Source organism: Euprymna scolopes, chromosome 28 (assembly GCF_053919585.1).
Source record: "Euprymna scolopes isolate OS-2025 chromosome 28, ASM5391958v1, whole genome shotgun sequence".
Lineage (NCBI taxonomy): Eukaryota > Metazoa > Mollusca > Cephalopoda > Sepiida > Sepiolidae > Euprymna > Euprymna scolopes.
The window spans coordinates 11,864,530-11,984,176 of record NC_136509.1 but is presented as its reverse complement, the minus strand read 5'-3'; the positions used below and the strand labels follow the sequence as shown (position 1 = coordinate 11,984,176).

The 119,647-nt window shown below is 33.5% G+C and overlaps 2 protein-coding genes across 2 annotated transcripts; one reads left to right on the top strand and one right to left on the bottom strand.

The window, feature by feature from the left end:
* Window positions 1-13,036: 13,036 nt before the first annotated feature.
* Window positions 13,037-33,830, bottom strand: LOC145249458 (large ribosomal subunit protein bL12-like). The gene is made up of 5 exons (XM_080111024.1): window positions 33,654-33,830; window positions 28,810-29,026; window positions 23,367-23,429; window positions 16,774-16,914; window positions 13,037-13,334 (listed from the first exon to the last, which is right to left on the bottom strand). The coding sequence occupies exons 1-5, from the start codon at window positions 33,710-33,712 to the stop codon at window positions 13,218-13,220; spliced, it is 597 nt and encodes a 198-aa protein (XP_079967150.1). The 5' UTR covers window positions 33,713-33,830; the 3' UTR covers window positions 13,037-13,217.
* Window positions 33,831-38,366: 4,536 nt separating this feature from the next.
* LOC145249457 (centrosomal protein of 120 kDa-like) lies at window positions 38,367-114,738 on the top strand. The gene is made up of 22 exons (XM_080111023.1): window positions 38,367-38,539; window positions 41,225-41,493; window positions 47,690-47,813; window positions 53,217-53,356; window positions 53,453-53,650; window positions 60,340-60,459; window positions 63,347-63,430; window positions 71,064-71,229; window positions 75,618-75,704; window positions 75,880-76,030; window positions 80,783-80,932; window positions 83,093-83,210; window positions 85,802-85,869; window positions 91,334-91,436; window positions 93,306-93,449; window positions 99,799-99,888; window positions 103,304-103,396; window positions 104,442-104,554; window positions 108,296-108,344; window positions 110,042-110,164; window positions 113,179-113,423; window positions 114,061-114,738. Exons 1-22 carry the CDS (start codon window positions 38,491-38,493, stop codon window positions 114,311-114,313), a joined length of 2,937 nt encoding a protein of 978 aa, XP_079967149.1. The 5' UTR covers window positions 38,367-38,490; the 3' UTR covers window positions 114,314-114,738.
* Window positions 114,739-119,647: the final 4,909 nt, after the last annotated feature.

Genomic DNA, 119,647 nt, shown 5'->3' with positions numbered 1-119,647 from the left:
GAGATAGGGAAAGAAATGTACACACACTTTTATGATAAATAAAGGGAATAGCTTCAGGTATGAGAATGTGTTTAGAGTGATAAAAAGAACTTTACTAATGTAACTTTGTTAGAAGAGATAGGTAATAGTCTTAGGTATAAGAATGTTTTTTGAGCGATAAAATGAACCCCATTTAAGTAAGTTTGTTAGAATCTGGCAGAGAATATTTGGATTATTTGAATTACAGTAGGACCCCAGGATACATTGGCGCTAGGATTCGTTTTTTTTTTTTTAGGTTACAATGTGGAATACGATGCTTTTCCGTCCCCTGGTTACAGTATGTACCCCGCCTTACGGTGTCATTTATAATGTTATTTGATTATATGCATGTGTATTATATACTCTACTGTATTTTATTGCTAATTTTTAATGCTGTATTCTGGAGTTCTACTGTATTTGAACTATTTGGAGTATTTGTATTATTTCATCTATTTGTATTATTTGGATTACTGTTCTCATCTTGAATGTTGTTCGCACAACGTTTCAGCTAATGTAACCTCAGGTCTTGTTCAGGTTCATCTTGTCAAACTCTAGAATCATTTCTATTTATGTCGACACCATTTGTTTATTTCATAGGCGCAAAACTTTGTTGCACTTGTGCGAGTGATATTATAGCAGTGACGAATTACTCGTCTTGTCTGGACTCTTTATCAAACTGGCGTTATTACCCTTTAAAATTAAATTACATTTTCAATGAAAAAAAACTTTAAAGTATTTTTAACTCATTTAAATTTATTTATTTGATTCGTCTTACAAACTGAATCATCTTTCTTTCATATAATTTCTGCTCACGTGACACACAAGACCAACCAACAAGTGAAAAATCGTCCCAACACTGAACTTTTTATTTTGCTTATTTTTCTAAGTGGTTGTATATAACATTTAATATGTTTCAGTTTGGCCGGCTTTGTTATTCTCGTAGGAGATGTCCCTGCAACCTCTATCTCACAGAAGAGATGTTGCGAGTTTGTCTCTGCTTTATCGTTATTTTCATGGCAAACTTCAATCTATGGTCCCCCCCTCGCCAAACTTTCACAAGAAACACTCGACTAGCTGAAAACACTATCAATAATTCTCCCCACTCTTTATCTGTGCCTAAACCTAAATATAGATTCCATGATCAAAGCTTCTTTCTTAGAACTGCACGCCTGTGGAATTGTCATCCGTTTTCCTGCTTTCCAGCTGTCTATAATATGGTTGTATTCAAGTCCAACGTGAACAAGTTTCTGATGAGCTGTTCCACTTAAGTTAATAAATTTACCGAACTTCCATTACTATCGATTACTATATTGTCCTTTTGACTACTGTACACTCTTTAACCCTTATCCTTGAGTAGCCTATCGGCCTTGATAAGTGGTGACGCCTATGTAAAAAAAAACAAAAAAACACTCGTCTAGCTGAAAACACTATCAATAATTCCCCCCCCACTCTTTATCTGTGCCTAAGCCTAAATGTAGATTCCATGAACAAAGTTTCTTTCTTAGAATTGCACGCCTGTGGAATTGTCTTCCGTTTCCCTGCTTTCCAGCTGACTACAATATGGTTGTCTTGAAGCCCAACGTAAACAAGTTCTTGATGAGCCATTCCACTTAAGTTAACAAATTTACCGAATTTCCATTACTATCGATTACTATATTGTCCAATTGACTACTGCACACTCTTAACCCTTATCCTCGAGTGGTCTCTGGGCCTTGATAAGTGGTTATGCCTATGTAAAAAAAAAAAATCAATTGATAATTGTCATTCCCTTTAAAACTTTGACCTCTCCCGTTTTTATAAACAAAGCTGAAAACTCGACTGACAATACTGGAAATATTCTTGTGTGTGCATGTAATCAGAAAGACACATGAATACATTTTGATCATTTAATGTTGCGTGCCTCCTTGTGTAGGATAGTGTGTCAATTAGGTCGTTAGCTTGAGCGTCATTTTAATAATGTCAAGTGGACGAAATTGTCCTAATTGAGTATGCTGCAGGTTTATGTTTGTGGGCTCTTCTACAGATCATTGGCACGACTAAAAATCACATGAAACAATATATAGCAGGACACTCTGACATAAGAATACTTCACCCCACAAGTAAACCCTGATCAAATATTCCCAAATAACTTCATGGCTACACACTAGCGCATAAGGAGGAACGGTGCATCTTCTAGTACTGTTACTTTAAGTGGCAGCACATAACTGGATACTTTTTTTTTTTTTTTACATAGGTATAACCACTTATCAAGGCCAAGAGACCACTCGAGGATAAGGGTTAAGAGTGTACAGTAGTCAATTGGACAATCTAGTAATCATTAGTAATGGAAATTTGGTAAATTTGTTAACTGGCGAAAGGACTGACCCATCAAATTATCACCCCATTAGCCTCCTCCCACTTTTTGCCAAAATATTTGAAACCTTAATTAACCATGCTCTAGTCCATCACCTTACAGATGCTAAACTTCTGACTGACAAACAATATGGATTTAGACAAGCCCGTTCCACAGCAGACATCCTAACTGTAATCTCTGAACGTATATACCATTCACTGGACAAAGCGGGGGAGGGCAGAGCGGTAGCTCTAGATATATCTAAGGCTTTTGACAGGGTATGGCATGAGGGTCTCCTCAGGAAAATTTGATCATACGGTATCACTGGTAGAATACTTAACATAATTAAATCCTTCTTAGATAAGAGAAAAATCCAGGTTGTCCTCAACGGTCGTACATCTAAACAATATGACATAAATGTGGGGGTGCCCCAGGGTTCTATCCTTGGACCTCTATTGTTCCTGATATTCATAAATGACCTCCCTGACAAAATTGCCTCTGAGATGGGTATATATGCTGATGACACTACACTCTATGGCAGGCACGACAGGAAGACGAATGAACACATTTCTAAAGAAATGGCAGAAACACTAGAGGAAGATCTCCAATCTGTGGTGGAATGGAGACAAAAGTGGTTGGTTGCGTTCAATGCTGGCAAGACTAAACTAGTTTCATTCAATAATTACAAGAAACCCTCTCTACCACCTATAGCAATGGCCAACGACTCTTTATCTGAGAGTACATCTTTCAAACTCCTTGGCCTAACGTTCACAGGAAACATGAGTTGGAACAATTATATTGAAAACATTGCCAGGGCCACTGCGAAGAAGGTAGGCTCTCTCTACCGTGCTAGAAAACTACTGACACCCGAAAGTATCCTGTACCTCTATAAGGCCACCATTCGCCCATGTATGGAGTATTGCTGTCACATTTGGGCTGGTGCATCTGCTACTAGTCTCTCGTTCCTTGACAAGGTTCAAAAGAGAGTCGCAAACCTGATAGGCCCTGAACTGGCATCTAAGCTTCAGCCTCTGTCCCATCGACAAAATGTTGCATCCCTCTGCCTTTTCTACAAGTATTTTAGTGGTGAATGCTCTGACGAACTGCAATCACTTGTGCCCCCACGACGTGAGCACCCTCGACAAACCCGACAGGCAGCTAAATCCCACCCCCACACTGTAGAGATCCCTAGATGTAAAAGAGCTTTTTACTCCAATAGTTTCTTCCCCAGAACCGCTAGACTCTGGCATTCCATTCCAGGTCCCTGCTTCCCCAACAGTACTGACATGCAGAAGTTCAAGTGTTCAAGTGTAACGTGAACCGACATCTTGCTGCCCAAATCCCTACATAGTACCCCAGTAGTTGTTGCCCCTGATAGTAGCCCCCTACACCAAAGTGGCAATTTGCCTTGTTTGTGGTGAAAATGTAATAAAAAAAAAAACTTAAGTGGAATGGCTCATCAAGAACTTGTTTACATTGGACTTGAAGATAACCATATTGTAGTCAGCTGGAAAGCAGGAAAACGAAAGACAATTCCACAGGCGTGCAGTTCTAACAAAGAAGCTTTGTTCATGGAATCTAGGTTTAGGTTTAGGCACAGATAAAAAGTGAGGGGAAAGTTTGGTGACTAGATTAGATTAATTCTTGTTTTGGAATCCAGCAATTAATAGCATAAAGGACCACAATAAAGACAAATTATAGAATAATTCAGCGGACAATTGGAGAGATTCTGCACTGCTGTTTGAAGGGTGGAGGAGAATCTTGCTTGAACACTTGTATATTTATATATCTCATATGGAACTCAAGTGTTCCTATTTACAATGCCTCCCCATGGGACAGAGTTAGATATCAGGGTCGTTTTATAATGTATTGAAAGGAACAAAAATTTAAAATTGTCTCAGTTGCGAAGGATTTCTCCTCCACTGACAGAGAATAAGAAATTGGAGCGCAGCATCTGAAGAACAGATACTACAGTTTGATCTTGGCCTGAAAGCCAAGAACGTCCTCTTTTTTAAAAATTTTTTTGTTTACTTGCCTCCCCAACTGACTGATAGCTGTTTTGAATGAACCTTTTATCTCACAAATTGGAAACCGATAAAAAAAATGCATTTTTGCTGGTAACATATTTTTTCTTATGATCCAAACAAATTTTTGGTATTTCTTCATTTTAGAATTATTTTAAGTATTTAAAGTATTTGAAGTATTTAAAGTATTTGAAGTATTCAAAGTATTTAAAGTATTTAAAGTGGTAAAGTGCAATGAATTGCTCTTTCTGTGTACTACTGGTGGATTAACGAACTCGAAACTATGGAAAATCTGAAACACTGGAATATTGGAAAAGAATGAGTTGCATCAGAATTCAAATCAAATTTAACGAATTTAGAAATCTACTTGCAGCTCAGTACTCCTTGAACACTTTTAAGGCCAGGAAACCTGAACGAGAAAATTGCAATGGAGATATGGAAGCAGTTGCTAGCAGGAAGGATCTTATCAGACGTTCTGACTGTGTCTGCACAATTAATGAAATCGTGAAGACCAACTTCTCTCAAATTATGGTCTTTTAGTGTGTTTCCAGCAAGGGCTGTTTTTACATCTTCAAAAAGTGACTTGGAAACTCAACTCAGCTTGGTACATATTGAGCTGCTGTCCATGATTGTTGAGCGATTATGTTGAACAAAGATGGCAGTTGTAAATCAATGTAGTCGTGATCTTGAGTGTTGAGTAATTCCTTAGAATAAAGATGACGGCATCAGATCGATGAAGATTCAATGCAGTCATGATCAGCAATCATTCAAGATGGAGGTTGACAGCGAACAGACTTTAATCCAAAATTCAATATTTTTATAATGTGGTTGGAGGCTTCTCATTGGTTGATTGTCCTAACCATAGTTATAGATAAGATCGTCCATAGCATTGGGGTCATACCCCCATTATTCAAAAGCATTTTAACCCCCTCTTCCCCTGGATGGACAGGGTGGCTTCAGGATTCATCTCCCTTTCACACCTCCAGGCAAATCCAGAAATGACTGTTTTAAAACATATACAGATTCACTTGAACCCCAAACTATCTTAATTGCAACCTCATGGATTATAGTAGATGAGGCACAACTGAGAATCACACCAACTGTACCATTTGCAACTCTAGGGACAAGGAGATTGTCAGGATCAAATTGGTGTTCAGGTGTCATTTAAAGGATACTGTGAAGGCTGTGTGGAGGCTTTTCAAATAAGCTGAATTGTACTTCAAATATATCAATTATTGCCCAAGGCATGTTCTTTGGATTCTCTGTTGGAGATTGTATGACTTTGTGTAGTTTTCGAATCCTTAGATATCTCAGAAATTTTACCTGCCACAATTCGAATTTAGATTCCGATCCGTCAAAGAAAAGATGGTGGCTGGGCGCATAACCTGTTATGTTTGGAGGCATTGTGTTGAACAAAGATGGCGGCGTAGTTCAGATCAGTAACCAAGATGGCGACCAAGAATCAAATGCGGTCCGTGGCGTAGTTAACCTCTTAAGTTCTGAGATATTGTGTTGAACAAAGATGGCGGTGTAGTTCAGATCAGTAACCAAGATGGTGGTGTAGTTCAGATCAGTAACCAAGATGGCGGCCAAGAATTAAATGCGGTCCGTGACGTAGTAAACGGCGAACTGATTGAATCCAAAATTCGACAATTTTTATAATAATTTTGGGGCGTTTTCATTGGTTATTTAGCACAGCCGTTGGTTATAAAAATGATTGGCGAATCCATTCGTCTCATACTCCCATTAGCAGTCAAAAACATTTTACACAAAATATGTCAAATTCATCCCAAACATCCCATGCACACACACACATATATATATATATAGTCATCCACATACAGTATTGGTTCGTTGTATCACAACTCATCAGTGTGGCTAGACTAGCACTTTTCCCCAGCCAGGGATTGAACCTACAATTGTCGCATTGATAGTCAGCAGGCCAATCGGGTCGGTGCTCGCAAATGACCTCTTCAAATGTGCATTAAATTAACATTTGACCACCACTTTTACAGTGCTCAAACTGTTTATTTACAAACAAACAAACAAACAGTGTTCTTCGCTTTATAGCCAATTAAGTAGCGGGCAAGATACATTTTACAACAGTGCTCTACCCAAAGAGGAGGGGGGGACTTAGTAGAAAAATGAAAAATCGACCTACCCTAATCATTTTTCTTAAAATATTATAATAAAGTATTTTGAGTATCAATCCCCGCCCTATTTTCAGTATCTGCTTTAGCAAATTACTTTTTAACGTTATGAATTTAACAATATTTTAAAATTAAAATTGCAAATTGTTTTTTTAACTGTTATAATTGAAAATATAACAAACAAATAAGGAAAAACGAAACACTATTTTAATAGAGCTTAATATTTTAGGGATGATTATTTGGGTGCTTTTAAGGCACTCCCTAATAAAATAATTTAACACCATTTTCCGAACAAACAACAAACCACTTCTTAAACTTAACAAGGAAAAGGTTTATTTAGAAAGGCATTAAACTCGAAGGAGGAAAAGAAGGAAGGAAGGTTCGGGACTTCACTGCTTACTAGGTAGTTACAGCCGGTGGCTGTCATCTGATACCTAGTAGGAGCAGAGAAGCGAAAGGTCTAGTCCCTTCGAAAGCTGGTAGAGTAAGAGCGAGTTTTTTCTTCTCAGGACCGGAAGCTGTCAGGTCCTTGGGGGTTAAAAATATTCATGCGCTACTCCTCTGATTGGCCAGTGTATGGCCACATCACTCAATCAGGGAGGAATATGGGCAAGAAGAAAGAGGTCTATTTGCGTCTGCTACAATATATAGAGTCAAATTGCTTCATATAAGAGCCCTTAGACCAAAAATGCTGGTATCAATTTCTGATTCAAAACTTTGGCTGTAATATAATGATGCCTTGCTTCAAAATCGTATTTTTTTTTTAAAAAAGGAATCATCCACTTATCAAGGCCTGGAGGCCACTCGAGGATAAGGGTTAATAAGCACACAGTGATCAATGGGACAATGTCGTAATAATTGTTAGTAGTGGAGATTTTGTAAATTGGATTACTTAGGGGGAACGGCTCATCAAGAAGTTTGTGAAGCTTCTGTTGTTAACTGACCGTTTCACACCCTGGAATGTGAGCATAAATCTGGCAAGTCATGCTTGGTTCCATTTCTCAATGATTCTTGAAGTTCAGATTCAGAAAAATCTTCTGTCATTGGTGGTTCAAAAATGCCACATAATGTAAAATCTATTGTGTCAACTGTGTGGAATTAAAATTGATAGGTTGTATTCTTTTTAACCTTTTTTCCTGGTTGACTCCTGAATGAATATAAAAAATTAATTGAATTATTAAAAAATTCCAATCTGTACTGCTATAACAAATATAATGAAATTAGATAAAATTATTTAAAAACGATTCTATGAATTGAAATAAATAATTGATTCAGTGATATATGAATAAATATTTACTTAACTAATGGCTAAAATTCTTTTTAAAACTTTTTCTCTTCAACTTTCTTAGATTTGACCATCTATATATATAAAAGCGAAAATGTGTGTATGTATGTTCGCTTTTTGTGTATGTCCAAGAAAGGCTTTTTTCAGAGAAGCGCTCGGTCGGCTCACAACTTATTAAAATTTTTTATATCACATATAAATCATAATATCTCTGAGTTAACAACGGATCTCGCCTGTCTATTTAATTTGCTCGACTTTGGGAAGATAAATATTCAACAGTTTTCGCTTGCCGCATGTGATTAGGCTTTTTCCTATAATAAAAGCGACACTAATTCTGTCGGTATTTTTCCGGTCGCCATCACCAGAGATGTCCGAAAGCTTTGATCAATGTAGAAATATTTTCCTTATATCAGACAATTTGAGCTGCCCCCCCCTCAACATCTTGGGAAAATAAAAATAAAAACCCCACGGTCAAAGTTGACCTCATTAAGACATTAAACGTGCACCTGCAAATTCTAAGTAATTAAATTCAAACGTGTTTCCGTTAGTATGTTGCGGTGACCCGATGGTTAATGTTGCATGTTTTTTTTTCACACTTTAATTTCCAACTTTGTCTCAAGAGTTCGGGTTTGATCCTTATACTCACCTACCAAAACTATTTTTATTTTACCCCCCCCCTCCCCCGAGTTTTTATTTACCTCCAAACACCCGGGCAACGCCGGGTACCCTCCACTAATTTATATATATAAAAGCGAAAATGTGTGTACGTATGTATGTATGTTTGTATGTACGTATGTGTGTTTGTATGTCTCACAAAAACTTTCGACATGGGTCACAGATTTTCGCCAGATAGGTATCATTTTAAAGTTCCAACCTTCGCCCGACAAATATAAAAAAATTGGCTAAAAACATTAATTTCTTCACCCTAAAATCATCAGTTTTGTACAGGGAGGGGTGCTGAAAAAATCGTTCCTTCATTTTCTCTGCTCCTGCTACTACAACAATGATGTTATGTTTGACCTAGAAAACGTTGACGTTAGTTTAAAAGCACCGCAAGTGTTTTTAAAGGTTTAATTTTATCCGTTCTCAGTTGTATGTCTCTTTAGTGTAGGAGTAACGTGTCAGGCATTTTTTTTACACCGTAGCCTCCATGTTTCGGGTTCGAGCCTGTCTTTCTACCTAAATATTTTTTCCTTTTTTACAGATTTTTTTCCTTTTTTACGTTTGTTCGCTGTTTTGCTTTGTATTAGTTTTTCCAATTTTTCTTAACATCGTATTTTTTTTATAATATTAAAACAGGGTCACCCTCTCCTACATACACACATCCAAACACCCGGGCAACGCCAGGTACCCCCACTAGTCTATAATATAAGTCTCACCTGTCTATTTAAATGTATGTATGTATGTTTGTATGTCTCACAAAAACTTTTGACAGAGGCGATGCATTTTCACGAGATCAGTATCGTTTTGAAGCTCGACCCCTAGGACGACAAATATCGAAAAATTGCAGCATGGCTACCTGCCTACTAAAACTTTTTTTTTTTTTTTACTGAACACACACCTCCAAACACCCGGGCACCCAGGCTAGTCTATAATATAAATCTCACCTGCCTGTTTAAATGTATGCATGATTGTATGTCTGCCTAAAACTTTCGACAGAAGCGACGGATTCTCATAAGATTGGTATCATTTTGAAGCTCGACTCTTCGGATAACATATTGAAAAATTGGCTAAGAACATTAATTCCTTCATCTTAAACTGGGCACTTTTATACAAGGAGGAGTCGCTTTTTTTGACGATATTTTCGAAAGTCATCCCATCTTTTCAATTGACTAACCTTAATTTAAACCTCCACCACTTCCGGTTTGGCAATGGGTGCACCGGCAAAGACGTCACATTTTTTTCACATTCTTTTCCTCCTTTGTGGTATGGGTTCAAACTTTCCTGCCTACTAACACATTTTTTTTTTGTGCTCAAGACATACCTCCAAATACCCGGCCAACCAAATTAGTGGAATATAGAAGATTTTTGGTAGGAAACAAAATGTATTACCTTGTATATGTCTTGATGTGATGTTGGATTTTGAGGCTGCCACTTAATCCTCCGGATCATATTAAAAATGTGCTCATTGTAAAATTTATTATTTCTTTTTAATTAAAATCAACAAGTGGCATACACATTTACAATAAAATTGTCTTTTGTTGTGAGCCTTTGCGGGTATGCACCATGAGTCCATAAACACATGGGCCTGATGGCCAAAGTTAACTATCATGCTGGATTAAAATGAACAAATTTCTAGAAGGCATATCTAGAGTCAGCCTTAGCTTTAGAAATACCTAGTTTGTATTTATACAGGAGTCTTTGATCACAACTGATATGTATTTCACCAATTTTCAAAATTGACTCTAAAGGACTGCTAATAATTGAAATGATATTTGGGGTTAACCATGCCAATCATTTGAGCATAATTTCCTCAGAGATGAGGGGGAACTCTTTTGCGCAACCATCCATGTTTTTAAAAAAGGGTTTTGAAAGGTAGTTCATTATGGTGCAAAGAGCAACCAATTGTGAGAAGAATTTTTTTAAAATATTTTTTTCTAAAATTGCAACCATTTAACCTTCACAACCTGTGTTGGCATCAGTATTATCAAAAAGGATAGTCTTAGCAGTGTTCTCACAATTGAATTTATACAAAACATCCACCACCTAGTCTGCATGAACAGCACCTGTTGCACCACTATTAAGAAGAACTCTGTCTCAGAACATTACTTTGATAGGGTGTTTCTTTTGTAAAAGTTAAATGGTTTCTGGTCCCTTTCATTTCTTCTTTTTTCATAGTTTTCTATCCATTGTCCTCCACAAATTCCTTATAAAGCCATGTGTCCTTATCCATTCTCTCATCAACTCGAATATATATAAGATTTTCAACAATTTCATCATGTTTTTGTTGGCCAGTTGTTCTCACTATAGTTTTTGCCCTGTCGACTTTACATTTATCAATAATAATATCGCTCGTATAAGAAGTCCAATAGCCTTCAAACCCAAGAACAAGACATCTTATTTAATGGTGATGGTTGATCTGAAAATTTAATTACATTTCTACTGCTAGTTGAAATTGCAGATTTTCCAGCCATTTTTAATAAAATATCTGAAAAAATTTATCAGAAATTAAATTACAAATATTTTTGGTACTTATGCACTTAGGTTACAATATTTTTTAAATAGTATTTTCAAATTAAATTCAAGATTTAAAACATATTTTTTTATTAGATTGTTAGGTAAAAGTACAGAATAGTTACAAAGCACATTCCCCTTCCTATGTCAAGAATGGGTTTCATTATTTCAGCACGGTAAAATAAGTGCGTACCATATTTAAAAAAAAAAAAAAATCTTCGACACATTTGATAAAATTTTAAATAAAAGTAATGTGTACTTTAATTCTGAGGTTAGTCCGTAAACTGGTTTCTTAATGAATAAACACTGTTATATAGAATGTTGCCATAGATCATTTATTATAAAAATATAAAGAAATCAGAATAATTATTTAAGTTGTATTTTGAATAGTTAAGTCTTCTTTAAGAATTTAAGATATATTCGTGATAATTAAAAACATAGAATGAACACGATCGTTTACAAAGAGATTAGCTCGTAAATAGTTTTTTTTTTTTAATGAATAAAGCGTAACTTTGAAATATAACCAATTAAAATAATTATTTTAGTTGATTTTTTTTTAAAAGATAAGTGTCTGCTAATGTAAAAACTCAACAGATAGTCGTTATAATTAAAAAGTAAACAATAAACACAGAATGGAAACGCTTTGTTAAAGGGAAAGTTTTCAACTGGTGAATACTATAAAAATATCCAATAAATAAATTGACGCATGTAAATAGTTATTTGTATACGAAATTAAATATTATAGTGATTTTAATCCATTTTAATTAGTATATTTTTATTCAATTTCTAACAAAAAAATAATAAACTTAAAAATATTTATTATTAAGTCTGTTATATTATTTTTTGTTAACAAATAATAAACTTAAAAATATTTATTAAGTGTGTTATTTTATTTTTTGTTAAAACCTGGTTTTTATTTAAGTGACATGTAATACTGTGATAAAAATCTTGCTTTATTTCCAATTTATTTCGACTTTTAAGTTGGATTGCTCAAATAAATACAATATTTTAAAGGAAAATATTTCTCGCGGTAACTGTTGATATTATTTTATATCTTTCTTTAGTTGCGATTATTTAGTTTCAAAAATATAAAATTATTTTTACATAATCACTTGAATTAAAGTTAAACATACAAAGGCCAAGTATCATGGTTTAATTGTGCTCTAAAAAGAAACATACAGTTCGAACATGCCCCTGCCTCATAAAAGAATCTACAGTTGATCTTATACGCCAGACCTTTTTGCTTGTGCGGTGATAAAACTTCTCAAATTCACTTGTGATGTTAGGTTGTATAAAAGTGTTAACTTTGGTTCAAATCGTACTTCTTTCATTGGATTTTTTCGATTATTGATACCTATGGGCATTTCGATACAAAACCTACATAAGAACACACTCAGACACATCAAGTACCGTCATGTGAAAATTTTTTAAAAAAATCAACCTAACAGTTTCTGAGTCCGTAGGGAGTGAACTCACACACAAACGCAAAGTTCCTTTTATATAATAGTATATATATAATAAAAATTGGATCTAAGGGATAAATAAAGACCTTTCCAAAGATATGTTACTTTGAAAGCTTTTTTTTCTTTTGTCCTTCAGTCCTTACAATTCATGACAATGTTTCTGACAAAAGGGGAAGAATTGCTGTTTTCTACCCATATAAAACTTATCATTGGCTACTTTTTGACTTTGGAGTGATTTTTTTTTTCCCTTGCATCAAGTAGCTTCATGCTTTGTCTGGAGTGATTTACATAAAAAAATTTCTTAAAGCTGTTTAACATATGTCAGCAGGTAAAACTAACATTAAAAAAAATAAAAATAAAATAATCAAAAATATGATCTTCATTAAATAAAAACAATTATACACGATAACTTGGTTTTCTAAAATTTTTAAATTTTACCTTACGAAATAATGTTTTCAAAAAATGTGACTAACGTCCTCAAAATATGATGATGATGATTAATAGAGGATTTGGCTTTTTTTTTCTAGAAAAATATAAAAAAAATGTCTACATCATTTCATCAGAAAAAGAATTAAAAACAAAACAAAAAATAAGAGAAGAATTCAACCTTTTTTTATGACAGCATAATAATTGCATCCAATCATTCTTTTCAATATGTACATTCCAATGACAAGATGGCTGCCATGGTGGATGTCTCTCTTTGACGAGGAGACGCACAACAGACAAACACAATTCTAACTATTACTACAAGTCACCTAAGTGGCCATCTTATTATTCAATTACTACTTCTGCTCCAACAGCTTCTAAGGCAGCTTTCAGGGTTTCAGCCTCTTCTTTTGAGATATCATCTTTGACAGGCTGAGGTGCCGACTCGACAAATTTCTTTGACTGCAAATAGAAAGTCAAGAAATCAAATCATTTATTTCTCCCAGAGGCAGAGTCAAAACTAATTCATTGTTTTAAAACTTGGAATTAATGAAAATTGGCCGACAGAAAAAAAAAAAAAAAAAAAAAAAAAGAAATGATACAAGTTCAGAGTTTAACGTAAAAAAAAAAAAAAACAAGCCGAGTATGCGAGATACCCTTCCACAAGTGAAAAATTTACCATGACTAATGCTTGTGCAAAATTGTAAGAAAGGTGTGGTTAGTGAGAAAAGTGTGAACGGATGAATGATTTGGGGGTAATTTTACCCCTAGAGGGGCAACCAGAGTTAATCTGGAAAATCTGTTATGGCAAAAATTTACTTTCATCATGACTAATGTTTATGCAAAATCTTTAAAAAATCCAAGGCGTGGTTATTGAGAAAAGTGCAAACAAACAGATGAACAGGAGGTCCAATCCCTCCTTTGTCGGGAACCAAAAAATGATGTACACACTCATTATGGAATAAAAATGTCATATTCCCAAAATAATGTAAACTGATAAAGAAGTCCTTTTATTTATTAAACTAGCGGGGTACCCGGCGTTGCCCGAGTGTTTGTTTCCGGGATGGGGGGGGGGGGGGAGTTTTAAAAAATGTTATGGTAGGTAAGTAGGAAGGATCAAACCCGGAAAATAAAGTGTGAAAAAAAAACAAAAAAAAAAAACATCTGCAACGTTAACAGTTCGGCCACCAAGAAAAGTCCATTCCAGTTGTTTAGGAAAATAAAAAAAAAAAAAAAAAAAAAAAACGACTACGGTAGGTCGGCGCGAACGTGAAAATATAATGTGAATTGTCCAGCACGCTAACCACTACGCTACAGAGCATTGCAGCTTAGTTTAGTGATTTTAAATAACTTCACATGAAAGAACTACGAAGCCAAACCGGTGTTCTCTTCTCAACTGTTCCTTGTGAACGATCCCCAAACGGTGTTAAGTGGTGGCAGGAGGAGGAGGAACTTATTAGAGAGAAAATATTTTACCACTTCCATTGATCTTAACCGATTTTGGCCGTGACTTCTCAGCAGAAAAAGTATAGAAATCCAAGATTATCGAGGAATTTGAGAAATAATAAGCCTATAACACACCTCAGATATTGTTCTGCCGTTTGTGCATATTATATTTGCATGAAATATCTTGATTTTTAATCCTATTAAGGTCAAAATCAGACGGGGAAAAATGAGTTCATTTTATTTATATAGAGATATGGCGGATTAAGGCAATATTCTCATTTCCTCTTGAAATTTGATTTTCTTAGTGTAAAAAAAAACTACTTTATCAATTGACACAATTTTAGGAATATGACATTTTTATTCCTTAATGATTCCATACATCATAAAGATTTTTATTTTTGTTTTTGAAATTAGGTTGAACTCTGGTTTGGTTTGGTTGTTTTGTTTTATGGCATATTAACCCTTTTTGGGTTATTTAATGCCGAATCCAGTTATTTTGGAAAGAGTTTCCATGCTTTAAGTTCTTTATATCTTCAAAGATTTATTTGAAAATGTTTGGTTTGGTTGTTTTACGGCAGGCCAACCCTTTTCAGGTTATTTAATGCCGAATCCAGTAATTTTGGAAATAGTATTCATGTTGCATCCAGTTATTTTGTAGACAGTTTTTATTCTTCAAACTTTTTGTATCTTCAATCGCTAGTTTGTAGTGTTTGGTTTGGTTGTTTTATAGTGGATTTTATCGTTTTTGTTCCCTGCCTTGCAGAACATGAATGAGTTTTGCAATGGGAGAGGGAAAAGGGTTACAGTATTAATGTTTGATACATTTTAAGTTAGGAAACCAGTCAGGAAGTGTGGGAAAGGGGGATAGAAAGAGAAAGGGGAAATGCGAAGACGGAAAAGGGGGGAAAAGGTGGGTTGCTTTTGTTTTTGGTTTTGCAGAACATAATTAAGTTTTGTAGAAAAACAAAAAACATCAATGTTAGGTGCATTTCGTCCCAGGAAGCCAATATCTTCAGACAGCCTGATCATGTAGCACCAGGTGAACTCTGGATATGCACCAAAAAATGATACACAATGAAAAATACCACAAAATGTGTCTGTGTTTCTCACATTAACATAACGCTACTAATTATACACTGAATCAGTATTTTTTTATTAATAAAAAATCAGCAATTTATAAAGGTGGCAGTCATGGAAGAATGCGAGAACAAATTTGTTTAAGCCTTAAAAGTAATTTTATTTTGTTTTCATTAAATATTATTAATTTATATTATTGTTCATAAATATTAATAAATAAGTAATAATTTTGAATTAAAATTTGAGTTTTGTTTTTAGATAAACACGACATCAAGCCAAATTTAGTTGCCATTTTGTTTTGTTTCGGATTCTTAACATAACGTAGACACTTTCAAACATACTTTTCTTAATTTTAGATGCAAAATACTAACTGGATTTTTAATGTAAATGATTCCTCATAGACCAAAAAGAACATAAAATTACTTCTAATGCCTAAACAGTTTTTTTTTTCATGTTCTTCAATAGCCACGATCTTTATAAATTGCCAAAGAATCAGATAATCAGCCTGAGGTTTCAATAAACAAAATCATGAAAAAAAAGATTGACACTATACAAATATAAGAGTCGCAAGGCTCAGAAGAAAGATTTGAATGCCATGATCAACAGAGACTTCTTTGATAGGAAACATGGAGGACCTGATCAACATACTGCGAATATTGATCTTTTGTATTTCTAAAGATGTTATCGTTGTAAAAAATGACCCTATCAAGGCCAGGGATCACACCACATGCTACTTTGATAGGCAACATGGAGGACCTGGTCAACATCTTGCAAATGTTGATCCGTCATATTTCAGGTAACAAAAATACAACAGATCAAATAAAAGCAAATAAATCTGATGAGTACAAACCAAAGATCACGCAGAGAAAGAAATGAACCATAAAAAGGTAAAAAGACTATTTATGTGATGTTATTACAAAAATAATTTTCGCACAAAAAAGGCCCGTTGACATATATAGAATATAATCCCAAAGTTATGCCATCAATCTTTCAAACAGTTATGCAAAATTATTATTAGTAGACAGACCATTTTAAAATTTCGAAACTTGTAATCAAGCTTTCAAGACTCTAAAGCTCTGCTCATTTTATTTTTTTTTACTTTTAGCGCTGCTCATTTTATTTCAGAAAATCAACAGATTATCTAATTGAAATGACATATTACTAAAATTATCAAAAACTCAAAGGATAGATTTAAACTTCTATTAATGACGTTGTATGCCAAAATTAAAACCCTTCATATTCTCTGCAGCTCAACCGAGAACAGAATCAATCTTTGGAGCCGTTACAAATATGCAGACAGACCCAAGAAATTTCCATGAGTCTCGCTAGTTTCATTTAAATATAAACAATAAATAATTGGGAAGAAAAAAAAAATTACCTGAACCAAATTAAAACCTGAAATTTGATTTTTGATTTCTTTGATTAATGCCACTTTTTTGGCTGTGTCGAATTTCACAAGTTTTACAGTGAATAACGTTTGTTCTTGTACGGGTGCAGCTGCAACTTCAGCTGGTTCCTCCTAGATAAAAAAAAAAAATGTGAAAGAACATTAGGAAAACATTTAAAACTAAAAAAAAATAAAATAAAAATAAAACAATGGAGATAGGAGTGATACTTATGGATTGTGAGTTGAGTCTTCAGGAGATATTATGACCAACATGATGAGTAAATGGGATTTATGGTCAGGAGTGGGAGGGGGGAATGGTAAGAGGTTGTTACAAACCTATATATTCATGTTCTACTATTTTTTATTTTTTTTATTACATTTTCACCCCAAACAAGGCACATTGCCACTGTAGTGTAGAGGGCTACTATCAGGGGCAGCAACTACTGGGGCACTATGTTGGGATTTGGGCAGCAAGATGTCTGTTCACGTTACACTTGAACTTCTGCATGTCAGTACAGTTGGGGAAACAGAGACCTAGAACGAAATTCCAGAGTCTAGCGGTTCTGTGGAAGAAACTACTGGAGTAGAAAGATCTTCTACATCTAGGGATCTCTACTGTGTGGGGGTGGGATTTAGTTGCCTGTCAGGTTTGTCGAGGGTGTCTACGTCGTGGGGACACAAGTGTCTGCAGTTCGTCAGAGCATTCACCATTAAAATACTTGTAGAACAGGCAGAGGGATTCAACGTTTCGTCGATGGGACAGAGGCTGAAGCTTAGATGCCAGTTCAGGGCCTATCAGATTGGTGACTCTTTTGAACCTTGTCTAGGAGCGAGAGACTAGCAACAGATGCACCAGCCCAAATGTGACAGCAATACTCCATACATGGGTGAATGGTGGCCTTATAGAGGTACAGGATACTTTCGGGTGTCAGTAGTTTTCTAGCACGGTAGAGAGAGCCTACCTTCTTCGCAGCGGCCCTGGCAATGTTTTCAATATAATTGTTCCAACTCATGTTTCCTGTGAATGTTAGGCCAAGCAGTTTGAAAGATATACTCTCAGACAGGGAGTCACTGGCCATTGCTATTGGTGGCAGAGAAGGTTTCTTGTAATTATTGAAGGAAACCAGTTTAGTCTTGGCAGCATTGAATGTGACCATCCATTTTTGTCCCCATTCCAGTACAGATTGGAGGTCATCCTCTAGTGTTATTATCTTGTTGGTGTTTTTTGATGTGGAGAGAAAACCATGGGATCTTTACTCCAGCAAAGAAATTTCTTACTTCTCATTACTGTTGTTACTGCACACTAATGCTTGCAGAGAAATCAAGAAATATTAGAATGGTTGAATCAACATAGATGGATTAAAGAGAGATGACTTATTTAATTGCAAATTACAGATAATCATAATTAATTTCAAAGGTTGTCACAACCAAGAGTGGTAGTGGAGATAAACCCACCCTCCCTAAAAAATGCCGTCATGGTGTGCGTCTCAAATAACCTCTGAAAACCCAGTCCAGCTCCTGGCCTTCTTGTGTGTCTTAGCTACTAAGCTCGATGAAAACTGTTTCTACTAACTGAGAGAAAAAGCAAAGCAGTCCACTGGCACCTTAAAACCAGTCACTTCGTGCAGGTGAGGCTCGTTAATTTTGGATGGTAGCTCACCTAGGAGAAAGTAACTCCGATTCAAAACCTTCATTACCTTGTGGGATTACCCCATCAGGGGAAAGCCTAAGGGAGTGAACCCCGATAGAATAACTAGGGATGGAGTCCCTAAGGCGGCCTAATTCTATATTGTCATCACCAGTAACTTCTGCAGTGCAGTTAGAGGCAAGCTGTATCGACTTGTGTCTTTCTCTTGGATCCTCTAGCTTTGCGGAGAGGGGGGGGGGTGCTACTCTACGGGCAACAATTATCCTCCTATATCACCCTGCCCAGGCTATGTAGCTCTCTACTTCAGTAGAGCTACACCATCATCTCTCGAGACAGATGGTTGCCGCTGCACCGCACTCTGTTGAGCGGGTTGTTTAAAAAACATTTTTTTTGTGACCCTGATTCTGTTATATATTAGTACTCCTGGGCATTGTCAAGTCACTTAAGCAATGATTATTATTATTATTATTATATAGAAATGTAGATGTTATGAAATAGGAAACGTTCAGAGAAATCATTTTCATAACAAAAAAGAATGTTGTAAAATAAAACAATTAGTTTGAGTTGTAATGGAATTTGGTATCATGGAAGGCCAGTTTGGTATGTAGATGGATAAATAAAACTTGATTTAGAATAACAATAAATTGACCTCTGATGTCAGAGATAGTTGAACAAACAAAGGGATAGTTTTTATATATCCATGTTGGTGGAAGATGTCCTTTTCTCTTCCCTGCAACCTCTATCTCACAGAAGAGATGTTGCAAGTTTGTCTCTGCTTTATCATTATTTTCATGGAAAGTGTTCGACTGAGCTTCAATCTATGGTCTCCCCTTGCCAAACTTTCACAAGAAACACTCGTCTAGCTGAAAACACTATCAATAATTCCCCCCACTCTTTATCTGTGCCTAAACCTAAACATAGATTCCATGATCAAAGTTTCTCTCTTGGAACTGCACGCCTGTGGAATTGTCTTCCATTTTCCTGCTTTCCAGCTGTCTATAATATGGTTGTCTTCAAGTCCAACGTGAACAAGTTTCTGATGAGCCGTTCCACTTAAGTTAACAAATTTACCGAACTTCCATTACTAACGATTACTATATTGTCCTTTTGACTACTGTACACTCTTTAACACTTATCCTTGAGTGGCCTATCGGCCTTGATAAGTGGTGACGCCTATGTAAAAAGAAAAAAAAAAAAAAAAAAAAAAAATTACAAATCGAGGAAACAATCAGAGAGAGGTTGAGTTTACTAGCAGACAAGAGAGACAGCCGCTGAGGTCCACGGGAATACTGGCGGTGGACAATATAGCAAGATGTAGACATCAAGGAAATGTGAAACTCCAAGGTGAGGAACATTCAAGAAATAAATGCTATGTAAAATATCTAGCGTTTGGTGTTCTTCAGAGGGAGCCAGTGAAACAAGGTACATGTCCCCAGAAAAAAAGTTAACCATCCCAGTAAAGAAGTGTCCACATATTGACTGTTATTTATTTATTTATTTTTTACATAAGTATCACCACTTATCAAGGCCCAGGGGCCACTCAAGGATAAGGGTTAAAGAGTGTACAGTAGTCAATTGGACAATATAGTAATTGTCAATAATGGAAATTCAGTAAATTTGTTAAGGGAAACGGCTTATCAAGAGCTTGTTTACATTGGACTTGAAGACAACCATATGCAACATCATACATATACAAAAAACACGTTTATATAAACAGTTACATATAGAGATTGTTATATACACACAGCTATCTAACAATTGTTGCCTGTCCACTTTTGGGCATCACCCTTCAAACTAATTTATTTTGACAAAACTAATTTCATTGTGCTATGCATGTTGTGTAGTGGGTACAGGACATTATCTGTGACGTGTATCTTTTATACAAGTGTGTGCGTAATATGTATATATGTATACGTGATAGATATGTGGGTGCGTGTATCTTTGTCTGCATCTATGTATATAATCGTGATATGTGTATGTCTATATATGGCCGTGTTCATCTTATTGTCTAAGTTAGTATGTGTGTGTATGTCTGTATAACCAATCGTTGACATACATTTTTTTCTGCCTCTTGGCTTCGTCGCTCATAGCTGCAAAGGGAACCACATGTACAAAGTAACAAGTTGGAGGCTTCTTTTAATTAATGCTTAGTTTTATTCTTTCTGAGTCTTGGCGGTTCCCATTCTTTCTTATTGGCTATTCTTAACTCTTTTGCGTTTCTTTCTCCGATGCATCTTTGCGCCAATCTCGATGCGTCTGCTCCATCTAAAATCGGAAACCAGACTGCCTTGCATGCGAGAGAAAAGATATCGTCCTCTCTTTCTTTCATGCTCTTTCTCTCTCTTTTTCTTCCTTTCCATGTTCTCTCTCATATATACCTGATCGACCTATTGCAGGTGCTATCGTCGACCCCAGCTACTGAGTTTGACATACGTCAGTAACTTAACCCTTGAACTCTTTTTGCACTAACCAACCTTCACAGCAAACCCGGGATAGATTACATAACATGCATATTATGATTATTTATGCACAGAATACAAATATACATTAGTTACGTGAATTTGTATGAAGTTTTTTTTGTATTAACTCATCTGATTTGGTTGTTAATATCCTTGAGCTTTTTTATGTTGATAATATAGCCAAGGCATCTGAAATGGTCAACCTCTTCAAGGACTTCCCCGTTGAGCAAAATTGGTTGTTTTTCATTTGGGAGGAAATCGCCAATCAGAAGTTTCATCTTTTGAGCATTGATGTTCATGCCAATCTTAGAGGCATAAAACTGCATCTCGTCAATCGCAGATTGGATGTCAGCAAAACTTTTAACCAGGATGGCAGCATCATCATCTTAATCAAGGTCTGACAGTTTGAAATCACAACCTACAGAAACTTGGCCAATATAGATAAACAGAGTTGGTGATAATTTTTTTATCATTTTGTTCTAACTAGGAATGGGGTATCCTACTGGTTGCCGGATATTCTAACAAAGACATCTTTTTAAGAATTGTGAGAATTATCCATAAATATATATAATCTTTAGAAAGCCTGATCTGGTAATACTAGATTTTATTTTTTTTGTTTATAGAAATTCAGTTATTAGTGATTATGGTGAATTCCTGTAGATTTTATAGAGTATTTATAGCAATTAAAAGAAGAATTTTTATATATATATATATATATATATATATATATATATATATATATATATATATTTACTTTTTATATTTCTATCTAAAAATTTACTTATCAAATTCCAGTATTATCCATATACAAATTAAACCAAAGTCAATATTGACCCAGTTAATTAAGCTCAATGATTATCAGCATTAATTATCGAGCCCGTATATTATTATTTCGCATTAACCAAGACAACCATATATCACAACATGTTTTATTATACGATATATCTCTTTGGTGTTACAAGCTTCAACTGTATTTTGTGTCTGAAGATTAGCCATTTTGGAATATATATTTTAACGTGATACAGTTGAAGCTTGTCCGAATGGTTATGAAACAATTGTAACACCAAAGAGATATATCGTATAATAAAACACATGTTGTGATATATGGTTGTCTTGGTTATTTTGGAATTATAATATATATATATATATATATATATATACAGGGTAGCTCACTTAAAAGTAGCCCGATCTTTCTCTAACCAATTTTTTTCAGATTAGGCGGCTCATTTAAAAGTAGACCAATCTCTCTAATCTTTCTCTTAACGACCAACTGACACCACAAGACAAAATGTAATTCTTTTTCCAACAAGATGGCACTACATGCCACACATCTCACAGAGCACTGACACGAGTTCATGACATGTTTACAGAAGAGAGAAAAATAAGCAAAGTGTTATGGCCACCACGTTCCCCGGACTTGTCATTATGTGATTTTTAGTCTTTGGCAGACTTTAAAACAAAAAGTTTATGCAAATAATCCTCACAATCTAGACCAACTAAAGGAGAACATTACCAACGCTATGAGGAGAATCACCAGAGAAGATGTACAGACAGTATCTGCAAACGTTGTTAAACGTGCCCAGAAATACATAGATGTCAACGGGGAGCACTTCCAGCATCTTTTATAACACAACAGGTAATTTAAACAATCAAAGAATGTTTCTCCTCTCTACTACATTTTCTGGGATACTGTTAAGTGGGCCACCCTGTATATACATACACACAGCAAAATCTGAAGCCAGAGCTGTACAAAGATCGCTGCTGGTCACAAGTTATTTCTTTACTCCTGCTCTTGCAAGTCTCACCCCAGGCTCATCACAAATGAAGGTCAAGGTGGTTGCTTAACTGAACGAACCAGACAATGGTCTTCACTATTGGTCGTCAGATTTGTGGCTGCCCCCTCACCCAACTGCAACTTCTGAGGTTTGATTGGGGGGGGGGGGGACAAGATCAACAAGCACAACCATAACATGGTTAACACTCTGAAGGCTACCATCGTGGAGGCATTTGCCACTATAGACAAGGGCAAATATGTGGTTCTTTTGTTTTACAGTAGATCAATCCTTTCCGGGTTAATTTAAGTTGAATCCAGTTATTTTGGAAAAACAAATTTACGCTTCAAGTTGATTATGTTTGTTTTGAATTATTTATTTATGATGTTTGGTTTGGTTGTTTTGTTTTACACCATATCAATCCTTCTCTGATTATTCAATGCTGAATCTAGTCTTTATGCTTCAAATTTTTTATATCTTCCAATATTTATTCATGGGGTTCTATTTCATCGTTTTGTATAGGAAAATTGTTACTTATGTTTTTGCCTTTGCAGAACATGATTGAGTTTTGTAAAGGAAAGAAACAAAACAATAGGCCAGGAAGTCAGTATCTTCAGATATCCGGATCTGATAGCACCAGAAGACAAGGACAAAGAAAAATGTTTAAAAACATAACAAAACAATAATAAAAAAACAAAACAATACCTCTTTTACTGAAGCAACAGGGCCCATCGCCATCATTGGGGTTTCTTGAATGTTCAAGGTTGTCTAAAAAGGCAGAAAAAATATATAAAAAAAACATTAAAGTCAAACTCTTATCTTTTAATCCAATTTTCTAGACAAAGCAATCACATTGTTAAATATTGAACATGAAGATCAACTCTTGAGGGGAGGTAAGTAAATATATTACATATATATCATATAAATAAGAAAATCAACTTGTGTGCATTTTAGTTTAGTTTGTGAAAACAAATATTTACTTTGATTGATTGATTTTAATCACATCTTATACAAAGTGATAAGTATTTATGATTATGTACAACACACCCACATATAAACCCATATGTACACAGGCATCAAAAAGAAAGTCAGCACTTGTAATTTTTTCAAAAACTGCAAATTTAAGCTAAATTTAATGTAACTGTTTAAACTATACCTCATTTGATTGGCCTTTTATTCTTCTATAATTTTACCTGTTCATATTTGACTTTTAATTGAAATATTCCTGTGTCCACATCAATTAAAAAAAATAACTTCAAATTGAGGAAGTAAAAAAAAGTCCGCACAATGGAAAATTGTTATTTAAATGTAACTTTAGGACATTAATGCAACACAAATACAACGAACACAATGCACTAGTTAATATTTAGTAGCATAGCCCTTCGGCAATTTGACAGTCTGCAATCTTTTGGAAATTCCTTGAATTAGACTGTATCAATACTCCGGGAAAAGGGCATCCCACTTTTCTTTAATTTTTATCCAAAGTTCTTCCAAATCTGAAATTTTATCTTTGTGTAGCTGTTGCTTGATGTAATGCCATACATTTTCGATAGGTCTGGAAATTGTGCAGGCCAATCCAAACATGGAATATAATGCTCTTCCAGGAACCTCTTGACATTGCCAGCTGTGTGAATGGGAGCATTATCCTGTATGAAGATGGGATTATCATCCAAATTCCGACCAAAGTAGGGTAGAAAATGCTCAGTCAACATATTAATGTATTTGGTCGAATTAATTCGACCTTGCAAGCGAACTATAAGCCCTGGACCGTTAGTACTAATAATGCCCCACACCAAAACTGAACCCCCATCACCTTGCAGCATTGAAACTGAGCACCTAGGATTAAATTCTTTGTCTTTCCTCCAAGAATGTACTGCCTACCATCACTGCCTAGCCTATTGAACTTGCTTTCGTTGCTAAAAAGCACTTTTGACCAATATGAAGAGTCATGATTTTCATTGCATCTGACGAAGTCCAGACGGCACTTTCTGTTCTTTATAGAAATCATTGGCTTGCGTCTTGCAACACATCCTCGCAAAATAAATTTCATTTAATCTGTTCTTGACAGTAGAAAGAGAGCACTTTTTAAGATTACACTGTTGTTGGATTTGGGGAGCCATTTCAAATCTGTTTCTTAGGCTGCGGATCTTGATAGAATTGTCTTCCCTGTTAGAAGTAACTCTAGTACGACCAGATTTAGGAGCATCATGAACACTGCCGGTGCTTTGGTGCTTTTTCAGTCTTTCATATTGTTTTCTCATCACATTTCAATCTGCGGCCGATTTCTCGATTGGATAAACCAGAAAGGTGGAGATTAATGAGCTCCTGATGATCACTAAGAGAAAGTCGTGGCATATGGGCTAAATGTTACGTTGTATAACTTGGAACAGCAACGATTACGATTAGAGATACTTTGTTGACTGTTGGTGGATATTTTAAACTGATTTAGGGCGATAATTTAAACTGGTTTTCAGTGAATTTGTTGCTGCGGACTTTCTTTTTGCCTCCTCAATTTGAAGTTATTTTTTTAAATTGATGTGAACACTAGAATATTTCAATTAAAAGTCAAATATTAATAGGTAAAATCATAGAGGAATAAAAGGCAAATCAAATGAGGTATAGGTTGTTTAAACAGTTACATTAAATTTAGCTTAAATTTGCAGTTTTTGAAAAAACTATAAGTGCAGACTTTTTTTTGCCAGCACTGTATACACAGATACACTTACACATATATACCCATATATATACATATTATCATACACACTCACATATACACCCATATATATATATATATATATATATATATATATATATATATATATATGCAGACAAACCTACATGTATACCAAGATAATTCTTTTCTGCCTTTGTTTATTTTGAAGTGTGTAAAAATTTGTAGCAGATGCCATTTTTTTTTTTCAGGTATTCAAAAATTTGGTTTGGGTTGATCAGATTTAATATTTCATTTGAGTTTTTATAATATTTTTGATGGGCTGGTTTCAGGTCTGAACAATTTATTAGAAAGTTGTTCACACCTGAAACATGGTATATTCAAAATGAGGCTGCCTTCTTCTCAAGATGGTAGGAATGTATGTCCTATTTTGATAATACTACTTTTTTTTGTTGTTGATTTTTTAATCATTTTTCTGCCGTTTTATTTTTGGCATGTTTTTATAGTTTATTTTGGGAAAATTGTTCCAATAATTTTGCAATTTATTTTGGGTATAGATCAAGTAAGTAAATCACAGCAGAGGTCAATTTCAACCGGGGTCAAACAAGCTACACTGTGGGAACATATTTATCTAGTGCATATTACATCACGTGGCTCTGAGAGAGTGATAACAACAAACGCAGCCCCAGGAAGCATGTGAATGTGTAAATGAAGTAGACTGTCGTAATTAAACAATGATTAGCGATTTCCCTGTCTGTGTGTCATCCCCCCCTGTCTCCGACAAACTGGTCAGTGATTTGGAATGAAGATTAAGTCGAATAAATGTACACTGTCTTCCAGCAGTTTTGTCTCGAGTCTTTTTGAAATTATAAATAAAAAGCTTTCATCACAGAACGGATCATGCAGAAGCGATGAAAAGAAGCAAAATTAGCATCAAAATTTTTTATTTTTATATTTTCCTTGACCTTGACCTTTTATATTTTTCTTGACCTTGAGGTCACAAAATTAAATCAGTTTTAAGTTAAATCATCACTGAATATTTTGACTAAGTTTGATAATGATTGATCAACCAACGTGGTTGCTGGACTGTATACAAACAAACCGTGACCAAGTTGCCTGAACCGTAACGACCTTGGCAGATTTGGTTGGTTGTTTTTATTTTATAGCATATCAACCATTTAACGCCGAATTCAGTAATTTTGAAATTTATGCTTCAAATTCTTCACATCTTCAAATATTTATTCATGGTGTTTGGTTTGATTGTTTTATAAAAGAAAATTGTTTTTGTTTTAGAATTTGCAGAACATGCTTGAGTTTTGCAAAGGGAAAGGGAAAAGGAAAAATAATAAGATCAATGTTTGGTGCATTCGAAGTCAGAAAGCCAGTATTTTCAGACAGCCTAATTTGGTAGCACCAGATGTCCTAACAAGTATTATCACTTTGGGGCAAAGTAAGCCTGGGAGGAATGGTAGCTAAGGGGTAACTCCACATTTTTCACAGCCCCCTCACGGGCCTCACCACTGAATATCTTTTAAGGTCATACCCAGATTAAATAAATGAAAATGTGGATCATATATTAGCAGACATTTTGATTACTGGTTAGTTTTATTTATTAAATATCAGTTTCCACAACAAAAAACTTTTTCATTTATTTGGTAAAAATTGCGGAGAATGCTCTGTTTTATGGTTGTTTTAAAAATGGAACGGAAATTTAAATTTCTTTACGTTTTAATCTTTTTTTTTTTAATTGCGCCCCACTCCCAAATAAATGAAAGTAATCAGAAGAATCATACTTTTTATTTATAAAAAAAACCAGATTTTTTTATATAAAAATAAAATTTTATTAACAAAAACGAAATGATTTAATTTTCAATGAAAAAAGTCAATTTGGTAAGATTTTTGGTATTTTTTTACTAAGTCCAACTCACTGTTCACATTGGAAATGTCGACTTTTATAGGTTACTTTTCGGGTATGTTTACAACAAATAAACACCCCAGCCTCCCCATGTTAAGAACGGCTTTTGGAATAGACACACTCAACCTTGTCAGCATACCTGAAAGCCTATAAAAGTTGACATGTGAATGTGAACAATGAGTTGAATGTAATGTAAAAATGTACCAAATTTAAAATGGAACGGAATTTAAATTTCCATTCCATTTTTAAAACAATGGTACGTAAAACAGAGCGTTCTCCCCAAGTTTTACCATTTATTTTTGCAACACATTTTCTTATCCTCAGGCATGAGTAACAATGTTTTTCCTACTTCAAAAATAGTTAACTTAATTTCCTTGAAAAATCTCTAAAAATCAAACGTTTATCAATAAGTCTCCAGTTGTACTTCTTAGTTCCGCCATGAAGTGGCTAGAACTACAGAATGCCATGTTTAAGACAGAATGCATTATTAATGATTGTCGTAAAGGCTGAAATTAATGTTTGTGTGGTTGGCATGTATTGAATAGAAGGAGCTTGGTTACATCTTTGAAAGCATTACTCCATAAGGCTGATTTTAACATTTTAGAAAACCAAATAATGTTATATAATTGTTAGGTTCTTGTCCAGGATTCGACCTAATTAAAAAAAAAAAAAATACAGAAAAATATTTATGATGCATTTATCTACCATGGGACAAAAACATCTTATTCCAAAAACAGTTTTATTTTTAACTAATAAAATCAAATTTTATGAGTAAGTAGAAAGGGACCATCTTGCATCACCAAAAAATAAACAAGAGCGGTTAACTCCACAATAATTAAAACTTGCAAGATCAGCCTTGTAATGCTAACGATTTCACATTAATTGCTTAAAAATGATTTTCTTTATGCAAAAAAAAATATTTGTTCAATTTTCATGATTTTTAGAATATGACATTTTCGTTCTGTGATAGGTGTGCACACCTAAAATTTTTCTGTAGCTTTTTTTTATTATTATATTTAGGTTGAACTGTGTACTTACACCATTTTTTATTTAACGAATAAAATTATTACTTCATTTTCTGCAACTTTTTTCTTTACTTATATATTAGCAGGCTGCCCGACGTTGCTGGGTCGTAAAATACACTTAAATATGATATTTTAATTTATGCAGATTTTGTATTTATTATTATAGACCTAATAGTCTATCGATTATTATATTGTACCTAATATATAGTAGTGATTTCAAAAATTAAAAAAAAAAAAAAATAACTTGAATACCATCAGCTAGAATCAAAACCAAAACATTTAAAGTTATTTTTTACCATCTGAGTTATGTCCATATGAATATCAAAACTTAAAAAATTAACATAGTTAAATGTATAAATGTATTATTGCGCATACGAGGAAAATTTAGTCGACTTACGTCTGCCAAATCCCAATTCTTTCAATTTTGATCCCTTAAGCATGCAAGATCCAGAGAGTTTCATTAGTATATAGATGGATAGACAAGGTTTAAAATTAGATTATCTTTAAAAATAACGATGAACAGAAATGAATGCAAACCTTTAATAATTGATTAAGATCAGAAACTTCGAGAAGAGTCAAAGTGCTGATTTCATCAACCAACTTCTGGATCTTTGGAGCGTAAACCTTGGTTGTGCCTTGGATATGAGGTGCGGGCAATGCTGCTTCGGAGCAGGAAACCAATGATGTGGAAAATGAGGCGGATTCATGATTCTGCTTCCTGTTGGTCAAAAGTCTGCTTGCAGAAAGGCAACTCCTGTCGAAAATGGAAAACAAGTGAGTAAGGGACTATGTATTTACGCAATTCCTATTTCAATCATTTCAAATTTTTTATACAAATGGTAAATTCAAATTCAGCGTCTGCAATCGCTGGTATGTATTTTTTAATTTTTTTACACTTAAAAAAGATGTGGCAAAAATATTCCATGCGTTAGTGAATTGTGGCTTTGTAAAGATATAGGATACTCCCTAGTGTAAGTAATTTCCTATCATGGTAGAGGGAACCCAGTTCCTTTGCAACAGCCTTGGCATTGTCCTCATAGTACCTTGTTTGGAGTAAAAAAGAGTAAATATAGAAACTGTTTAAACGCTGTCTTTTTTACAAATGGTAAATTCAAAATGGTGTCTAGAATCATTTCCATATTAATAATTTCCTGACTAATATCCATTAGAAATAGTAAAACCGTACACATAAATACTGAATGCGAATTGCGAACAGTTATATATTTTTTTAGAATTCAACCTAATTAACAAAACAAAAATAGAGAAAAATTTTTGATTTATGTACTCATCATAGAACAAAAATATCATATTCTAAAAATCATGTAGATTGATCAAGTATTTTCTTTTTTTTACATTTTTTTAGTTATGTTATTAATAAACTAGTTGGACCTGTGGAAATTTCACAGATGACTCTTTCGTATGTGATATATTGATGTTGGCATTCTGTGGATGTTCAGCATAAATGGAGATGCCCTGATATTATTGTAGCTCTTGTGTTAAAACTGCAAAAGTATTTATCTAAGCTAGCAGGGACGCCCGGCGTAGCTTGATTGTAAAATATGCTTAAATATATTTTAATTCTTGCAGATTTCGTATATATTATTATAGAGTCAATTTTCTATCAATTCTTATATATTATATAAAGTTGAGATTTCAAAAATAAAATAACACATCCATATGACTTGGGTGCATCAGCTTGAATTAAAACTGAAACCAAAACTTAGGAAGAAAAAAAAATATATACAGTAGAACCCTGCGATATAGTGGCCCTAGGATACAGTTTTTGTCAGGTTACGATATAGAATATGATGTTTTTCCGTATTCCAGTATTTGCCCCGCCTTACGATGTTATTTATAATCTTATTTGATTATGTACACCTAAGGAAACTGAAATTTGGGGAATATTTATTAATTGATGTCTAATATGTATTGTTAAAAGTTCACAAAAATCTAAATTGTCACAAAGGGCTTCCACCTCCATCTTTGCATGAAACTAAAACTAAATATAGCCTACATTTGAATCCTGTTCTAAAATTCATAACAATCGGTTAATTAGTTTGGGAGTAAATTCTATAGTGCTAGTGCATTGTATGAATCGGATTTCCCATAAATGTCTGCTCAGGCTTGACCGGTACCTGACGTTGCTGCTGGAATAAAACATTAAAAATGCTCAGAAATCTGTTCAAATTATTGCTTTTTTTTTTTAATGGTATTTTCAAGTTAAATTTAATTTTTATGATATTTTTCTTTATTTTTAATGGTATTTTCAAGTTAAATTTAATTTTTATGATATTTTTCTTTTTTTTAATGGTATTTTCAAGTTAAATTTAATTTTTATGATATTTTTCTTTATTAAATTATTAGTTGAAAGTACAGAATAGTTACAAAACACTCACTTCTCACCATTTTAAGAATAGCTTTCTAAATAATAACATTATTTCAGCATGGTAACATAGATGCACAAGTACTTGCCATTGTTGGTCCCGCCATACCAAACATATGCAAGAATGCAACAGTAATAAGTATGTATGTGATAAAATTTCATTTAAGAAATTAGGTGTTTGAGTACTCATGCAGAGAGTGATCTGTGCTGAAATAATGTTATTATTTCAAAAGCCATTCTTCACATGTGGAGGGGAGGGTGTTTTGTACCTATTCTGTACTTTAACCTTACAATTGAATAAAAAACATATCATAAAACTTTAATTAAACTTGGAAATACGATTTAAAAAATAGCGCAGATCACTCTCTGCATTAGCATTGGTGTTTGGAACATTGCTGACATAACTTTAGAATTATATTCTATATGTGCTTTCCGAATTATGTCTGGAAACGCTTGGTTTCCAAGTTATAAAAATACATAGTGTGGGGAAAATAGGAATGGCCTACCTATCAAATACCCTCGTGTCTGTCTTTCCTGCTAGTTGGGGTGGAAAGAGATCCAAGATGCCATCCGTGAGATTTTAGTACAAACGGTATCGGACGATCTCGCAAAATCGCACTGCACACATGCAAATGAGGTGTGTTAGGTTCCATAAAGCAGGTCGTAGGGAGGAGTTGGGGGAATTTTGTTTGGTGCATTGGTTTGCGGCAGACATTTTGAAATGTTGGCACGTTGATGCGTGCGGAAGAGAGAGAGAGAAACATATCACTTGGGATATGTTCCTTACAACACATACAAATCAACATTCTTTGTTGTAAACATCTAACACGTAGAATGTGTGTGAAATTACACGACTTGAATCATGACACTTTATTGGTTGATTGATTTAACATAATTGTTTTTAATTACAGCCTTTCTCATTGGTTGATTTGAATTTTAACCCACAAGCGCGGGCATGTTTTAACTGAAAACTTTAGTCCGAGAAAGGATTTAAAGCAGGATGGACTCATATTAATTTTCTTATTAATTTAAGGGCCGTTTGGCACCCAATATTGTCTTGGTACCTTTGAGACAATTTAACTTACTAAGGTGTTCTTTTCTAGACGTAATATCGTCTTTCTAATCAGCAAAGAATGATTTTGAGTTTTACTACTTTGTTGGAATTATCCGCTTTTTTGAATTCGAACATTGTTTAAATGAACCACAAGCCGAAAACTAACGGCAATCTTCACAGAAGATTTTTCCCTACCACTTCATCACAAAGTCTTAACTACCAGGCTCAGCAGAAGCAGCAAAATTACGCAACATAATTTAGCAATGGAGAAGATGAAATGACCTGTTATTAATCACCAAGTAAGTGCGCTTTTCGATGTCGTGTTTAATTTTCTGCCATGCCAGTGTTCTAAGCTATGTGAGAATAAATTTCTCACAGTGATAACGCATTATTTTTTACATATAGGATAGATAAATACTACACCAGTGACAAAGTAACAGATAAAATAAGTTTTGACCTGGTATTGCCAAAAAACAACAACAACAAAAAAAAAAAACACATATAAATCATATAGCTCAGAAGTGTCATGATCAGTCGTGGCTTGGGTGATACCCAACCTCGGAAGGGGGGGGGGTCAGTCAGCATCCTGCGAATGCTGGCTCTTCTTGTTTAAATAGAATCTAGCGAACTAAATGGAGGTAAATATTTTAATATAATTTTAAATTGTCCGAGGAAAATTCGTATGCCATGTGAGAAGGCAGTTTGCTATGCGAAGGCACATTTAACAGCCGTCGTTTATGCTACCGCGCGTAGTGTAAACGGAAGCTGTAAAATGGCGGAAAATAGTCCCTGGATTCAGGGGTTAATACCATGCAAACGGTAAATTTGCGACGGGTTTGATTATCAGATTAGTTGTCACCGACCTCGATTACCCCTAAAAACAAACAAATTAGAGTGGTCGGTGTTCTGTTGTAGCGTAGTAGTACTAGCACTATATTTACCAAAATAACTCATCTTGCCTTTGATAACATTTATTTGTGGGTTTATTTTACTATACATATAGATTCGGAAAAGTGTCAAAAAAAAAAAAAAAAAAAAAAAACATATCACAAATAAATGTTATAAAAGGCAAGATAAGTTTTTAATTTTCTAATACATCGGTAAGCACTGTTTTTCGAGCTGAATAAACATGTTACATTAAATAAAAACACTAAAAAATTATCCAGTTAGGTACAAAAGTAACTTCCCTTGCCTTAGATAACATTTGTTATATATTTGTTTTTTGACAACTTTTTCGAATCTATGTGTATAGTAAAAACAAATCCTTATTTTTTATTTTTATCATTTTTTTTTTCTGTTAACTATTCTGCACAATCGTCTATTTGTCTTACTTCCGCTAAGTTTCCAAGGAGGGTGTAATCAGTTCAAATAATAATAGAACGTGGTGGGGAGTTGGGAGAGATGTTATTCTACAAATTTATTTTGCATAGGATACAGATTCCCGAGCTGGACATAAATATTACTAAAATCGAAGGTTACATCGACCGAAACGTTGAGAATATAGCACATCATGTACATGTGCAGTTTATGAACCGTACTGAAATAACACTTAGGAAGCCATTCTTAACATGAGGAGAGAGGCTTTATTTACTATCCTGTACTTTCACCTAACAATTTAACGAAGAAAATATACCGTGAAAATTGAATTAACTTGAAAATCCAATTTAAAATATAGCACCGTTCGTAAACTGCACAAGTACACAAGATAATAACAGTAGTCCGAATAGTTCGTTCATTCGTACGATTAAATAATAACAATAAAAAGATTTAAAAACAGAAATACAAACTAAACTTAAATATATTTTTCAAAGGGTCAAATGAGGGATTTTGCCCTAACTCATAAAAATGGTGCTTTCAAAAATCGTCCGCTAAGTTTCGAACGAGCACAGTTTAAAATAAATACGTTTAGTTTTTTTTTCTTCTTACAATATTTTTTTAATTTACCTCCTCTTGCAATGAGTTGATTGTCGTGCAAGCGACGACATTAATTGCGAACAGAACATATTTCAAACAAAATATCCACCGTGTAAAAAGAGAAAGAAAAAGTTTTTCCTAAATAACACATGTGTTGGACAAGGTCGCCGAGACAATAGGCCCGCACAAAACGGAAGTTTTAAGTGTGGAGGAGAAAAAAAAAAAAAGTAAAGTCGACTAAAAATTAATTTATCAAAAAAATATTATCATTTAAGATATTAAAATTGTATAAATACAGTTTTATTTTTTAACTAATTATTTTTTTATTTTTACTCAGTACTTACAAAAAAATCTTTTTAACGTCTTACTCTTAATTTTGCAAATGTAAAAAAAAAATCCTTTGTTTACCGACTAAAATCAACCATATAAAAAAAATTGTCGATTGTACAGTAGAATTAATGAAAAAAAAAGTATTGAAAACACACACACACACACACACGCACACACACACACACACACAATAAATAACTGTCCCAAATTTTACTTTTCTACTTACCTGCATAACTTTCAAGTATTTACTAAGTCTCTATGCATTTGTTATCGTCACTTTTACTTAGCCAAGCACGTTTGGTTTCCAACATGGCCGCCAATTTGGTGGGGCATGATTATGAATTTCAGACTTATAAAAAATAAATAATTTAAAACAATTCAGCCTCAATTTCCAACCTCTGAGGACATGCCAAGAGTTACCTCCAACATGACACGTTAGAAGGAAAAACATTGTCTGCATTTCCTGAAGAAAAATATTTTATTATTCGGAAATTTGAGAGAGAAAAAAAAATCATTTTATTTTAATAAATACAAATGTAAGTAAGTAACGAAAATGGTTGCGCAAAAGAAAATAAAAATCTTTTTTTTTTTTCATAACAACAATGAAAGGGTTTGTTCAATTTACTTCCACTGTTTGTTGAAGGTGGAAGAAAAGTGGACAGTGTCCGAGTGATGAAAGGAAAAGTAGAAAGTTCTTTAGACTGCTGAAAGTCTGTCAGCAGTTATCTTTAGGTGAAGATAGTCGATGCGTAAGCATCCAGTGGCGAGGAGAAAGAAGGGACATCTTTCCTTTCAGGAATCTCTGTTGACCGATTCCCAGAGAGGCTAAAGTAGTTCTTCAGTGGATAGAAGAAATCAATGCGCCCTGCTTCTGTGTGACCAAATCACTTAACAGGGACATTTCTCTGAAAAAGAACATGTCATTATTTATGACTGCTACAACTGTTTGTAACAAGTAGTGTTGAGATTAATGTCGTCAACATGGAAATCAGAATGGTGACAAGCTCAACTGTGACAGATCTGTAAAGTTGCACATAGGTGCCTGGAAAGATATATTTCTACAGGGATCTTTTGATTGGATGGGCGGACCTTGCAAGACACTTGGTGACTAGTACAGTCCTAATCTTCAGCTGGAGAAAAATTTGTCAGAACTATTGAAAGCAGTTACAACTGCAGCAGCAGGACTGTGGATTTATAAAAATCTTTGATTAAAGAGGAGGGTGGAGTTATGTGGCTCACACATCTTTCAGTACTTCCACTCCTGTCAGATGTGCTTCTGTGTCTGCATTGAATGATATTCAAATTCTTGTGGCTTGGTAAAGCTTTTATTGTGTGTCACTAGATCTGTTTCTTGCATCTGTCTGAAAGTGGTCTGAGTATGCCATGCATTGCGACTTGTCAACACATGCTGAGGCCATTTTACCTATATTGAATGTGTACACCTGAGGAGGTAAATGGTAGTTTCTGGAAAGAAGAGACTAAGAAATCCTTTAAAGCATGCCTTCAGATGAAGATTAGGCATGTTAATGGCCCTGAGGTTGAGTACTCCTTTTATCATGAGTGTGGTCAGGCCCTGAAATTGCTTTCATGGATTAAAAAAAGCCTTTTTGACATGCAACTGTTGTCCTGAAAGGCATTATATCAAGTCAAGAATGTAGAATAGAAAGCCGTTCCAATATTTATAACAACTTTATTAATTGGTTTCATTAGTAAGAGTGGAGCAGAAAAGGTTAGTAGTAGAATGACTCCATGGACGGAGACACAAGTTAATGTAGTCCTGCTTGAGTGGAAAAAAGAGATCATGTTTGTTGTAGTTAGGGTCTGGTAGTAGCTATGATGGATTCTCTCTGACAAAGTCAAACCCAAGGCCAAATGCCCGGGCCAGGTCTGTTGCACCCCAAGAGAAAAGTATGTTTGTTTGCACTGACAGCTGGAAAACAAAAGAGAGACAGAGAATTGCTGAGCATTTAACCGTTTTATAAACTCTGATACATGCTCAGCTCGTCTGAGAGATGGTTTCTGATTGGGCAAGCCAGAAAGGAAGTTGACTGCTAGCACCAATCAGCACTGAGCTTATAAACCAAAGATATTCAAACTCTTAAACCACAAAGTCGCTGCTGCTGCCGGTAATTGTGGCTGCTACCAGGGTTAGACAAAAATTATTTATATTTCTGAGCTTGCTAGCAGTTATGAGATTTAGTGTGATTTAGTTTACTCACATGAAGAGATTTTACATGGGGGAGACATTTCGCTCTTATCGACTCTAACGCAAATTTTCAAACACTGCCTGAAAATTTGCATTAAGGCTGAGAAGGCAAAAAGTTATGCGGCAACTTTCCTCTGCGGACAGATGCCACATCAGATGATCTAAAAATCATCACTTCTCAGGTGCATGATATCATAAAAAACCTAAACACCTCAAAAGCATATGGACCCTATCTCATCTCGGTTATGCTATTAAAAAAATTCTCTGCTGAGGTTGTTCCAGTCTTCTCGAAACTTTACAACAAATGCCTTAATGAATATTGCTTTCCTGACTGCTGGAAAACTGCTTTTGTGGTACCAATTTACAAGAATTCTGGTGAAATAACTGAAATATTAAATTATCGCTCCATTAGCTTCCTCCCACTTTTCACCAAAATATCTGAGTCCATAATTAACCAAGCATCTTACAGCTGCTAAACTTCTGACCAACCAACAATATGGATTCAGGCAAGCCCGTTCTACAGCAGATATGCTAACTGTAATCTCTGAACATATATACAATACACTGGACAAAGCAGGGGAGGGTAGAGCAGTAGCCCTAGATATAGCTAAGGCTTTTGACAGGTTATACACGATGGTCTTCTCAGGAAAATCAGATCATACAGTATCACTGGACGAATACTTAACATAATTAAATCCTTCTTAAATAAGAGAAGAATCCAGGTTGTCCTCGACGGTCGTACATCTAAACAATATGATATAAATGCGGGTGTATCCCAGTGGTCAATCCTTGGACCTTTATTATTCCTAATATTTATAAATGACAACCCTGATAAAATTGTCTCTGAGATGGACATATTTGCTGATGACACCACACTCTATAAAAGGCATGAGGGGAAAACAAATGAACACATACCCAAGGAAATGGCCGAAACACTAGAGGAAGACTGTATCTGGAGTAGAATGGAGACAAAAATGAATGATCACATTCAATGCTGCCAAGACTAAGCTTATTTCCTTACAAGAAACCTTCTCAAACACTAATAGCTATGGCTAAAGATATATTACCTGAAAGTATTACATTCAAACTTCTTGGCTTAACGTTCACAGGAAACATAAGTTGGAACAGATACATTGAGAGCATTGCCAAGGCCGTTGCGAAGAAAGGTGAGCTCTCTCTCTCTACTGTGCTAGAAAGTTACACCTGAAAGTATACTGTACCTCTACAAGGCCACCATTCGCCCATGTATGGAGTATTGCTATTACATTTGGGCTGGTGGATCTGCTACTAGTCTCTCACTCCTGGACAGGGTTCAAAAGAGAGTTACCAACCTGATAGGTTCTGAATTGTCAGCTAAACTTCAGCCTCTTTCCCATAGACGAAATGTTGCATCCCTTTGCCTGTTCTACAAGTATGTTAATGGTGGATGCTCTGATGAACTACAAGCTCTTGTACCCCCTCAATGTAAATACCCCCCAAAAAACCTTACAAGCAGCAAAATCTCACCCCTACACAGTAGAGATCCCTAGAGGTAAGAAAGCCTTCTAGTCTAATAGTTTCTTCCCCAGCACTGCTAGACTCCCTTCCAGATTCCTGCTACTCCAACTGTACTGACATGCAGAAGTTCAAGTGTAATGTGAACAGACATCTTGCTGCTCAACTCCCTACATAGTATCCCTGTAACTTACGTCCCTGATAGTTGCCTCTTATATCAAAGTGGCACTGTGCCTTGTTTGGGGTTAAAATGGAATTAAAAAAATTATTTAAAAAATAGGTAACCAAATATATTTACATATTTAAAAACATATTTTTAAAAATATGTCAACAAACATATTTAAAATATTTAATTTGATTAAAAATGGGCGATTTCATCGATTTCGACAGTGTGGAATATTTGTTGATCCTCATTCAATCTTAGAAAACGTCGGGTCTCCTTGCTAGTTTTTGGTAAACGATTGTGATTAGCTATGGCCTCTGTCAGTAAAAGTTAAAGATGACCAGCCATTTTCCTATTCTCGTTTTTGTGCGCCACATTTTTCCTTTAATCATTTATGTGAATAAATATTACATAAAAGGTTCACACAGTAGATATTTTATTGGTGTCAATTTTCAAATCTACACCTTTGAAAAAGTTTAAGTTTTGGGGGTTGGCCTTTTACATCTTGTATCGAGCGTGTCGTGCGATGCTATACTGCTTATAACTGTAATCGACTGCGCATGTGCAAATTTCTCCGCCGTCACCATGGAAAATGGTGGCGAAATTCAAACAACACTTTCGCCGAAATAATAAATCGTCTCCCAGAAGTTTGTGTATGTAAAATGAAATAGAATATGCCAGACAAAGAAGAAAATCTCCTAATTGTAATCTCCATTTTGGGAGGTAATTTATTTATTTATTTGGTTCTTCAATAGTTTTGGTTTTCAAATATTAAAATAGGAAAACGGATATGTTTTTATTTTTCCTCCTCAGCTGATTTCATGTCTGGTCTCGTTTTTTTTTTTCTTTTTTATTAACGAAAACTTTTTTCTTATCGAACTTCGGTATTTTTAAGAATTCTTTACGTTTATTAAAATTAAATATAATTATGTCTTACAAAAAAAGAAAAGAAAATGTACTTAAGCATTTATGTTATCGTGCTGAAAATAACGTTATTTTGAAAGCCATTCTTAACACGTGGAAGTGAGGATGTTTTGTTACTATTTCTGTGCTTCCACCTAACAATTTAATAAAAATAGAGGTGCTAGTGCACTTACTGATCCGCGCTATTTTTTAAATCGTATTTCCAAGTTTAATTAAAGTTTTATGATGTTTTTTTTTTTTTTATTCAATTGTAAGGTTGAAGTATAGAATAAGTACAAAACACCCTCCCCCTCCTCAAGTTAAGAATAGCTTTTTAAATAATAACGTTATTATTTACGTCCGGATCACTCTCTGCACTAGTACCAAAAAAGATATCGTGAAACTTGAATTTAACTTAAAAATACTATTTAAAAATAGCACGGTAACATAAGTGCATAAGCACCAAAATCAAATTAATTAAAACAAAAGAAAAACTATTAACTAAAAAAAAAAACCCAAAAAACCCTAAATAATTACGTTTCCTTAAAAATTTAATAGTTTTATGTATTTTCTTACGGTACAAAGTTGATAATTGTTTTTAAAATTTTTTTTATTTCTTTCCATCCTAAAATTCATGATACTGACAGCGTTAATGTCCAATTTTTTTGTGCACATGTTTGAAAAATTTACCTCGCCTCATATTAAAATAACGGTCAATAGATTCTTATTTTAGTTACAATAAATTATTTAGAATAAAATAGGGTACTTATATGCGCTTTTGTTACAATGCTGAAATAATAACATTACTATTTAGAAAGCTATTCTTAACATGGGATTTTTTTTTTTAATTAGCGTGTACTTTCACCTAACAATTTAATAATAATAATTAGAAAAAGGATATCGTAAAGCTTGAATTTAACTTGAAAATAATATTTAAAAAAAATAGCACAGTAATAAAAGTGCATGAACACCTAAAATAGATTTTGGCATTTTCTTCAAACAATTTATTGACTTAAAACCACTTTTTAAGGGGGGGGGGCGGAATGAAAAGCAGTAATTTTTAGTTATAACCACGAAACTATTTTGTAATAGTCCTTAAGACTATTACAAAACTCTAGGACCTTTGTTATTATTATTCCTGGTATTCATAAATGACCTCCCTGATAAAATAGTCTCTGAGATGGGTATATTTGCTGACAACACCACGCTCTATAACAGGCCATGACGGGATAATGAATGAACACATATCCAAAGCAATGGTGGAAACCCTAGAGGAAAACCTCCAATCTGTAGTGGAATGGGGTCAAAAACGGATGGTAATGTTCAATGCCGCCAAGATTAAGCTTATTTCCTTTAATAATTACAAGAAACCTTCTCAACCACCAATAGCAATGGCTAAAGATACATTACCTGAAAGTACTATGTTCAAACTCCTCGGCTTAACGTTCACAGGGAACATGAGTTGGAACAGACACATCGAAAGCATTGCCAAGGCTGTTGTGAAGAAGGTGAGCTCTCTCTACCGTGCTAGAAAGTTACTTATGCCTGAAGGTATCCTGTACCTCTACAAGGCCACCATTCGCCCATGTATGGAGTATTATTGTCACATTTGGACTGGTGCATCTGCTGCTGGTTTCTCACTCCTGAAAAAAGAGAGTTGCCTAATCAACTAATAAGTCCCAAACTGTCATCTAAGCTTCAGCCTCTGTTTTATCGACGAAATGTTGCATCGCTCTACCTGTTTTACAAGTATTTTAATGGTGGATGCTCTGATGAACTACAAGTCTTGGTACCCCCGACAAACCCGGCAAGCAGCAAAGTCTCACTCTTACACAGTAGAGATCCCTAGATGTAAGAAAGCCTTCTACTCTAATAATTTCTTCTCCAGAACTGCTAGATTTTGGAATTCCCTTCTGAGTTCCTGTTTCTCCAACTGTACTGACATGCAGAAGTTCAAGTGTAATGTGAACAGACATCTTGCTGCTCAACTCCCTACATAGTATCCCTGCAACTTATGTCCCTGATAGTAGCCCCCTACATCAAAGTGGCACTGTGTCTTGTTTTGGGGTGAAAATGTAATTAAAAAAAAATACTATAATTTTGTCTGATGTTCATTGGATGGATGTAATAATTATTGCTTTCAATGTGATTAATTTTCATTTGTTATCGCAAGATGGCATCCATTTTTAAGGATTTTTCACTTGTTTGAAAGCTTCGTATTTTTCTTGTGAAAATTCCCTCACAGACCGATATCTTGCAATAAGGTGGAGTTTCTCATTTTCAACAAACTTTGAATGATCATAACAGTGGATAATTGAGCTACTGAAATAAATTTGGTATCATTATTGTTTTCAAATTTTTTTATTTTTAATTTTTATTGTTTGCAAATTTTTTAATTTTTATTTTTTACAAATTTTTATTTTAACTTTTTTATTTAATTTTTTAATTGTTTTAATTTAAAATTTTTTTTTATTGTTTGCAAATTTTTTATTTTTTAATTTTTAGGTCGCAATTTTCCTAAAAGACTGCAGCATAAGTTAATAATTGATACAAAATTCGATGGAGAACTGCTGTCAACAGATCCTGTTGATCACACGGAACGCCCGAACATAACACAGGAGTTGGCATGGCAGCTGGACAAGAAGGGCCTGCAACAGCATCGATTGCATAGGAGTTCAATTAAAGTGCAGTGCTATGCATACGACACAATCAGTACAGTTAAAGAGATGATTGGTTATGTTGTACTGGATCTGCGGTCAGCTACTCTGAAACAGGTAAAGTGAGAGCTTTTGAAGAGTGCAAACCTCCCCCAAGGTTCCATTTACACAGTTGATGAGTCAAGTTTTGAATCTTTCTTCAAACTTTTTATATTGTAATTCAGTATTGTTTCTATCATTAGCATCATATTTGTCAGAAGCAAATTCTTGTCCAATACTTCTGTATATTTGAATGCAAGTTCAAACTCGCTGCAAGCCAATTCAAATGTTGATTTTTTTTTTTTTTTTTTTTTTCCAAATTTATTTAGTACTAGCAACCCGCCCGGCATTGCCCAGTCATAAAATACGTTTAAATCTGATATTTTGATTAATGCAGATTTTGTATTTATTATTATACTAGCCTGGGTGTTTGGAGGTGTGTGTTGAGCAAAAAAAAAAAAAAAAAGTGGTAGTAGACAGGCATGCTCAATCCTGTGATGCAAAGGTGGAAAAAAAGTGAAAGAAAACCTGACGTCTTACCCCTACTCCATGATGCAACCGGAAGTTCGGATTGTTGAAATTGGTAAAGTCATTCCAACCCATATGATGACTTGCAAAAATGGTGACACAAATAACCGACCCTCCTTGTAGAAAACTGCCCAGTTGAGGGTGAAGGAATTAATGTTTTTAGCCAATTTTTTGGTATTTGTTGTTCAAGGTGTTGAGCTTCAAAACGATACCGATTTCGTGGAAATCTGTTGCCCCTGTCAAAAGTTTTAGGCAGACATAGGTACATACATACATACATACATTTAAACAGACAGATGAGATTTATAGATTATATTGGACCCAATATATAGTAATGATTTAAAAAGTTAAAAAAAAACCCAAAAAACCTCATACGCCACCACTGAGAATCAAAACCAAAATGTTTAGCTTACGATTTACTTTTTCATTTGACGTGAATGCCTGAGCTATGAAGACATGTTTGCTGCAAGGCTAAAAATTAAAACCTGAAAAATAGCTATTATGTTAAGCATGCATTCGTAATGACGTCGCTCGACCTTACCTAGCAAATTCCATTTTTTTAAATTTTCACACTTTTGCATCAATTTTCCTTGGCTAAAACACAAGTAGAAAGTTTTGTATGGGTTTGATGGGTTCGAATACCCTATATATTAAGTTTCATGTGTGTAGACCAAAAACTGACAGGAGTTTTGTAGGCAAAACTTTTTAAACAAATATATATATGCAAACATAAATATATATAAAAGAGGTTTTTGTTTACTATAAGCTTTTTACACAAATGTTACGCAAGTATAAATCATGTAGAATATCTGCATGAATATGATTATACATAATAGTTAACTAAAAATGATCTTCCATAAGAAAACTAAAAAAACTAATAGGGAATTAAAATGAATGTTTAAAATAATGTGCAAATTAGCTAGATCTCTTACAGATGAATGCAATTCCATGACCCATATATGACAAAGTTGTATTTTCTTTTTAAATAAATAGAAAAAATGGTTTTAAATATGAATATCAATACACAAAAAAAAAAAAGTTATAGGAGTATAGATAAGATCAGTACACAAAATTAACTTTTAGATATTGTAGCAGGAAAAAAAAAATATATATACATATTTTTTTAATGGAAATTGCTCTAGACAAGGTATGAAGCCACTTGATGTAAGGAGCGAAAAAAATGCTACTTCAAAGTAAAAAATTAGCCAACAACAACAATAAGTATTAGATTTTAAGAACAAAGGTCATGATACTGCATACCTGCATACCACTACCCGACAACGTAAAGATGGATCAAAGTCTCATCAGGGCTTTACTTCACCATATTGTATGAAGTATTAGCAAAATTATGCCAAGTAATTTTATTTTCATGTGTAACTATAGCCTTGGTCGCAGCGCCTCAAATATGAAGCCCATAGGTTTTTGTTCACAGTAGTAGGTACAAATTAACTGCGATCTCAAGCTGTGGGATCACGAATATAACGTCTAGTCTCAGACTTTTTAAATGTATTCAGATAATACACTGGACGCTGGAACTACACATATATTATTGAATTTAGTTCAGAGATGCACAAATATGGGCAGACCTTAAGTCCGTGTAGCAACACGATTTCCACACCAGCAGGTTTTCGGAAATATTAAAACAGTCCTTTTGCTCTCTAGAATATCTCGGAGTTTGGTCATCTGGTCGCTTATTCTTGAGAATGTTTTGATGATGGCCTGTGTGAAAACTACTAGTGAGATAATAATAATAATAATAAGAATTATAATTATAATCTAAAAAGTGTATTATAGATTTTTTTTTCTCGATGTAAGCATTGCATAAATTGGAATTGGAATCCATTTTTGACCTCATTCCACCACAGACTGAAGCTCTTTCTCTAGGTATTCTGTCATTGCTTTTGCTTTGTGTTCATTTGTTTTCCCCTCGTGCCTGCTATAGAGTGTGGTGTCAGCAGCAAATATGACCATCTCAGAGACTATTTTATTAGGGAGGTCATTTATGAATATCGGGAATAATAAAGGTCCAAGGATCGACCCCTGAGTAACACCCACATTTATATCATATTGTTTGGACAACCTGGATTCTTCTCTTATTTAAGAAGCATTTAATTATGTTAAGTATTTGTCTGGTAATACCATAGGATCTGATTTTCATGAGAAGACCATTGTGTTATACCCTGTCTTAGATATATCTAGGGCTATTGCCTTCCCCTCCCCTACCTTATCCAGTGCATGGTATATTTGTTTAGATATTGCAGTTAAAATATCTGCAGTAGAATGGGCTTGCCTAAATTCATAGTTTTCCAGCAGTCAGGAAAGCATGATTTGTTAAGACATTTGTTGAAGAGTTTGGAGAGAACTGGAGCAACCTCAGCGGAGCATTTTTTTAAAAAGTACAGCCTGGATGAGATTAGGTCCACATGCATTTAAGGAGTCTAAGTTTTTTTATCATATCATGTACTTGAGAACGGGTGATTTTCAGATCATTTATTATGGTTTCTGTCTGCAGAGGAAAATCAGGGAGGGAGTGGTTTGCTGGGTCTAAAGTAGAGTTTGTGGCAAACTGACGGGCAAGCATGTTAGCTTTCTCGGTTGCTGTGCAAACAATCCCATGATATGCGTCTTCATTAGGCAAACATTTTGTAATTTTCTTTTTCTTTTCCTTCTTCCAGCATGGTGTGACTAGAAAAGCAAAGTCTATATGGTCTTAAATGGTGACTTTTTTTTTTTTCAAATGTTCTCCAATTAGACGGATCATGAGTAATTTGCATGAAATAGAGATATTTTTGTTGAGTAAATTTGAATTTTGTAAGTAAAGAAACCAATTTAATGGAGAATTAAAAAATAAAAACGATCATTTATTTTAAATTTTTTAATTTTCTGGAAAGGAAAAAGTATATCGCCAGGTGAAACTTTATATCTAAGTTGATTTTAAATTTAGATACTTTTTCATTACATTATCAGCAAGTTTATTACAGTAAGTAATATCTTAATATTACATTAAACATTTTACTGCAGCTGAGAGCTATGCATTATCACTAATGGCCACTAGCCAACTCATTTACTAACGTCCTCAACCCAGGAAGATGAGGGTGTATATGTCGTCATTCACTGATCCCGTTTTGCTCAGATATATAATAGTATAAAATTATATTTATGGTAAGTAAGCAATATAGAAATGTTTTTGTTTCATTCTTAAAGGAAATCATCAGGCTAAAAATTCATGTATGAAAGAGAGCGATTAGAAAAAATGTGGCATAAAATCACTTAAGACTTTTGTAAAACTTTGGCAGGATAAATGCAGTTGATTTTAAAACTGTATTATATGATTCAATTTGAGTGCAGATTTTTTTTTTTATAAAAGTTTGGCGCTTGTTCAGAATTACTCCTATATTAAAAAACAAAAATAAAGAAAAGTCTGTATGATGTACATACCTATGACAGAAAGAGAATATCATATTCCAAAAATTATGTAAATTGATTGAGTAGTTTTATTTTTAAATAAGAAAATCAAATTTTACATCTAACCAGGGAGCAACGATCTGGCGATGTCATCTTCAAAACAGTTTGAAAGAAGGGACATAACTCCAAATAATTCAAACTTGTGAGATTTTAAAAAGCCATTCTTAACAGAAGAGGACATTGGAAAAAATCAAATATGCTTAAAAATGATTTTGCTATTTAAAAATAAAGTTACATGATCAGTTTCTGTAACTTTTAGTATACAATATTTTCTTTGCATCATGGGTATCTACATCATATAGATTTTTCTTGATTTTTGTTTTTTAATATAGGGGGAATTTTGGACATTTACCAAAAGTTCTATGAGTTAGATGGGCATAATGTGCCAGCTTCCTGCAGGGAGGAAGGAAAAGCCTAATGTAAAGTGTTTGTTTTTTTTTTTTTTTGTTTTTTTTAGAGGCATTGAACTTTAAATTAAAATAAATCACAATAATATTTTTATTATAGAAATATGTAGTTTATTCCAAAAATTAATTTGGCATTTATAAATACAATATTGAGCATATGGCCACCCGTAGCTTGTGGTGTAATCTAAAGGTCCAATTTTCACAAACTATGCATTAAATTATGCTGTATTTTGGCAATAATGCATCAAATGTTGTCTTCTAAGTTGTTTATTTTGTCTGGTTTATCAATGTAAACATGGGACTTTACATATTTTCAAAGAAAAAAATATAATAAGGTTAAATTGTACCAATGAGGTGTTCAGTTTATTAGTCTATTTTGTGAAATTATTTATTCATTAAATGTATTCTCAATAAATTGATTATACAGGAGGTCCAAAAAGTCACTGAAGGGTTTTGAACTTAAATAGATTCTTTATTTTTGATGATATCTTTCTGTAATTTTAATGCAATCTGACTAAGACATTTGAAAATTTAAAAAAAAATGCAAAATTCAAACAATTTTTATTAAAAATAATGTCTTTTAAATGTTGCTTCACATATTTGTGATGACAGATTGCAGAATCTCTGGATTGCGATTGAACTCCCTTAATTTGTTCCTGATGTTTTCCTTCAATTCTTGTACGGTTTGAGGTTTGTTAGCATACTCTTTCTTTAATATATCTCCACAAGAAAATGTTATGGTAGTCAAGTCTGGGGAACGTGGTGGCCATTTTACATTGCCATAGCGAGAGATAATATGCGAAGCTGAAAATGGGCAACATTTAAAAGACATTATTTTCATAAAGTTTTTGAATTTTGCATTTTTTAAAATTTCCCAATGTCTTAGATTATGTTAAAATTACAGAAAGATATGATCAAAAAATGAATCTATTTTAAGTTCCAAACCCTTCAGTACCTTTTTGGACACCCTGTATAATTTGCAATTTGGAACTGCTACTCAGGTGTCAGTATCTTCATAATGAATTGCCAAACCAAGCCGAACTCAAAATAACCTAAAGCTACCAAGTCTACAGTAAAAGATAATAGAGTTGTCAATTTAAAGTTTGTTGCCTCTAAAAAAAACACCCTGTATTTATTAACGTAAGAATCTGTTAATAATTTTGTTATGGTTAAGCATTAACAAAATCTATAAAAGGAGATAAGAAATATAACATACCAACATGTGGTAGCGTGTAAAATGTATCGGGTTGGTGCAAAAGTTTTTGCTAATTTAAAATTTCATTATGAAAATGTAAAAACTGAGTTTTTGAACATCTTTATTCATGACAATAATGACCTTTCCTCTATAACTTGATTCCATCTGTCAACGAGCTTATAAATGATTCGCTTGTAAAATTCTTTAGATTCTGATGTGAAATATGAATCGAACTCTTGTTCAATCTCGTCTCGTGATGCTAACCTAAGGCCATCTAAACGGGGTTGTAATCCTCTAAATAAGTGATTATCTGATGAAACTAGGTCAAAAGAATATGCAGGATGAGGCAAAAATTTCCCAACCAAATTTAACTAGATCTTTGATCAGTAGTGATGGGTGAGGGCAAGCATTATCATGATGGAAGATGGCTTTCTTTCTGTTGATTAAAGAAGGTGGAGATGGGTGAGAATGTTTAAAAAAAAATATGACTGATGTTTTAATAATTTGAAAGAAAAAGTTATGAATTAATCATGGTGTAATATGTTTGAGTAATAAAAATATGCATAAAATTGTTTTAAAATGCCCTTCTACAAACTAACAAAAACTTTTGTACCGATCTGATATATTAAACTGATGGTGTCTTGTAATATTTGCATTTATGTTTTGATTTGATTTGTAGACCTCCAAATGGCATCCTCTTCTTCATTCCAAATATACAAGATATAAACCGGAGATTCAGCTCGGACTTTATCTTGACCATGACGTTGGAGACACAAGTGGAAAGAAGCTTGAAGACATGGCTGGTCAGTTTAATGCTTTTCTTATATATACATATTTACAGGGTTGAACAAAATAATGGAAACACATTAAAATTTTCAAATTTATTTCAATAACTGTCAATCCCATCTGATTATTTTTACTATCTTGCAATATCTTCGTTCAGTCTCAAGAGACAAAGGATACCCTCTGTAAGGGTACCTATTTACAATGCCCCCCCCCCCCCCACGGGACAGAGTTAGATACCAGGGTTGTTTTTTAACGTGGAGAAAAGGTACAAAAATAAAATAAATTGTCTCAGTTGTGAAGGACTGCTCCTCTACCAAAAAAGAACAAGAAATGGAAGTGCAGCATCTGAAAAACAGATACTACACTTTGATCTTGGGTAGCTGCACATGTAATTGTTAGGCAAGGGTTGCGCATTCCTTAACCACACCTCTCCTGAATCAGCGCTGCTCGAGTTCAGTGGCAAGGGGAAGTTCTAAATAACTAGAAACAATGCTGAGATAAGCAGAGAGCACATACAGCACCTGGAATTCCAAAATGGCCACCCATTTTAGTACTGATCACGCTCAACGTCGCTTAACTTTGGTGATCTAATGGGAACCATTGTGTCAACATGTATTATGCTGTATATATGTTAACATTAAAAAAAAAACATGAATTGATAAATAAAATAAAATACTGTCATAAACTGAGTATAAGCAAAAATAAAAAGGTAATGATGACAATCCAAACTTCAAACATAATTCCTGTTCCTCAAATGCTGAAATGACTCTGATAAATTTTCAGCAACATCATTTTCACTGCTCTCTCCAAAAGCGAATTCACTGTGTTCAATCTGTTCTTAAGTTAGTTTGTCTAAACACATGCAAATTTGTCGCATTTGAAAATTAATTTTAAGTATAAAAACATACCATTATGAATAGGTTTTTTCTTTTTTTTTTTTTTCTGGTTAACAGGAACTCATTACAATAAAAACATCTGGGCAGGAGCTGCTAGAAAGGACTTGGCCTGCCTTGATAGAGTTCAAAATAGACTTCGTAGCCTCGTAGGAGATGTCCTTTTCTCTTCCTTGCAACCTCTATCTCACAGAAGAGATGTTGCGAGTTTGTCTCTGATGTATCGTTATTTTCATGGAAAGTGTTCGACTGAGCTTCAATCTATGGTCCCCCCTCGCAAAACTTTCACAAGAAACACTCGTCTAGCTGTAAACACTATCAATAATTCCCCCCACTCTTTATCTGTACCTAAACGTAGATTCCATGAACAAAGCTTTTTTATTAGAACTGCACGCCTGTGGAATTGTCTTCCGTTTTCCTGCTTTCCGGCTGACTACAATATGGTTGTGTTCAAGTCTAACGTAAATAAGTTCTTGATGAGCCGTTCCATATAAGTTATCAAATTTAACAAATTTTCATTACTAATGATTATTATATTGTCCAATTTCTACTGTACACTCTTTAACCCTTATCCTTGAGTGGCCTCTTGGCCTTGATAATGAGTTGATACCTATGAAAAAAAAAAAGAAAAAGTCCAATGTGAACAAGTTCTAATTGAATCGTCCCCCTAAGTAATCCAAGTTTCAAAATTCCCACTGTTTACTATGCTAAAATCACAATGACTAATGTATACCTATTAACCCTTATCCTCGAGTGGCCTCTGGGCCTTGATAAGTGGTGACACCCTTGTAAAAAAAAAAACCCCCAAAAAAAACATCTCATTTAATTCTCAAGTGGTAAGTTTTTGTTTCTGTTTTCATAACAAACAAAAGTGGCACCAAAATTTGTAATATTTTCACTAAAATCCAATCGTTTGTTTTAATTATTTTATTTTTATCAAATAATTATTGATGTAAAATTAGCAGTTTTAACCCAGTGTTTCCTGCGTAGAAATATATTGCTTTTTTAGGAATAAAATTTTTACATAATTATGTTTACAAATTATTTTTTTAAAAAGCGAATTATTTTAAATCTTAATAGCAATAAAAGTGTTGGGGTCGATGTGATAGTTGTCGAGTGGGGGTTGGGCATGTGGTAATACAATAACAAGCCATTTAAAATATTTAATATTTTCATTAAAATCCAATTACTTGTTTTAATAATTACTATCAAATAGTTATTCATGTAAAACTGTAAAACTAACAGAACTTACCTAGTGTTTCTCACATGGAAATATATTGGAAGATTTTTTTTTTTTAAGGAAAAAATTTCTTATATAGTCATGTTTACAATTTTTACCTTGAAATAAAAGTTAAAAATAACATTTGTAATATGAGGTCAAGTAATAAAAAAAATGTTTGCATTTTTTTTATGTTGATTACAGGAAGTTGTAAAACGGCAAATAGCTTTAATGGATTGAAGGTAATTCTAAATTTAAAAAAAAAAAGCAAATTATTTTAAATCTTAGAAATACCAATAATTATATATATATATATATATATATATATATATATATATATATATAAAAGTGAAAGTGTCTATCTGTCTGTATGTTTACATTTCCCTATGCAATAACTCTGTCAATTTTTAGTCTACAGACTCGAAATAAATTTGATATACAGGGTACTGAGATTTGGGAAAATCGATGTGATCGGTTTTTGGCCAGAAATTTGCTGATTAAGGGGTCAAAGTTCAACGATTTGACCTTTTGAGAAATCTACCAAACTCCTCCGACAATTTTGGGTCTACACACTTGAAATTTTAGATATAGGTTCCTTGGACATGGATCTAACTTAATAACTTGATTTGAGCCCAAAACAATTAATTTTAAGGGGTCATAATAGGGGTCAAAGTTAAAAAAAATTGACCGCTTTTTTTTTTTTTTGCTCAACATACACCTCGAAATACCCGGGCAACGCTGGACACCCATGCTAGTATAATACATTCTTCATTGAGATATCCTGTTTAATTTTATGTTTTATGAAGCAAAAAAAAAAAATGTATTAAACAGTGAATTTTGTTTCTTTCTAATATATCTGGTGCAAAAGCTTTTGTTTGTAGAAAAGACATTTTAACTTATTTGATGCATATTGTTGATGGGCACTCACGACATGCAAAACATTTGATTTTCAGCTTCTTAGTCTTCATTTTTATTGTCGAAAATACGTTATTTACTTTTCTTCAAACAAATGAAATTTGATATCTTCCAATGCCAAAATATAAAATGAATTTTAAATTAAGAAAAAATTAAACGCAATATTTCTCATTCTTTTTATAGTCATAATTTTAGCATTATAAAATGTAATGTACAGCATTTCTCTCTGCTTTGTACATTATAATGAAATATTTCCAATGTTAAAGACAAAAAAAACGTCTAAAGTTTTTTTTACATCCAATGAGTATTTAGGCCCCCCAATTGGAGAGGGACCTATGTTTTCATTGGCATCCGTGTGTCCATTCGTGCGTCTATTGCAGCATAAGATTTGATTATATAATGTTATAAATTGAATTTAAAAAAAAATTCTTGATGCTGCAATTTTTTAAGTTATAAATTTATTATATTTTTTACTAGAATATCTTGTCCTTTTCTTTTTCAGTTTTAACAACTAGCCCTTTACTTTTCCATGTTTAAGCCGAACCATATTACTTTTCATCTGCTTTCAATAAAATCCCCCCAATTATCTCCCTTTCATGCTTTCCTTCCATGTTTCATTTGTTACTTCTCTTTTCGAATTAGTAGCAACAGTAGTCGCTGAAGCGACGTGGTTGCTATGGAAACCAGTCATATAAAAAGCGTTGCTCACCTCCTTACATATTTTCATGATTTTGGACACTAGAAAATTCATCATAACTTTTGTTTTACTGAACGAAAATTGAAAATTCTTTTCACAATATATATAGCTGAGATGATGATCTATAAACTGTATATAATTGTTTGAAATTTGGTTGAAAAATGAGTGAGCAGTGAAGCTTTAAAGCAGTTCTAAATGACTGAAACTGCCACTTAACCATATATTCAAACACAGTAGTGTTTGAATGATATATGTTTTATATATCATTCTACATGTAATATGTTATGTTCTTATTTGCGTCAGGTGGTATATCTGTGATGCTATATATTTCGGGAAGTCTTATTTTTATCAGGCATGTGTTTGACTTTCAAACATGCATGGTGGATCTTACTGTAGCTATTTCACAGAATTTGGAAATTATTTTATTTGTTGCAAATGTGTTAGCACTCAATATTATTTATAGTTTAATATGTAACCTTCATTGCTTATCTTTATATTCTTAACTAATCATTCTATTCATTTTTTAATTTTTTTAATTTTTTTACTGCAATTCTGTTAGATTGAGCAGAAATTGGAAATTAATTATCGGACATGTGTTAGCATTCAATATTCTTTATAGGTTTTCTTTTTTTATTTTAATAATATCTAACCATTATTATTTACCTTTGTATTCTTAACTGATTTTTATTTGTTGGGATTAAAACCTTACCTTAACAACTATTCTTATAGTTTTATAACAATTTGGTTTAATTAATATTTTTGATGACAAACCATAACTAAATTTAAAAATCTTATTTAAAAAATAATTTGGTAAAGAAACAAAAATATTAACAAACAAAACTAGCATAGTTTAAACAAAAGGTGAAAAAAAAAAGATTCTTGGACAATGGCAGATAATTAAAATTTTCTTTTTTTTTTCTTCAGATTTTTTATTTTCATATTGATAATTAAAAAAAAAAGTTTTTTTTTCTTTCCTGTTTCTCCATTTTGAGTTAAAAAATTTTTTTTTTTTCTTTTTCAATTCTATTTATCTCTCCCATGCTAGGATGATGCAATCAAGGTCTGAGAAAGTGATATTTGAAAAGCCAGCACCCTAGAGGAAGAGCACTCTGAACTGCAAAAAATGCCAAAAGGGGCACCTCAGGCGATTAGCAATAAACTAACTCCTTCTCAAAGGGAAAAGATACTAAATTCCTGGAAGCTCAAACAAAGACAATAGGAAAATAGGGATACTTTTGTTGCATTCTGAATATCTTTATCATTATATATTAGAAGATGCACCCGGAGTTGCCCGGTATTAAACATAACATTATATTCATTTAAGATCGAAGCCCAAACCTCAAGAAAATTTTTACAATGAGTGAAACCATCAACAAGCAAAAATCTGATGACCCCCCCCCCCCCGGGTCACGAATTTTCTATTTATACTCCTTGGCAGCTTTTTTTGTCGGATGAAAACCGATTAAAAAGTTTTCAGCATATCTGATTAACCTACATACCAAATTTCAACTCCGTATATTAAAAATGCGTTGAGTATATAGGTTGAGAAGTGTCCTCAAACACATTCTCACTTTTATAGATATATAGATATACATAGATTTTATTGAATTTGTTTTTCATTTTTTGTTCATTTAGAAGTATCAAAACATGTCTAAACTGCAAATGTCATTGTGTAATTATTTTATCCTTTTGTCAGATGTCAGCGTGAAACATCCGAACCTTTTGTGTCCAGTCTTAAATGAATCAGAAGGCTATTATCAAATTGGCCCAGCTGATGTTTGTAAGGACATTTTTATTTTGTCTGTGACAGTAGGATACGCTACAAATCTTGCACAGGTGAGTATCAAAGTTTTTAAAATAATTTTTTTTAAATATAAAATTTTATTTTATAAAAAAAAAAAAAAAAATAAAATTGATTTTCTTTTTTCTCAGCTGATTCCTGGTTCAACACCGATGCCTGACAGTTCAGCTGGGTATCATTTCTATTATTCCCTTTTCGGCAACAACGTAACCAATGAATCCTTCTCCAATCTTATCCGACCAGAATTTGCACCTGAACGAGCGTCAGTGAAAATTCGAAGTAACCTTCAAGTTTTGTCCATCTTCCTTTCGAAGCAACCAGGAATCCAGGTATGCAATTTCACTTTTTGACATTTAACAACGTAGACTTACTTACATTTTGAAATTTTTTTATAAATCACGATAGATTTAAAGATATAGATTTTTTTATAGATCATGATAGATTTATAGATATAGATTTTTTTATAGATCACAATAGATTTATAGATATAGATTTTTTTATAGATCACGATAGATTTAAAGATATAGATTTTTTTTATAGATCACGATAGATTTAAAGATATAGATTTTTTTATAGATCACAATAGATTTAAAGATATAGATTTTTTTTATAGATCACGATAGATTTATAGATATAGATTTTTTTATAGATCACGATAGATTTATAGATATAGATTTTTTTATAGATCACGATAGATTTATAGATATAGATTTTTTTTATAGATCACGATAGATTTATAGATATAGATTTTTTTATAGATCACGATAGATTTAAAGATATAGATTTTTTTTATAGATCACGATAGATTTAAAGATATAGATTTTTTTTATAGATCACGATAGATTTAAAGATATAGATTTTTTTTATAGATCACGATAGATTTATAGATATAGATTTTTTTTATAGATCACGATAGATTTATAGATATAGATTTTTTTATAGATCACGATAGATTTAAAGATATAGATTTTTTTATAGATCACGATAGATTTAAAGATATAGATTTTTTTTATAGATCACAATAGATTTATAGATATAGATTTTTTTATAGATCACGATAGATTTATAGATATAGATTTTTTTATAGATCACGATAGATTTATAGATATAGATTTTTTTATAGATCACGATAGATTTAAAGATATAGATTTTTTTATAGATCACGATAGATTTAAAGATATAGATTTTTTTATAGATCACGATAGATTTAAAGATATAGATTTTTTTATAGATCACGATAGATTTAAAGATATAGATTTTTTTATAGATCACGATAGATTTAAAGATATAGATTTTTTTATAGATCACGATAGATTTAAAGATATAGATTTTTTTATAGATCACGATAGATTTAAAGATATAGATTTTTTTATAGATCACGATAGATTTAAAGATATAGATTTTTTTATAGATCACGATAGATTTAAAGATATAGATTTTTTATAGATCACGATAGATTTATAGATATAGATTTTTTTATAGATCACGATAGATTTAAAGATATAGATTTTTTTATAGATCACGATAGATTTAAAGATATAGATTTTTTTATAGATCATGATAGATTTAAAGATATAGATTTTTTATAGATCATGATAGATTTAAAGATATAGATTTTTTTATAGATCACGATAGATTTAAAGATATAGATTTTTTTATAGATCATGATAGATTTATAGATATAGATTTTTTTATAGATCACGATAGATTTAAAGATATAGATTTTTTTATAGATCACGATAGATTTAAAGATATAGATTTTTTTATAGATCACGATAGATTTAAAGATATAGATTTTTTTATAGATCACGATAGATTTAAAGATATAGATTTTTTTATAGATCACGATAGATTTAAAGATATAGATTTTTTTATAGATCACGATAGATTTAAAGATATAGATTTTTTTATAGATCACGATAGATTTAAAGATATAGATTTTTTATAGATCACGATAGATTTATAGATATAGATTTTTTTATAGATCACGATAGATTTAAAGATATAGATTTTTTTATAGATCACGATAGATTTAAAGATATAGATTTTTTTATAGATCATGATAGATTTAAAGATATAGATTTTTTATAGATCATGATAGATTTATAGATATAGATTTTTTATAGATCACGATAGATTTAAAGATATAGATTTTTTATAGATCATGATAGATTTATAGATATAAATTTTTTTATAGATCACAATAGATTTATAGATATAGATTTTTTTATAGATCACGATAGATTTAAAGATATAGATTTTTTATAGATCATGATAGATTTATAGATATAAATTGTTTTATAGATCACAATAGATTTATAGATATAGATTTTTTTATAGATCACGATAGATTTAAAGATATAGATTTTTTATAGATCATGATAGATTTAAAGATATAGATTTTTTTATAGATCACGATAGATTTAAAGATATAGATTTTTTATAGATCACGATAGATTTAAAGATATAGATTTTTTATAGATCATGATAGATTTATAGATATAGATTTTTTTATAGATCACGATAGATTTATAGATCACGATAGATTTATAGATATAGATTTTTTTATAGATCACGATAGATTTAAAGATATAGATTTTTTTATAGATCACGATAGATTTAAAGATATAGATTTTTTTATAGTTTAGGTAGGAAGGTAGGCTCGAAAACAAATATTAAAAAAACAAAGAAAAACAAAAAAAGTACAGTGACAATGTTTTGGGAGGGAGGTAGGCTCGAACCTGATGTAGGGGGAGGTACCCATGTGTGTGTTGGGGGGGGGATAGATCAAAAAGAAGGCTCGAATTAAAAAAATGAACAAAAAAAAAAACAGCGAAAAAATACTTTGGGAGGGAGGCAGGCTCGAACCTGAAGCCTTGAGGTTAATAGTCTGATAACATACCATTAGGCCAGGAAGCCAAGGACTTTTGATTAGTCGAAAATAAGCGTTTAAAAATTGAGGGTGGTTTTTCTAGGTCAAATCTTACGCCATAGCAGCAGCAGCAAACGAATTCACAGTGCGAATTTTTGTTGTAATTTTAAGATAATAGTGGATGAAATAAAATATATTTACGACCACGTTTCGTAAGTGTAAGATATTATGATCTGTGTAGCATATAAAAAGTTATAAGAATGATCGAGCAAGCCGAGAACCGCCCCAAAAAAAGCCTTTGGCGGACATACAGAAAAAATGCACACACACACACACACACATTTTCGCTTTTATATTTATAGACTAGCGGGGGTACCCGGCGTTGCCCGGGTGTTTGTAGGTTTGTGTGGTGTTAAATAAAAAAGAACTGGGGGGGGGGGGGGAGGTAGGATTGAACCTGAAGCCCTAAGGCGAAGTTTGAAAATAAAATCGGCCAGCCAGAATGAGTTAGTGAAAGATGTTTGAATTTATTTAAGTAAGAACCAAATTGGCAGGTGCGTGTCCAGAAGTCGTCAAGCGTTACGACGATGACGATGTTGTCAATGACCAGGTTTGTTTGTTATAAGCGAAGTAAAAAAAGAAAACAACGTTAACATTTAAGCGGAAAAAAAAACACAAAAAAAAACTAATGTAAGGCAAATGAACGATGAAAACAGAAAAACGAACATGTGAAAAATGGCTTAAATAAGCCTCTTTCGATATTAAAATTGAAAAAATTGGTGGGTATCCGGGTGTTTTTGATTGTGTGGTCGGGGGTGAATAAGCAAAGTAAAAAAAAAACAGAAAAACGAACGTTACGTGAAAAATGGCTTAAATAACTCTGGTTCAATATTTAAATTTTAAAAATTAAAAAAAAAAGAAAGACATCTCACACCACGATTCGAACCCAAAACGTTTAGATAATAAACCAACGCACTAATCAACTGACCTAACACGACATACATGAAATTTGTTCAGTCTTTCAACTATTTAAAGTAAATCAGGTCATGACGTCATCTGGCGCATGCGTAGAACCGCTCATCGTCACGAGAAGACTGTTTTTGTTGACCCCCACCCCTGTCGAAAATTGTCGATTTCAGGGTGAAAAAATTCAAGTTTTTGGTCAATTTTTCGATATTTTTCGAGTGAAGGATGGGGCTTCGATATGATACCGAGTTTGTGAATTTTTGTTGTGTCTGTCGAAAGTTTTTAGCAGACACACAAACATACATACATACATTTTCGCTTTTATATATATAAACTAGCGAGGGGACCCGGCGTTGCCCGGGATATGTGAAAAAAACCCGAAGTGTTGACGTGCAGTTGGAAAATAGTAAAGTGTTTTTAAAAAAAACAGGTGCGCATTGTTGATTGACGTGACGGCGATAGGTATTCAGCAGTTATTTTGTGCGGGACAGTTTTGTTTTTAAAAACCCGCTCCCTGTTTATTAGGAGGAGCAAAATGAAAGCTACAGTCTGATATGACGAAGTCGACGTTGACCAAACTGGCTCTGGGCCTGTGATTAGAGTCGAGGTTCGCTTTTTTTATACCGAAAACCGAATGTAACGCGTGCCGATGCGGGAAATGTGGAATAATTAACGTTTTAAAGTCAATAAAACTAAATAGACAGGCGAGGTACGTGGATAATTCGTAGATTTTACAATTTATAGATGATATAAAAAGTTTTAAAAAGTTGTAAAGCGAGCAAGCGCTTCTTTGAAAGAAGCCTTTCGTGGACATTGAGGAAAAGTGAACACTTTCGCTTTTATATATATAGACTAACGGGGGTACCCGGCATTGCCCGGGTGTTTCGAGGTGTGTGTGCTCTTAAATTAAAAAGAAACCGGGGGTGGGGGTAAAAAGTTTTGGTAAGTTGGTAGGATCAAACCCGAAGCCCTGAGGTGAAGTTGGAAATTAAAATGTGAAAAAAGCATGAACCGTTAACCATTCGGCCAGTCAGAATAAGTTACTGAAAGATGTTTGGATTTATTTAAGTAAGAACAAAATTGACAGGTGCCCGCACGAAAGTCGTAGAGCTAACATTTTGTGCGAGCGTTACGACGACAACGACGACGTAAGCAATAGCTATTCAGCAGGTAACACTTTCTGCGGGGCAGTTTTTAATGAGGTCAATAACCCGGTTTGTTTGTTTTTACCTAACTTTGGGGATAAACAACACCCCCTGTTTATTGGGGGGGGGTGTATTGTGTTAAAATGAAAGCAACCATTTGATATGACGACGGTATGCCGACATTGACCAAACGTTACATCGCTTTCTAGAGACCATTGGCGCCAGCGGGGGAGGGGGGGTATCCGGCATTGCCCGAGTGTTTGGAGGGGGTGGGGGTGTTAATGAAAACCTAAGAATAATCAAAGTAAAAAAAGAAAACAGAAAGCGGGGGGTACCCGCGTGGGGGGGGGGGATGTAATCAAAACATCAAAAACAAAAAAAAAAAAACTAACGTAAGGCAAACGAACGATGTTAAATGTAAAAATCGAAAAAAGAAAACAGAAAAACAAACGTTAAAACCAAAAAAAAAAATACGTAAAAAAATGGCTTAAATAAGCCTGTATCGATATTAAAATTTTAAAAATCGGTGGGTACCCGGGTGTTTTTGGGTGTGTGTGGTCGGTCGGGGGTGTTAATGAAAACCTAAGAATAAGCAAAGTAAAAAACAAAATAGAAAAATGAACGTTATGTGAAAAATGGCTTAAATAACCCTGCTTCAATATTTAAATTTAAAAACTCGAAAAAAAAAAATCTCAGACCATGATTCGAACCCAAAACGTTTAGATAATGAACCAACGCTCTAACCAACTGAGCTAACACGACGTGCATGAACATGAAATTTAGTCAGTTCTTCAACTATTTAAACTAAATCAGGTCATGACGTCATCTGACGCATGCATAGAACCGGTCGTCGTCATGAGAGGACGGTTTTTATTGCCCCCCCCCCTGTAGAAAATTGTCGATTTCGGGGTGAAAAAATTAACGCTTTTGGCCAATTTTTCGATATTTTTTGGGCGAAGCATGGAGCTTCAGTATGATATCAAGTTTGTTAATTTTTGTTCTGTCTGTTGAAAGTTTTTAGCGGACACACAAACACACATACATACATACACACATTTTCGCTTTTATATTTATAGAAGACTTGGCGTTGCCCGGGTGTTTAGAGGTGTGTGTGCTCGGGCTGGGGTGGGGGGTGTGTTAATGAAAACATAAGAATAAGTGAAGTAAAAAAAAAACAGAAAAACGAACATGAAAAATAAAAACTCCCCCCCCAAAAAAGACGTGAAAAATGGCTTAAATAACCCTGCTTCAATATTAAAATTTAAAAAATCGAAAAAAAAAAAGACATCTCACACCATGATTCGAACCCAAAACGTTTAGATAATGAGGCCTCGTTCTAAGCAACTGAGCTAAGACGACGTCGCCGAAATGTGTGTCGCTTTTTCAAATATTTAAAGTAAATCAGGTTACGACGTCATATGACGCATGCGTAGAAGCGAACTCGTCATGAGAGGACGGTTTTTGCTGACCCCCCGCCCCTGTAGAAAACTACTGATTTCAGGGTGAAGGAATTAACGTTTTTGGCCAATTTTTCGATATTTGTTGGGTGAAGGTTGGAAGTTTAAAATGATACCGATTTGGCGAAAATCTGTGACCCGTGTGGAATGTTTTTGTGAGACATACATACAAACAAACACACATACATACAAACAAACATTTTTGCTTTTACATGTATAGATTATTTTGCTACAGGAATATTTTTTTTTTTAATTTATATTAATTTTGACATGCCATGTAAATATGTAATAGTGTTTTCACCTGAAATGCGTTTGTTTCAAAATCCACCATTCTGCACAAGCACCTTATTTTTAATATCAACAAAATATTTTTAGTGTCTGAATTAACTGTTTTTTTAAAGAATAGATAATGTTTCTGATTGTGAGTGCTAATATTCCAGAAAATGTCTGGCATATGTGTCGTGTGGATTTTTCTAAATGTTTTATAAAAAAATCAAATTTGTTTTGAAAATGTCCAACTTTTGTTTTGTGTTGACCGTGTAAATTATCTGACCATTCATGTTTCTTTTGTTTTTTAGATTCATTTGTGTTGCAAAGATGTTTCATTAGGTCGATGTGAAGTTCCACTAAACATGCTCTTACAAGATGGCAGCACTGAAATCTACATGCAGCCCGTTGTCTTAGATGGAACTTATAAAGTAAATAATTGCTTTATTGCTCTCTTTCTCACTATCTATCACTGTCTATCTCTTTCTCTATCACTCTATCTCTCTCAAAGCGGTTTTTTCTTAATTTTCTCCTTAACTTTTCTTTATTGTTCTGATGATATAATAAAGTTATATATAACTTTTATATCTCATCTTTAATTTTAACTTTATTGTTTGCTCCTCTTAACAGTGTTGAGCTTTTCTTACCTTGATAAGTGTTGCTTTATTAAAGACTAGGCAGGGGGGGCATTGCTCGGTTGTAAAATACAGTTAAATAAGAAAAAAAAAATGGGACTTGGGTGCCATCTTATGGTGTTATTAAAAGGACAAAAAATTCAGTGTGGTGGACGCCTGTTAGAAAATTGAGAATCTTAAAAGATAGGGAAGAGAAAAAAGAAAAAGTGCTGCGTTGTGGACGCGAACTTGTAAAAGTTAAGTTCATAAGCGAACGCGTTATCAATCGGATCACGATGACACATATTATGAGGTTGCAAATTTAGCTTTTTAAAATGAAACTGTGAATTAACTGTTCGTGCATGCGTGATTTAACAAAATCTGACCTTCCTACTTCAAACAAAACAACAATTCTACATGAAATAATTGACAATTTTTTTCTAATTTTTCCATATTATGTGTCCGAAAGATTGCTTTTTCTAATGCTACCAGGTTCGCGGCACTTTGATGCGGATGACAAATTTTTAGTGGCTATACAAACACAAACGGCTGAGATTTTATATTATAGATTTCCTCTTTGATAACATAATTATATTTTATATATATATATATATATATATATATATATATAATAAATTAAAAATATAAGGAGTAAAGTTACACAGAAATTTTATTACATTATCAGGTCAATAAGGATTAAAGAAAGGGGAAAAAGGGAAGAAACCTCTTAAAGCTGTGGCATTTCAAAGCTAAATGCTTCTCATCAGAAGAGGAGAAAAAGATGGTATGCTATAAAAATAAGGGTAAAAAGACAACACTTAGATTATTTAGCATTTAGATTAGAAATGAAAAACATCTTGATAGGCTTGTCTTATTGAAAATGTATTTTTTCAGGTTAATTTATTACTATATATATATATGTGTGTGTGTGTGTGTGTGTGTGGAACTATCGCTTCCTGAGGGAAGTTTCTTGGTTTGTCTGTGTCTTGTGGATGTTTCGAGAATGGTTGTTCTGTTGTGGCACCAGCTGCCCAGGATAATAAAAAGCAATGAAACTGTAGACACATTCCTTTACATTTTTTTTTTTTTTTTTTACACAGTGGTCACCACTTATCAAGGCCCGGAAGCCACTCAGGGATAAAGGTTATTGCAAGTACATTACGTTAGTGTGGAGATTTGATGAAGTGTTTACTTAAGGGGGCGATTCATTAGGAATTTGTTAATGTTGGACTTGAAGACATCCAAGTTGTAGTCAGGTGGGAAGCAGGCAGACGGAACAGAGTTGATATGACGTCAGCTATAATTGGCTATGCGTTGGCTGGTATGGGTCCGGTCATCTTTATGGACAGCATTTCCATCGTTGTTAATAGAAAGTAAGGACCTCTACTACTGAAAATTGAATGCTTCACAAAATAGTGAACAAAGCCTCTTTTTTTTTAATAACAAGGCTGATAGCCATTAGTCTCGTGTTCTCGTGTAATGAATGAATGCGTGAATGTAGGATTGACATGAAATTCTTAAAGATAAACTAAAATGGCCGAAAAATGGGCTGAAATTACTTAATTAAATAAAAAGTGAATGACTTAGAATGACTTTAATGAACTTAAGGATGAATTGATTGACCTTAAGAATGACTTGAATGCTTAAAAAATAACTGGAATCCTTTAAAAACAAATTGAATGATCTGGAGAATGACTTGAATGCTTTGAGACTGACTGGTTTTAAAGTGGGTGATCATTTTACATTAAATTAATACATAAAAGTGATCTCCCACTTTATATCACAAAGTTACAAACAAAAGGCCAAGAAAAGCTTAAAAAGCTAAGAACAGTATGTATTAACAACAGACCTTTGATCTTAACCAAAAAGTCCAAGCACAAAAGTGTTATGGACCGACTGACAGACAGACTGACCGACCGACGGAGTGACTTATAGAGTCACTTGCAACGCGACTAAAAATATGAATTTATTTATTTTTACAGTTAAGGAGCATTTTGAGATTCGACAGTTGAGACTTATCTGGTGCTGTCGGAATCCAAGCTTTAACTTTTTGCAATTACAATTATAATTCAATTTCCTTTCTTTGTAAGAGAAAAAGAGTGAAAAGGAAGAGAGAGAGAGAGAGAGAGAGATGCATACGTAACAAGCTTGCTGATGAGTTCCTTTTGGATTTGACCTTTTGAAGCCTGGGGTCTTGGATCATTTTGACACAACCAAGTTTCGTAAACACCTGTCAGTCAAACCTGGTTGATAAATTCTGACATTTTGAAAATCAAATAGCGCCTACATGATATGTGTGGGCTTCCCCATGAGAGCAAGTTTGGTACAAGGCTCTCACCCATTGCCCCCCCCCCACACGCATGCGTATGTATATATATATATATATATATATATATATATATATATTTCATCCTTATTCTCTTTACCAAATGCAACCCCAGTCACTACCCTGTAGGCCATGGGTAGCGACTTGTGATGCCTTAAGATCTTGGTGACTAAACATTCTTCCACTTAGGCCGTGACAAGAGATTGTGACACAGTGCACCTGATAATAGTTGGACAGCTTAAACATTGTGAGAAGAAATCAGTTTAGAAATTGTGATTCATAATGAAAATATGTATGTAATGAAAATTCTTTGTTAAAAAAAAAGATTTTGTGTAATTTTTTTTGTGCTCCATTTTTCTTTTCTTTTTCTTCTTTCAGATTTTACCCCTCAGTCCAACCAAAAATTCACAAAATTCTTACCCAGAAGTTGGTGTGACAGTGGCACTCAGAATGGAAGATGTGGTAAGTTTTGGTAAAACAATGGTCGTGGTGGTAGGTACTTGATGAAGCCAATGGATATTGTTTCAGACTTTGGAATTTGTTATGATGAGTTCTTATACTTTGTAGCAGCTATCATCCTGGTCAGATTGGCTCGGCTTCTTCTTGAGCACTATGTATTAACAACAGACCTTTGATCTTAACCAAAAAGGCCAAGCGCAAAAGTGTTACTGACCGACAGACAGACGAAAAATATAAATTTATTTATTTTTACAGTTAAGGAGCATTGACAATTCTGGTCCAGCTTGCAGGAAATGACTAGTCACTCTTGATTCCAATGCTGGAGACGAACTACTTGTGGGCCTGATGGTACCACCAGGTCATCCTTAATTGTTGTTGCCCAGGTCTTCAGTTGCCCACTGGCATGTTTGTGCCAGCCAGGTAGAGAGTGGGGAGAAACAAGTTCAAATCATCATGGATCTATTATAGACTGGACCGAAGCAACACTCACACTAGGTGGGTTGAACCAGCTTCCTCCTTTGGAGGAAGTTTCATGGGAATATCAAATTCACAAATGGTCCCCAGCCATTTATAAATGGAACTAACACCTGAATCTGTTATGTTTGATTATAACGTAATAAGTACTCAGACATGTAAATTCTTTACAGACATACAGGGTTCGGTGGGTTTGATTTTCGTTGGACCATTTTTCTAATTGTTGAGGATGCATCCCTATTACTAGGAATAATGAACTATTCCATGACGTCACTTCCAGGAACGAGAAGCGGTTTACGAGAGAGTCGGTGGCACACACGAAGCGGATGCTTATTCACAACTAGTTCTGCCATGAGTAAAGATGTTGTTCAATTACCATTTTTATATATTTTGTTAATACATATTTAATTGTTACTGTGTCTTTCTCGTCATTTATTCAAATACCAACACCACAACAAATCGTTAGCCTTAGTCATTATTTATCTATCCAGCATCGTTACGGTCTGAGGTACCAACAGATGCATACTAAAGGATATAAATTAAGCAAATTGGAAGTGAACCAGTTTAAGAGTCAGAGACAAACACGTGAAGCGGATGGTAGTTCACAACTAGTCCTGCCAGCCCATTTTTATGTATTTTGTTAATATATATTTAATTGTTACTGTTTCTTTCTGGTCATTTATTCAAACACTAACACCAAAACACTAATCTATGAAGAATTGTTTTTTTTTTTTTATCATTGCCATAAATGATATTTTTATTTATTTTTTTTACTCATTTTCATCATTGCCACTTGGAACGTAAGGGGATATTATTTGGGATCATGTTTAACAGGAAATTGGGGGAGTTGAGTAGCAAGATGTCTGTTCACATTGCATTTAAACTTCTGTAGGTTAGTACAGTGAAGGAAGCGGGGAAACAGAGAGGGAATTCCATAGACTACCAGTCTGTGGGAAGAAACTGTCAGAGTAGAAGGCTTTTCGGCATCTAGGAACCTTAACAGCAAAAGTGTAGGATTTTACTAATTGTTAGGTTTAATCGGGAGTATGTACGTCGAGGGGGCACTAGTTCTAGGAGTTCATTAGAGCACATTCCATTAAATTACTTGTAAAATAGGCAAAGGGATTCAACATTGTGGTGACAAGACAAAGGTTGGAGCTTGGCTGATAGTACAAGACCTTTTAGATTGGAGATTCTGTTTTAGAGCTTGTCTAAGACTGAGGGGTTAGCTGTAGATGCACCAGCCCAGATGTAGCAACAATACTCCATGTATGGACGAATTGTGGCTTTGTAAAAATATAGGATACTCTCAAGTGTGAGTAATTTTCTAGCACGGTAGAGAGAGCCCACTTTCCTTGCAGCAGCCTTTACAATATCCTCAATGTATTTGTTCCAATTCATGTTGGCTGTAAATATTAGGCCAAGGAGTTTGAAATATGGGCTCTCAGGTAGGGTGTTATTTGTCATGGTAATCAGTGGTTGAAAAGGTTTTTTTTATAGTTAAAGGAAAGAAGCTTAGTCTTAGTAGCATTAAATGTTCCCACCCACTTAGTGCTGCATTCCACTACAGACTGAAGGACATTTTCAGGGTTTCTGCCATTGTCTTGGATATGTGTGCCTTCGTTTTTCTCTCATGTCTAAAGCATGGTGTCATCAGCAAATATACCCATCTCAAACACAATTTTATTGGCATTAAAATCATAACTTGTGAGATAAATAATCAATGAATTTATCATAGATTTTTCAAATTGTACGTATCCTCAATTTTTCAAATTGTACGTATCCTCAATTTTTCAAATTGTACGTGTCTTCAATTTTTCTCACAAGTTTAACACCTAAATAATCTATTTTATTCTCAAAAAAGCACATTGCCACAATGTTACATCTCTGTGTTTGATTTACAAGTCCTGCCATAAAATTTCCTCTTAAAATATAAATACCCTCAACTTACCTGATGAACAGCAAAATCACCCCTCTTTACTGTAGAGGTCCCGAGATGCCAGAAGGCTCTCTTTTCCCAGACTACTTGCTTTTGAAACTCCTCCCACAACAACGTACCTTAAAAACGAATCTAATTAACCTGACGTAATAAGACAAGAGGGAGAAAGTAGCAATACTAGTTGAACTCAGTGTCCCTAATGATGTTGGTTTTAACCGAGCTTAGTGGGAGAAGATAATAAAATTCCAAGGTTATTTGTACAATTTCAAAAGAAACTGGCATCTTAGGAAGATCTCGATCATTCGAGTAATTATAGGAGTCCCATCTCCAGAAAAACAAAAAGCTAAAAAGATTAAAAGCAAGTGGCATGTGGTCTGTCAGGTGGGAAATTAGGATTTCAACTTTTTTTTTCACCATTATCCACTCAGAAGGGAGGATCATTTTAACCCTCATCTTTTCATAAAGTTATTAACAAAATGCAAGTAAACTATTAAACGATTATTGGCAATGATGTAGTATTAAATTTTCGGCACTTGTACAGTTTAATCAAGACATTAAAAAATGAAAATATCAAAAAAATGTTATATTGTACATATCCGTTTTGAACTGAAGATCTCAGGAAAAAAAATTTCACTTAATTTGATTGAGTTAGTTTTTTTTTTTACAGCGGAAAAACACGTTTTTATGAGAGCGCGTTGAAGGCAGACATCTTGGAATTTTTCTTAATTTTTGTTTGGAGTTTAGAAACGCCAAAGGGAGATAACTCCAGTTAAAGCGCTGACACTCCCTCCCCATCTTTAATACTAGCTTTTCTTCCTAAGAATCGAACCTTTTGCTCGGTATCATAACAAATTGTTTTTTTGCTGTAAAACAAAAACTACTTGATGAAATTAAGTGAAATCATTTTTCAAAGAACTTCATTCCATAACGGATACGTACAATTTAAACGTTTTTTGATATTTTCATTTTTTAATGTCTTGATTAAACTGTACTAGTACCAAATTTTCTTATGTTTAATAAGTTATTGTGTGAATTATTTGTTTTCGATTTCTTGGCTGTTTTTTTTTTTATTTTTTTTTTTACACAGTGATCACCACTTATCAAGGCCCGGAAGCCACTCAGGGATAAGGGTTATTGCAAGTACATTAAGTTAGTGAGGAGATTTGCTGAAGTGTTTACTTAAGGGGGCGGTTCATTAGGAATTTGTTAACATTGGACTTGAAGACATCCAAATTGTAGTCCGGAGGGAAGCAGGCAGACGGAACAGAGTTCCACAGGCGTGCAGTTCTAAGAAAGAAGCTTTGTTCATGGAATCCGCGTTTTGATTTAGGCACAGATATAGAGTGGGGGAAATTTTTCACAGTGGATTCAGCTAGACGGATGTTTTTCGTGAAAGATTGGCAAGGGGGGACCAGAGATTGGAGTTCAGATGAGCACCTGCCATGGAAATAACGATAAAACAAGGACAGGCTCGCAACGTCTCTTCTGTGGGAGAGAGGTTGCAGGGTAGAGAAAAGGGAATCCCCCACTAAACCACAAAGTCTATTTTGTACTCTGTCAAGGCAGGATAGGCTGTTTTTAGCAGCTCCTGCCCAGATATGGCAACAGTATTCCATCCTTGGACGTACCTGGCTTTTATATAGATAGAGAATTGCATCAGTAGTGAGATATCTTCTGGAGCGGTAGAAAGATCCCACCATCTTTCCAGCGACCTTGGCAACAGACTTGATGTACGTGTTCCATTTCAGATCAGGAGTAAAGGTCAAACCCAGAAGCTTGTCAAAACACGGAGCCTCACCCAGACGAGAGCCATCCATCACAATTGATGCCAGATGGGGATCAGAGCGTTGATGATGTAAGGATAGGAGTTTGGTTTTGGATGCATTAAAGGTAACCAGCCACATCTTCCCCCACTGAACCACGCGCTCGAGATCAGAGGAGAGAGAATCAGAGAGAACTTTGTCATTTACAGCTTTTGATGTGTTGCCGTAGATGGTTGTGTCATCAGCATAGATGTCAACGAATGATTTAAGTATGTGTTTAGGGAGGTCATTGATGTAGATCAGGAAGGGAGTTGGGCCCAGGATTGACCCCTGAGGGACTCCAGCATTTATATTGCAGGCCTCCGATTTTTGTCCATCGACCACTACTCTTATGAGCCTATCGGAGAGAAATGATTTAATGATTGAGAAAACATTTCCCGTTATACCGTAGCTGGAAATCTTGTGAAGTAGACCCTTATGCCATACCTTGTCAAAGGCCTTTGATATGTCAAGAGCAATTGCCCTAGAAAGAAAGCCTTTGTCAAGAGATTCACTTATCCTGTGGGATATAACTGTCAGCACATCTGCGGTAGATCTTGCAGAGCGGAAACCATATTGTGTGTCACTAAGAAGGTTATTCCTGCTGAGGTGGTTGACTATTTCTCTATTTAATATGGATTCCAGCAACTTACTCATAACACACAGGAGACTTATAGGTCTGTATTGAGAGGGAGATGACTTATCACCTGAATTCTTAAATATAGGGCAAACTGAAGAGGTCTTCCAGGGAGTCGGAAAGCACTTCTCCTTAAGGCAGCGCTTAAATAGTTTCGTAAGTATGGGAGCAAGTTCTGTTTGAAGCTTTTTAACACTATAATTGGGATGCCATCAGGGCCAGTTGCTTTACTAGAATCTAGGTTCTTTATTAGCTTGGCGACCTCATGCACGGATATTTGTATGCTACCCAGCTTGTTCTGTGTTATAGGAGGAAATATGGGGAGTTGATGGCCTTCGTCGCATAGGGTAGAATTAGCTGCAAAGTTCTTTGCAAATAGTTTGGCCTTGTCTGACGCTGACGAGATGACCTCTGGTCCATTGATAATGGTTGGTATAGAACGCACACTTCTGTTCAGGATCCTATTTGTTATTTGCCAAAACTGGTGGGATCCAAGCCGCTGATCAGCTACCTTGGATTTAACAGACTGGGCATATAGCTCTCTTGCATTTTTTATTACTCTTTTACAGTGGTTGCTGGCAGACCTGAAAGCAGCTTTAGTTTCAGTGCATCTATTACGTTGGTAGCTATGGAAAAAGTGATTTCTGTGCGCGATAGCAGCAGCACATTCTGGGGAGAACCATGGCTGGCTGTTAGGTTTTTGTTGAAATTTTTTGGATGGTATGAATTGGTCTATGCCTACAATTAACCATTTGGTCAGATCTGATACTATAGAGGACACATCCTTTTTAAACATGGAGTGCAGATGTAAATCAGATATGAATGTACGGAAGCTATCCCAGTCAGCCATAGAGTATCGGTATACAGTACGGTGGAGGGGTACGTCTGGGGGCTTCTTACATTTCGTTTTTATCTTAACTGATACGACGGAGTGGTCGGAGGATCCTAGAGGAGAATGAACGGAACATGAACATAGCTCAGGGGAAGTTGATAGAAAAAGGTCTAAGAGGCTTGCATATTGACCGGGTGTATCGGGGACACGGGTGGGTTCGCGAACAATCTGAGTGAGGTCATAAGCAATGGCAAAATCATGACAAAACCTTCCCTCATCGTCTGTCTTATTTGAATGGGTCAGCCATTCCACGTTATGGACGTTGAAATCACCACATGTGGATGTTAGCCGAGGGATGTGAAGACAGTATGTGGTCAATTTTCTCAGATATGCTCTTAAAGATAGTAACTCCGCTGTTGTAGGGCCTATAGAGGGCAAATATAAATGCAGTGGTGTTAGCAAGTGCAACCCTGAAGCACATATAGGGTAAATTAGGATCTTCTCTAGAGATATCCCTGCCACACGGGAAGCCATCCTTAATGTAGGCACATATTCCATGCCCATGGCGATCTTGGGGGTCAGATTTAGCTGTTAAATTTGAGTATCCGTTAATTATGAACTCGTCTAGGGTAGTGGTCGGTCCTATTCCAGTTTCACTTAGAAATAATATGTCCGGTTTCGTCTCCTGTAATTGGGTTTCAACCTCTGGAAGGTTGGAACGTAGACCCCTGATGTTGGAGAAGGAGACCTGGTAGTAGGGGTCTACGTTGAAAGATGGGGTTCTAGGTTTAATCGAGTTTTTATTCTGGATATATTTCATGTTGAGGTTTGGGGATTTGTGGAATAGGTCGTCATACTTGGTTAGAGCAGTACAGAGAGGGAAAGTAAGAGAGAAAAAGACAGGAAATTTTTTTTTTTTGTAGCACACGAAAAGGTAAAGCCATAACAATTACCCACTAGTATGCCATCGAGAGGCCCCACCAGAGACTACTGCATGGTCCAGATCCACTCACCAAATGGCAATACAGCAGTCCCAGTACTTTGCGCCTGCTGATAGGACAGCCTCCTTAGTGGTTAATCCAAGGTTCGGGTCCCTGACTATCAGGCGGATAACGTCAGCCCAGACAAACGTTTACCTCCAGCACCCTTACTAGTGACATGGCCACAGGACAGACAGAGACAGAAAAATTTCCGACATCTCAGACTACTGGTCACCAAGTACTACCGATCTTTAAGCAGCTTTTTCTTCACCCTTTGTCAGAAAAATCACTCATTGAATGAGGACTGAATGACAAAATAGATGAAGCGAGAGTTACTGGAGCTGCCGATAACACATCCACTGTATTATCTACTCTCCATTTAAAAAAAAAAAAAAAAGTGGGGGGGGGGATGGGGACAAGTGACTTATTTATATCTAAGTAGTAAGTCCGGTGCTTAGTTTACAATTCAGGACACTTTTGATGATAATCTCACCTCCCATATTAATGGGTGGGAGTTTGTCGTTATCTATCGAGTTTAAATCATTAGAGTTTCATCTTATAAATTAATTCAAATCCGATAATTAACTATTATTAATTTGTAAACTCGGCTTAATATTACTTTACATTCGAGTTTAGATAATTATTCAAGGTTTTACACTTTAGGAGGTTCGTTTTCATGAGTAACTGTTCCTTTGCACTGTATTATATTTCGAATGTATTTGAACAAAAGGCTAACTATATGAGATGGTTTGATTCGCCAGCAAGAAGAAGGCATGCAAGCTTGCAGTAATAGTATATATTAAGTATACTACTTAAATAAAGTCCTAACTTTATCTATTTTATTAGAATAATTTCCGGCATTTTTTTTTTTTTTTTTCTCTTAATTTTCTTTTAATCTCTTAATCTTTGCTGTTAATGCAACTACATCATTGCCCCTTTTGTTTAAGAAAGCTAAAAACCTATTTTATCTAGGGAAGTGCTGGTGACGGTAAACAAGCAGCTCCCCAATTGGTACCAGAAAAACTTGAACAGGAGAAAAATGAAAAGGATGGGTACAAATCCGACAAGGTTGATTACTCAGACACATTTGAAGATAAAACTGGAGAGAGTATCAGCAGTATTGCTGATCCACATGTTGGTAAGACACGCAGGATTTTCTTTGCTTTGTCCGAAGAACTGGGTTGGTGCATCCACCATTCTGGTTTTACCAGATCAGGTTATCTGAAAACAATGACTTCCTGACTAAAATGTTACTCTTTTTTCCTTCTATTTTGCAAAACTCAATCATGTTATGCAAAACCAAGAAAAAAAAAACATTTACTCCTCCCATCCTCCCTTTTTTTCCTTTTTTCTATCCTTTACTTTCCTTTTTCCCTTATTTACTGTGGCCCTGTCAGTAGAGCATTAGAATATGCCGATTGCCCCCCCATGCAGAGGGTAAAAGTCCCTAAATGGGGCCATCTGTTGGCTATGGGTGGCAACTCGTAATGCCTTAGGATGGGATCCTGGTGGTTAAAGAACTTGGAGGTTAGGATTTAGCACGCCCACTTTCCAACACATCACTTTGGCCCTTAATTGGACTAGATGGGCGGTCGGATTCGATCAATAGGCTAATCACGTCAAGCCCTAATACTTACATAAAACTAACATACTTCAGACAACATAAACCATCAGACACCTCCGAAAATCATCTGACTCCTAATCACAAACAAGAGATAGAGCATAAGTATCAGGAGATGGTGGCAAGGGTCAATCTACTAGTATGAAAAAGCTGTTACAGGAAGGGATTAAAACTGAAGTTTTCATCAAAAATGGGCCAGGAAAACAAAGAGAAACCTGAAGTGCTAACAGCCCCCTACTAATGTGAGCATACCTTCCTTGCATTCCTGGGATAGTAGGGCGAAAGGGTTTTCCCCCCAACATCTCCCACTGATGGGCTCCGAGGCGGATGGGAAGCAAGGAAGATGAAATATAAAAAAAACTGTTAAGTTTTTTTTATAAACTTTTAAAGTTTTTTTTATAAACTTTTAAAGTTTTTTTTATAAACTTTTAAAGTTTTTTTTATAAACTTTTAAAGTTTTTTTTATAAACTTTTAAAGTTTTTTTTATAAACTTTTAAAGTTTTTTTTATAAACTTTTAAAGTTTTTTTTATAAACTTTTAAAGTTTTTTTTATAAACTTTTAAAGTTTTTTTTATAAACTTTTAAAGTTTTTTTTATAAACTTTTAAAGTTTTTTTTATGGTAACCAATAAAAACAAAACCATGGCAACCAATAAAACAACCATGGCAACCAATAAAAACAAAAGACCATATTGAATTCAGCTCTGAGTGCTCATGCACACTCAGAATCAGAAAACAAAACCAACGATAAAATATTCCCAAGATTCATCATTTTTGAGTCAATAGAGAGCAACACTCCAATCACTAAATTATCCCCATTCATCATCGAAAAAAAAAATTAAATCTATAACAAAAACCACATCAATTAAAAAAAATTAAGGAACAACACACTCCTTACATACTCTTGTACGTAATAAACTCTCAGCAACTACACTTCTAAACCAAAACCATATCCACAAAATAAAAGTTTACCCCTACACCACTTTGAACTCCTCAAAGGGCATGATAAAAAGCCCAGAACTCTCACTTTGCTCGCCAGATGAAACTAAAAGTAACTTAAAAGAACGAGGCGTCATAAACATCCAAAGAGTAACAATAAAAATCAACCAAATGATTCCATTGAACACCTACATCCTAAACTTCAACACCTCCAAACCTCCTACTGAAATAAAACTTGGATACCTAATAGAAAAAGTAAAAGATTATATACCAAGCCCTTTGTGATGTCACTACTGCCATAAATTTGGCCATCACAAAGACAGATGCACCAGACCATCAACATGTAAAAACTGCAGTGAAATTGGAGAACTCATTAATTGCAAAATGCCATTAAAATGTGCAAACTGTAAACAAAAATATGCAGCTGACTTGAAAGAATGTGAAGTTTGTTTGTTTTTTTTTTGTTTTACGGCATATCAACCCTTTTCGGGTTATTTAATGCCGAATCCAAAGATTTTGAAGAAAAAGTTTTTAATAGAATATATTTGTTGTCACGTCGGTTTCTATTTAACCCATAGTTGGGACCCTAACAGGTACTACCACTCCGGGTCAGATTGGACCTGGGAGCAATGGTAATTAAAGGGTGGCTCCACACTCCCCAAAACCCACAAGCTGGGGCCTCACCACTGGATATAGTTTAAGGTCATATTCAGGACCCCCATTGAGGGACTTTTACCCTTTGCAGGGGGGCAGTCAGCATATTCTAATGCCCCACCGACAGGGCCGTGTGAAGTTTGGAAGAAGAAAAACAAATAATTACAATCAAATACACCAAAAATCTATCATACCCAGAAGCAAGAAGGTTAGTTGAGAGCACACTAGCTTCACCAATATATGCAAATATAACTAAAATGACAAATAACTCGATTTCAAGACAAGAAACGACACAAAACAATCTGATTGAATTGATGAAAGAAATAAGATTACTAGTAGAAACATTTAAGGAAAGTTTAACTAGGTTCACTAAATGGGACCTACAGGAAAATATCCAATCCTAAAATGATGACACTGAAAATACTACAAACCAAACAAAATAACAGCAAATGCCAAACTTAACCAATACTGCTATCAGACCTAGGGATATTTCACCCACCAAAATGAAACCCCCAAGAAAAATCAATATAACAAACAGAAAATAGAAATGGTGCTGTTTGAGGATGAAAACAAATTCGAATTAATTGAAATCAAGAGTCAAGAAGGATACTCAAGAGAGAAAATCAGCAAGCCCAAATAAAAATAAACCAAAAAACCTGGAGATTGAAAAATCTCACCAATGCTCTCAATCGAAACCTAAAACAATACAAAAAATGGAAGTGGATGAACATTTGCAAGCACCTACAAGACCTTCCCAGAAGCAAGAAAGATAATAGAAGCACTAAACTATTCAGAGGAATAATGATCAATTCATGGATAGAAATAAATACAACAAATCATCCAATGGAATTGTCGTGGAATAAAATCAAATTATGCCAAACTTCTTCAAACTGAGATTGTAAATACCTTAAATGCTTAATGGGTACTTATCTTTCTACCACAGCAGCCACGTAATCGTTGCATTTTTTTCATAAAGCACTCCAGTTTTAGGATCAATGGATAATATTCTGTTACCATCAAACATTCTGCTTGACCATTAAGCAATTTTGGTTGCCATTACCTGAAAATTAAAGAGGACTTTAAATATTAATACTTCTGTGTTCAATATTAGATTTGTAAGAATCCAAATAGCAAAGTACTGAAAAAAAAAAAAACACACACACACACACACAGTGAATAAAAAGACCCAGTTTAAAAACTTACAAATAAAAAAAACTATAAGTTACTTAATATAGCCCATGCCAAGAACTGGACATGCCTCTTTTTTCAATTATTTAAAAAAAAAAACGGAAAAAAAAACATAAAACCAAAACAAAATGTCTTTTTTACACTTCTTATATCCAACAACCCGTTTTCACAATAGCCGGATTAATAGTCAACTACAAATGACCAAGAAGCTTAGAAAAAAATTGTTGCTACTTTTTAGAGAAAGTCAGTTTTTTTTTTTTTTTTTTTAACTTGAGTAATCATTAAAATAAAAAACTGTAGACATTTAGTATTCTCAGCTGAGAGTCGATTCTTGAACAGCTTGAATACCACTTTAGAAGAATAAAATGTGTTTCATTTTACATGTTTATCCAAACTTTTTACTAAAAGCTTAATAAGCTACTTGCTTCGTTAATTGAACCTATAATATTTTTTTGCTTGGAACTACATTTTTCTGTTTCAAGAATAAGTTAACACTCGAAAGAGAGACTCCAGCACACACACTGACAGGTCACGTAATATGATTGAATAGAAAAAGGAGAGAGAGACTGGAAAATACTTACTTGAGATCAAATATTATAAACATTAGCATATCCAAGTCAAACCCAAATTAGTCCGGATGCCTTACTCCACCCGAAAACTAATTGGCAAGGTCTGGAAGGGTGGACCTCCTAGGTATACCTTAATCCAACGTGTAATAGGCTGTGTAAATGATCTAGCAACTTTTCTAAAAGATAATATAAGGGTAAGACTACATAGATTTGAGTGATTCTATATATATATTCAATATAACCATGTGCGATGAAAATATATATATTCAAATATAACCATGTGCGATGAAAATGCAACAATCAGTTGCCAGAACAGCTTTATAAAATGGACTGAATCTTGTTGAATTCTTAAGTGATCTCTTTTTGCCTCAAAGCGAGAAGACTACTAGGTTTTTGCTGATCATGACTAGATTTATTTGTTCGAAAAAGCTTCACTAATTGGATTTATGCTGTTACGTTTTTTTGCTTGGAATTACATTTTTCTATTGCAAGATTGACCTTTACACTCAAGAATTTGTAAAAATAAAAAAATACTTCCCCCTTTTTTTTTTCCAGGAAAGAAAGTCCAAAATGTTGATGTCCCTCCAAACTCCAATAATGCAGAAAAGATTCAACCACAAAAAGTCGACCCCCCAGTAAATGGTAACACTATTTTTGAAAGTTTTCTTTATTTTACCAACTTTACTCTTCCATTTAATTTTTTAAAAATTTAAATTGAGTGAAAATCTATGAAATGTCAATTCATATTGAATTGAGTCATGTAAAACTAACCGATGGCTTTAAAAATGTTTTTTTTTTTAATTCTTCTTTGCCGCAGCAAATGGATCTGATTCGAAATCAACTGGTGAGAGTTCAACCAGCAAAAATCATATTGCTATTCCTGCCCAACTCCATCATTTCACATTCTCTATCGACTTAAACAGCATTACTGGTATGGAAAGCACAAACACTAAAAGTATTTTTTTGAGGTAAGATTTCATTTCAATAATTCTCCTCGTTTCAGCAGAATGAAAAAGATTGAAGCAGGTTTTCGATAGCAAATTAATAATGTGCTTTATCTGTACATGCGCACAGGTCTTTATAGGTGTTGGTCTTTTATCGCATTGTCTGACATCGCTGTTTCTCTTCACTGTGTTTCATGGGTTGCCGTTGATCATCTCATCTGTTTAACTAAGATGAATAAAACCTGAAAGAAGACGAGAGGAATAATTGGCTGAAACGTGGTGAAACAGCAACAACAACTATGAAGATGAGGATAACAGTTCGCAAATAAATAAATATACAAATTATTCATCTCAAAGGATTCCAATAAACAAAAAATAAGATTAATAAAACTCTTTTCATGAAGAAAGACACAAGGAGATATTTGCTGACTTTTCTTCAAGTTTTTATTTGGAGAGAATGGACTTAGAAGAGAGAGACTAACTGTTATCTTAGCTAGTTTACTTATAAACTTTACTTTCATTTCAATGATTGGTTATCTCTGCTTTTATATATAAAATGCACTCTGTGTGTGTACTTTAGTTTATTCCCTATAACTCCAATATGTCTAGGCTAATTTTAAAAAATTTTTCACAAATGTACTTGATGTGTCTGTGAGTATTCTTAGATAGGTTTTGTATCAGAATGCCTTCGATAATTATTGATAATCAAAAAAATTCAATTGAGGAAGGAACAGTCTGATTTTGACCAAAGTTAACACCCTTATACAGCCTAACACCACAACTGCATATGAGTAGTTTTATTACTGTACAAACAGAAGGGTCCAGCATATAAAATTAACAGTAGGTTCTTTGATAAAACAGAGGCACATTCAAAATGAATGTAAAAGTACAATTGAGCTATAATACTTGACTTTTGTATCTTAAACTTTAATTCCAGCGATTATATAAAATCAGCATGTTCTCTACTGTACAATATAAACTATAATTTATTCTGGACTAAATCATTAGGGGAAGACATGTGAAGCTTCCTCCTAGTGTACCATGGTGGGTCTCCAACTAGAACAGGCAATTAATCAATTTGATTGAAAAATGAATGAATTCATTAATTTCGATCATAAAAGTATTGGGAGAGTTGAGCATTTGTTAATCCTTATTCCATCCCGGGCAACGTCGGATGTCCCTGATAGTTTTCAATAAAACGGTCTCTTTTCGACTTTCACTTTCTGTTTGGTGGAAGTCTTACCAAGCTTTGTTGGTTTATGATAAGGAAAAGTCTCTTAGTTTTATTTTAAAACTGTACATGATAAAAGTAAGTCTTTACTTATTTATTATAAAATCTAATATATAAAACTGTATATGTCTGTCTGTCTCCATATTTTCAAAGTCTATCTCCTCTGAAACTATAATAAAAGTTTCAGAGCGGTGCTGGGGGCCCTCAAATGATTGGATTTTTTTATGGATCATTCTTTTATAGGGCTTTAGCCTGCTAACATAGTTTTAAGGAGTCAAAAAGGGGTCAAAATTGAAAAAATCGTTATACATTTTGTACATTCATCTTAGTTTATCAGTTCATATGCGTGTCACGTTGGTACAGTAATAACGTCACCAGCTTTGAATGCTACAGTTTTGCTTTTGGTTTTGATTCTAGCTGATGGCACCCAAATATGTTTTTTTTTTTTTTTACTTTTGAAATCACGACTCTATAATAATAATATACACGAAATTTGGACAAATTAAAATATTGTATTTAAGCGTATTTTGTGACTGGGCAAAACTTGGCACCCCTGCTAGTATGTTATAATCACTTTCTAAAAAATATATTTATTTTTATTAAATTATTATTAAAAATAAAACATTTTGAAAATGAAGCATTTCAAAGTAAAGACTTTTTTTAATGTAGTTTTAAAGTTAAACTGAAATCACATAAGAATTAATCAGACTTTTTCTTGTTATACACTGACAGAGCTTGGCAAGAACAGATAGTGGAAAATGAAAAGAGGCTGTTCTGTTGAAAATAACCAATGATTCCTTGTTTCAGCAGATGTTTGGAAAGATTGAAGGCCTCCATTTTTCTTACTTTGTGACAGACAAACCTAATAACATGGCTAAGAGATGAAAGACAAATCCGATGATGTCTGTTGCTCCAATCTATGGTCCGCTGTGGTCTGACTTTTATGAAAAACGCTTGTCTAGCTGAAACCACTATCAATAATTTCCCCCACTCTTTATCTGTGCCTAAACCTAAATGTAGATTCTATGAACAAAACTTCTTTCTTAGAATTGCACGCCTGTGGAACTCTGTTTTGTTTTCCTGCTTTCCAACTGACTACAATATGGTCGTCTTCAAGTCCAACGTAAACAAATTCTTGATGAGCCGTTCCCCTTAAGTAATCCAATTTACCAAATTTTCACTACTAACGATTACTATATTTTCCCATTGACTACTGTACACTCATTAAGCCTTATCCTCGAGTGGCCCCTGGGCCTTGATAAGTGGTGATTCCTTTGTAAAAAAAAAAAAAAAAAAAAGTTTGTTATGCTTGACTTTTGTTAAGACTATGGAAGCTTTTACGTAACACAACAATAAAAAAAATAAAAGTCATCCCAAAATTTTGATTTAAATAACAGAAAAAAAATGACACAGGGCATGAGTTCTCCAATTCAAAACACTGATGAAAGTAAATGCAAAACAATAAACAAGTGCTAAATAACAGACAACCAAGTTAGAAAAGAAATATAAAATAAAAAATAAAAATTTATCATGGACAAAGGAGTTAAAAAATTTATTTATTACTAACAGATCAGACTGTCTGAAGATACTGGTTTTCTAATAAAAAAATGTGCAAAACATTTTTGTTTTTATTTTACTTTGCAGAACATGATTGAGTTTTGAAAAGTAAAATAAAAACAAAAATGTTTTGCACATTTTTTATTAGAAAACCAGTATCTTATTATTATTATTGCTTTTGACTTTGCAGAACATGATTGAGTTTTGCAAAGTCAAAAGCAATAATTTTCCTCTAAGAAACAACCAAATCAAACCTCATGAATGAATATTTGGAGATATAAAGAACTTGAAGCATAAAATCCTTTTTCCAAAATTACTGGATTCGGCATTAAATAATCTGAAAATGGTTGATATGCTGTAAAACAAAAACAACCAAATGAAACCAGGGTTCTGATTTTAATCTTATTTATGAAACTTACTATGTCTGTCTCCATATTTTCAAACTCTATCTCTTCCGAAACTAAAAGTTGCAGAGCAGCACTAGGGGCCTCAAATGATTGGATTTTTTTATGGACCGTTCTTTTATGGGTCTTTAGTCGGTTAAAATTGTTTTTTAAGTAGACAAAAAGGGGTCAAAATTGAAATAATTGTTATACATTTTGTACGTTCATTTAAGTTTATTTTTAATCAATTCATATGCGTATCACATTGGTACAGTGGTAACATCACCAGCTTTGAATGCTACAGTTTTGGTTTCGATTATAACTAATGGCACCTAAATGCTATTTTTTTACTTTTGAAATCACGACTTTATAATAATATGTACAAAATCTGGACAAATTAGAATATCATATTTAAGTGTATTCTATAACCGGCAAAGCCCTCCTCCCCCCTCGCCTCGTACTAGTAACAGGAAAAATATGATACAGAGCAAGGGTTCTCCAATTTAATGCAAAACAATAAACAAATGCTAAATAACATAAGACAACCAAGTTAGAAAAGAAATAGAAAATAAAAAAAAATCTTCCATGGATAAAAAAGAGTTAAAAGATAATCTAACCTATGAGCAAAGAACAAATTTAAATATATTAAATATACAATATCAGTTTATGAGCAGTACACGGGTGGGCAATTCAAAAGGTAATCCACATGAAAGCTAAATAGTTCAACATATAATAAAATTATTTCCATATGAGAATGCTGGTAATAAAGCAAAATAAATGTGAGTTTGATCAGTAAAGAACATAGAATTTGAATGTTGAATTCTTGATGATGGGATTGTCCTAAATCTTTAAAATTATATGTATGTATAGGGTGTTTTTTTTAGAAGTGGCGAACTTTAAATAACAATAAATCACAGAAAAATATTTTTATCATACAAAAATGTGTTTTATTCCAAAGATAAAATTTTGGCATTTATAATTTAAATACAATTTCAGGCGTAACTTCTGCATATATGTCATAATCTAGAAGTCCAATTTTCACAAACTCTATGCCTTAAATTAGGCTGTATTTCAGTAATAACACATCAAATGTTGTCTTCCAAGTGATCTATTGTGTCCGGTTTATCAAGACATGCGGCTTTATATATCCTAAAGAAAATAATCTAATAAATCGCAAAAATGAGGTGGCCAGTTGACAGGGCCATTTTGTGAAACTATACGTTTATCAAATGTCTCTCTCAGTAAACTGATTGTATTGCACGCTGTGTTGCATGTGGCTCCATCCTGCTGAAACCACATGATGAATTGCCAAATCAAGCTTAATTCAAAATAACTGATAGTTGCCAAACCTGCAATTAAAGAAATTAGTTGTCAATTTAAAGTTTGCCACCTCAAAAAAATAAAAACACTGTGTATATATAGTAATTGTCTGTATTTTTGAGATGAGGTGTTTTCATTGATTGAGATTGTCGGACTGACTTCCTCATCTTGGTGGTTATTGTCACAACGTTTCGGCCGTTTTGCCCTCCGGCCTTCGTCAGGTGTTTTGTATCGAACTGGGGAACTGTGTATATATCTTTATTTTTTATTTTCAATTACTTACAGGTACGTGTATCCTTTCTTTGGAAGTGTGGCTCCGATCTTGACGCACCCCCCTGTGGACGTTTCCAAGGGGGTGGAGGTTTTACTTCCGCATTCTTTTTGCGCCTTTGACTTTGCTTGTTTGACTGAACAACTTCAAGAAACCTTCGTTCGGTAAATGAAATTTTATTTTCTTACAATGTTTCATTAAATTAACAGCACATTTAGTGACGCGTTTAACGTTAAAGTGAAAGTACATCAGGGTTTTGTACTGAGTTTGTTGCTTTTCATTTGTGTCTTAGGAACATTGTCGAGCCGACGGAAGACATGCTGCATGCTGAAGATTTACCACCTGTCTATGAAACAATGGGAGACCTAATTGTTAAAGACTATGGAAAGTAAAGGTCTGAGAACGAATGTTACCGAGACCAACGTTATGATCAGTGGTCGTAGTATTGGAAAGGTTCCTAAACCATGAAAAATTCACCCATGCAGTTTGTGGGAAGGTAGTCCAGTGCTATTCAATCTTTTTTGCCATCTTTATGTATTGGGTGTAAAAGAAGTGCAGTGGAAGTACTGGTCGGTTGAGATAGGATAATTAGATTGTGTGCGTGTAAGATAATCAAGACGAATGAGTGGAAAAAGTATATCTGGATGGCAAAGCTATTAAGGTTGTTTAGAAGTTTTGTTACCTTGGTGACACCATTGGAGCACAGGGTTGAGCAGGTACTAGTGTGATTGCAAGAGTTAAGAGTGATTGAGGGATGCATAGAGATAAATGATGGATGTGTCGTATAAGTAAGGCTTAGATCTGATGACTTCAGTGAAAGCTTAAATCTGAACAGTATAGAGATGAGTATAGCATAATCGCATTGACACACTCGTTCTTGTTAGATCACCAAAGTTAAGCAGTATGGAGCCTGGCAAGTATCAGATGAGTGACTGTCTGGGAATGCTAGGTAATGTATGTTATTTTCCCTTGACTAGGATATATATGCGCTTATGAATTCATTATCCCCTGTAAACTTCCTTCTTTGTAGGAAGCCAGCATAGCCCATCCAGAGCTAGTACCATTCCAGGTATTAACCTATTCATTATATAGAAATATGTACAGAAATATAAGGCTTATTAGTTATCCTCTCTCAAACTCCCTGTCATTCCACTTACCTTCAGCACAGAAGTCTGATGTATTCTCACTGTAATATTAAATCTGTCACAAAATATGCTGTTAATTTTAATATGATTTTGAGCAATTCTGTACATTCCTTGAACAATCTGTAGCAATTACTCGTTTGTCCCTAACTTATGCAAAGTCCACCAAACATCTCTTGCCATTCTTACAAATGCTTCCTCCAGCTCTGCAAAAGTAAAATACAGGTTCTTATTATTAAGGTACTTCTCTTGTATTTGTTTCAGGATAAATATAGAACCAATGGTAATTTGCTCAGGCATAAAACCTGATGTAGTCTTACTTTAGTGACAACTTTAATGTTAAGTGTGTTATTATTTTAATATAACTCTGAATATTTGTGTACATTGCTTGAATAACCTTCACCAACCACTCGTTCTTTGTCCCAGTTAAAGCAAAATCAATCAACCAAACAATATTTATTGGCACGCTTTCAAAAGCTTTCTCTAGATCCGCAAAAGCAAAATCCAGATTCTTCTTCTTATTAAGGTAATTCTCTTGTATTTGTTTGGAGATAAATATAGAACCAATGATCCTTTGTTCAGACATAAAACCAAATTGTATTTCGTCTATGCTTATCTGACTTTTTATTTGCTGCTCAATTATTCTCTCAACCACTTTTGGGTTGATTTACTAACTTTAAACCCATCTAATCTATCTAGAGCTAGTGCTTCTTTTTTTTTTTTTTTTTTACCTTTGTAGCATAATTGTATTGAGTTCCCAGTTTTTCAGCATAAGTTTTTCTTTTATGGTTTGATTTGTCAAGTCTGTGATAAGCTCAATCATAGACACAAGGCCGTTTATCAAAGTCTCCATCTTTGTTTTCCAGTCAATTATCCACAACCACAAACAAGGGAGATCACTTTAAGTACTTAACACAACAGAACTCTTAATCTTAGTGCAAAGGGAGACAACTCCAGATAAAACGCATTCTTTCCCACAATCATTCTCGCAAATTTACCTCTACGTTGAGTTTCTTACGATTAGTCTTATTAACAATGTTATTTCCATATTCACAAACTTGGTGCTTATAACTGATCAACAGACAAAAACAAATGATTGAATATTTACCATCTAATTATTATTTTTATAGATTTACATATTTTTTTAATTTAAAAAATGTTTTCTTTTTTTTCTACATGCAGAGTTCCATTATTTGTGGAAGTTTGGGAACGAGATCGCAGCCTTTCCAAAGACATACTTTTAGGAACTGGACGTCTTCCTTTAGTTCAGATTTTGTCTGCAGAAAAAACACGGACAGTGGTAAATGTTTCTGTTCTTATATTCAAGATATAAACACTGACATTTTATCTTGTAAAATTTTCTTCTTTCGATTATGGCTTATACAAATCTCATAATTTACTATTATGCATTCATTTTTTTGTTTAACACAAAATGATTGGTTCTTGTCAAGAATTCGCCCTATATTAAAAAACAAACATTTTTAATAAAATAATTTAATGTATGTACTTGTGATGAAATTAAAATATGTTCCAAAATTCGTGTAAATTGATCACATAGTTTATTTTTTAAACAAGAAAATCAAATTTTATGAATAACTGAAGAGTGAATGCCTGGCAAGACATTTTGAAAATAATATTAAGAAACAAAGGGTTATTTCCCTTTGTTTCTTAATATTATTTAAAAAATTCAATTATTCAAAATTGCGAGATGTATGTCGGAATGCTTACAAATTCCTATTAATCGCTTAAAAATGATGTTCTTTATAAAAAATAAAATAACCTAATTTTATTAATATATTTTTGTTTTGTCACTGGTACATACATCATATGGATGTTTTTTTTTAGTATAGTGGTAATTCTGATCAAGAACCAAATGATCAGTATTTAGTTTTAAATAGGGTCTATTGATAAACTTAGAATTCTGAGGTTAAGTATATACAAGCTATTATTTTTTTTAATATGATTTCATTGAATAAGATAGAAATTTTGTTTCTATTTGATTTGTTAATTTTATTTTTTTATGAAATTCTTACAAACTGTGTAAGTAATACTGGAAGGTAAATAGAATTTACTTGAAACATTTTACTTGCAATTTGATGTCCGGTTGTTGAAATGGACATAAAATGTTGATCTTATTCAATAAAATATACTGTGTAACTACATTAATGCACGCAATTTTTTTTTTTTTTTTTTACGATTTAAAAAATTCTCAAATCATATTCTAAATAAAAAGTATGCACAAAGGTTTTGTAATTTTTTATAACATTTTGAAAACAATGTTTATTTTAACTGATGTAATGAAAGTTAAAATTTTTCAAACATTGGATCATCTTCAGAAATATATATATATAGTATATTTATTTATTTAACATTGTTCATAGCATACGGGTGTATGTGCTGTCTAGCTTTCTTTCCAATCTTTTGATGTTAAATATATTTTAGGCTAGATCATCCCATGAAGCAGCAACTTCATGGCAACCTACTTGCCATATCTACTACCATCAGGGCAGTTGCCGAGTCTTTACAATATTATAATTCCATTCTTTTTACATTGTATATTCAGAAATCATCCTGTACCATAATTTTACATTATTAATATTTAATTATGATATTATAAGTTACCCTTAAAATGGTAAAAAAGAGAGATAGGTCTAATAAAACGTTATAGTCTGTAATAAGTAGTTTATCTATCAAACAAAATTCTGAAATCCTTGGGAACCGAACATTTGATTCAGTCCCAAATTCTTTCTTTCCATTTAAAATGTGATATGAAAATTTGGTACTTCTGCAATACTGTGTGGTAACCATGTTTTGGTGTTCAGTTTGGAGAATATTATTATGAGGACACATTTGATGATCAGTCTGTAACACTTTCCTTAAATCATCTTTTCATTGGCAATGGTTCGATAACATTGAATAGAGATTTTCAATTGCACAAATTATCAATTACGCAGATGATAAATTCAGTTGCTGACCTGATGGCTTATTGGAAGAGCAATCTTGGTACCTAAAAATAATGCTGTTATGATCAATTATAATCTTTTGTAAGAGTTATCAATGTGGAGTCCATTGTTCTTAATATAAATTCAGTATAGGTGACCCTGACAAAATTCTGGTTCGTATCCCTCTGGGACCCTTAGGGCTAAAAAACATACCTTTTTGAAACTCTTTTTTCATATTACTCAAAAACTTGATATCTATGTCTGTATAGTGGTTTTCCATGATGCTGAATTCAAATATATCTTAAAGCGTGAAACTGCACTATTTGTCCATTTTCACTGGGATTCAGCATTCTCAGAAGCTCAAAAGGGGTCACAAGAAAAGTTTTGCATCACAGAATTGAAGAAACAGGTGTTCCCAATGTTGACGAGTCCGACAGGGGAAAGCGTGTTGCTTGGGATGATTGAATTGCAATCGTGAGAAGTGGTTGTGGGAGTACCCCGAAAGCACCATAATTTCTTAGGACACCCAGGCACCATGATTGGGCCTAAAAGAGCAAAATAATGTGATAAGTTCAAATCAGATTACTCGATTTTTAACTATGACGGAAGTAATATTTGTTTTTAGGACTAAATCAACCTTCACACTTTTCGCATTCATCATTTCTTCACTATCTTTTGTGGCGTCATCTCACATGGAGCATCGGAGGGGGACCACGCACGCACAGCTTGTTTATTTAGCAACCACTTGATGAAATAGTGATTAAGAGATTGGGGGGGGGGATTGACAAGCCATATAAACATCCCACGTAGGTATAAAGACTTTGTTAAAAATGCAACAAATCTACAAAAAGTAACTATTACAAAAAAAAAAAACAGTTTTCTTTTGATTTTCTTTTAAAAAAAAAAAAATCTGAAAACTTTTTTAACTGAGATTTTCTTTCATTTTCAGAACTCTACAAGTGGAAGTGGCTGGCGACAAGTCTACAGGGATTCTGTCATCGTATCTAATGTCAGTGGGTAAGGAATTGTTTTTTTTTTAAACACATTGTTTATCTGTAATTTATTTTGATTTATTAAGTACATTTTTTTTTAATGAAAAATGATCCAGACAATGCATGAAGCCATTTAATGTAAAGGGCTAAAAAAAAGAATATCACTTAAAGATTAAAAACCAACCAATGAATGTTATATGGTTAGATTCCAACCAAAAAAAACCCAGCAATTTTTGCCCCTTTGTCAGAAACAATGTTGTTAGAATGTGAGGAGTAAAGGAAAAAGTAAGGGAAATGAGAATTATGTGGCTGTCGAAAGTAAAGTTCACTTTCTACCATCCACTTAGGTGTTTTATTTAATTACTAACTGAAGTACCCGGTGTTGCTAGGTTGTATTTGATATATTTGAATATTCCATCCTCATACATAATTATCTTATTGGTTAAACGAAACATTAATTCATAATGACTTTGTTTTCCAGATGAGGTAGGAGCAGTAGGTGTGTTTTATTTTATAGAGGTCTCGCCAGTTGCACTAATCTTCTTTTCTAGATTAATCTTTTATCTTTTAGTCCTTATTTCAAAATATGATGTGAGAACTGTAATTATTATTTTATATCATAGTACATATCTCAAAACTGTTAAATCTCCTTTTGTTTTAACTATTTAATGTACAATATATATATATATAAATATGACATTAGTAATCTAGTGTAGAACCCCGGAATACGGCATAAAAAATCAGTAACAAAATGCAGTGTATAATACACATGTATATAATCAAATATTATAAAGAACACCATAAGGCGTTACAAATATCATAACCAGGGGCCAGAAAAACATTGTGTTCCGTATCGTAACCTGATAAAAACGTATCCTAGAGCAACCATATCTCCGGGTTCTACTATATTCTGTTAATGAAATAATTAAAATTTAGCTTCAAACAGTGCATATCTGAACACTGATAAATGTACCTGTAGCATTAATTTTGAAGAACCTCTACATAAACAACATTTTGGATGTGACCTCTAATGTAGAGTTTTTCAGGACTTCCAATGCGTGAACAACCAACATACAACTGGCCATAAGAAAAGCAAGGTGTCTGAAGATTAAGTCTAACAACCTTGAAGCTTTGTCCTTGAGCGTTATTTATAGACATGGCAAAACTAATTTTTATTGGGAATTGTAAACGCTTGAACTGAAATGACATGTCAGATGGAATCCGAGGAATTAACACTTAAAATTTCCAGTTATTATAATGACTTCCAGAACATTATTTTTAAAAGATTTTATTGTTAACTGTGTGCGATTACACAGTTTAGGTGGATCAAGATTTCTTAACATCACTGGAGCTTCTTCCTTCAATATGAGGTTATGATGTGGCATTTCAGACGGTTATAGTGAATTCTACAGGAAATTCTACTGCCTGATCTTCATTAATAACACGATCAATGGATTGATCACTTTTGCAAAAGATTATAATTGATCATATCAACAGCATCATTTTTAGGTGCCAAGATTGCTCTTCCAATAAGCCATCAGGTCAGCAACTGAATTTACCTCTGCGTAATTGATAATTTGTGCAATTGAAAATCTCTATTCAATGTTATCGAACCATTGCCAATGAAAAGATGATTTAAGAAAAGTGTTACAGACTGATCATCAAATGTGTCCTCATAATAATATTCTCCAAACTGAACACCAAAACATGGTTACCAACACAGTATTGCAGAAGTGCCAAATTTTCATATCACATTTTAAATGGAAAGAAAGAATTTGGGACTGAATCCAATGTTCGGTTCCCAAGGATTGCAGCATTTTGTTTGATAGATAAACTACTTATATAACGTTTTATTAAATCTCTCTCTCTCTTTTACCATTCTAAGGGTAACTTATAATATCATAATTAAATATTAATAATGTAAAATTATGGTATAGGATGATTTCTGAATATACAATGTAAAAAGAATAGAATTATATTTATAATATTGTAATGACTTGGCAACTGCTGCTTGGCACTTCTACCGGCGCAGGGTGGATGAACATAAAATTTATTGTTTTTGAGCAAATTCAAATTTTATTGAATTTCGTTTAAAAATAACGGGCAAAAGAACTGTTTATGTTTGAATGATTGCTTTCCTGTCAACCTTTCATGGGTTGATGTCAGTCTTGTGTTAGTTTTTGTTGACTTCTACAGGTTTTCGGGTATGGTGATAACGAATATCACAGTGAAATTTGGGGCTGATAAATCGTTTACCACGTATGAAAACATATGCTATCCAATGTAAAAGCTAATGTAATCCCTGGCAGCCATTTTGTTTTCACAACCGAGTAGTTAGTAATGTAACTGAAGCAGACAACAAAGCAAATATCTCTCCTCCCTGGAAAAAATGGGATGTTTATTTTGAAAGCTGTTCTGAACATAGGAAGGTTAGAGTATTTATTCCGAAAGCCATTCTTAACATAGGGAGGTTGGGGGTTTTTATTCGGGAAGACGTTACGCATGTGGATTACTAATTCCTTGGTTGTAAAATAAATGGCTGCCAGGGATTACATTAGCTTTTACGTTGGATAACAAATGTTTTCATATCTGATAATCTACTTACCAGCCCCAAATTTAACTGTAATATTCATTGTCAGCATACCCTAAAATCTACAAAAGTCGACATTTTGAATATGAATAGTGACTTGTAGCTAATGTAAAAAATACCAAAGAATTTGTATTTTAGTCAGAGACCAATTATTTAAAAAGTGTCATTGAAATTAATATTTGTTTTCTCAAAATGTAATGATATTTTATTAGTTATGAAAATTTCTATTTTGTAAAAATAAACCTTTATTCTGTGTTGTCATTATTTTCTTAAAAATATTTGAATTCAGTAAGGAAAACTTTCTAAAACAAACACGGCACACATATTCAAAAACTTTTGAATTTTGGTTTGAAATTAATATTTGTTTATCTAATTGATGAATGAATAAAAATGAAAAGATATATACAGATATCTTCGTCTTACAAAAAAAAAAGGAGAAATTATTTTATTTTCAAAAAAAGAAAAGGAGAAATTATTTATTGAAAAAGAGAGAAGGAAAAGCAATTTACAGAAAAGAAAATTATTTAAATAGAACAGGAGTAATAATTTAATTTAAAGAAAAGTAACATTATTTAAGTTAGGCTAGACTATAAATATTTTTAATTTCAGAATCTTGAGCAATATCTATGTATTTCGAAAAAAGAAAAAAAAAAACCCGCAAAAACCAGACATTAGCCCAAGTAAACTTTTCTATCAAAACTGTACTTAGAATTTATCCCCTGTCGTGGAAGATTTCTTTAAGAAATGTATGAGTTTTTTTCATTGACTTTTGTCTTCATTTGTGAGGGATTTCCGGCAAAAAATAATTGGCACAAAATATTTACCGTCTTAAAAGACAGTAAAAAGAATCTGTAAGAAATTAAAAATAAGTTTTATTTTCCAACCCTGTAAATAAATATTTTGATTCCGCTTGCTGTAAAATATGTTTGAATATATTTAAAATCATGCAGATATTTGCATTTATTAATCCAAAGACATGGTAGCAAAAGCTTTGTTTTAAAAAAGGATTTGATGCCATCGGCTAAAATAGAAACCAAAACATTCAGCGTTCCGGCCACGTTCTCTACAAATGTTATCAATAGAAACATAATGAAATCTAAATATTAAGATTTGAAGAAATGAATTCTATGTGAGCATGCGCAGAAATGAGCAGAATGAATATTTTGAATTTCGACTTGCTGATATATGTGTCTGCACGCGTTATTCATCCAAATAAAGATTTTACTCGTTATAAACCGTCTTTGGTGTATGATTACTATTTCATGTTAATTTCAGTGTTATGTGACTAATAGTTTAAGAGTTTATCGGTTAAATATTTACACACACACACACACATACATCTACCGTTTTATTTATATATCCAATCTCTGGTCCCCCCTCGCCAATCTTTCACGATAAACACCCGTCTCGCTGAAACCAGTGTCAATTTTCCCCACTCTTTATCTGTGCCTAAATCAAAACGTAGATTCCATGAACAAAGCTTCTTTCTTAGAACTGCACGCCTGTAGAACTTTCTACTGCTTGCCTGTTTCCCTCCTGACTTCAACATGGATGTCTTCAAGTCCAACATAAACAAATTCCTGATGAACCGACCCTTAAGGAATGACACTTTATCAAATCTCCAATACTAATGAATACTGCAACACTATCCCATTGATTACTGTACACAAAATAACCCTTATCCCCGAGTGGCTTCTGGGCCTTGATAAGTGGTGACCTCCATGTAAAAAAAAAATATATATATATATTGAAACTTTAAACTGCTTTAATGGAATGTGCTCTGAATTATGCCTAGCACTTGTGCCCCTCGACGCACATATTCCTGATTCAGCTGATGAGCAGCAAAACCTTACCCCTTCACTGTAGATGTCTCTAGATGCAGAAAAACCTTCTACTCTAATAGTTTCTTCCCTCAGACTGTCAGACTGCTAGATGTTGAAAATCCTCCCCTCGTTTCCCTGACTGTACTAATCTGCAGAAGTTTAAATGTAATGTGAACAAACAGCTCGCTGCTCAACTTCTCACAGCCCCTCGTTAGACACGATCCCAGATAATAGCCCATTATGTTTCAATATACTTTGTTTGGAGTAAAAAGAAAAGGGGGGAAAAAATGTGAGTTTTATATTTGAAAAGAAAATAAAGCATTTTGTTGGTGGTATAGGTGTGATAAATCAGGGCTTTATGTTGCGGATGAAACAGTCGCATTTGTAAGTGATTGTTCCAAGTAGCAACTAAAAATAATAAAATGTATATCTTTTGGAAATTTTGTTTTTGTCACCGACGATCTTCCAAAGTTCAGTGAAAAATGTCTTTTTAAGCCTTGTTTTTTATTTTGAATAAAATGAGCAAAGTCAAATTTTGTACAAAGGCTATTTAAACAACCTTTGTAAAAAAAAACAAAAAACATTTGAGGATATTCAAATGTTTATACTTTCAAGTCTCAACATAAAATTTGGTGTATATTTAGAATTACAATAAAAACAACAAAAAAAAAACGCAGAAAATTTTTTATGATGTATGTACTCGTCACTGAATGGAGATGTCATATTCCAAAAATCATGTGAGTTTGGCTAGTAACTTTTCTATTTGGCTAATAAACAAAAATATTTAGTTGTGAAAGATAAATTTGTCTGTAGAGCCCTTTTGCATTTAGATTAATGGATTATTTATTTTTTGATAAAGGGGAAAAAATTGCTGTTTTCTGAGACTGTTATCTTCAGTTGTACATTAAGATTTTCAATTTTCTTGTATTGTTTATTATGATTCAGCTGTAAATTTCTCATTAACTCTTATCCTCAAGTGTTTTTTAGCCTTGGTGATGCATTAGTAAAAATAAATTCTTATGTTTATGTGTATATTTAATATACATAGTCATTTTTTTTTCCTTATTCTTTTGTAGAAGTTCTCAGAAAGTAGCTTCCATTTCAGTTGTGTTAACTATGGAAGATTGGGGTCCAATTCATGAAGCGGAGATTTTGCTTAGCAGCAACCCATCTTTGCAGGTACAAACAAAAGACAGAGTTTACAAGAGATTTAGGTTCTTGTTCAGAATTTAACCTAATTAAAAAAACAAAATGGCAGAAAAATCTTTGATATACAAACATGTAACGGAACGAAAATGTCATATTCCAAATATCACGCAAATTGAAAAAGTAGCTATTTTTTTTTAACTAAGAAAATCAAATTTTATGTGAAGTGAGATATTGTTTTGATTTGTCCTTTTTAATGAAGGGAGACAATTCGAACTAATCAGATTTTAGAATCAATCTTGTAAAGTCTACAGTATACTATGAATTGCTAAAACTCTTAAAAAAATAATTTTTTATATAAAAAAAAAAAAAACTACTTGATCAATTTACGTGATTTTTGGGGAATTCTGGACAAGACCCTATTTTTTTTTTTTTTTAATTTAATTTTAATATTCTAATATGATGTTATAAAATGTGTTTTCTCCACCAAAACGATATCAAACATTTCTCAAACTCTAAACACTATGATTGCACCATAACTTATTGGAGCTGTTGTGTTTAGGTAAATGCTAACACTCTTTGGAATAGTATGACTCCCCCACACACATCCCTTGTTTATGATGAGTATTGTTTTGATATTAAATCACACATAAATGGTTGATATGCTGTAAAATTGATATATAAATTTACTTGTAATATAATGTATATAATATTTATATAAAAATAAATTTACTCGTTATTTTTATCTGGCGTTGCTTAGATAAAATTAGAAGGATTAAAACTAATGCTTATGTTACAACTATAGTAGTCAAGGAAAGCCTATAGGCTCCTTTTTCATTCGAGTTGTAAGTCATTTAAATCTTAGAAGAGAAAAGAAATCTTATTCTGAACAAAATGGATGTATCAATCCAGACAAGCTTTAGAATTGAAAAAACTTGCAGGCGAAGAGCAGAATTTTCAGTAGGTAGCCAATCCGAAGAAGTCTTGAATTGTAAATATCTGTAGACAAAGAGCAGAGTTCTCTTAAGAGACTGAGTATATTTTATGGAATGATTCCGGTTTCTGATTGGTTGGTAGCAGTGTGTGGTTCCATCTGATTTATCAGTTCTTTATTTATAGATATAACGTTCCAATTTTTTGTAACCATACCCTAATAATTATACCAAAAATATTGGAGCACTATTGCTTATGTTATAAGTATAGTAGTTAAGGGAAGCCCAAAGGCTTCATTTTTTATCAACTTTTACACGGATGTTGAGGCGGGTTACTATTCCTTCCCCAAGATTACTTCACTTACTCTGATCCTTGTAATGCCGAATATCTAGCAACAAAGCATTTTAAAAAAAAAAAAATCTTTATGACTTAACGGAGGATTGAATTCTGGTTTCTCGGCTTATTAACAAATTATTAAATGAAATAAGCCTGTATAAAAATATAAAAACTTAACTTTGATTATAAAAATCAATTCTCATAATGTTTGCTTTCTTTATTTTATCCTTTAGTCCTCATATTTCCTGGTTCAGGCTCTATCAATCTAATCATTGGCTGGTTGTTTACCTTGAAGTTTTATTTTATTTTATTTATCTTTTTCAACTTCATCGATTGGCTTCATGCCTTGTTTGGAATGATTTAGATAAAAATAAATATTGTGGTTTTTGTATTTTAATTAGATTTTTTGTAGTGAGCTAGTACCTGAAGCAAACAATGGCCTCTTAAAAATACATAATTTAGTGCATACAAAACTGCAGTTTTACCAGTTTGGTAGATAAGCTTTCATATTTCAAATAGAGAATTTGTTGGTTTGTCACACTTAATTTTGCAATTGCATTTTTATTGCTAAACACGCATATTTAAATGTACATAATTTTATGATGACTCCCCATTCTTGGTTTTCTTTCCCAGAAGGAAGTTGCAGACGGCAATATCAACCACAATGCAATGGCACCTCCAGAAGAACCAAAAGACCTAAGAGAAACTAAGGAATACCAAATTGCATTGGAATTGGAAATGTGGAAGGAAATGCAGCAACAAAAGTTTGAAAATGAGGTTTGTTGTTTTTTTGTCTTTTTTTTTTTAAATTTTTTTAAATTAAAAATTTTTTTTAAAATTTTTATTTATTTATTATTTTTTTTTTAATTTTTGCTCCAAAGAATGTGAAGATCATTTTATTGGATCAATTAGGGTTTAAAGATTCCAACAGATGAGGGAAACAAGAGGAACAGCTTTCAGTTGACTCTGGTTTGACCTTGATCTTTACACATGGCATTTTATAAACTAACATAAAAGATGAGTTGTTCATTTTTTTTTATTTTACCAGCAAGATATATATATATTTTTTTTATGTAGATTGGATTTTTTCTTATATAGAAAAATGTTAATAATACTTTTTAAACAAAACATTTTAATACTTTTTAAACAAAATTTCTTAATACTTTTAAACAAAACTTTTTAATAATACTTTTTAATAATACTTTTTAAACGAAACTTTTTAATAATACTTTTTAAACGAAACTTTTTAATAATACTTTTTAAACGAAACTTTTTAATAATACTTTTTAAACGAAACTTTTTAATAATACTTTTTAAACGAAACTTTTTAATAATACTTTTTAAACGAAACTTTTTAATAATACTTTTTAAACGAAACTTTTTAATAATACTTTTTAAACGAAACTTTTTAATAATACTTTTTAAACGAAACTTTTTAATAATACTTTTTAAACGAAACTTTTTAATAATACTTTTTAAACGAAACTTTTTAATAATACTTTTTAAATGAAACTTTTTAATAATACTTTTTAAACGAAACTTTTTAATAATACTTTTTAAACGAAACTTTTTAATAATACTTTTTAAACGAAACTTTTTAATAATACTTTTTAAACGAAACTTTTTAATAATACTTTTTAAACGAAACTTTTTAATAATACTTTTTAAACAAAACTTTTTAATAGTACTTTTTAATAATACTTTTTAAACAAAACCTTTTAATAGTACTTTTTAATAATACTTTTTAAACAAAACTTTTATTAAAAAGTTTTGTTTAAGGAGTATTATTAAATACTTTTTAAACAAAACATTTTTATAAACAAACAATGGATAATTATTTTACATTTTAATAGTTACTTTTTGGTCGACATTTTCATTTTTGAATAAGAAAAACTTTTTTTTTGTTTTTTTTTGTCACCAGATATAAAACAAATTAAAAAAAAAAAAAAGCAGGGCGCAAAAATTTAAAAAATTAATTTTTTTTAATATAGGATACAAAACTTGGAGGTGAGGGATGAAGTATGTTCCCTACATTAAAAACCGTTAGAATTTAGTGTGTTGATCTTTCCTATATTTGTTTAGTGAAGAAGAAATTATTTTTTAAAACATCAACTTTTTAAAATAATTTTATCATCACATGATCAATTTAAATAATGAAAAATTAAAGTCGAAGAAGACAAAATTGAGGTATTAAAAAAAATTTAATTTTTGAAATATTTAAAAAATACTGTACAATACTGTAACTGACTTGGAGTTTACATTTGTAACCCCCATCCCTTATCTAGAATCAGATGGCCAGGCCTTCATGTGATATAGACTTTCCTTACAACATTGTCTTAGTTATATTTTCTCTACCGTTCTTACTCAAATCAGGACTGTACCTTGATCAACCATGTCTCAGCATAGATATAGCACTCTCTTTAGATACTAACACCCAGGTACATGTGTTTGAGGGTTTTAATGTACACCACAGTAGTTGGCTTGGTTTCTTGAGTTACACAAATGTAATTAGTAGCAGTACACTGAGCTGAGGAGCCGTTATTCAAAATGAAAAAATGCTTAAAAAAAACTGTTTATAAGGTCATCAAAGATCACATCCGAGATACTCCATAGACTGATATCTTTTCTTTTCCTGTTGAACCGTGTGCCAATGTGTCACGTGATTAGTGCAAAACAGGCATTGAAGCACATGTTCCCACATGCAAGTACTAAAGCCCCAATTTCCCCAATAGTTTATTTTAAATTGTGCAGCAGTCATCCTGCAAGGGCAGCATGTATTCTGATGATTTGTCTGCCACAAGCCAAGTACAAATAGACAAAAGTTTATAGAAGCTAAAAATAATTATGAGAACGAAATAGCATCAGCTAAGACAAGGCATACTGAAAGGAACTCATGATTTCTGAAAAAATTAATATATTGAATTAACATGAAATATCTCCAGAATAAAAACTCGATTAAACCTAGAACCCCATCTTCCAGCGTAGACCCCTACTACCAGGTCTCCTTCTCCAATATCAGGGGTCTACGTTCCAACCTTCCAGAGGTTGAAACCCAATTACAGGAGACGAAACCGGACATATTATTTCTATGTGAAACTGGAATAGGGCCGACCACTTCCCAAGATGAGTTCATAATTAATGGATACTCCAATTTAACAGCTAAATGTGACTCCCAAGATCGCCATGGGCATGGAATATGTGCCTACATTAAGGATGGCTTCCCATGTGGCAGGGATATCTCTAGAGAAGATCCTAATTTACCCTATATGTGCTTCAGGGTTGCACTTGCTAACACCACTGCATTTATATTTGCCCTCTATAGGCCCCATAACAGTGGAGTTACTATCTTTAAGAGCATATCTGAGAAAATTGACCACATACTGTCTTCACATCCCTCGGCTAACATCCACATCTGTGGTGACTTCAACGTCCATAACGTGGAATGGCTGACCCATTCAAATAAGACAGATGATGAGGGGAGGTTTTGTCATGATTTTGCCATTGCTTATGACCTCACTCAGATTGTTCGCGAACCCACCCGTGTGCCCGATACACCCAATCAATATGCAAGCCTCTTGGACCTTTTTCTCTCAACTTCCCCTGAGCTATGTTCATGTACCGTTCATTCTCCTCTAGGATCCTCCGACCACTCCGTCGTATCAGTTAAGATAAAAACGAAATGTAAGAAGCCCCCAGACGTACCCCTCCACCGTACTGTATACCGATACTCTATGGCTGACTGGGATAGCTTCCGTACATTCATATCTGATTTACCTCTGCACTCCATGTTTAAAAAGGATGTGTCCTCTATAGTATCAGATCTGACCGAATGGTTAATTGTAGGCATAGACCAATTCATACCATCTAAAAAATTCCAACAAAAACCTAACAGCCAGCCATGGTTCTCCCCAGAATGTGCTGCTGCTATCGCGCACAGAAATCACTTTTTCCATAGCTACCAACGTAATAGATGCACTGAGACTAAAGCTGCTTTCAGGACTGCCAGCAACCAATGTAAAAGAGTAATAAAAAATGCAAGAGAGCTATATGCCCAGTCTGTTAAATCCAAGGTAGCTGATCAGCGGCTTGGTTCCCACCAGTTTTGGCAAATAACAAATAGGATCCTGAACAGAAGTGTGCGTTCTATCCCAACCATTATCAATGGACCAGAGGTCATCTCGTCAGCGTCAGACAAGGCCAAACTATTTGCAAAGAACTTTGCAGCTAATTCTACCCTATGCGATGAAGGCCATCAACTCCCCATATTTCCTCCTATAACACAGAACAAGCTAGGTAACATACAAATATCCGTGCATGAGGTCGCCAAGCTAATAAAAAACCTAGATTCCAGTAAAGCAACTGGCCCTGATGGCATCCCAATTATAGTGTTAAAAAAGCTTCAACCAGAACTTGCTCCCATACTTACGAAACTATTTAAGCGCTGCCTTAAGGAGAAGTGCTTTCCAACCCCCTGGAAGACCTCATCAGTTTGCCCTGTATTTAAGAATTCAGGTGATAAGTCATCTCCCTCTCAGTACAGACCAATAAGTCTTCTCTGTGTTATGAGTAAGTTGCTGGAATCCATATTAAATAGAGAAATAGTCAACCACCTCAGCAGGAATAACCTTCTTAGTGACACACAATATGGTTTCCGCTCTGCAAGATCTACTGCAGATGTGCTGACAGTTATATCCCACAGGATTAGTGAATCTCTTGACAAAGGCTTCCTTTCTAGGGCAATTGCTCTTGACATATCAAAGGCCTTCGACAAAGTATGGCATAAGGGTCTACTTCACAAGATTTCCAGCTACGGTATAACTGGAAATGTTTTCTCAATCATTAAATCATTTCTCTCCGATAGGCTCATAAGAGTAGTGGTAGATGGTCAAAAATCGGAGGCCTGCAATATAAATGCTGGAGTCCCTCAGGGGTCAATCCTGGGCCCAACTCTCTTCCTGATCTACATCAATGACCTCCCTAAACACATACTTAAATCATTCGTTGACATCTATGCTGATGACACGACCATCTATGGCAACATATCAAAGGCTGTAAATGACAAAGTTCTCTCTGATTCTCTCTCCTCTGATCTCGAGCGCGTGGTTCAGTGGGGGAAGATGTGGCTAGTTACCTTTAATGCATCCAAAACCAAACTCCTATCCTTACATCATCAACGCTCTGATCCCCAGCTGGCATCAATTGTGATGGACGGCTCTCGTCTGGGTGAGGCCCCGTGTTTTGACAAGCTTCTGGGTTTGACCTTTACTCCTGATCTGAAATGGAACACGTACATCAAGTCTGTTGCCAAGGTCGCTGGAAAGATGGTGGGATCCTTCTACCGCTCCAGAAGATATCTCACTACTGATGCAATTCTCTATCTATATAAAAGCCAAGTACGGCCAAGGATGGAATACTGTTGCCATATCTGGGCAGGAGCTGCCAAAAACAGCCTATCATGCCTTAACAGAGTACAAAATAGACTTTGTGGTTTAGTGGGGGATTCCCTTTTCTCTACCCTGCAACCCCTCTCCCACAGAAGAGACGTTGCAAGCCTATCCTTGTTTTATTGTTATTTTCATGGCAGGTGCTCGTCTGAACTCCAATCCCTGGTCCCCCCTCGCCAATCTTTCACGAAAAACACCCGTCTAGCTGAATCCACTGTGAAAAATTTCCCCCACTCTATATCTGTGCCTAAATCAAAACGCGGATTTCATGAACAAAGCTTCTTTCTTAGAACTGCACGCCTGTGGAACTCTGTTCCGTCTGCCTGCTTCCCTCCGGACTACAACTTGGATGTCTTCAAGTCTAATGTTAACAAATTCCTAATGAACCGCCGCCTTAAGTAAACACTTCATCAAATCTCCTCACTAACGTAATGTACTTGTAATAACCCTTATCCCTGAGTGGCTTCCGGGCCTTGATAAGTGGTGATCTCTGTGTAAAAAAAAAAAAAAAAAAAAAAAAAGAAAAAAAAAGTGTGACAAATATGTGTTAAATTAATGTGTGACAATAACAATTCCTCCACTATCCAACAACCATGAGGTCACTTGCACGGCAACTGAGAAAATTGATCTGCTTGCCTCCATCTTAGATCCCTCAAGCCACTTCCTCCCAAATTTCCCTTTGCAGACAAAAGCCACATTTGTAGATCTGAAAATCATCTCATATCCGTGATATCATAAAAATAAACCTAGACACCTCCAAGGCATGCGGGTCTGATCTCATCCCTGTCATACAAATTAAGAAATGCTCCACTGAGCTAGCTCTTGTCCTCTACAACAAATGCCTAGTTGAGTCTTGCTTCCCTGATAGCTTGCAAATTTCCTGTGTTATACCAATATTCAAAGATTCTGATGAAAAAACCGACCTGTTCAATTATTGTCCTGCCATTCTCCTCCTCTTCTTTGCTAAAAGTTTTGTTTCTTTAATCAATCAAACACTTGTCCATCATCTTGTAAATGCGAAGCTTCTTTCTAACCAACAGTATGGATTTAGGTAAGCTGTTCTACTGCAGATATTTTAACTGTCAGCTGCTTTGAACGCATATACCATGTACTGGATAAAGTAGGGGAAGCTTGAGTTGTAGACCTTAATATATCCAAATCCTTTAACAAGGTTTGGCATGAAGGGTTTCCCACAAAAATGAAATCCTATGGTATTTCTGTGGGAATACATAACAAAATCAGATCCTTCCTAGACAAGAGAAAAATCCAGGTTGTCCTCAATGGATGTACTTCTTAAACAACATGATATTAATGCAGGTGTGTCTCAAGGGTTAATCCTTTGACCTTTATTATTCCTGATATTCATAAATGACAAATACTGATCCTCATCTCAAAAATTCTGAAACATTATATTGTTCTAATGTTGGATGTTATTTGAAAAGAATTGGAATTTAGAACAGAATAAGTAATTTTATTCGAATGGGGGGGGGGGATATTGAAATCGTCTCATCACTAGTTCTCATCATTTTGCTAAATAGTGTTAGGAAGGCTTATAAAATGTTTTCCAAAGAAAATTTGTAGAATTTCAGGCTATGCAAATTGTTGAAAGCTTGCAAGGAATGTTGAACCAAAACAGGTTAATGACGACCTTGTTTAATATTTTATTTGTTATTATTTTTCAGTTGAAACAAAAAGAAATTACTTACATGAAAGTTTTGGCAGAAGAATGGAAGAAAAGAGACAAAGAACGAGAAATTGTTTTGAAAAAAAAGGTTTCAATCCATTTCTTTCTATTTTTTTATACTGTTAATAATTGTTTTTTTTCTTTTAATAATTGTTTTTTTTCTTTTAATAATTGTTTTTTTCTTTTCTTTTAATAATTGTTTTTTTCTTTTAATAATTGTTTTTTTTCTTTTAATAATTGTTTTTTTTCTTTTAATAATTGTTTTTTTTCTTTAAAACTTGTTTGTCTATCAGCCATGTTTAAACCAGTTTGCAAATGTGTGTTTTCATTTTCAATTCTAAATATTCACACTCGAAGTTAATGCATCCATTGACCCAATGGATACGGTTGTAGTTTATGGGATTCACTACGCAGCGTTCAAATCTATTGTCGACATTTATGCACTATTATTGTGAAGAAAAGTATGAATCCATCCTCCTCTCCAGCTCTATGTAAAATAACACCTTAATAAACTGAAAATTTGAAAATCTATAATATTATGCTTGTTCCTTCCTTAGTTAGTCTGTATGTTATGCTTTGAAAAGGTCCAAATACAATTTTTGAAAGTCACAGTTTCAAAAAGGGCCAATTTTCATGAATTTGGCCTTAAAAAGGCCAGTCTGGCAACCCTGGCCAAAAATATGAGTTATCTCACTTGATGTAGCCTTGTTTCTGAATATTGTAATAATATATAATCATTGTTGTAATGGTGTGAGAAAAAAAAACTCATAATAATTTTTATGTACAGTGGTTTTCATTAAAGAAAATAATCAATGAAACGTTATGTAAAAAAGGCAACATTTGAAAGAAACAGGGCAAAAAAAAATTGTTTGCCAAGAGGTGTTGGTCTGAAGGAGTAAATTAAAGATTGGCTCTTACAATGTAATTTTATTTTATTTGTATTGAACTATGTAGCACAATATTACTTTCTGAGTATTTATTAGTACTTATTTATTTATCTCATTTGGATCAGTTATATATTTAAAATATGAACTGAGGTAGGTAGTAAGGTCAAACTCTCCGTTAAGTAAAGCAATTTTTCTATTCATATAACTTTTGAAATCCATTTGTCTTAATATTGCAAACATTTTTTTTTTCTTATTTCAGCTTTGATTTAAACTCTGAACATTTTTTACTGTACTTATCTTGTAGTTTTTTTTTTTTTGTTTTTAAGTCTTTTTTTGTCAAATATGCTATTATTAGGCAATACTGTTTTCTTATATTTAAAATGAAAAAAAAAAAAAAAAGAAAAGAAGTCACCCGTGAAAACGAAAATTTTCCATATTAAAACTTGCACTATTATCTAAACTCAGAAAAACGCAGCTTTTTCTCTGCAGTATAGATTATTTTTAACTAGTCTAAACTTAATACTTAACCCAAGCTGTATTACTCTTAACCAGTTTTTAAATGAGTGCTTCAAATCTAAATTAATACAAAACAATCCGACTTCACAAATTGATAAAAGTTCCATTATCGTATTTTAATTATAAGGTAAAGCTAGAAGAAGCTCGAACATTCTAACTCGATGTAGATGAAGCCAAAAACATCCACGCATTATTAATGGAGGGGGGGGGGAGACTGTTTTCAAATATTGTCCTAAATTGGGAATGGAGCAATGGACTTATATTAAGTAGATATTAATAAGTTCCTCTTACCTTTTTTTTTTTTTTTTTAAATTGGAGAGTAGATGATGCACTGGATGTGTTATCGGCAGCTCCAGTAACTCTCGCTTCTCCTTTTCTGTCCCTCAGTCCTCATTTCCAATGAGTGATTTTTCTGACAAAGGGTGAAGAAAAAGCTGCTTTCCAGGTCGGTAGTACTTTGTGAACAGTAGCCTGAGATGTCGGAAAATTTCTGTTTCTATGTCTATCCTTGTGGTGATGTCACTAGTAAGGGTGCTGGAGGTAAACGTTTCATCTGGACTGACGTTACCCGCCTGATAGTCAGGGACCTGAACCTTAGATTAACCACTAAGGAGGCTATCCTATCAGCAGTACTGGGGCTGCTGTATTGCCATTTGGTGAATGGATTCTGGACCATGCAGTAGTTTCTGGGTAATTGTTACGGCTTTACCTTATGTGCTACAAAAAAAAAAAATTTCCTGTCTTTTTCTCTCTTACTTTCCCTCTCTGTCCTACTCTAACCAAGTCTGTCGACCTGTTCCACAAATCCCAAATCCTCAACATGAAATATTTCCAGAAAAAAACATGAATAAACCCAGAACTCCATCCTCCAACGTAGACCCCTACTATCATGTTTCCTGCTCCAACATCAGGGGTCTACGTTCCAACCTTCCAGAGGTTGGAACCCAATTACAGGAGACAAAACCGGACATATTTTTCCTAAGCAAAACTGGCATGGGGGCCAACCACTTCCCTAGATGAGTTCATGATTAAAGGATACTCTAACTTAACATCTAATCATATTTATAAAAATGAACTAATTTTAAACCATTTTATAATTTTGATTCTGGTTTTTGTTTTCAATTTTAAGAAAATACACATTGCGCACATCGAATAAAAAAAACTTTTGAACATAATAAATTCTCATTCCGAACCCAATCTGTGTTAGTGGCCGCATCAAAACGTGTAAATAGTTGAATATTCTAAAAGGCTAGTTATATAAAGGAAAATCAACTTATTGAATTGCTTTAAAAATTGAATTGTTTTATATTTGGATATCTGATTTTTTTTTTTTTTTTTTTTTGTGTTCTCCAGTCTTTGAAATTTAAAAACTATGCATTAAAGAAAAATTTCCCAAAATAATAAATTCCCGCTCTGGGCTCAATGTGATTGGAGGGAGGAAACCTTCTCAACCACCAATTAACATGACTAACAGTATGCTACCTGACAGCTCTTTACTTAAAATTCACAGGCAACATGAATTAGAAGAAATATATTGAAGACCTTGCCAAGGCTACTTGCAAAGAAGGTGGGCTCTCTCTACCATACTAAAAAACGATTCACATTTGACAGTATCCTGTATCTTTACAAAGCCACAGTTTGTCGATGCATGGAGTAATGTTGCCACATCTGGGCTGGTGTGTCCACCACTAGTCTGTCCCTCTTAAACAGGGTCAAAAATAGTCTTCAACCTAACAAGTACTGAACTATTAAACAAGTTCCAACCCCTGTTCCATCAACGCAATGTGGCTGTTTTACTGGAAACTTTAATGGAATGTGTTCTGATAAACTCATAGCACGTGTCCCCCCTTGATGTAAATACTCCCAAGTAACCTGACAAGCAGCAAAATCCCACCTCTTCACTCAATCTTTTTCATTCCTCTCATAATATTTTTCAATATATCCATCCCATTAACCCCTATCTTCAAGTGACGTTTAGCTTTGGTAAATGCTGATTCATTGATATAAAAAAGTGTTTTATGTACAGCAAGACTGATTTTTTTTCTTTTTGTTTTCTTAATATTTGCCAATTTTTATTTTAAAAAAAAAATTTTTTTTTAGTTATCCGAATACAATCAATTAGAGGAACAATTGAATAAAGCGTTGAAAAGCTTAGAAAAACGAGAAAGGGAATTAACAGCCAAAGAGAAAGAGGTAAGGCAATTTCTTTGCATCAAGACTATTTGACAACCTTTTTTTCACAAGAAATACAAATTATTTTTGTAATTTACTATTAATTGTATATTTATTGAAACCAAAAATGTGATAGCATAAAATAAAAGAAAAATTAAAATATCCTATTTAAAAATTTATGAAATTAAATCTGCTGGAATGCATTTTGTTTTTTTTATAAACATATAGGCGATTTTAATCTTTTGTTAATTTTTGAAAGAAAGAAGAATATGTTTGTATTTATTCGGACCAATGTTCTCATCTTGAGTAGTATTCACACAACGTTTTGGCCGATGTAACCTCCAACTTTCTTCAGACGTAACTTATCAAACTTTGGAATCTTTCTGCTAAAGTTGAGAATCTGAATGGAACCCTGTATTTAATCCATGAGGGTAGCATATTCTTGTTCTGTCAGCCATGATGGGGTAGAGATCTTAAGTAATTCACAATTTTATTTTTAGTATTGTGCACACTGAGAATTTAACCTTCAACCATCAGAAGAATTTCATTTAGAATTGAATTTATGATCTGCAAGGACCCCTGGCGTAATGGATAAAGTACTAAGTAATTAATTTCTAAGTGACACTTTTCTGGAGGTTGAAGGTTCAATCCTTAATTTAGGTGATAATAAAAATACAATTGCAAATAAGAATTTTACTTGGTTATGGCTGACGAAATGAGAGCATGCTTACCTCCGTGGATTAAATAAATGGTTCCATTTAAAATTCTGTGCAGATTCCAGAGTTCAACAAAATACACTTGAAGAAGGTCAGAGGTTACATCAGCCGAAACGTTGTGAAAATAACATTCAAGATGAGAACAGTCGTCAGAATAATCCAAATTATCAATCCTCATCTCAAAAATTCGGAAACATAAGAATAATTTTCATTGACTAAAATGCATAAAAATTACAAGAGTTTCTGTTTGAAAATCCACACCAAAAATTAAACAATTAAAATAAAACAAATTGCATGTTTTTCATGGAGGAGTGGTTATAAAAATGCACTAAAATGTTTAATCATTGCAGGTTGTTCATCTCCGAAATGACCATGAACGAGAGTATGAACGCAAAATGGCCGAAATGAAGGAAGCTTCTCATCGCATGCAAGAAGAGTGCGAACATCGCGTTCAGTTAGAAAAGTAAGTTTTTGAATAGACGAAATATTAAACATAAAAATGCCTTCCTCCTCCATTAAAAGAATGGCGTGTGGGGATGATGAGGACCATCTTCTTGTTGTAAGGTTATGGTATAATAATATTAACTATTACTAATCAACTAATTAAGCATAATTTTGATGCTTCTTTAGTATTAGTCACAGTTGAAAATTGTATTTTAACTAAAAACCACTTCCGTGTCATGCTGAAATAAGTAAAGTAACCAAAAATATGATAAAAATAGAAGATTAATTATGAGTAAAAATCAGTTTATCGTATTACGTTGTTCATTTTTACTTGAATGAAAATGTGACTTAAATCACCTGCTTTACGGGAACTTTTGGTACTTCCACACTTCTTAATGGTGGCTCGAGAAAATATAAGACTAATGGATATTTTTGATAAAAAGTTCTATGTGATATTCTTTCATTGTAACAACCGACAAGACAGCTAAGATGACTTTCATGATCACGACTGTGTTCACGTCTCGAAGTTGATGAGTTGGTTGGATATAGTCATACTAAGGAGTTGGTAAAAAAACTAAAAACATGTCTATGGATATTAATATTTATATGATTGTTTCTGTAAATATAAAAGATTTTTTTTTTTATTCCTCTCTTCAGTGGTTTTGTATTAGAAAAATTTTGGCCTTCTTTACTATTAGTCACAATTGAAAATTGCATTTCATATAAAAAAACACTTGGATGTATTTATGTTTCATGCTGAAATAAGTAAAATAACCGAAAGTTAGAAAAAAAGTATCGAGTAGAAAATTGTGTAGAACTTTTTATTAAAAAATAAAAACCATTCTTATATTTTTTTAATCTGCCATTGATAATAGTTGTTGTGAAGCAGGGGAGATAATTCATTGTTTTATATAAATAGTCCAGCAGGTTGGGGGTCGGAGACGAGGTGGGGCCAATGAGAGAAAGGTACAAAGTCGTAGCACTCCTTCTGAAGGCAAACTTGGGTCTCTGGACTTGTGGACCGGTCCGCAGATTGCACCAGAGAATCACCACACTCTTTAGCACATCCAGATACACTTTGGTGTTGACTTTCAAACTAACTTTGAGGATGTGAGGTGGCATGATGTGGCCCTCACTTGAAACCACATCAAAGACCATAACTGTGGCTGGAAACTTTGTTTTCATCATCCTGGGCATGTCGTCCAGTGTTGAAACGTCTGGATTTGTATTTTGAGGGTGCTGGCAATGTGTTGCGTAGTTATTCTTATAAGGGGTAACGTCGTGTGTTCGTCTAGTTGTTCTGTCTATTTGTTGTATCTTCATATTTAATTGTTCGTATGCTTTTGTGTGTGTGTGTGGTACATGTATTATTTGGACATACCTTCAGGCATCGTCGATGTTGATCCATCTGAATTCATCTCGTGTATTGGAGGGGAGATGGGAACCTGTTTGGACGAAGATTCAATCACTCCAAAACGATGAATTGGTTTTATAGTTTTTATTCACTTCCAGATGTCGACCACAGAAGGATGGAAGTGAATCTCTGGCCTGCGTGGTTTCTTCTTAGTCTCATTTCCACACACGTCAGCACCCCCCCCCCCAGTGGACAGTAAAGGGGAGGAGACGACTGTTAAGCCGTCCATCATCTTCTCTGTCGAAACCCAATCTCATTGATTCAGCTAACCTGATCACATGACACACGCAATCCGATCAGCTGACCCTCACTTCCTGTAAACGTGTCTACAATATAATTTACTCACCTCCCTCCCTCTCTCTCTCGATCCATTTTCTAATAAATGGTCCTGTTGTTATAACTTGGATTGGTAGAAAGCACGAGTTTTACAGCGGTGCATCTCCAATCTCGCTCATTGGACATTGTGTCACGTTCACACATGAGAGAAGGTTTGTATACAACTAGTAAATGGTCTGCAACAAAAAAAAGAAAAACAGTTTTTATCAAGCGGCAATTGATTCATGTCGTCTTTTCGATGGAGACGATTTTACTTTTCCACCCTGTACTTTCATGAATGTATATTTATTCTATACATTTAAAGAAAAAACTTTTATTTTTATAATCTCATAAGCATATATTTCTTATTAAATTTCAAATAAAATAAAAACTTGTATTTTTTAATTTTGTAATTAAAAGTGCAAATATAATTATTTTTATCTTTATAATTTTGTTAGTTTTATTGTTTACTTATGTATAATAATGTCTTTTTCTTATATTTTATTTCAATAAATCACTTCACAATAGAAAAATACTGAATAACAATAAAAGTGAAGGAACTGATTTGCCTTGTCACTGCTTTCAGTAGTGCTATGCTGGAAGTTAGAGAGTATGTTAGCTGACTATAACCCATCTTTCCTTCTTTTTTTATAATGTACTTTGTTAAGCAAATCTCCTTAATAATGTGATGATATTTTTTGTATTTTCCAGCAGACTGATACTAACATTTATTCAAAAAGGTGCCACTCCTATCATAATAATACTATTTATTCGAATATATTTGTGATGCGCAGAAAAATAGAAAGGACAAACCAAAGATTAGACATTTGGATCAAAGAGTATTTAACAACAAAAATCTTTAATGATAACTTTTGTTCTACCGACTTTATATAAACAATATATACAGGTAGTTCAATATAGACTTCGTAGCCTCGTAGGAGATGTCCTTTTCTCTTCCTTGCAACAGAAGAGATGTTGCGAGTTTGTCTCTGATGTATCGTTATTTTCATGGAAGGTGTTCAACTGAGCTACAATCTATGGTCCCCCCTCGCCAAACTTTCACAAGAAACACTCGTCTAGCTGTACACACTATCAATAATTCCCCCCACTCTTTATCTGTGCCTAAACCTAAACGTAGATTCCATGAACAAAGCTTCTTTCTTAGAACTGCACGCCTGTGGAATTGTCTTCCGTTTTCCTGCTTTCCGGCTGACTACAATATGGTTGTGTTCAAGTCTAACGTAAATAAGTTCTTGATGAGCCGTTCTATATAAGTTATCAAATTTACCAAATTTTCATTACTAATGATTACTATATTGTCCAATGTCTACTGTATACTCTTTAACCCTTATCCTTGAGTGGCCTCTTGGCCTTGATAAGTGGTGATGCCTATGTAAAAAAAAAAAAAAAAAAAGGTCTTCAGTTGCAGAACACCTTATAAATAATCATGAATGTCTAAAATAAATTCAATGTAGAACCATTCTCAATACTAAGTATATACCCTCACTTTATCATTTTTTTACCTTGTCCAAACAACCTTCTCTCCGTAAACAGAAAGAGATTTTGTATATTCAAGTTGAAGCAAGACGTCTTTCTGTTTACGGAGGGAAGAGCCCCGACAAGGCGTGATTACATTAAAACATTGGCTGATTTTTGTAGACCCTTCGTAATGTTTATATAATTTTATTTATAAAGACTCTACTCACTATTCATCTCGTGATGCTGTTGTTGCTATAGCAATATTGCTATACTACATTGTGTGCGAGAGAGTAATAATTAAAACGTATATCAACAAGTATATGGAACCAGATCATAATGTGTATAGATGGTAACTAATCAAGCTATAGAAGATCTCTCATGCTTGAGAGAAAGAGGGATAAATAAAGACTTGGCCAGAAATAGGATAATTGGACATTTAATGTTTTAAAGCTGTCCAATACATGGCATCATGTAGAACGGATGTTAAGCAGAATATGATCATCTCACTAAACGTTTTTGGTGAAATTTAAAATTAAAATTTTTTTATTTCAGAATAAAAGTATCTGAAATGGAAGGATCCATCTTGAAATACAAGCAAGAGGTAAGAAATGTGAACTTGGAAAATTGAATATAACAAATGATTATTTAGCAAAAATAATAAATTTTAATTTTTTTTTTTTTAAATTTAAAAATGGTGAAGCCATTTGAAGAGGTTGGATTTCCATTAAAGTGAACTTTGTCGAATGTGATGCTACATGCTTGGATGGTATTACTAGAACATTCGGTTCTCATCCAGAATTCCTCCTACCCTACGTTAAAAAACAAAAAAATAAAGAACAATCTGTATGATGTACATACCCATGACAAAATGAAAAGGTCATATTCTAAAAATCATGTAAATTGATCAAATAGTTTTAGTTTCTTTTAAATAAGAAAATTAAATATAAAATTTTATGAGTAACCAAAGAACGTCTGTCTTATCTGCCGTTTTGAAAACAATCTAAAAAAAAGGAGATAACTCAATAATTCCAACTTATGAGATTTATGTTGTAATGCTTATGAATTCCCATTAATCGCTTAAAATTAAAAAAAATATTTTTTAATAAAAATAAAACGATTTGATCAATTTATATGATATTTGGAATATGATATTCTTATTTTCTCACAGGTATGTACATTATACAGATTTTTCTTTTTCTTTTTTTTTTTTTTTATATAGGAGGAATTCTGGATAAGAACCAAAAATTATTTTCTGACATGCTACTTTATATGATTCTTACATGCTTTGTATATAATTCTCAAAATTTTACCGCCTGATAAAAACTTGAAGACAAGTTTAAAAGATACTGAACAGCCAAAATGGAGAAAACATTTAAATAAAAAATTTAAAAAAAAAAAAATGGAAAGTTTGACATTTGTTTTTGAATGATGTTCTCGATATTACACATTTCATATTATTTGGATTCTTCAAACTACTGTTCTCGTCTTCAGTGTTATCTTCACAATGTTTCCATTAATGAAACTTCCGAGCTTATTTATGTGTATCTTGTTGAACTCGGAAATCTCCACAGAATTTCAAATGGAACCCTTTATTTAATCCACAGCATGCTCGTCTCATCAGCCATGACAGAGTCAGAAGTAATTTGCAATCGTATTGTAAGTGTTGCCTGCACTTAGGATTGAACCTTTAACCTCTAGAAGAGGGCAACTTTACAACAAAATTTTACCAAGTACTTTATCTATTATATGGACAATTCTAGTATGAATTTCAAGAACCTTAAACCTATTTTTGCTTTTAGACGTACAATTTTACTACTTATGATTATATATCACTATTTATTACTGCATATTATTGATGCCTCCGTTCAGTCTCGAAAGATAAAGGATACTCCCTTGTAGGAGCAGCTTTGCATGTAATTGTAAGGCAAGGGTTTCGCAATACCCAACCACACCTCTACTGAATCGGCATTGTTTGAGTGCAGTCGCAAGGAGAAGTCCAGGATGACTGGAAACAATGTTAAGATAAGCGGAGAGCACATACAGCACCTGGAAGTCCCAAATAGTCAGCCATTTAGTACTGACCAAGTTCAATGGTGCTTTACTACATATTATTATTAATATAATTTTCATAGTTTTTTAAAATTAAGTTGGCTGAGGAATTGAAATAAAAAACTCAATCCTCATCTCAAAATTCAGAAATGTAATTCGCCATTTTTTTCTGAACTTTTTAACAATTTGTGAATTTTTGTTTCCCTTTTTTTGATCAAAATATTTTTTTGTTTTCTTTTCTTCAATTAGTTGATTGATGCTGATAAGAAATATGCGGGTCTTGAGAAAGAAATGTCCATTTTCAAAGAACAGCAGAATTCCAAACCAGAAGTTTGTCTTCAATCCGAGATCAATATGCTGACTCTAAAAAAGGTGACTCTTCTTTCAAACAAAAAATCCTTCTCACCAATAAAAACCGCATTTCTTTCTTCTGCGCAAAATTATTTATTAGATTTTATTTTCTCAAATTTTTTTTACTCTTACTTTTTAATCATGAATATTATATATATATTTGTGCGCACTTTTTTTGTAATGTTTTTTTTTTTTTAATACATGCGGCGTCCTGTGTTGCAATAACGTGTTTCAACTAGTTGTCAATCGTTCTGTACCCATCTTTCTCTTAAAAAACTTCACAAACTCTTGAAGTTGATGCAAGTCAGAAACTTGGATAATTGACTGATCGGCAATTTCTCTTTGCTGTCGTCTTGAGATGCCATACTCTTGATTTCAACTACGAGTGAGCGATTTTGTTATCTGACTTTGTAAGCTGAAATATACAAAAACGACAGAGACACTTTTGTCTTTAACAAAAAGTATACTTTATTATACTGTAACTAACAGAATGAATACATTGCTTAACTAAAATATAATCTTAAAACTTTATCTATAACATTCCTCCTTGTTCAATTCTATTTCTTTCACGTCAGAATTATCTTGTTCAAAAATACTGTTGTCACCCGATTAGTTTAAGCAAATCAGATGCCCTTTGAACCAGGTCCAACGCAATCAGATAACTTTTGATCAAATGCCAAACTTTTGGAAGTTTTATTTTCCTATTACTTTACATTTTTCATTTTCCAAATATCTATGTGACTCATGGGCGCAGACTCCTCTTAAAACTTAAAATACGTATATCCGATTTTAATGAAATTTATCCGTATGCATAAGGTACTAATTCAGAAAATTATAGAAAATTTTAGCTTCTGGCTACAATAGGGTAAAACAGGATGATGAGAACACTAAAAACCTTCAAAAAGTAATCAGGTGTAAATGTGTGTGGTGAAAACGCACATAGTTGTCATTCTCATTCAATCTTGAACACGTTTTCCTAATTTTTATTAATGAAACTGTTTGTCAATATGTGACACCAATTATGTGCCAAATAGTTTTTGAATAAAAAAAGCTAGTGTTGGGACGAGGAATCGATAAAATCGGAACTTTTGGGGGTATCGGAATCGGAAAAATTTATGCATATTTTCCGATGCAAAAAACGATTCTTTTAATTGTCTTTTCATTTGATTTTGTTTAAAGCAAAACCTTTCACTACTGGTAACAATAATAAAATAATATTTATTGATTTTAAACTATGAGTAAAACTAAAATCTATAACCCCCCCACCCCCGACACACACACAAGTGTGTTTTTATGTTTGAGAAAATATGTGCACATTTAACATGTTTTTTATGGTAATCTGGAAAAATGACAACGTTAGAGTTAAATATTTAGAGATTTATAAAGAATCAGAATCAGAAATTTCGTGCGGAATCAGTAATTTTATCTGGAATCAGGAAAAATATTAGAATCGTCCCATCACTAAAAAAAAACCCCTCAGATCAATAAGCTTTTAAGGAACCCGAATAATTGATCTAAATGAAAGAACCAACCTCAGTTGGTCAACCAGTTTCTTCAGGTTGACTTGAATCTCCCACCCCTTTATTTCTCAAGATAACTCTTTCTCTAGATTAAAAATCGAGCTTGTGCCAAAAAGAAATCAGCTGTTTATTATCCGTTAGCTTATATAACGTATGCAGGTCAAATGGAAGAAACTGGTGTCCACCTGAAGTTATTCCGTTCGTTTAGCTCATTTGCTGGAATCTTTAAAAACTAATTGATATAAAAAAGAAAAAAATCTAAAACTTTTATCTTGAACTATTGAAGTTCGGAAAACCAAAGATGAAAATGTATATGATGATTTTTTTGATTTGTAATTTTTGTGACATAAACCGTGAAAAAGGTTTTGCTTCTGAATGCTCTGCAGAAGTATGAAAAAAAAAACCCCCAACCTTGATACTTTAAGTATTATTCAAATTGTTTTTTTTTTTTATGTAAGGAGCTAAAAAAAAATTTCAATTCAAGGTCAAAACTAGCCACCAATAAGTGTTAGACAAACCCAGAAAATAGCAATTCTTCTCCCTTTGTCAGAAACATCGTTCATACACTTGGTAGTAATTTTTTATATAGATTTTATAAAAAAGTTTACTTATTTTTTACAAATAAGTTTGTATATTTTATTTTATAAAGTTTCAAATCGGTGTTGCTATTTATTTGATTCCTCCATAAGAGGCACTCTGTATTTGAACAAAAAAATAAATTCTCAGTCTGGAAGAATTTCTTCACCGATTGAAAATAGGTAAGATCATGGCCTACTTTAATAATATGTATAGTAGGCCACGGTAAAATGAAGTTTAGTATCAGAGTAGATAATACACTTTGAAATATTTTTTTGCAGAGAATATAAAATGATACATTTTAAACAAATTGGGCACAAGGCCATTAAAAAATGTGAGGAAAATTGATGTCTTCAGTCATCCGTGATCAAAATTACTAAAAGAAATTCTTACTCTTAACTAGAATTATCAGGGACCATAATACCGCATTTACTCCAACCGTCCTACTTAAAAATTTCCAAAATGGTTAAAAAATGTTGGTACTTAATGCAAAATAGGAACCATGCTATTAAAAAAAAAAATTTTTTTTATAGGATTTTATAGTTGTCTCCAAGTCCAATGTAAACAAGTTCTTGTTGAGCCATCCCCCTTAAATAATCAAAATATACCCAATTTCCACCACTAACAGTTACTATCGTCACTCATTAACCCTTATCGTTGAGTGGCCCTCGAGCCTTGATAAGTGGTGACTCTCTTATAAAAAAGAAAAAAGTTTTACTGTTGTTTATTAAATTGTTAGGTAAAAATACAGACTAGTTTACAAAACGCCCTCCCCTCCCATGTTAAGAATGAATTTATAACTATTTCAGCACGTCCCTATTCTGCATAAGGACTAATATTTTATTGTTCATGAATATATGTCTTTATATACTACTCTTTGATCTTAGCAAAAAGGTCAAGATGATATCGTTCTTACAAATAGTGGTGTTTTGTGTTCAGGTTGAATTAGAGAGAAAACTTGAGAATATGACGAGATCCAAAAGCCATTATAAAGAGCAGTGGGGTCGAGCGTTGAAAGAGCTGGCGAGATTGAAACAGCGAGAACAGGCGACGGCCAAAGCACAGTTAAAACGAGAGAAAGAGCAGTTGGAGGAGATGAGGTTACGATACATTGCAAACGAGGAGAAAGAAATCCTGAAAAATGACCAGAAAGAATTGGAAGAAATCAAAAATGAACTAAACAGGTAATTATTTAATGTGTCTCTGTATTTCTTGTTTCTACGTGACTTTGGGATTATTATTTTTATTTTACTATTAATTATTTATTGAAATAAAAAACATGAAATATAAAATATGAAAACAAACTCTTAAAAAATCCTGTTTACAATAAAATAATTTAGCAGGTCAAAAGTTCATTACTGTGTAACAAAACAAGAGAATGCACTCTTATTATTTTCTTATTTTTTTTTTTGACTCTTCTCTAGAGAATAAGTATATGTGCAGTTTCACCCTCTCTGCGGTCGTTACATAATCAGCCTACCTCTGGTGCGAGGATACTGGCTTCTTGACCTAAAATGCATCAAACATTGATGTTATTGTTCTTTTTTTCTCTTCCCCTTTGTAAAACTCAATCATGTTCTGCAAAGTCAAAAACAAAAACAATTTTCCTCTCCAAAGCAACCAAACCAAACACCATAAATAAATATTTGAATATATAAAGAGTTTGGAGCATGAAATCTTTTTCAAAGATTACTGGATTTGGCATTAAATAACACCAAACATGTTGATATGCTGCACAGCAAAACAACTAAATATTTGAAGATATAAAGAACTTGAAGCATAAAAACTGTTTCAAAATTTTTCACGTTTTTTTATTTGCAGATTACGCTTAGCGGAAGAGCAGAAGCAGCAGCAGCAGCAGCAGCAGCAAGTAGATATGGTATCTAAAGGCAACCTCACAAACCGTAGCCCTCGTTTGTATCAAGTGCCTGTTAGTAGCCAAGATGCACATATCACAAGACTGGTGGAAGAACGAGATATTCTATTGCGGACAGGAGTATACACTTCCCAAGACAGGATTATAGTAGACCTTGACCATCAAATAAAAGAAGCAATTGCTCAAAGACAGAGCTAACCTCCCCTTCCTACTCTCTCTTTTGCCCATTTCAAGACATAATGGCATTTTAAGTTCTGAACCTTCATTTCTCTGTACACACATACATACACACACACGTGTGTGTATGTGTATGTGAAATAGAAAAGTGGACAAACGACAAAATATAAAAGACAAAATCACATTTAAAAAAAAAAACTTAAATTATATTATGAGGAGGATATTTGATGCTGCTGCATGTATAATGTCGAAATTAGTAAAAGTTCCAAAAATTAGGAAAAATGATCGAATAGATCTGCTAGAACTATTTTTTACAAAAAAACAAAAAATAGATATCAACTATTTTCTATTTTTAAATTGCAAATGTTAATATTTTGTTCAAATCAAAGATTGCAGTTATCTCCCCTGAATTTGAAGAAGTTTTCAACATTAACAAAAAAAATAAAGCAAGATTTCAATTTTTACTTGTAATTATTTTTCTACTCGGTCACTTTTTTTTATAATTTTTGGATTTTTATTAATTTTGATATAACACATAAGTATGTAATAGTGTTTTTATCTAAAATGTGTTTATTATACTGCATGAGCATCAGGAATTTTGCCTATTCTATGATCATTCACTGACTTCCCTTTTCTCCCTCATATAGTTGAGCGACCTCTAACCCAACTGAATTATTATGTTCATACATTTTATGCAACCCTTTTCTCAGATGCTCCTCATCCTCCTGTGTTATCACTTTCATTTCTTTCATCGTCTTCGTCCTAATTCACCTCCTGTGTAAAATATGTCAAAAATACCATCACAAGTTTTTTGTCTACAAAGAAGCGAAATATCAGTCGACTTGATTGTGTTTTTATGTGATTTTGTTGTTTATCTACTTAGTAGCAAGGCTACTTGGTGCTGCCCAGTACAAAGGTGTAACAAATTTCTATTAAATCTTCTATTTACCTCTCTCTTTCTTTCTTTCTTCCTCCGCCAGTTTTCTCCTTCCTCCTCCCATCCCCTATTTCATCTCTGCACTATCCATTGCTCTTTCTGAACTCGTTTTTATAGATTCTTTGTAAATATGAGTCGACATAAGGTAATTAACTCCTTGATAAAAAATCAGAGTTACTTCCCTTAACTCAGTAATCTAGTTGGAAAATCGCCTCCTCCTAATAAAATCTGCACTAGTTTAGGGTCTAAGAATGAATATTTTTTTCTAAATCTTAGATATTATTCATTTGGGATAATGCCAATGAAGAAAATGCTAACTTTATGGGTATTTATTTTGTAGTTTTTTTTTTTTAGTTTTAGCTGGATATACACAAAGACAACTGCCCTTTATAAGTATCGAAAAAAATCAGTTAACCTGATTGTGTTTTTCATGTGATTTTATCATTTATATTGTATAGTTTTTCCGCTTTTCCATTTTATTTATTTTATATAAATTCTTCGGATGTTATCCTATTCAATTTCACATATGTATATACGTGTGTTTATGTGAATGTAAGCAAGAAATTTGTATATATTTTGAAACTTGAAACCCTGCACATCCCTGAATGGGTGGCTTGTATATTTTTATCTCTGCATATACTCGTGTGCAATTTGTATTTCTGTTCTATACGTTCAAGAAAATAAATGCATATATTTATTGAGACAAAGTTTTTCCTCATATACACGTATGAGAATTTGTAATTACACTGACTGTTTGTCAAATCTGTCTTCTTTCTGAAGTTTTATTTATGCTTAAAAAAATTCAAAGAATTCATTTTTTTTAAAAATATTTTTTGCGCGTACAAATGAACAATCACATGTAGATGTGTGTAAGTTTAGACTTGTTACTACGGTTGTAAGTTTCGTATAAGTTTCGTATCTATCAGATCTGACAATATTTTTGATCCTATTGTAGATATTATAGTAGAGCTGGTGTATATTTGTGGCTTGTTTATCCTATATCGATAGATTGATGTTTTGGTCTATGCAAAACCATTAGAGCCAAAACTACCCACAAATAAACATTGGGAACAACTTCTGCTGATTGATCTATGTTAACACATCTTTGAGTTCACAAAATTTTTGAACCCCATCAAAATGTGTTAACATTGAAACATGGTTCAATCTATGTAGGTTACTCTTAATGTTTATTTAATTTTATTTATAAAAACCCCTATGCACGTCTTAAGTGCTTTTGAAAAAAGTTTTTTTTTTAGTTAATGTTATATTTATGTACTTGAACATAATTACATATATATGTAATTCGTAAGTGAACATCCCAAAACCAGAAGATATATTTAATTATCGGTCAAAATATTTTACATTTTTTATGAAGTATGTCTACAAGTTTTATTTAATAGTGGAAGCCTACTTAAATAACTCATCAGCGACAAAAATATATTCTTTGGAAAATAATTTTTTCCCTTGGAATGGAAAAGTATTTGATAAGAGAAAAATTGTTGATAAAAGAAAATGGAGATATTTAAAGTTCGCAGAAACGTAAGAACTAAAGCTACTTAATTATTGCAGTGTTTATAGGAACCTACCCCAACGGAAGGTCATTGAATTAAATTCACGCATGTGGAATTAGTCATCTTTTATTTTCAATGAACAAGTTGAACAGTATTTAAAAATGAACTTAAAGCTAATATATTTTTTCGATAGTGCTCAATATAAGGTAGAGTTTTATAAATATACCTTTTATAAACAATTGATACTGGTCCAACTTGTGAACCAGACAAAAACGAATTTTGCTGATGCAGAATTGTTTTTTTTTTTTGTTTTTTTTTTTGTAACATCTTTTTGTTGTTTATTTTTCTGTTTGTTGCAAATTCTTAATAATTGATGATTTTACACATGATTTTGTTGCTTTTCGAAGTGCTTCAGCATCTTTCGGATGATAACGTTGGTTTTGTACTAGTACGAAACATTTTAAGTGGATTAGTTGAAATGTTTATATGAAACACATACACATATGTATGATGAAGTATCCACAAATGTTTCTTTTATTAAATATTATTAGAGAAAATAAAAAGTCAAATAAATTAATTGCAGATAACTGCAACTTGCTGCTTCTAGCATATTTTTTTTTTGACTTCTAGAATCATAGTTTTATATATGTTCATATGTTCAAATGAAATTTATATATGTTCATTTAAAAAAATTTTTTTTTTTTATTACATTTTCACCCCAAACAAGGCGCATTGCCACTTTGGTGTAGGGGGCTACTATCAGGGGCAGCAACTACTGGGGCACTATGTTGGGATTTGGGCAGCAAGATATCGGTTCACGTTGCACTTGAACTTCTGCATGTCAGTACAGTTAGGGAAGCAGGAACTTGGAATGGAATTCCAGAATCTAGCGGTTCTGGGGAAGAAACTACTGGAGTAGAAAGATCTTTTACATCTAGGGATCTCTATTGAGTAGGGGTGGGATTTAGCTGCCTGTCAGGTTTGTCAAGGGTGTCTACGTTGTGGGGGCACAAGTGTCTGCAGTTCGTCAGAGCATTCACCATTAAAATACTTGTAGAACAAGCAGAGGGATGCAACGTTTCGTCGATGGGACAGAGGCTGAAGCTTAGATGCCAGTTCAGGGCCTATCAGATTGGCGACTCTTTTTTGAACCTTGTCTAGGAGCGAGAGACTAGTAGCAGATGCACCAGCCCAAATGTGACAACAATACTCCATACATGGGCGAATGGTGGCCTTATAGAGGTACAGGATACTTTCAGGTGTTAGTAGTTTTCTAGCATGGTAGAGAGAGCCTACTTTTTTCGCAGCGGCCCTGGCAATGTTTTCAATATAATTGTTCCAACTCATGTTTCCTGTGAACGTTAGGCCAAGCAGTTTGAAAGATGTACTCTCAGACAGGGAGTCACTGGCCATTGCTATTGGTGGCAGAGAAGGTTTCTTGTAATTATTGAAGGAAACCAGTTTTGTCTTGGCAGCATTGAATGTGACCATCCATTTATGTCCCCATTCCACTACAGATTGGAGGTCATCCTCTAGTGTTTTTGCCATTTCTTTAGATATGTGTTCATTTGTTTTCCTGTCATGCCTGTTATAGTGTAGTGTTATCAGCATATATACCCATCTCAGAAGCAGTTCATATGTTCAAATAAAATTTATATATGTTCATATGTTCAAATTAAATTTATAGATGTTCATATGTTCAAATTAAATTTAAAAACTGTTTGCTTTTACCTACTCATTTGTAACTTCTTTTTTTATATATATATATATATATATATATATATATATATATATAAACTACTTTTAGTCACATAAATTAATATGCGAAAGTATAAATTTACGCATAAACTTTAAGTAATTACTTCAACAGTGCTCAATACGTATGTAGAGCTAGGTAGTAAGTTATAAAATTTATATGTATATATAACTTTATATATATATATATATATATAATAAAATTAAGCTGAAAAATAAATTTTCAATGGTAAAGCAAACCCATCTAGATAGAATATAGTCAATAAGGATTACAGAAAGGGGAATGAGAGAGAAATCTCTTCATGCGATGCCATAACCTGAAGAGACTTCTTCCTTATTCCCCTTTCTGTAATCCTTACATAATAAAGTTCCTATATAACTTTATTCTTTACCATAACCTATTGTTTGCTCCTCTTAACTGGGTAGAGCTTTTTTTGATCTAGATCTTACCATTGAAAATTTATTCTTCAGCTTAATTTTATTGTGTCCAATATATATATATATATATATACAAGTTAATCATAGACAGTTTTGCAGTATCATAACTCTTCAGTATCATTACACCAGCACCCATTCCAAGTGAAGGATCAAACTAACAGCCATCGAGTCAATAGTCAGTAGCTCTACTCAACATGCAATGAGATCATTGTTGTCAGCAATGATTTCTAATGTTTTATACAAACATTGACCATCACTCTCACAGTGCTCCATTTGTTTATATTTTCTAAAGAGCTTTGCATTACGCTAAAATAGTAGCAGACTCCCAAACATATGAATATATATTCATGTGCATGTTTTGTTTTCAATAAGATTCAGTGAAGTCTTTTATGAAAATGATTTCTGATAATTTTTTTAAGAAACATGCTATATAGGCAGAAGTTTGGATTTTTGTCATTAGTAACAATGTTTTCAATGTCACAAATAACTGAATATTTATAAATTTTCGAAAATAAGTTTTTATGCAGGATGTAAATCTGTTTTGTTTCATACGACGTTTCAATAATTTTATGCCTTCTTCAATTTTCAAAAGCCAAGAGAACGTTAAATAAAAGTTGGAGGAAAAGAATACAAATTTTTCCACTCGTTATTTATATACACACGCATTATATATATATATATATATATATATATATATATATATATATATATATA

Excerpts from the sequence above, each read along its gene's own strand:
- LOC145249458 (XM_080111024.1), bottom strand. The coding sequence starts at position 33,712 with ATGTTCTGTTCGCAATTAATGTCGTCGCTTGCACGACAATCAACTCAT. Across the intron at positions 29,027-33,653 it reads TCAACTCATTGCAAGAGGAG|GAGTTGCCTTTCTGCAAGCA; the intron begins GTAAATTAAAAA and ends CATTTTCGACAG. Across the intron at positions 16,915-23,366 it reads CTGTTGCTTCAGTAAAAGAG|GAGGAACCAGCTGAAGTTGC; the intron begins GTATTGTTTTGT and ends TTTTTTATCTAG.
- LOC145249457 (XM_080111023.1), top strand. The coding sequence starts at position 38,491 with ATGCCAGACAAAGAAGAAAATCTCCTAATTGTAATCTCCATTTTGGGA. Across the intron at positions 85,870-91,333 it reads ATCGTATCTAATGTCAGTGG|AAGTTCTCAGAAAGTAGCTT; the intron begins GTAAGGAATTGT and ends ATTCTTTTGTAG. Across the intron at positions 110,165-113,178 it reads ATATGCTGACTCTAAAAAAG|GTTGAATTAGAGAGAAAACT; the intron begins GTGACTCTTCTT and ends TTTTGTGTTCAG.